The sequence below is a fragment of the Corythoichthys intestinalis genome, chromosome 5 (genome assembly GCF_030265065.1).
Source record: "Corythoichthys intestinalis isolate RoL2023-P3 chromosome 5, ASM3026506v1, whole genome shotgun sequence".
Lineage (NCBI taxonomy): Eukaryota > Metazoa > Chordata > Actinopteri > Syngnathiformes > Syngnathidae > Corythoichthys > Corythoichthys intestinalis.
The window spans coordinates 22,209,816-22,348,584 of NC_080399.1; the positions used below are offsets into that span (position 1 = coordinate 22,209,816).

General features: G+C 39.7%; 6 protein-coding genes across 10 annotated transcripts; 3 read left to right on the plus strand and 3 right to left on the minus strand.

The window, feature by feature from the left end:
• Positions 1 to 7,390: 7,390 nt before the first annotated feature.
• Positions 7,391 to 19,298, plus strand: dnaja (DnaJ heat shock protein family (Hsp40) member A). The gene is made up of 8 exons (XM_057837746.1): positions 7,391 to 7,549; positions 7,946 to 8,085; positions 11,063 to 11,237; positions 11,317 to 11,421; positions 11,506 to 11,733; positions 11,837 to 12,067; positions 12,157 to 12,257; positions 17,764 to 19,298. Exons 2-8 carry the CDS (start codon positions 7,954 to 7,956, stop codon positions 17,977 to 17,979), a joined length of 1,188 nt encoding a protein of 395 aa, XP_057693729.1. The 5' UTR covers positions 7,391 to 7,549; positions 7,946 to 7,953; the 3' UTR covers positions 17,980 to 19,298.
• An 18-nt stretch (positions 19,299 to 19,316) lies between these two features.
• rps27l (ribosomal protein S27 like) lies at positions 19,317 to 21,994 on the minus strand. 2 transcript variants are annotated; one of them, XM_057837748.1, is made up of 4 exons: positions 21,832 to 21,994; positions 19,729 to 19,837; positions 19,560 to 19,670; positions 19,317 to 19,479 (listed from the first exon to the last, which is right to left on the minus strand). In XM_057837748.1, exons 1-4 carry the CDS (start codon positions 21,835 to 21,837, stop codon positions 19,451 to 19,453), a joined length of 255 nt encoding a protein of 84 aa, XP_057693731.1. In that variant the 5' UTR covers positions 21,838 to 21,994; the 3' UTR covers positions 19,317 to 19,450. The 2 variants fall into 2 exon arrangements, with proteins under 2 accessions (XP_057693731.1, XP_057693732.1); XM_057837749.1 differs by lacking the exon at positions 21,832 to 21,994 and adding an exon at positions 21,479 to 21,602.
• Positions 21,995 to 22,314: 320 nt separating this feature from the next.
• Positions 22,315 to 30,511, plus strand: LOC130916782 (ras-related protein Rab-8B-like). The gene is made up of 8 exons (XM_057837750.1): positions 22,315 to 22,481; positions 24,077 to 24,137; positions 24,214 to 24,274; positions 24,352 to 24,429; positions 24,538 to 24,627; positions 24,708 to 24,773; positions 25,973 to 26,023; positions 29,290 to 30,511. The coding sequence occupies exons 1-8, from the start codon at positions 22,358 to 22,360 to the stop codon at positions 29,380 to 29,382; spliced, it is 624 nt and encodes a 207-aa protein (XP_057693733.1). The 5' UTR covers positions 22,315 to 22,357; the 3' UTR covers positions 29,383 to 30,511.
• A 343-nt stretch (positions 30,512 to 30,854) lies between these two features.
• Positions 30,855 to 118,113, minus strand: LOC130916776 (transient receptor potential cation channel subfamily M member 1). 3 transcript variants are annotated; one of them, XM_057837742.1, is made up of 29 exons: positions 98,905 to 98,958; positions 98,531 to 98,689; positions 87,543 to 87,673; positions 68,133 to 68,209; positions 66,845 to 67,040; positions 65,343 to 65,556; positions 63,739 to 63,863; positions 63,493 to 63,664; positions 63,048 to 63,222; positions 61,615 to 61,738; positions 57,629 to 57,701; positions 57,444 to 57,544; positions 57,189 to 57,365; positions 55,888 to 56,022; positions 55,749 to 55,799; positions 54,750 to 54,890; positions 54,625 to 54,654; positions 54,256 to 54,548; positions 50,933 to 51,161; positions 50,729 to 50,860; positions 50,437 to 50,565; positions 48,588 to 48,716; positions 46,561 to 46,812; positions 46,317 to 46,491; positions 42,543 to 42,563; positions 42,323 to 42,467; positions 37,792 to 37,997; positions 35,165 to 35,297; positions 30,855 to 35,033 (listed from the first exon to the last, which is right to left on the minus strand). In XM_057837742.1, the coding sequence occupies exons 3-29, from the start codon at positions 87,612 to 87,614 to the stop codon at positions 33,731 to 33,733; spliced, it is 5,010 nt and encodes a 1,669-aa protein (XP_057693725.1). In that variant the 5' UTR covers positions 87,615 to 87,673; positions 98,531 to 98,689; positions 98,905 to 98,958; the 3' UTR covers positions 30,855 to 33,730. The 3 variants fall into 3 exon arrangements, with proteins under 3 accessions (XP_057693725.1, XP_057693726.1, XP_057693727.1); XM_057837743.1 differs by lacking the exons at positions 98,531 to 98,689; positions 98,905 to 98,958 and adding an exon at positions 117,747 to 118,113; XM_057837744.1 differs by lacking the exons at positions 98,531 to 98,689; positions 98,905 to 98,958 and adding an exon at positions 102,492 to 102,510.
• Positions 77,543 to 82,245, plus strand: LOC130916777 (uncharacterized). Its single transcript, XM_057837745.1, has 9 exons — positions 77,543 to 78,200; positions 78,604 to 78,714; positions 78,937 to 79,024; positions 79,721 to 80,466; positions 80,559 to 80,742; positions 80,812 to 81,069; positions 81,166 to 81,337; positions 81,498 to 81,646; positions 81,870 to 82,245. The coding sequence occupies exons 1-9, from the start codon at positions 77,823 to 77,825 to the stop codon at positions 82,055 to 82,057; spliced, it is 2,274 nt and encodes a 757-aa protein (XP_057693728.1). The 5' UTR covers positions 77,543 to 77,822; the 3' UTR covers positions 82,058 to 82,245.
• On the minus strand, positions 79,208 to 86,369 carry LOC130916779 (uncharacterized). Of its 2 annotated transcripts, none has more exons than XR_009063339.1 (3): positions 83,355 to 86,369; positions 82,864 to 83,009; positions 79,208 to 82,684 (listed from the first exon to the last, which is right to left on the minus strand). XR_009063339.1 is itself a non-coding variant. In XM_057837747.1 (3 exons), the coding sequence occupies exons 1-3, from the start codon at positions 83,606 to 83,608 to the stop codon at positions 82,525 to 82,527; spliced, it is 624 nt and encodes a 207-aa protein (XP_057693730.1). In that variant the 5' UTR covers positions 83,609 to 86,368; the 3' UTR covers positions 79,208 to 82,524. The 2 variants fall into 2 exon arrangements, 1 of the variants encoding a protein (XP_057693730.1); XM_057837747.1 differs by having other exon boundaries at positions 82,864 to 83,073; positions 83,355 to 86,368.
• Positions 118,114 to 138,769: the final 20,656 nt, after the last annotated feature.

Below are 138,769 nucleotides of genomic sequence, written 5' to 3' on the forward strand. Positions count from 1 at the left end.
GTGGAGTATCTTTTCCTTGGAGAAATGAATACAGCGGAAAATAGTGAGTGGAATGAACTGTTGCAGCTGAATGGAGAAAAGACTGTGTTTAAACTGGACACGGGCGCAGCAGTGACAGCAATCCCAGGCAGCGTGTTTTCCCACAAAAGACATGGGGTTCTTCAGCCAGCAAGAAAAGTGCTGTATGGACCAGAAAATCACAAGCTGGAGGTGAGGGGCTTCTTTAAGGGGCAATTAAGCATTGAGAACAGAAAGGCTGAGCAGGACATTTATGTAATTGATAAACTGTCCAAGCCCCTGTTAGGCCTGCCTGCTATTGAAGCTCTTACCTTAATTCAGCGCCTCCACACTATTAAAGCAGAGCAGAATGATATCATGGCTCAGTACCCCAAAGTTTTCAGGGGATTGGGGAAATTAAAGGAGCCATACAAAATTGAGTTGGAGCCAGGGGCAGTTCCCTTTGCCCTGTCATCTCCACGCCGCGTGCCACTACCTATGCGTGAGAAGGTGCGGGCAGAACTCAAGCGCATGGAGAGCATGGGGGTCATTTCCAAAGTGACCCAGGCTACACCGTGGTGTGCAGGCATTGTCATAGTGCCCAAAGCTTCAGGAAAAATCAGGCTGTGTGTTGATTTGACACACCTGAACAAGTGGGTGCGGAGAGAAAGACACATACTGCCAGCAGTAGACCACACACTGGCTAGTTTGGCAGGGGCAAAAGTGTTTACAAAACTAGACGCAACAAGTGGATTTTGGCAAATCCCATTGTCAGAAGAGAGTGCACTTTTGACAACATTTATCACTCCGTTTGGCCGCTATGCATTCAACAGGCTGCCATTCGGTATCTCCTCAGCCCCCGAGCACTTTCAGCGCCGTATGTCACAGATGCTGGAGGACTGTGAGGGAGTAGTGTGTCATGCAGATGACATACTCGTTTACGGCAAAGACAACCAGGAGCATGACGCGCGGCTCCATCAGGTGCTAAAGAGACTGGAAGCCGAGGGCTTGACCCTAAACGAGAAATGTCAATTCTCCAGAGATAGCATCATGTTCGTCGGGCACCACGTCTCAGCAGATGGGGTGGCACCAGATCCTGGGAAAATAAAAGCAATAATGGACATGCCAGAGCCGACCGATGGGGGTGGAGTGAGGAGAGTAATGGGAATGGCAAATTACCTGGGGAAGTTTTTACCCCATTTAGCGTCATACACAAGACCATTGAAAGATCTTCTCAGCGAGAAAAATGAATGGTGCTGGGGCACAGCACAAAAACAGGCTTTCCAGAAACTTAAAAGTGAACTGAGTTCACCATGTGTATTGGCGCCATACTCACCAGCAGCGGAGACGTGCGTTTCAGCAGACGCTTCATCGTTCGGGCTGGGTGGCGTCCTCACACAGCGCCAGACAGATGGCAAGTGGAAACCAGTTGTGTTTATTTCCAGAGGGTTGTCCGATGCTGAGCGACATTATGCACAGATCGAGAAAGAGGCTTTGGCGGCAACATGGGCCTGCGAGCGGCTGTCATCGTACCTTCTGGGGCTGAAATTCAAACTCGAAACTGATCATAAGCCACTGGTACCACTTCTGAGCACCAAAGCTTTGGATGAGCTTCCACCAAGAGTCCTGAGATTTCGTCTGAGGCTACTCAAGTTCAACTTTGACATCATGCATGTGCCAGGTAAAGAGCTAATAACCGCAGACACGCTATCCAGGGCGCCTGTGAGACAGGTGTACACACAAGAAGACCTCGATAAAGAAAAAGAGGTTGCCGTGTTTGTGGATGCGGTCATAAACAGCCTGCCAGCTACAGAAACAAGACTGATAGAAATTGCGGAAAAACAAAAAGCGGACTCAGTATGCGCCAAGCTCATGGAGTATTGCTCCACAAAGTGGCCAGGGAAGAATTCTCTCCCTCCCGAGCTGGCACCGTACTGGCCAGAAAAGGACAATCTCACATTGGCTGGTGGACTGCTTCTTAGAGGTAACAGAATTGTGATTCCCTGCTGCATGAGAAAAGAAGTTCTCCGGAACATACACAGTGGCCACCAAGGCATTGTTAAGTGCAGAGCGAGGGCCCGCGAGTCCATCTGGTGGCCAGGTCTGTCGGTGCACATCAGTCAGGTGGTAGAAAATTGTGACATTTGCTCCAAACAGAGGACTGTACACAGGGAGCCCCTGATGACCACACCCGTGCAGGAACGTCCGTGGCAGCGAGTGGGAACAGACATATTCTTCTGGGAGAAGAAGTCATACTTGCTGATAGTTGACTACTTCTCAAGGTACATTGAGGTGGCCCACCTTAATGTCACGACAGCACAAACCGTCATAGCAGCCATGAAGGATGCATTCAGCAGACATGGAATTCCGCAAACAGTTGTGTCCGACAACGGCTCACAATACAGTTGTTCTCTCTTCAAAGACTTTGCCAGTGAATATGGATTCACCCATCTTACCAGCAGCCCGAGGTACCCCCAGGCAAATGGAGAGGCAGAGCGTGCGGTGGCGACCATAAAAGGACTGTGGAAAGGAGGAGGTGAGAAAACAAAAGCTTTGTTAACGTATCGTGCTACGCCACTGGAAAATGGCTACACCCCAGCTCAGCTCCTGATGGGGAGACAGCTACGCACTACTATTCCTCAGCTTCCGGTGCATCTTCAGCCACGTTGGCCAAACATCAAAGGCTTCAGAGCATCCGAGAAACGGGCAAAGGAGAAGCAGCAGCGCAACTACAATCAGCGTCATCAGACCCGTTCCTTACCAACATTTGGTCCTGGCCAAAATGTGTGGCTCCCGAGAGAAGAGGTGGAAGGTAGAGTTGTGCAACCAGCTTCAACTCCTCGTTCCTACATAGTAGAGACTGATGAGGGACTGATGAGGAGAAATCGCACACACTTGCGCGCACTTCAACAACCACATTCAGGAACACCAGAAATAGAGTCAGATAAAGCTAATACATCCACACTTACTAACATGTCTCAAGATCAAAACACATCTGATTCAGACAAGACACACTACATCACATCTTCAGGTCGAGTGTCTCGTCCTCCTGTTCGTTTGGACTTATGAAGAAGAAAAAAATAGAAGAAAAGTAAAAGTGAAAGAAATTGTGTTCAATGGGGAAAAAATGTGTAAAAGATTGTGTTGATGTTATATGAGAATGTTTTGGAAATAGAAAAAAATAACGTGTGTTTATTGAAAGTTTCATCTAAGAAGGGGAGGTGTTGTGTAAGTGGATGTTATATGTGTTGGGTTCGTGTTGTGACACGGACGTATTTGTATGTGACACAATAAGAGTTCAGTAAAGCTTGCGACACACGAAAGTGCCTCCTGAGTCCTGAATATATATATTGATATAACTAGACAGAGAGTCAGTTATATAACAATTTGAAGCACACCAAGTCTGCGTCGTCTTTGATCCGGTCACGAGCGTTTGCTTTTGTGGTTTGCTTTGAAGCTCTTGCTTGAGTCTTCATCACTCTGTCGCTTGATTCTGCTGCATTTAACTTTTCCGTTTCTTCAAAACTTTGGAGTTTGGTTTTGAATTCTGCAAATGTCATGTTCTCATCAGTATGCGCCACATGAATTGTAAATGGCTTGAAACTTTCTGGCAGCCCCTTCAAGACCATTGCGATAAGTAGACCATCTCCCAATGTTTCACCTGCATTTCGCAATGCTGTGATGGCGGTCTCAGCTCTTATTATGTAGTCCACTATGCTTTCTTCGGTTCCCTTTTGAAGAGATGTTAGCATGGTGTACAAGTTTATAATCCTGGGTTTTCCCTTCCCAGCATAATATTCTCTTAATATTTTCAGAGCTTTTCTTCCGTCATTTGGCGCATCTCTCATTATTAATGAAAGGATTTATCATCAAGAAGTTGTATCATTTCAGCATATGCGTCCGCATTTTTCATTTCATCATTTTCTCTCTCTGCTTCAGTGGTTGGTCCTACCAGCACTGTCTTCTTTAGCCCGATTAGATGAAAATGTCCCAACTTTTTACTTTCCCAGAGTTCGTATTTAGCTTCATCTCCGTCAAATGCCAGTCGAGGTAACCTACTTGTTTCTCGTGGATCCATGTTGCCTGTTAGCTTTTTCCGCTAAGCAGCAGTCCGTGAGCACGCTGTCCTTCGCGACCTTCTACACGGTGGAAACTGACTTTACCTTCGAATTACTCCTGGGCCCATAACCTGTTGAGGTGGTTGCAGCTCAACGTTGCATTCGTAGGAAGAATTGACTGAGAATAAGTTGTCTTTTAGCCAAAGCTTGGCGTATTTAATTTCCATTGACATGCGGATACATCCTCTCTCATTGCTGTCTTCACAGGCAATCCCACAAATCAAAGTCATCAAAGTCAAACACAAAGAAGTAATAAATGTAGCACTTTAGACAATTAAGTCCCATCCTGCCGTCTTGTGGCGGAAAGATAATATGTCAATAATAACAAGCAATAGGAACATTATTTCAACCTCAACTGAGGACACATTTATGAATACAAAACATTTCCTCCACCATTTCTCTCAACAATATGAAAAAGAAAATCTCGACCACTTCTTGATGTCTGAGATTTCTGCATCGCGACCCTTGTTATATTACCATGTTTCACCCATAAAATCCCCCAAAAGTCCGGCTGTGGCCATTCACAGTTGTATCTTGATACTCGGTGATACCTGCTACACTAGGTTTTGGATCAAAACATGGTAAGTATGCAATAATATCTTGTTAAAATCATGGTGTCTTTAATTATGCCCCATCATGCTCTCACCTCACCTCCAGTTAGGGTTAGGGGTTAATTTAATTTTTTGAAAAAATTTTTAAAAATTAAATACTCTCCTGTTCAAAAATTTTCTTCTCCCGGAAAATTGAAATTTTAAGCTTTCCAATGATGTATCACATATGCATATAGGACACTTTTCAAATTTGGGGGTCTCAGAGCGGAACTTCAGGTCACCTGAGTTTTTTAAATTGTACTTTGGGAAAAAAGTGAAAAAACATGTCTTATGTGTATGATGTATAATTATATGTACATAATAAATACACTGAACACACAAAACCAAAAAAATTGAGGGGGGGGGGGGGTGCTACTTTGCTGTTTTTCACTTATCACTCCGGCTTCTGGTCAACATTAACCGTGAAAACGAGAGATCACTGTACATGGTTATTTACTTTGTGGATATGAGGACTAGTTAAATAGACTGATATAATTGATGAATAGAAAAGATATAATTGATGAATAGAAAAGGGGGTAGGTTTCAATCAGTCAGAACGAACCAAATTCACGTGTGGAGTCCCTCAAGGGTCAGTTCTTGGACCACTCTTATTTAACATCCATATGCTTCCCCGAGCTCAGATTATTGAACAGTATGAAATCTCCTATCACACTTATGCAGATGACGCACAACTCTGCATTTCTGTGTCCCCAAATGAATTTAGTCCCTTAGTCTGAGTAAATGCATTCATCAAATCAATGAATGGATGTGCCAGAATTTTCTCCAGCTAAATGTGGAGAAGACAGAAGTGATCATTTTTGGCCAAAAAAGGAAAGGTCAAAGATAAGCAGGCACCTTGGCACAATGTAACTTACAGCTACAAATAAAGTCAGAAATCTTGGCGTAATTATTGACTCAGACCTAAAATTTGATAGCCATCTAAAGTCTGTCTGCTTATTACCACCTAAAAAATACAGCCAGAATGAAGGGGCTTCTGACTCAACAAGACATGGAAAAACTTATGCAGGCATTCATTTTCAGTAGATTGGACTATTGCAACGGTATATTTACAGGTCTTGATAAAAAAAAAAAAAAAAAATCAGTCAGGAAGCTGCAGCTAGAACAGAATGCTGCAGCCAGAGTCCTTACAAATACAAGGAAACTGGACCACATTAGACCGGTTTTGAAATCGTTACACTGGCTTCGAGTGAGTTAAAGGATAGACAATAAAATACTACTGCTCGTCTACAAAACACTTAATGGCCTTGGACCAAAATACATGGTTGATTTGTTAGATTCTTATGAAACATCTAGACCCCTAAGGTCGCCTGGAACCAGTCTCCTGCATGTTTCAAGAACAAGAACCAAGCACGGTGAGGCAGCATTTAATTAGTATGCTCCTCACCTCTGGAACAAGTTACCTGAAGGTCTGAAGTATGCTCAAACTGTTAGCTCCTTTAAATAGGGCTAAAAACGCTTTTATTTAGCAAAGCATATGCATAATTGTCTATATATTTCAAGCTATTTGCTTTCTATTCCGCTTGTGCTCTATCTCCATTGCTGATTTCATTAAAAAAAAAATTTTTTTTTTTTTAAACCTGTTCTGTTCAGCTGATTGACATGGAGAATGGAAGTCTAAGTGTCCGGTTGGTCTGAACAGTTTTAATGTTTCACATTGAGAGTATGACATACTCCCATTATGATCATACAACATACCTCGTTTATTATGACAAAGCAGTGAACAGGAAGGGGTTATGGGGGAACAGAAGAAAAGAAACACAAGAGAAGAAAGAAAAGCAACACAAACAACAAGAAATACTGTATATTGAACGCCTACACTAACTATTAATATGTTGGTGCTATCGTCAGCTAGATGTATTTCTGGTTGGCACCATGTGGGGGGCCTGTTGACCAGGGAAAGAAGGGCACGGGGGTGGGGGAGTCCATAAGCTAAGTGATTGAAAGGGGTAGAGTGTACACAAATCAGCTCTGTGATATAGAACCCAGTAATCATGTGAATCCCTTTTGAGTGTAAGCCCGTTGTTGACCGACCCTACGCTGCCCCATCGCCACTCCCGGCACCGGGTCCCATTGCTGATTTCAATTAATTATTATTATTATTAGTGGTAGGTTTTTTTTTTTTTTTTTTTCTATTCGTGATTAAATGTGATTTTTATGTATAATTTTATTCCCTGTTTCCATTGTCTTTACGTTCTATTGACTTAATGTGATCTTTATGATCTTTGTGTGATGTAAAGCACTTTGAATTGCCTTGTGTTGAATTGTGCTATATCATTAAATTTGCCTTGCCTTGTCTTATTAAGCAAATACTTCATCCTTCTCCTTTTTTGGACAGAATGAATACATTTTGATATTTATTATTATCATTGCCTTAAATAGTGTTGCTGTTATCTCAAGTATATCATTGGTTTTGTCAGATTTTTGTTTTTTTAGATTATACTTATTATCTCATGGCCAAAATAATACACTCATGCATAACACACTTGAAGATTCTACTCGACTCAAACAGTAACAATTTTAATTTCGTTAGTGAAATACCCATCTATCATACAAGAAATGTGAGCCTTATTTTAAGCGAGTACTAGTCTGAATTGTACTTTTGTGTCCACAGTGTCTTAGTACTGTATCATAATTGTCTTCTCCCGTTTAGACACTTCCGGGCTTCCGTATTTGACAAAGTCCTGCCCATCCTGCTAGATCTCTCTAGAAACTTCCACGCTGAAAAGCAGCTATAAGGACCAGACCAGGCGGTGGCTTTTCTAGAAACCGGCTTCAGTTGTCACTGACACGACACCAATCTTGGAGAGGACTTTAAGACCAAGAGTGAGTGGACCGAGCCCTACACAACGCTTTCCGTTAATTACCTTGAGTAATAAGTCACATTTGTTTGAGATAGCGCAGTGTAACTACACGAGTAGAGCTAACGCACGTGATAACCGATAACGACCAAATTTTTGTCACATGTAAATGTGACTCACGCTGCTTTTTATTTTAATTTAGTTTTTGTGTTATTACCAGTGCGCCATTCTTGTATTAATGAGACATAAGGATTCTTCTGTCTAAACTAGCTTGTCTTCCCGAACCGCTTGGTTACCAGTGTGAATGGTGTTAACGCGTTAGCATGGCGACCACTCATACAGCCTCTCCTCTTCTCAAAACAGCTAATTGTTACAGAACCCCTACTCTGTTCAATATTTCATTTCCTCCCCTTGTTTTAAGCTGGCAACATGGTTCGCGAAACTGGCTACTACGACCTTCTTGGTGTCGACCCCAAAGCTTCTTCCGACGAAATAAAGAAAGCCTACAGAAAATTAGCGTTGAAATATCACCCGGACAAGAACCCCAATGAAGGAGAGAAGGTGAGCAGGGCTAATATTAGACCTTTTTTCCCCCCTCCCCTTGTTGCCGTCTACGGGGTGTTTGGAATGTTGTCCTCTAATTTTGCATGCTATGGAATGATCTAGTAGCTCCTCTTTCTAGGTTTGGACTGACTAGTTAGCTCTATGATATAGTTTGAAATACATTACTGAATGATGTCATGACATGGGGTTATGCATTTCAAATAGGTTCTTTTGGGCTGTATGGTGAAACCCATTTTGGCATGCATTTTAAAGGGTTTTGGCAGATGTTTGTTTGTGGGTGTGTGTGTGTGGGTGTGTTTTTGTTTTAATTCATTGAGGTTTTACAGAATGAGCATCTGCTGCCGTCAATGGCACTGAAATTTGATCATTCGCGGCCATCCCTCCAAGTTAAAATTAATTGGACATCCATTGCTATCAACATTAGCCAGTGACATAAACAAAGAACATTGTCCTTTAGTTATTCAATTGTGAGAATTTAATAACCGGGAGTATATTTTTTCTACAGTTAAAATAAAAAACACTTGATTATTTAAGTAAATTTTGCAAAATGCAGCTGTTCCCCCGAGAGTAAAATTTGCTTTTTGTGTAAAGAAACATCAAGCGAAACACTGACTTTCAGATGTGACCCCTCTCACGTCTGAACATTGTTTTTTATAAATGAGTAATAATATGATATATTGTTATGTAATAGTATAGCAATAATGTCCTTACTGACACATTATCAATTAAAAAATGATTTATTCGTTTTTTTTTTTTTTTCTTTTTCTTTTTCAGCAAAAAGGAATCAAGCAAATGGGTCATTTGATGAGAGTTAATTTCTTTGAGTAGCTATTACTTTGTATTTGTGGTTGACAGAACAAATTGGGGAGGGGGGGGGTTATAATGAGACATAATTTGAGACAAAAAATGCAGGTGCGACCTATACACCCGATGTGCTGTCCTTGCTCTGACCATTGCCTAATTTAGACCGTAGTTAAATGGAAAAAGCATACAACTTAGCATTTGGCATGTACACCAACAATACAGACATGTTACGCTAAAAATAATCTACATACACAGTATCTAGTATAAAAAATACAGCAGCTTAACAGAAATATACACTGTACTTTAGACAAACCGTACTTAAAAACAAAACTTGCCCAATGAATATATAAAGACCAACATCTTGGCCGAAGCTGCAACTGTGTCTTGCAGCCATGTTGGCTTTCATAACGAACAATGTCGCCAAGTGACCTGAAGAGAGTGATCTAGGGTAATGCAAAAAGTAGATGAGAAAAATGTTTAAAAGTCATCGTAATGATGAAGTTTGAGGACTTCCATCCATGATGATGAGGAAGAGTTACCATAAGACTGTTAAGAAACAAAAACTAGAAACCTGATATTTTTCCACCATGGCATTGTTTGTGTTGTGTACTTAGTTGTTACTATATAAGTAAGTTTTTACTAAATAAAAAGTCAATAAATAATAAAATTTAGCATTTGTTTAAGTCCTATTGGTATCGAATATTGGTCCAAAAATTTGAAGCACAAATTAGGTGTGTAACCTATCTGTCAGAGCAAAATATACACAAGTATATACGTTACTTTTGTTCAACATTTGAAAGTTTTTTTTTTAAAACATATCTTGAATTTTGTCTCTTTAACACATTTGCTGCCAATTGCTGTTGACAGACGTCCAATTCATTTGACTAGTACCCCTTTCCCACTGAAACTAGTGGGTCAACACGCGTTTTTCCAAGCTGATGCATCCCACTAGCAATTGGCATTTGGCACCTTTCCCATTGACGAAAAAAGCCGTGTCTTTTTTTGTTTTTTTTCCCCCCGTCTAACCCCCACCCCTCCTCAGCCGTGCGTAAGGTGCGTGACGTCACCACGCTAAGATGCGCTTCGACAACTGCGACCGAATTCATTCAGTTCAAGGAAGTTAACAATGCAAAGCAACATGGAAGCCTCCTTTCCGTTTGTTTTCTCTGTTTTCATGCTTTTTACTGCCCGCAAAATGGTCGAAATGCAGCAAAGGATCAACACTGTGCTTGTGCTGAGGCGACGTAGGCGACGTAAATTTTGGTTTGAAATTGAAAGGAGTCGTGTACGTCACAGAAGGAGGAGAAGAGCCTTTGTTTCATCTGTTATGGCTATTGCTAACGCTGCTACACCGACTGTTCGCCGTATGTGGATCCGGGCTAGAGCACATGGATTTTGTTTTTTTGTTATGACGCATCACGCACTAGCCTACGTCACCACGTAGATTAGGGTGTTGACTGTTGACCCGGGGTTTTGCTTTCACACTGCATGGCGATCAGAGCCGAGGTGATTTTAACGCGGGTCGCTTGGCGGGTTGATTGACACGGGTCGAGGCGGGTCGCTGCACCTTTCCCACTGTCACCAAAAGCCGATTGTTAGCGGGTTGACACGGGTTTTTTGGCCAGTGGGAAAGGGGTATAGGAGTCAAAACTCTCAATTCAAAAGATAATTTAAATTCACATCAGTAGAATGAAAAGAGCCAAATGATTGGACATTTGAAATAGTCAGTAACACTGAAAGATTTAAAATAAGGGTGGGGTGGGGTCGGAAAAAATTGTACATCAAATTTTTGGTGGGAAAAAAATCCTATTTTTAGGCCATATTGCTGTACCTTTTTCTGTTAGCCACTGTAGCAATAAGCACAGTGTACATGTTGTAATTTGTGACAGGAACTAAAAACCAAAATCCTTGTGAAGAAGTATAGTGTTTTCTTTCAAATGCGTTGTTGCCAAGGCTTCTGAACAAATTTGCCTGTTTGGCTCGAAAAACCTGTCTTACTCCCATAGTGGCTATAAAAGCACAAATATGATAAAATACACAAAGTCCAGGCGTCCTCCAGATAATATCAATATTAGAGACTACTAACTGCATGTTTTGCAAAAGTATGTGATCACATAGCACAAGTAAGCATGCTGACTTAATTTTTATGCTTTTTCTTTACCGCCTGCAGTTCAAACTCATATCCCAAGCATACGATGTTCTTTCGGATAGCAAAAAGCGAGATCTGTATGACCAAGGCGGAGAGCAAGCCATTAAAGAAGGCGGCATGGGCGGAGGCTCGTCCCCCATGGACATTTTCAACATGTTCTTTGGAGGTGGAGGAAGGATGCAGAGAGAGAGGCGAGGTCAGTGCTTATCCAAGTCCAAATAGAGCTGAAAAAGAAACGGACCTCCAAGAGTAAACTCAAACTGATTCTTTTCTAGGAAAGAACATTGTCCACCAGCTGAGTGTTGCGCTGGAGGACATGTACAATGGCACTACAAGGAAGCTGGCACTTCAGAAGAATGTTATATGTGAAAAGTGTGAAGGTATGCTTTTTTTTTTTTTTTTTTTGGCATCGCATTCTGAATTTTTGTTCATCAATAATTAAGTGTATTTTCTCTGCGTTTCAGGTTACGGTGGTAAGAAAGGCTCCTTGGAAAAATGCTCCAGCTGTAAAGGAAGAGGAGTGCAGATCAAAGTACAGCAGATTGGACCAGGCATGATTCAGCAGATACAAAGCATGTGTGGAGATTGCCAAGGCCAGGGGGAGTCGTTCAGCGCAAAAGACCGTTGCAAAAACTGCAATGGACACAAAGTGGAACGCAAGAAGAAAATTCTTGAAGTCCATATTGACAAAGGTAGTATGATTAATAGTAGTTGCCCATCTTGTCCTGCTATGATGTGATTGAACTTGTGGTTTTATGTATGTTTGTAAATTACGTGATTGATTTTTGACTCCAGGTATGAGAGACGGTCAGAAAATTACATTTCACGGAGAAGGCGACCAAGAACCTGACCTAGAGCCTGGTGATGTCATCATTGTGCTGGACCAGAAGGAGCACAGCGTTTTCAAACGAATTGATGACAACCTCACTATGACCATGAACATCAAACTAGTAGAAGCCCTGTGCGGTTTCAAAAAGACCATCAATACCCTGGATGACAGAACACTCCTTATCAGCTCCCAACCAGGTAAGAGCTAGACGTTAGACAGCAAGAATGATGGTTGCCTTTTTTTCCCTCCATTGTCATTAAGGTCTTTTTTTTTTGCCTTTTTGAAGGTGAAGTTATAAAGAACAATGACATGAAGGTGATACAGAGTGAAGGCATGCCGGTTTACCGTAGCCCTTATGAAAAGGGGCAACTATTCATCCAATTCCAGGTAAGACTGTACTCATTAATTTGGGCACTTATTAATCAAATTACAACTAGACTGTTTAACAAAAAATACCTTGGAAAAAACTTAATTTCATGTAGCCAGAAATTTTACTTGAATTTTCAAGTTTTGATGGAGGACAAAAAAACAAGCCAATATTTGAAAGGGATCCACGGATAGAAAGGCTTGTAGTTCTTAAAAGATAAATATTATTATGAGTTAAAATAATTTGATGTTGAAACCCCTCGTGATGTTTTTGTTTTTATACAATTTGTAAAATTAGTTCATGACAGCACTGTCAATATTTCACAAAACTAGCAGCAAAAGCAAAATGAACAGGAAAGACGGGATGAGACGAGCAGAGAGTGGGGGGGGGGGTGTTTGCCAATGTGTTGTGCTTTGCCAAAATATGCTACACCGGCGAAATGTGCTACAAGAGAAGAAAATGACACCCAAAGTACTACGGTGCGCTTTCAGCTTGTTTTGTTTAGATGCACACATACAGAACATACTAAAGATGCCTTAAGACAATACTTAAACGTAGTAATATCAAATAAGGGTGGTTTAAATATGCTACGTGACTAATGTGGTCAACAGATCCACAATCTGCTTCAAAGCTACCACAAAACACAATGCTTAAAACTATGAGAGGGAAACGCATGCAAAAAGTATTTTGAGGCAATGAAAAGGTAATAAGACTGACTAAAAACACAAATAGATTTAAAAAAAATTTTTTTTAGATGTCTGCCCATGTAGAAGGAATTGGAGTTACCCGGTAGTATTCGTCGAGTGACAGTGACAATCTACGTCATCACCCCGAGCGTCCATTGCGCGTAAAACATGGCGCCCTCCGTAGGTCAAAACCTGTACTAAAGATTATAGAATTTTATATCAATGGCAATATTTTATGCATTTCCAATAACATATTTTAATAAAAGATAACAATAGTGGCGTATTAGAGCCTACAAGTCTTTAAGCCCGAGGTTCCCTTCAAGTAAACTGGACTTCAGATCAAGTAGATGCATTTTACTCCAACTGGGGTTGCTACAGTGGCATTGGAGCGTGCATACAACTAAGCTAAACACTGTCTGACTGCCCTGTTTCCAGCGCGCTCACTTGAAAGCATCTGTAGTGAGTCTGCGACTGTTTCAGGCACTTTTCATTTCATTTTCAAGACCTCGCGTCTGCCTAAAATACGTGAATGTCATATAGGCCAATGATCCCGAACCTTTTTTGCACCACGTAGCTGTGTGATTTGGGCTTTGTTTTTCACGGACTGGCAATGTATTGCAGAAAAATACAGTAAATATAAAACAACAAGACAGGACTGAATAAAGAACGTTAAAATGTAACTCACTATACGCTGAATCAACCTTTTTTAACAGCAGCCGCTCCTAAAACTCGAGAGCAAATATCCTTAGTCGCAGGCATAATGAGTTCTCCTCCAGTCGTGGAATGTTTCTTTGCTTTAACAATACTGTTTGCCACGAGGTATGATTCTCTCAGTGCATATGCTTTTTGTTGCCTCGTTCGCTAGGTTTTAGCCACACAAAATGCAGAATGGACTTGGTTGTAGCCTCTTCTTCTAGCTCAACAGGTGGTCTGTTTTATTTGAACTGTGTGTCATAATAAGAATGTCAAGAATATGAAAACAGATGTCATTGAGTGTCATTTAGTCAATTGTCACTTTTGATACAATATAATAATAGTATAATATATAAATTATATATTTTTTTCAAACATCTTCGGGTTGGAATTACAGTGTAGGAACTATGTTTGAGTTAGGACACTTAAATACTGGTCCTTCTAAAAAAAAATTGCATATTGTGATAAAGTTCATTATTTTCTGTAATGTACTGATAAGCATTAGACTTTCATATATTTTAGATTCATTACACACAACTGAAGTAGTTCAAGCCTTATATTGTTTCAATATTGATGATTTTGGCAAAAAAAGTAAAGGACAAAACAAAAATACCCATCTAAAAAAAATTGCGTATCATGAAAAGGTACTCTCAAGAAGCTACTAACCTAATCATCTGAATCAACAAATTAACTCAAAACCCCTGCGAAGGATTCCTGAGGCTTTTAAAAACTCCCAGCCTAGTTCATTACTCAAAACCGCAATCATGGGCAAGACTGCCGACCTGACTGCTGTCCAGAAGGCCATCATTGCCATTCTCAAGCAAGAGGCTCAGACGCAGAAAGAAATTTCTGAGCAAATAGCCTGTTCCCAGAGTGCGGAATCAAGGCATCTCAGTGGGAAGTCTGTGGGAAGGAAAATGTGTGGCAGGAAGCACTGCACAACCAGAAAAGGTGACCGCACCCTGAGAAAGATTGTGGAGAACGGCCGATTCCAGACCTTGGGGGACCTGCAGAAACAGTGGACTGAGTCTGGAGTAGAAACATCCAGAGTCACCGGCTAGGCTAGGCTACAGGTGCCGCACTCCCCAGGTCAAGCCACTTTTGAACCTGAAACAGTGGCAGAAGCGCCTGACCTGGGATACAGAGAAGTAAGCCTGTCGCAATATGCAATAATTCCATTTATCGCGCGATATATAAAAATGGAGGCGATAACTTTTCCGCTGCGATTTATCGCCTCGTGTGCACGTGTGTGTGCGCGTGCGGCAGACGTGCTGTTAAAAGTTCGTTACCAACTGCGCAAAATGCATCTTCGTTCCAGGTCCGCCAAAAACTAGCGCCAGAGCCAATTGTTCCCATTATATCCTATTGTTCAACGTATACCGGCCGCGTCAGTGCTCCGGAGTGACTGTGGACCATCTATGGCGCGCCGGTGTTCGGCCATTCCTTACTACGCGGCGAAACGTCCTACACAATGCTCAGGGCGCTTGCGCATGCATTCACACGCATGCGCACATCTGTTAGAGGTGGCGATTACTCACTATTTTTGTTTTTATTTAGTTATTTAGAACCTTTTCACAGCCTCAAAGATACTTTTTGCATGTATTACCCTCTCATACTTTTAACCATTGTGTTTTTTTGTGTTAGCTTTGAAGCAGTTGACCACATTAGTCACGTAGCGTGTTTAAACCGTCCTTATTTGATATAACTACATTTAAGTATTTTCTGCAGGCATTTTTTCAGTACCTTATTCCTGTATGCATCTAAACAAAACAAGTTTAGAGCGCACGGTAGTACTTTAGGTCTCAAATTCGACTAATGTAGGACGTTTCGCCGATGTAAGATATTTTGGCAGAACACCGGTGTTGTTGACGTGCGGGCGCTCCCGTCAGGAGTGACATTTCACGCGGGGCGGCTATTTTTCGGCACAACGCTGGATATTTACAATTAAGTCCGCCAAAACATTGTTACCGACTTGGCTGCTTCGAATAACCTCACTTTGACAAAGAACAGCTGAATGAAATTACCGGTAAGAGCGCTGTGCTTCAAACTCGTCCTGTATATGAAAGCCCTCATATGCTGGTGTTGTGTAGTAATGAGCAGACGTGACTTCAGCGGCGCTTGCTAACTTTTTTAATGCGCGCACACACTAGATATCATGAAATGGCAAACTAGATGTGCTACTTCCCATGCCATTGGCTACGTGAGCCCAGAGTGATTATGGGACATGTAGTCCATATACTACATCGATGAATTCTAAACTGTCATTTGTCACATAAGATTAAGAAGGCCAAATCAATCCATACCAGTGCCTATAGATAATGTTGCAAGTATTGTTAATTCAGTACGTGACACAAATGGATTCGGACCATAAATAGGATGTCTTGCTCATGTAGTAAACCTAGCTACTAAGAGAGCTGTAGCAATCAACGGTGTGCCCTGCCTCACTTTACAAACAGTAAAGATTGTTCTCAGCACTTTTATGCAATTTTTTTTCATATCAGTAAGAAGTAAGCACATAAATATTATGCACTAAAATGCATGTTTATATGATGGCAATTTAATTTTTGCTCGTTAGCAAAAAAAAAAAAAAAAAAATACAATTGTTTTTTGTTTTTTTACAGAGCATTAAATGTATTGAATCGGATCGAAAATCATGTCCCTCGTATCAAAATTCGTACCGAACCATGACTTAACTGTATCATTGCATCCCTATGGAACACCATTGCAGAAGCTATGACGGGAAAATTTTTTCTAAATGCTGAAGTTGTTAAGTGCATTTTTTTTTTTTAAACACATTTTATTTATTCTGTGTTTCTGTGCGGTATAAATATTGTTGTTTTTTACTTAAGAGGTATGGTCTATTGTTTTTAGTTGTGATTTCTTAAAAAGTAGATTTGAATTTAAGAGTAAATATCGCGTTTAAATGGGTGTACTTCATCTATTAATATATACTGTATTCGCACTGTGTTATTGTAAATTGGTTTAAAAAATTGTGGGGGGGGGGGGGCGCAATAATATCGCATATCGCAATAATTTATGAGAATAATTATCGCACACTAAAATTTGTTATCGCGACAGGCCTACAGAGAAGCAGCACTGGACTGTTGCTCAGTGGTCCAAAGTACTTTTTCAGATGAAAGCAAATTTTGCATGTCATTCGGAAATCAAGGTGCCAGAGTTTGGAGGAAGACTTGGAAGGAAATGCCAAAATGCCTGAAGTGTCAGTGCCAGTGTCAATTACCCCCAGTCAGTGATGGTCTGGGGTGCCATGTCAGCTGCTGGTGTTGGTCTACTGACTGTTTTATCAAGGGCAGGGTCAATGCAGCCAGCTATCAGGAGATTTTGGAGCACTTCATGCTTCCATCTGCTGAAAAGCTTTATGGAGATGAAGATTTCATTTTACAGCACGACCTGGCACCTGCTCACAGTGCCAAAACCATAGGTAAATGGTTTACTGACCATGGCATTACCGTGCTCAATTAGCCTGCCAACTCTCCTGACCTGAACCCCATACACAATCTGTTGGATATTGTGAAGAGGAAGTTGAGAGACACTAGACCCAACACTGTGGATGAGCTAAAGGCCGTTATCGAAGCATCCTGGGCCTCCATAACACCTCAGCAGTGCCACAGGCTGATTGCATCCATGCCATTGCATGGAGGCATTGAAGCAGTCATTTCTGCAAAAGGATTCCCGACCAAGTATTGAGTGCATAGCTGATATAATTAATTGAAGGTTGATATATATATATATTTTTTAATTAAAAAACACTTTTTTTGTATTGGTCGGATGAAATATGCATTTTTGTTAGATAAGGATTTTTGTTTTTTCTTTCTTTTTTGCCAAAACCATCAATATTAAAACTATAAAAAGTCTTGAACTACTTCAGTTGTGTGCAATAAATCTAAAATATATGGAAGTCTAATGTTTATCAGTACATTACAGAAAATAATGAACTATCACAATATGCTAGTTTTTTTAGAAGGACTAGTACAGTGTCATATTATATAATGATCTTGTCTTATGACACAGTTCAAATAAAGAGTTCACCTTAAATTATTAGATTAATGACAAATAGGAACTTTTTTAACAGCATAACCATTAGTTTTAAACTTTGTGTATAAATAATAAATATTGAACTTTTCAGGTGGAGTTCCCGGAGAAGCACTGGCTTCCAGAGCATCTTATGTTCCAGCTTGAAAGGTTGCTTCCCCCCAGGGAGGACGTGTTAATCATTGACGACATGGAGGAAGTAGAGCTCTGTGAGGTAGATGAGCGGGCAAAGCAGCAAAACTACGGTGGGGAAGCTTACGATGAAGATATGGAAGGTCCTAGAGGTGGTGTGCAGTGTCAGACGCAGTAATGGTGGACTGCCAAACACCGGACATGCTGAGGCTTTTTTTTCACCGTGTTTCAACTGGTGGTGATCGAGTACCCAGCCCTTGTTTTTGTTTGTTCCAAGAACCACTGAGATGGACACATAACTTGATAGCCAAGTGGTGCAGTTCAGTAAAAAAATGAAAAGATTGGGCTTTATGTTTCAAACAGTTCATTCCACGGGAGATAATGTCATACTAGTTAGCATTTTATGGCCTACTGCCGCTGACCTGCGATTTGTCGTTTGAACCATTACGAGGAGAAATACAATGTTTTATGCTTTTCAATGAGTCTGTACAGTGTATACAGACTGTAATACTGCAAATTTGTGAAGCTCTTTGGAATTTTGTGTATTTTTTGTAGTTGGTGCAATTTGAATAAGATGTCCTACATTGATTACAACCCAACGGTCACAATAATAACCAAAAAAGCAAAGAATATTGATTACTTAAAGGGGCTATTAATGACACTTAGTATGGATGTTTAAATTGGGAAAAAACTTGAATAAAATTGGTTTATATATAATTTTATAAATATCCTGTGGTTTTTAAAGGGAAAATACTCTGTCGCCAATTCACGCAAACATGGCAAACAGGCTTTCTCATGAACACACTTGCCATTATTTTAGTTCCAGTTTTAGAACATAGCTAAAGTGTACTGTATATTGGATCGATCAGGCCGGTGATTGTGTTATGTTCCATCACACAGCTTTGTGTGGAGCTGGCAAAAAAAAAATCTTCATCTTATTTGTCACCCAATTAACACCTTCCTTACTTCAGAACCACATGCCCTATCAGGCTACCACAGCAGTTTGGATTATTTGATTACCGATGAGAATCCTTCCTTCTACAGGCAACATGATTCATAAATGAAAATTCAAATTGCACATCTTTAGTGCAAGTTTTTACTGTAGAATTTTAAATGAACATCTAATGCCGTACATTAAACCAGAATCCCCAAATTCTGTTAAAACGTGACTTAGTGCATACTAAGGGGTAGCTTGAGATTATAAAAATGTTTGCATTTCATGCCATATTTTGATATTAAGAAACTGCCAACAGGTGAGTTTCCCACCTTTAACATACTGAACTGTACCGCTTGGCAAAAACAGTGCTTTTATTTAACATTATTCAAATATGGTTATGCAAGGTTTTGTGTTTCTATTATAAAAACAATATGTACCTGTTGCCGGTGCTTTCTGTGTCACAATTTCACGGACTATTGTTCAGAAGTTAATAGGACTACTTGTATGCTTTCTGTGAAGGTCATTTCAACGATGGCAAAATAAAGGATTTATCAATAAAAGTCCTCAATGTGCTTCAATTGTTCCCACCTTTTTAATTGACTTGCAAATTCATTGTATTAAAAGGCATATTTGATAGCAGGCTTATAAAATCACAAAAATGATTTTCTTTTGAACCAGGGATTTCACAACACATATTGAGCGACATTCCTTTTCAGTGCTGCTTCCTCCTGAAAGAACAACCTGGAAAGAAAGCAGGAAATAAAACAAGGTCATGTCATACTGATGTTATCTTAACTGCGTGGCATTGTATTAAGTTCAACCTTCTGTGAGTCTGGCCTTTCCTCCTTTAGGCTGGCACAACACGGTGGAGCATCCAACACAGAGAACCACAGTCTGTGCGTGACTGAACACGGTAGTGATCTTGTAGCAGCCTGCAAAATAACTCAAATGAATAGATTTCCTTATTAGCACTAAGAGTTCTATGCTTACCTGGACATTTTACATCCATAAAATAGGAGTTTGGGCTCTGAACAAGTCTTTTCTTCTTGTGTTGTCGTCGTTCATGTTCAATAGTTGGATGAAGGAGGTCTTTAGCCAACTAAAACACATGGAACAGGAAGTTAGAACATATCTGACATTGTGGAAGACTAGAAATAACATGTTAATAGGTGTAGAAATAAGATGTTAAAAAGTTGTACATGGAGTATGGTAGACTGAAGGAGTTGAGCTACTTCGGTTAAAAACGGCATTTGTGATGGAGAACCGCAATGTCTTACTTTCGGTTGTGAGATTAGCCAGGGGAAGGGAGAAAATGGAAAGCACTAAGTGACACTTAAGACTGCATTGTTCAAATAATACAGGAATAGTCACATAATATTTGATTAATAAATAGCAAAAATTCAGTTTGGGAGTAATACTGTACTGATTATTGAAGAGCTAATATGTTGGCAAAACGGCATGGATTTTTTTTCTTCTTTTCCTAATCATGTCTCCTGAGGAGTTTATTTTAAATTGATTAGGGTTGTCAAAAGTATCGAAAAGTAAATATATCGATAATCAAATGTATTTGGATGTGATCTTTGTAAAAGTATCGATACTCAGTTTTATTTATTTGTTTTGCACTACCAGAGATCACCAGAATATTTTTTGTCATGGGGGAAATTTGATTTTGCACTACTTTTGATGGTAATGGTTAGGGCTGCATCAATCGATTATTTTAGTAGTTGATTAATATATCAACTAGTTACTTCGAATAATCTAGTATTCGGATTAGGAACATTTAATGCGTTGCTTAAATGCTATAAGATGTATTCCCCCCCAATATTATTAACAAATTGTTCAAAGACATTCCTACAAAAAACTGCTAAATGTACATATAAACTAAATTACAAAAGCATAAAATAAACATGAGCTCAAACAAAAACTTAATGTTGGTCGTAACAGGGAGCAGCTGGATTTAACCGTTTTAAATGAGTAATGTCATATTCACTGTTGCCACTAGAGGGCAGTGCACCCACACAAAACTAAATACGAACACTTTAAAAACAAACCATGACAACGCCACTTAAACAAATACTCGAATCAGCAAAATTTGATTAGAAGCTTTTTCCTCATCAAATTACTTCAGTTAATCGATTAATTGTTGCAGCACTACTAACGGTACTAGGAGACATTTTCCATGTTAATAAGTTTTTTTTTTTAATGTCATATCAAGAATACTATCAAGTATTTTTCCGAGTAAGTATATTGTGTAGAAACTGACTTATTACCTAATAATAGCTACTAAATATATAAAACTAGGCAACCAGGAATAATGAACTAGTGAAAAATGTTAAAATATATTTATTCAATCTACTTAGTTTTCATTGACATGCATACAGCATTTTGAATTGTAGATATTTAAAAGTAAAAAAAAAAATACTCATGTTTTATTTACGAAACTACATGAAACATGTTTAGACAGTGGAAATATGACTTGATGACTCAAAAGAAAAATTGATGGTATCAACCCTATGTACAGATTTCTGCAGCCTTCGATCAAACTAAATACAATTAACTAATCCAAACTAAAAGTAACTGGGCCCTTAACGTGTTAGTTCCTTTGTGTAATGGAATGGTTGTGTAACCAGCAATGTAACAGAATTCAGACAAGTCCTCATGTGAACGGAGTTACATAAAAAACAAAAAAACATGGGAACAACAGTTGCATCTCTAATAAATACAAATTGTTGCATTTTACCTGATGTCAAAGCGTTCTTTATCCTATTTTTGACTCTGAAGTTAAACGTTGTTGTAAGGGAGAAAATATTGGCGACGACTAACTCCTGGACATAACGACCGCTCCATCACGCGGAGCGGGCTTTCCAGTAATTAGACGACCCCCGCACAAAGCTAAACCAGGGCTAGCGAATAAGGACTCGTACACAGCACACCATGTGCTTGCACGAACTACGCACACCTCGATGTTATTCAAGACGACACACACGATTAACACGCCACTTTTCAGTTGCTTTAATTAAGTCACGTACGTAAAATGTTGTATTTAAAAATAAAAATAAAAAATCTTAGGCACGTTTCAAGTGGTTTACTTACAGGCATCTCGCCGTGCTGGCGTTGTCTACGTGGGGCTTCTTCTTTAGTGGAGGTGGTGGAAGACACCAACTGGGAGGAACTGTTATCACAATATAAAAAGTGCTTGCACTCGTAACAGGACTGAGGGATTCAAAGTAAATAAGTATTAAAAATAGGTTAATAATTAATTCATAACACACGTGATGGAATGATTAAGTTTATTTTAAATCTAAAAAAATGACTTCCCATGGTGTTAAAGCTTAATATGAATTTTTTAGATAGGTTTCATGTGTAAATATATATTTCTATTAATAAAAACGTTACGATAAAACCTAAACTAAGCTCGTGCTATCAGAAAAATCGAAACACTCGCGGTTTGGGAGACAAAACTACATGGACCACAATGCAACGCGCAGGATTACGTCACTTCTGTCCGCACTGGCCTACTGCCAGGCCGCCTGAAATACACCAGAGGACCCAAAAGACGGGGAGTCCGTCCTAACACGCCCATTTATTGACCCGAATCTTGTCCTTCTTGCTCGGCACTATGGCGAAGACGTACGATTACCTGTTTAAACTGTTGCTTATTGGCGACAGCGGGGTGGGGAAGACGTGTCTTCTGTTTCGATTCAGCGAAGACTCTTTCAATACCACCTTCATATCCACCATCGGTGAGTAAACCGCAGTAGCTTGTTGACAATAGTAATGCATGGGCATATGTCTAATAACGCGAAATGGGCCATTGTGTATCTGCATTAGCGTGCAGGCGGTTATTTGTATTGATGAAGGCAGAGACTGAATGAGATGACAATATCTGTTTGACTATTGCTTGTGCGTATTACATTAAGTCATTGACTGTCATTGACGGTGACCGATGTCCAAACCATTTTGCATGGCGATCACGGTTGGGCAATGTTCCCTCTAATTTTTCATGTGTCTGAGCAGACACACAAGCTCCCTGAGCACAATGCAGACCACGGTGAGCAACATCACATGTGTACCCTTAGGTACACACGCCTGTTCAAAACCCTGGATCATAGCAAGTTAAATAGCTAATTAAAAGAATGAAACTACAGCAGCAATTTTCATTAGTTTACTTTTAATATAATCGATTTGGTCCACCTAAAGAGAAAAAGACAAAAATCTCGCTGTTCATGAGATGTGTACTGTGTTATATGTGAGAGTCCTGCTTTAACCATAGGAAGAATCCTGCTTTGACCTGGGTAAGGTCCAGTTGTGGCATTGATGACTTAATAAATAAAACATGATGGATACTACAATGGGAGTGCAGTATAACAAACTCACACATTAAAACAATAAGAACAATCAGGATTCATATTGCAGCTACACTGCAAAAACACACCTCCTTAAAAAACTAGTTAAATTCCCTTGTTTTCAGTGTAAATCTACTAGAAATACATTAAATTATCAGCCAAATTTTACTCACTTAGATATCCTGAAATAAGCTAATTTTCAGCTAACTGAAACAGACTTATAAACCGCGAAGTAGCACAAAAAATAATTTAAAAAAATTGTGTGTCCAATGTATTTATTCAGATTTAGCATTGGAAAGATATACACATAAGATTTTTTTTTTTTCACCAAAGTATAATTATAAGTTTCAAACATGTTACTCTCCCACCCAATTATTTTTAAACAAGAATAAATTAGTAGAAAAATGCTTGGCTTTATTAAATGCTTCATTGACTGAGTCTACTCAAATCCGCTCAAGCTGCTCACTTACACACAATGAGTTGCCACAGCAACTGTTTAACAAGTTCAACGATGATTGACACATGCAGCGCTTTTGAAGTTTGTGACTCTGGCAAGATCGAACACAAACATTTGTCAATCATCATTAACTTTCATAAGCAACTCCAGTGCACATGCCCTGCCTGATCAACAAAGAGCAGGGAGGGAGGGAGAGTGAGACTACGCAATCGGCTCGGGACAGCTCATCTGTAATTTTTTTTTTCTTAATTGAAAAAAAAAATCCGCGATGGACTGAGGGCGCGAAGTTTGAAGGGCGAAGTAGCGAGGGATCACTGTACTGTAACATGTTTGGAACTTTGTTCAAATAAATAAATAAATAAATTTCGACAGATTCTTAAAATCAGGTGACTCGGACTCGGGTGCAAAAATATGCGATCGGGACATCCTCAGTTTAGACATCTATCACCGTCAATGGCGGTCAGTAGAGTAGAACACCTGTCATCCACAATGGTAGGTCATCTTCTAAGGAGGTCTCCCGTTTGTTTGAATGCAGGCATCGACTTCAAAATCAGAACAATAGAGTTGGACGGAAAGAGAGTCAAACTTCAAATTTGGTGAGCTTTACTAGAGTTGACAATGAAAAAAATGGAAGCAAATCTTTGACAATTTGTATTCATGTGATGCCCTCAGGGACACTGCAGGCCAGGAGCGCTTTCGCACCATCACGACAGCTTACTACAGAGGAGCCATGGTAAGCACTCGCTGTCTGTGTTGGAATGTTGAGGAGCCGGGTGAAGAAACAACGTGTCTTCTTTGTCCTCTTCTCAGGGAATCATGCTGGTCTACGACATCTCCAATGAGAAGTCATTTGAAAACATTAAAAACTGGATCAGGAATATTGAAGAGGTGTGTTTATTCAAGGTTTTTTTGGTCATAACAGGGAAAAAAAACATTCGACCTGTTGGTGATTTCTAAAATGTACATTAATGTGTCAGTTGACTTTTTAATTCTCAGCACGCTTCATCGGACGTTGAGAAGATGGTCCTGGGTAACAAATGTGACATGACGGACAGGCGGCAAGTGTCCAAAGATCGAGGTGAAAAAGTAAGTCATGATGAAGTGTTATTATAATGTACTAAATTTGCATGGTGATAAATTGTCATAATGTTTTGCTCTGCTTTTAGCTGGCTATCGATTATGGTGTCAAGTTCATGGAAACCAGTGCAAAGACGAGTCTTAATGTAGAAGAGGTAGGTCAACAATTTTTTAAATATCTGTTTTGATGGGTTGTGTTTGGCATGGAATAAAACTAAATTTAGACTTGCTGGAATGTGCCATGAAAGTGTTCAATAGGCATGTGCTGGTATGAGATTCTGACGATTTGTATGATAACCTTAAGACAAAATTTCACAGTTTCACGGTATTGCAATTACAGCTCTAAAATGTGTTAATTTAAGATATCTGGGTTAAAAAAGTTTTTTCTATTGAACAGGATTTTTAGTTTTCAAAACATATTACCAAATTGGAAAAGACACTACCGTTCAAACGTTTGGGGTCTAAGTGACCCCCAACTTTTGAACCGTAGTGTACATAATGAAAAATCCCATATGATACACTACGGTCGCTTAGACCCCAAACCGTAGTGTATCATATGGGATTTGAACGGTAGTGTATGAGTAATGTCAAGTTAAAATAAAAAAAAAAAAAAAACTGAAATATTTTAAATAAAATTAAAGTAAATGCAGCCTAAACACACAGCCGCAGCTCTACATTATTACCATCAGGAAAAAAAAAATTGAATTATTTTCCATTTTAAAAAAGTGTGTATGACTCGTATCATATTTACATTATACACACACTCTTTCTCAACACAGACAGTTGCCAGAGGAAAAAAAACACATTTTACCACCGCGAGACACACGAAACACGCTGGACTTAATATTAGTAGCTAGTGGGAAACGTTCATGACAGTGTTTACTAACCTTTAATTTTGTATAAATGCTAAATCAAATTGGAGGTATTGCCTTCTTGGCAGCCACCCTCCGATCATGTTTTACATGTCGGTTGGCACCTCCTGTTATAAGCCACGGCTGTCTGTAACTTTTCTGTAGCCGAAGTATTCCCATACCAGCGATTTCGTTTTCTTCAATGGAGGAAAAAGGTCAGGAGTTTCACCTCCTCCAGCCATCATGTAGCACAGCTGACTCACTGACACTGAGCAACAACCGGTGGGGGAGGGTTGAGCCTTACAGCTGCAAGCGAGGGATTTCTCCATGCATTTTTGGGACATAAAAAATTTCTAATACCGTAGGGACTGTATGACGGAAAATTTTTGCAGTTTTGAAACCCTGACGTTTTCATACCACGGTATACCTTGAAAACAGTAATCGGCACATGTCTAATTCAAACAATGCTGTAATATAATTTGTGTGGTTTTGTGTTGATTCAGGCATTCTATACCATGGGAAGAGACATCCTGCACAATCTAAGTTCAAAAACGGTAAGTGTTTTCAGATTGTACTAGGGATGTGTCCGATCCGATTAGCAGCGGATCGGAATCTGGTGAAAAATATCAGTTTTTTAAAAGGTTATTATTTTTAAGGCTAAAAATAGGGGTGGGAAACCTCTCTCTGTACGAAATGCGATACAAGGCTCACGATAACGATTATGTAAGGCAATGAGGATACAACAATTATCAATTTTGTTTTTTAAAGTATTAACTCATTGACATAGGCGGAGTTTGATTTTTGGGGCAGGGGGGGGCACAACATGTTGATGACCCCGAAATGCCAGCAATAAAATTACAAGAATATTTATAATAATAAGTTGACACTGAGCGTTTTTTGTTTGCCATCATTCTTGAGGGGAATTCTAAATCAGGCTGCTTAGGCAATACTTTTCGCCAAGATCGTCATCCATTGAATATGGTACGCCCGCCGGTGTCGTGCCAATGTAGTTACCCCAGTCAAAAATTGTATCCCCTGGGTGGAGCCATATGGAGGTAGATTTGTGTCTTTATTATTCAATCAAAAAAAAGTTGCTTCAATCAAAATATATATTTTCAACACAAAAAAGGTCGCTTCAATAAAAATAAATAAATTTGAAGTTAAAAAAATGCATGTGAAAGCTATTTTTCTTTTTTTGATGTCAAGTTTTTTTTTTGATTGAGGCAACTTTTTTGATTGAAGTAATGTTGATATGTGTTCGGGCCACATTTTGGCTAGGCCATTTTTGTCTTTATTATTCAAATCTAAAAATAAGTTGCTTAAAAAAATATATATATTAAAAAAAAAAAAATCACTTCAATCAAAAAAAGAAAAATTTCAATCGTGGAAAAAGTTTTTGAATGCGAAAAAATATTTGAGATTTCAAAATTTGCATTTGAACACTTAAATTTTCATTGAAAACGTTTTCTTTGATTGAAGCAATCCTTTTTGTGTTTGGGCCATATTATGAGTAGGAAATGTGTGTCTAAATCATTTAATCCCCCAAAAAGTTGCTTCAATCAATCAAAAAAAAAAAAAACAATCAAAGAAAAAAATAATTTGAAAAATAAAATTCCCCTTCCCTAATATTTTTTGGGTTGAAAATTATATGCAAAGCAAATGACCGTCTAAGTTGGTAGTCACATGATCTGTTCGAAAAATAATTTTGACCCATTATAAAAACATTTTATTTTGTTCATTTCATTTATTTTTGTTGCAGTTTTATTGCTTAACTTTATATATATATATATATATATTAGGGCTGTCAAACGATTAAAAAATTTTAATCGAGTTAATTACAGCTTAAAAATTTATTAATCGTAATTAATCGCAATTGATCGCAATTCAAACCATCTATAAAATATGCCATATTTTCTGTAAATTATATACATATTCTGTAAAATAAATTATTGGAATGGAAAGACAAGACACAAGATGGATATATACATTCAACATACGGTACATAAGGACTGTAGTGGGCGTTTCACTTTACTGTCATTTAAATCTGTCTATGCTGTCCTCAGTCCGAAGCGTCTACTTTTTCCAAAGCTAGACAGCTAGTGAACGACGCCTTACTAATCAGACTTCTTCCTTTTTCATCTGATTTATTAATAAAATGGCCTCAAACCATTGTCCTCTTTAGACCGTCGTAAAACAAAAAAAAAGTACACAAGCATTGCATTAGCAACAACGTTAGCTTAGCACGCTATACAGGTTCACTAAACATAAACAAAAAGCGTCTCATACAAAAAATATAACATTTCGCTTACTAACATAATATGTGCATTCTTTAAAACAACCATACTTAAGGACAAATCTTGTCCAAGGATCATATTAGCACAACATTACAACGTAGGCGTCAGCCCGAGACGTCGTGCAGCCATATTGAACTGGCAAGAAAACAATAAACCATGTCGCAAAGCGACCACAAGAGTTCACTGTTAGACAGCACAAAAAGCCTTGCTGTAAAACTTACCAAAAGGCAGAATACTGTCTGAGCGGGACATGTGCGTTAATTGCGTCAAATATTTTAACGTGATTAATTTAAAAAATTAATTACCGCCCGTTAACGCGATAATTTTGACAGCCCTAATATATATATATATATATATATATATATATATATATATATATATATATATATATGAAAGTCAATTACATGCAATGACACTTTTCGGCCACGAAGGGGGGCCTGGCCCCCCCCCTTAAAATCCGCATATGCTCATCGACTGTTATTGAAGGCTATTGACTTCCAATCCATTTTGACTGGGAGGGCTAAAAAAAACTATCGTTTGCGCCCGGTTTGACCTCAGTCAAATTAGACTGGACGTCTACTGACGTCGATGACAGTGAACCATGATCGCTTAATTTCAGACTTCCCAGTTGAAAGTGATTTAATGTTTATAACCGTCAATAGCAGTGAATGAGCTAAAGGTTTATAAACAACCAAATAATCCAAAGGTATAAGGATATTGAGAAAAAAAAATTTAATAGTATAGAGTTGCCCGATAATAACTTATGAACTGATATCCTGATATTGTCCAACTCCAAAAATCCAATACCAATATTTTATGGCTAATTGTACTGTGATGGCCTATTGCAGGGATGGGATCCTTTTTGGGTGAGAGATTCATGAACACCTCATATTTTTAAATGCAATTTCTTGAGAGCCATACAATATGTTTAAAACTAAAAATACAATGGATTTTATGTAATTTCAACACTTTTAAAGTACAATACGTTTCTGAATTCTTTTTAATAACATTGCTATGCTGTTACTAATCAATGATTAGTATTTTTTACCAATAATGCTACATCTGTTGGTACATGGCTTTGCTGATGGTTTTGTAGTCTGGCTGATATTTGGATACTTAAGCACGGAGCACCATCAGTGCACACAGAAACAAGTTTATCCATCGTTAGATTTTTTTCTTTAGCAAACTCAGTGAAAGACGAATAAATCCTCCCCTCTTATTGTCCCTTTCATCTTCAAAACCTTGCAATCACGCTGAACTGGGGTAAATTGCTTACCTCTGTTGACTCATCCAAAGCGAGAGAAAAGAAACGGTGCCGCATTTGTTTTTATGTCCTGCTGAAAAGTACGATACTCCTCGTCTTTTTTTTTCTCCTTAATACATTTCCGAGGTATCTTACAATGTCTGGCAGATCCTCAAAATCAGGTGACTAGGTACTGTTATACAAAAATAATTGATCGGGACATCCCTAGATTGTACTCCACATTTGCATTTTCAATATGAATAATTTATCGTTTACTTAATAGACTGACAACAGCACTGTCGCCTCTGGGAAAGCAGTCAAGATCACAGAGAAGAAGTCCAAGCGGATCAAATTCCTCAAGTGTTCTCTCATCTAGACCGTCCTGTGCATATTGCTGCATGACTGCTCTTTCCGAGGGGCTCCTTCCTTTTGCGGAGAGGGGACTTTTGACCCCAGCTCGAGTTTGGGTTACTGCAGGAAGGCTCGTCCGACTTGACACTGGACGCGAAGGGATGCCTCCTAACTGTGGTCAGCCACGGCTCGTTTGTAGCCGAGCCTGCCGAGGAGTCCGTTTCTGTTTGGCAGTTATTCAACTTAGCAAACTGTGTTCTTATACATATTCAATGACAAATGCCTCACTTTGTAGCACTGCTTTTATACTCTGTGCCATATTGACCACGAGGATACCGTGACATGCATATCAAGTCCCGGCAATGATTGTATTTGTGCGTAAATTTATGACTCGAAGGCATTAGACTAGACAATGTATAAATTCAGTGCGTTGTAGTTTTTCCAGTAATGACAAAAATAAGTGTTCCTTCCATAAGAAGCAGTGAATCCATGTTGTCATGCCATTGTCAGTATTTGCATGAACGCTGTTGAACATTAAGCACATTGTATACTACCTAAAAAGTCAGTTCGCTGTTGCAGAAGAAAGTGATTGTTAAGTTCATGTCATAGTGCAATATAAGTGTTGACATTCAGCAGTATTTTTTCTCATTAAAAGACAAAAGACTGAAGAAAGGTGTTTAAATCAATGAGGATGGCAACATTCTGTCCTGTGACCTGTAGCATTCTAAAGAAAATTTTTGAATTTCATTTTTAGCAATTTTTTTGTAACTCGTACTGTTATACGGTAACATGACTATTTCCTCTGAAAATTAGACTTGTCGCATTGTTTCTAATATTGTCATCATGTAACATTTTCAACATTTCTTAACTTATTGACTGAAGTGGATGCTAAATTTTCCCCTTTTGCTCTTCCTAAAAATGTACTTCACCTTTTTGATATTTCAATGTGTCATTAAATTCTTACTTGTGCGCTGTTTACAGCCAGAAGACAAAAAAGCCACTTTTAGTCACCAAATTGTCATTCCAAAACAAAAGAAAAATCCAGATGTCATCTTTTGTCTTTCAAAATGTATCTATTACATAGGCGGAGTTTTACTTTTGGGGCAGAGGGGGCACAACGTGTTGATGACCCTGAAACACAGTGTCAGCAATAAAATTAACTTTCAAGAATATTTATAATAATAAGTTGACAATTATGGAGGTAGATTTGTGTCTTCAATCAAGAAAAAAGTTTCAATTAAAAAAAAAAGTTGCTTCAATCAAAATATATTTTCAACCCAAAAAATGTCGCTTTAATAAGAAAAATGTGTTTTAATTCAAAAACAAATTTGAAATTTAAAAAACTTTAAAAATGCATGTGAAAGGTATTTTGATTTTTTTTTTTTTTTTTACTTGTTTTTTATTGAATTTTCCAAAACCAAACACACTTGAAATGACATACACCAAACCAAAACAAAGCACACCAACCCAAAAGAAAAAAAAAAAAAAAAAAAACATAAATAATTGTTTTTTGTTTTTTTTGATGGAAGTCGTTTTTTTTTTTTTATTATTATTTTTTTTTATTGACGCAACGTTTTTGATTGAAGTAATGTCGATTTGTGTTTGGGCCACATTTTGGCTAGGACATTTTTGTCTTTATTATTCAATCTAAAAATAAGTTGCTTAAAAATAGATTTTCAAAAAGAAAACCACTTCCATCAAAAAAAAAAAAAATTAAAATTCAATCACAGAAAAAGTTTTTGAATGCAAAAAAATATTTGAGATTGAAAATTTTGCATTTGATCAATTTTTCATTGAAAAAGTTCTTTGAAGCAATCTTTTTTGTGTTTGAGCCATATCATGATTAGGACACTTGTGTCTAAATCATTCAATCCCACAAAAGGTTGCTTCAATCAAAAAAAAAAAAAAATTTTTCAATCAAAGAAAAAAAAACATTTTATTAATTTTTTTCCCTACTTTTTGTTGTTGAAAATTATATGCAAAGCAAATGACCGGCTAAGGTGCTCGAAAAATAATTTTGACCCATTACAAAAATATATATTTTTGTTCATTTCATTCATTTTTGTTGCAGTTTTATTGCTTTACAACTTTTATATATAGGAAAGTCAATTACATGCAATGACACTTTTTGGCCACCAGGGGGGCCTGGCCCCCCTAAAATCCGCATATGATTACCTCTATAAATTAAAACACTATTCAACAAACTGCTTTTTTCCCCTTTACATTTCTGTACATATTGTATCTTTACCTTAGTAGCAATTTCGAAACATTTTAATCTCTGTCAAAACATCACATTTTCATCTCATATTTTCGAGTTATTTTCATTTTGACTTTTTATCTTAAGATTTTTTTTTCTGTGAACTTTTTTTTTTTTTAAGAAATTCAGTTATAAAATAAGGTTGAAAAAAGTATTAATAACTATAAAGCTTTCCCATAAACGGTTAATCTTCAAAATTGGGACTATGTCCTCATATTTCTGCTTGGTACTGCTTAGAACTAGGTACTGTATACGCAACAACAAAAACATGGCGGACCATACTCAGGCGTCGTAAAGTCTAAATCGTGTAAGTCGGGTATGTCGTACCCAGGGAACTACCCGTAATGTGTTAATAATTTCACACATAAGTTTCTCCAGAGTATTAAGTTGCATCCCCGGTCAAACTATGAAAAATACTGCGACTTACAGTGGGGCAAATAAGTATTTAGTCAACCACCAATTGTGCAAGTTCTCCTACTTGAAAAGATTAGAGAGGCCTGTAATTGTCAACATGGTTCAACCTCAACCATGAGAGACAGAATGTGGAAAAAACCCAGAAAATCACATTGTTTGATTTTTAAAGAATTTATTTCCAAATTAATGGTTTGATTTTTAAAGAATTTATTTCCAAATTAGAGTGGAAAATAAGTATTTGGTCACCTACAAACAAGCAAGATTTCTGGCTGTCAAAGAGGTCTGACTTGTTCTAACGAGGTCTAACGAGGCTCCACTCGTTACCTGTATTAATGGCACCTGTTTTATCTCATTATCGATATAAAAGACACCTGCCCACAACCTCAGTCAGTCACACTCCAAACTCCACTATGGCCAAGACCAAAGAGCTGTCGAAGGACAATAGAGACAAAATTGTAGACTCGCACCAGGCTGGGAAGACTGAATCTGAAATAGGTAAAACGTTTGGTGTAAACAAATCAACTGTGGGAGCAATTATTGGGAGCAATTATTACAAAATGGAAGACATACAAGACCACTGATAATCTCCCTCAATCTGGGGCTCCATGCAAGATCTCACCCCGCTGCGTCAAAATGATAACAAGAACAGTGAGCAAAAATCCCAGAACCACACGGGGGGACCTAGTGAATGACCTACAGAGAGCTGGGACCACAGTAACAAAGGCTACTATCAGTAACACAATGCGCCGCCAGGGACTCAAATCCTGCACTGCCAGACGTGTCCCCCTGCTGAAGAAAGTACACGTCCAGGCCCGTCTGCGGTTCGCTAGAGAGCATTTGGATGATCCAGAAGAGGACTGGGAGAATGTGTTACGGTCAGATGAAACCAAAATAGAACTTTTTGGTAGAAATACAGGTTCTCGTGTTGGGATGATAAAGAATACTGAATTGCATCCGAAGAACACCATACCCTCTGTGAAGCATGGGGGTGGAAACATCATGCTTTGGGGCAGTTTTTCTGTACAGGGACCAGGACGACCGATCTGTGTAAAGGAAAGAATGAATGGTGCCATGTATCGAGAGATTTTGAGTGAAAATCTCCTTCCATCAGCAAGGGCATTGAAGATGAGACGTGGCTGGGTCTTTCAGCATGGCTATGATCCCAAACACACAGCCAGGGCAACAAAGGAGAGGCTTCGTAAGAAGCATTTCAAGGTCCTGGAGTGGCCTAGCCAGTCTCCTGATCTCAACCCCATGGAAAATCTGTGGAGGGAGTTGAAAGTCCATGTTGTCCAATGACAGCCCCAAAACATCTCTGCTCTAGAGGAGATCTGCATGGAGGAATGGGCCAAAATACCAGCAACAGTGTGTAAAAAGCATGTGAAGAGTTACAGAAAACGTTTGGCCTCCGTTATTGCCAACAAAGGGTACATAAGAAAGTATTGAGATTAACTTTTGGTATTGACTAAATACATATTTTCCACCAGGATTTGCAAATAAAATTCTTAAAAAATCAAACAATGTGATTTTCTTTTTTTTTTTTTTTTCCACATTCTGTCTCTCATGGTTGAGGTTTACCCATGTTGACAATTACAGGACTCTCTAATATTTTCAAGTGGGAGAACTTGCACAATTAGTGGTTGACTAAATACTTATTTGCCTCACTGTATAGTCCGAAAAATACAGTAATTCTGCTCCTCTTTCATGATGGCGTGTCCTGATCCGTCTTTGCTTCCCTGCCCACGTCCACGAGGTCTCGCTCACTGCTGCACGCTCTCCTGCTAACAAGCGCGCCTCTTGCTTTGCGATCTTTTGCGTTCCAACTCAGGGACCTATGCGAGGGCAGGTACATATCTTCCGCTACGGTCAGGTACTGCGCACCATCCGACATGTTTCGTTTCACCCTAGTCTTTATTTGTTCTCCTGGGAGCGCTTCTTGTCTTTCCGCGGGAACCGGATCCATACCGTCAGTTGCTTGGAGCTCTGCTCCTGCGGTGGTTTGAAACTGCTGAATGGTCCTTCTGACTGTTGACACTTTAGGCATGTAACCGACAGAGCTTGGGTGTAACGTGTACTCCAGATCGGCAGGCCATTGTTTGGGCGTTTTGGCCGCCTGTTCCACAAACGACGTGTAGTCTTGCGCGTGGAGCTCATCGTCGAGTGCTTCCGCCGGCCTGTAAATAATGCTGCTCATGGCCCTCCTCTTTGTGACGGGGGAAGTTTGGTCCGGATTCTCGGTAGGGACATTACGTAATGATTTGGTCCGTTTTGGGGAAGAGGATGTCACCGGAGGAAGTTGGACTTCATTAGCAACGTCAGCCGGTTCTTCTGGTTCATCGGGAGGGCTGATGACAATGGTGCTCATACTCCTCCTCTTGGTCAACGGAGAGGGCCCCGTTTCTTCGGCCGGGTAGTGTCTCAGCGATTTAGTCCGTTTAGGCGGCGAGGACGGTTTGAGTCTGTTCTTGTCTGCGATTCGATCTAGAAGCTGCGAACTTCCGAGCAGCAGCTTGTCACTTAAGCTGTCGTGACTCGATCCTGCAGATGCCTGCTTGGGTTCACATGGAGATATGAGGATGTCCACGCAAGAACCGGGCCTTGTTCTACTCAGGCTGCCCACTTCTAAGTTGTGAACACTCTCCTTAGCAATGCTGGACGTTGTACTCTTCTCTCTCTCCAGACCACTTTTCAGCGGTTCTTCCACATCCTTCTGCTTGCTCGCAAACTCCTCCATGTCCATGTGGAAGCGGTACAAGCTGTACCCGTCGGCACTGTTGATGCTCCCTTGACGAACTAAAGATGAGGGGTCACACACTGACGAATTGCGGGAATGAGTCCTGGTCAGCTCCAGCCGGTCCACCCCCGCCAGCTTCTCCAAGGCCAGCGCCATGCGTCCGTGGATCTCCTCCAGTTGGGCCAAGCGCAGATCCACCGTTTGCAGGGAGGCCTTCATGGTGTTCTCCCTTTCGTTAACCTCCTCCAGACGCATGGACATGTTCTCAACTCTTTAAAAAGCACCAGTGAAATTAGGAGCGATGTGTACACATAAACGAATTCATAGTTTGTAGGGTTAAGTCCTTTAAATGAATTATAACCAAAAAGTTGGAAGATTTATAACAGTGAAAGAAGAGCTCACCTTTCAGAGGTAACCTTGATGCGTTCATCGCTCGAGGACTGCTGCTCGTCTTCCTTTTCCCGAAAATATTCCTCCACACATTGTTCTTCAAACTCGTACAGATTCTTCAGCTCCTCCGGATTCAGTCTTAGCTCTATGAGAAGAAGAAGAAAAAAAAAAATGGCGGAAAACACTCAAGTGACTTGAAGTTCCGCTCTGAGACCCCCAATTTGGCTAACTTTCAAAATTGTCCGATATGCATGTGTGATACACCATTGGAAAGCTTAAAATCTCAAATTTCTTGGGGAAGAAAAATTTTGAACAGGAGGGCATTTTAAAAAAAATGTTTTTTAAACGGCAAAACCCTATCTGGAGGTGAGAGCACGCAAGAGCAGAATTACAGACGCCATGACTTTAACGAGATATTACCGCCTACTTACCTTATTACGATCAAAAATCTCCATGTAGCACATATCACTGAGTGTCAAGACACAGCTGTGAATGGCCACAGCTGGATTTTGGGGGGATTTTATGGGTGAAACATGGTAATTTAACAAGTGTCGCGATGCAGAAATCACAGACATCAAGGAGTGGTCAAGATGTTGTTTTTCATATATTTACCCTTTTAAACGTTTTTTTCTTCTTCAATTTTTCTTTGTTTGGATTGATTATTTACCATCTCAAATAACGGGGAAAATGCGCCAGTAAAAAAAAAAAAGCAACTAAGGGATAGTTATGAGGTAGATATCCGTGACTTTTTTACAGACGCCATTGTTTTTCATTGTGACGTCATTTGTTTAAAAGTTTAAAATATGTGAGTGAATAATTTCAAAGTCGTTTTTTTTTTCTTAATGAAATATTAGACATCAATTAATGATTTTAAGCTAAAAATGACAGATATTTTGAATAATAAATGTAATTAATTACCTTTGTTTTATGGCTGGGTTGAAACAAAAGCGGTTGCGCGACGTCTGTAAACGGGGCTTTTCAGGGTAAAACGGACAAATTAAAAATAGTTTGGGGGCTTCATGCGCCATGAATCTGCTATGGCAGCATATAGACATATTGTTCTATCAAACAGAACAGTTGTTTTGGCTTAAAATACAGCAATTTCTTTTAAAGAGGAGTGCAAGAGCAGAAACTGCTTTTTCAGTCTTGTCTGTGTTTTCCGCCATATATATACTTTTTCCTCCCACAAAATTGTAAGTAATCTGTGACAACACTGGCTATAACACACATATGTACACTAATGTTCAAAATGACACATATTTTAACAATAAAACACTTGATACAAAGCAATTAGTATTCAAACGTCTAACTAGTCTGATCGATATGTAAATTTAGTAGGGCTGTTCAAAATTATTGCGTTAACGGGCGGTAATTAATTTTTTAAATTAATCACGTTAAAATATTTGACGCAATTAACGCACATGTCCCGCTCAAACAGATCAAAATGACAGCAGTGTAATGTCCGCATGTTACATGTTTTTTGGTGTTTGGCACCCTCTGCTGGCGTTTGGGTCCAAATGATTTTATGGGTTGGAGAACAATGAGTGAGCATGGTGTAATTATTGACATCAACAATGGCGAGCTACGAGTTTATTTTTCGATTGAAAATGTTACAAATTTTAATAAAACGAAAACATTAAGAGGGGTTTTAATATAACATTTCTATAACTTGTACTAACATTTATCTTTTAAGAACTACAAATCTTCTTATCCATGGACCGCTTTAAGAGAATGTTAAAAATGTTAATGCCATCTTGATGATTTGTTATAATAAACAAATACAGTACTTATGTACCGTATGTTGAATGTATATGCCCGTCTTGTGTCTTATCTTTCCATTCCAACAATAATTTACAGAAAAATATGGCATATTTTATAGATGGTTTTAATTGCGATTAATTACGATTAATTTTCAAGCTGTAATTAACTCGATTAAAAATTGTAATCGTTTGACAGCCCTAAAATTTAGTAAATTAAATTTGCCTAACAGAGGTCCGCTAGCTTAAATGCTATGAATGCTAATGTATTTACAATTCTCATAGCAAATCGTTTACACACAATTCAACAGTAGCTGTAAACTTAATTACAAATGCATACACAAACATACGTATATAAGCTGAAACAACCTTATGTGGCCAAACCAGAGCGCAGCTGTCCTTTATTCATGTCAGACAAGAGTCTGCTCCTTAGTCATAAGGCGACAGTCCAGCCAGACCCAATGCTGCCACCAGAGGGCAGTGTATCCTCCAGCAGTAAACAACATTTTTTGGGACTTTTTGGATAGTTGTTTTGTAGCGGTACTTTAAGGGTTAATTCCGATTTACGTGGAAATTCGGGTTATGTCGCCAGTGCAGGAACGGAACTTGTTCGTAACCTGGGGACTACCTGTAATCACTACTCAAAGGAACAAAGGCAAACTCATTCTCATGGAATGAGCTACTGAATAACTCATTGTAGTGCTGTGATATGGGAAAACAAAATCTTAACATCACAATATTAATATGCCACAATATAATAAATTTTCCAAAAATATAATAATACTATGACACAAGAGGGGGAGCAAAATTGAATTAATTAACTTGATCTCAAACTATAAATATTTTCCTTATATCCACTTTCCAATAGCGAGTGAAACTCACTAAGACCGCGATCCTTCTCGTCAAGTTCGCCATCTTGCTTCTTCCTGGCGCAGCGTCGAAAGAGCCTGCTGAAGAGGATGTAGAGGTGGCTGAAGATGATGAGCGGCGGTGGCAGGATGGGCCGGTCGTGAAACGTCATTATCAGCTGATAGCGCTGAAACTTCCACACCTGGTTGGAGATTGACTTAACCTCGAAGAAGGTGTTGCTGTGGAAAGTATGATAACAGATTGTTGGATGATAAGATAATGTAGCCTTGCCATGTCGTGTATTTCTATCTTCAAGGCACTCCTTGCAAAAGTGCAAAATACCAGTAATGTCCCGATCCGATCACGTGATCGGAAATCGGGCAATTTCTCAGAGGATTGTAGTCCGGTGAAAAGGATCGGGTTTTTAATTGAAAAAATATATTTGTTTTTCTGCTTCATGCTCATACAGCCTCTCACTCTCTTTCCTGCTGCTTTTCTTGGTCAGCAGGCAGCTGAAGTTTTTTTGTTCGGGTTAACAATGATTGACAGGCGTTGAAGCTTTGATTTTGCCAGAGAAGCTTGGGAGCGCTACCTTCAAGGTGCCGCATGTGTCAATCATCGTTCAACATAGGCACTAGCGGTAGTGTGCGGCACGGTGGGACAGTTATCATCATCATGGTTCTTGCGTTGGGGCTGGTTTCCCGTCCCATTGCATTGAGCTGACCAAGTGTGCAAGGCCACTCCAGTATTGGCGGTCTTGTGCCAGCAGATTTGCATCTTTCAAGGTCCACATTTCCGTGTTGTTGGAGGTTGTCCGCGATGGTGTCAAGCCATCGAGTGCGGGGCTTTCCTCGTGGTCGTCTCTAGCCTGCAGCCTTTGGAAATTAGAGTGGTCAGGAGGAAGACAGAGAACATGGCCAAGCCAGCGGATGCGGCGCTGCGCAGCCAGGCAGGAGGCTCTGGGCTGATTTGTCCGGGCTCGCAGGGTTTCGTTGGAGATTTTCTGGAGCCATCTGATGTTCTCGATGGTTCTGAGAGCACTGCTGTCAAAGCCATCTATTCTTGTGGCCAGTGTCTTGTTTAAGGGCCATGTTTCGGAGCAATAGAGGAGAATAGACAGTACGCCGTTGTTGTAAATTCGGAGCATCGTCTTCTGTGAGGGTGGTTACGGTGGGACAGTAACATGTTTAAAACGTGTTCTTTTTTTTCTTTCTTTTTTTTCCTTTTCCAAACAACACTTGTTTTTCGGTATCAGATCAGGATTCGGCAGATTCTCAAAATCAGGTGACTCGGACTCGGTGCAAAAATATGTGATCGGGACATCCCTACAAAATACATGGTTTATATAATCCTCCCCACAATCTTTGCAGCTCTTTTACAATAGTGATACCTCACAGCAGTGGTTCTCAAACATGTCACACCATATCACACCTCCCATTAAATGCTTAGCTTTCAAAGTACTGTAACAATTCATTAAAAAAAAAAAAAAATAATAATAATATTACTATAATACTACAATGTAACGTTTTTCACAGTTTGAACATTAATCATGCATCTATGTATGTATGAATGAAAGAATGAATGAATTTATTGTCATTGTTATCATCATCAGAATCATTGACAGTTACAGAGTGTGGGATAGTTTGGCCAGAAAGGAGAAACATTGACACAGACTACGGAATAATTTGCCCGAAAAAGACGATGACAGACAAAGGAAGACGGGAAAAAAGCAAATGCTTATCGATAGCCGTCCCCCAACAGCCCGGGACGCACAGTCTACTCTAGTATGTTTGTGTTAAATAGTCCTTTTTTTTTTTTTTAATCATATATCTTTCAAAAAGTCATTGATTGCCATGGCATTTCGCAATATTGTCAATTTGAGTAGGTTCATTGGATAGGTTGATTTCCAAGTTGGTGTAGGGAGGGAGGGATGTATGTGCAGTATGTATATAAAATTATGGCCAAATGAAAGTTTTGCCAACACATTATACTGTATATAAATATATGAGGAGGATGTTAAAATAATTTTTATTTATTATTATTTTTTTTTATACTTAAAATATTTTAATTAATTTTCCATGTTTAACTTTATTTCATATAACAAAAAATGACATTTTTATTCATACATTCATTTGCAAGGCACAATAACACAAACAACCATTCACGGACACAATCGTACCTACGGACAATTTGGAGTGTTCAATCAGCCTACCACGCATGTTTTTGGGATGTGGGAGGAAACTGGAGGCCCCGGAGAAAACCCACGCAGGCACGAAAGAACATGCAGTCTCCACACGAGGGCCGGAGGGATTGAACCTTTGACCTCAGAACTGTGAGGCGGACGTGCTAACCACTCATCCATCGTGCTGCTGGTTTCGCATTTTGAGCTACAGCTAAATTTAGAATTTTTTGTATTAATACTATTTTTGTGTACTTAAAGGGGTTAAAGCAAAAAGCATTGTGGGCTTACAGAAATACTTGAAAACAGTAATAATAGAATAGAATAGAATAGAATAGAATAGCCCTTTATTATCATTATACAGTTGAAAAATGTAATTCAAAAATACCATTAAAAGTAAGAATTTCTTAAATTAAAAAATATCAGAAAAATAAAAAGAAATGGAAGTAGGAAGAATTAATTAAAAATAAAAAATGAGAAGATCATATATGAAATATATGAGGAGGAATTTATAATACTTTTTTTAAAATTTAATTTTATGTCGTACTAAAAAAAATTTTACGATATTTTTATTTGAGGATTTCCCATTTTTAGCACAGCTAAATTTTGTATTTTATTATTAATACTATTAATAAATGCACTGCATTACTACTTAAAAAGAAAAAATGCAGTGTACGAGATGTAAAAATCATACTGTGTTGGATTAAAAAAGAAAACTAACATTACGCAGTCAGAAACATTTAACACTGAACAGAAATCCTGGAAGAAAAATGTGAACAGGATGACTGTGCATAAATGATTAATTAAAAACGTGTTACACACAGTAAATTGAATACTACTTAATTTAATTCAAATTGAATACTTAGTTAAATAAATCTTGATAAACAATCCATTGTTAAACACTAAATTCAAACACACTAATAGGTAAATGATCCGAAAGTAACCCTAAATCAACCAATATGGGGTTAATGATGAGATAATTTCATGCCTTCATCGCTCCTCACTTCGCCACTGCATTAAGTACCACTAGAGGGAGCCCACGTACTACTTGTTGAACTACAATATTTTTCTAAGACTCACTGAACTGACTGAAGTGGGTAAAAAACACTAACTTTCAATTCGATTAAAATGTCAACATCTACATAAATCAATTAGTATTGCGGGGTTTTCATTTTCCTCAGATCTGGTCTACGCACCCTTTTTTATGCTCAAATACTTTTCCAACAAGGACGTAGGTTTGCATAGGGACGGTAGAGAGATAACACTACCAACTTTTCAGGATGCTCAAATTGCCCCCACCAACTTTTAAGAAACCTTATTTGCATTTAATAATGAGTTCAGTTAAATAGGTATTTAAATTGCCTTCCCATATGTTGTAAGGGTACAATTGACCTTACCATTATTAAGTGTTAATATTATTATTATTTTCATTATGTTCAGACTTATATTTACCCCTTATTCACTTGCTGAATGTGCTAGACCATTTTAATCAACCAAACTCACGTTTGATTGGCTGATGACTTGTCCCCCCCCCCACACACACACACACTGACCTGACGAAAATACAACATGTCGCCAACATGCCGCCTCATTCGCCCCCTTCAAAGAGGAGGGATATTAGAAGGTTTTTTTCAGCCAGCAGCAGCCACTTTAAGTAATGTAAAAAGATGTCAATGTTATGGAGGTGAGGAACACACCACTAATTTTGCTACTGAAATTTTTCTACAATCTGCATCAGAGTTTGCATAACATTAAACTGTGTGAATTTGCTAACCTGCAAAACTTGAGTAGGAAGCTGCTTAGAGAGAAGTGTCCTACACTTTTGTATGTATTTTCTGCTGTTAACGTAAATTAAACTGTGAGAAATGTACTGAACCGAGGTTTACCCCCTTATACCCAATTTTCATTTTTGATTTGTTTTTGTGGCCTTAAAGCAACACTTGGTAGCTTTTCAGTTTTGGTCGATTTTAGCGACGCTGGTGGCCAAAAGCAGTAGTTTTTGGAAGACTGTGTTTCCCAAGAGGATGAGCATGAGCGCATTGTGTCTTCCTATGAGGGGCGTAACAGAAAATAATTGAGAAGCACTGGTATAAGTCAATACGGATTTATTTTACAATGATCAGTGAGCCTATCAATTAATTAGGTTCATATTCGTGAGAAATGTAGCCCTGACCCCCGTTTACCCAATCTGTTTGGACTTATTAATGTCCTGTCCCCAGCAAAAAGTGTACATGCATGTTATGCTGTTATATCGTCCCTACCAATGTTGAACCCAAACCTACACCTTTGCAGTTTCCAATATGTTTAAATATGTAAAAATAAGAAAAAAATGTCAAAGCAGTTCCCTGTCCTCCTAATAAAGGCTTATAATAAGGCAGTACTTACTTGAAGACAGCAATGAGTAGGTTGACAAGGAGAATATTGGCCACGAGAAGGTAACAGGCCATAATTGCAGGTGTGAGCCAGGCGCCAGGAATACACGGCGGCAACTTCTTTCCATCTTCATCATACAAATGCTCACCACATGGAGCTATCAAGACAAGCAGCGGAATACTTATTACTAGCACTCTCATTAAAATTGAACTGAGTCTGAAGAGCTACTCACGGTTGATTTCCATTGCATAGACTGGAAAGGAAAGTTCACAGGGACACAGTGAAGGCATTAAAATCAATCAATTGGATTTGCACATCATCCTTCTGTCATAATGAAGCCAGTGTCCAAGTAAGAGTGGACTTGTCTCAAGTTTGCCAGTTAGCAAAACAAACAAAAAAAATAATTTGGCAAAGATAATGTCCTCACTATGACAGGAGAGCTATGATCCAAATAACTTGAGGCAGATGATCATGTCTTTGAGAGTACTATGCAATTTCTGTTTACGAAAAAACAATCACAAATGAGTGAATATTAAAATATGTCCTTGTAATAAGATACACTTAGTCATAAAAAGGTCCCAATTAGGTCTCATAGGTGCACCTGATGTTGTGGCCAGGGTGCACAATGTAGGATTTGCACTTCAATTATTCATGAAATGGCCAGAGGTGGGTAGTAACGTGTTACATGTACTTCGTTACTTGAGAAACTTTTTGAGAAAAATGTACTTCTACGTATAGCTTTACTGAGCTATACTTTTTACTTTTACTTGAGTAGATTTGTGAAGAAAAAACGCTACTCTTACTCTGCTACTTTGGGCTACACAAGAGTCGTTATATTTTTCCTCTGTATTCTACATATTTAGTCAGTAATTGAAATTAAAATGGATGGATTTTTTTTTTTTTTTGCCAAGTAGCTGTAGCAGCTGTAGTAGTAGCATGTAGCTCTAACGATTTCACCAATGAGACGTTGCAACAATAATCACGTGACTCCATTATACCAATGAGACGCAAGCTTGCCGTTCTATCTTCACGTCAGCCTGTTCAATTATGTGGTGTCTTTAAAGCACAGTAAAAAAGGAAGTATTTGATATAGAACGCTGCTCTCGACGTGTCTCGAAAGCACAGATTTTAACCTCTATCGCAGTATTTATTTGGCACCAATTGACCACAGAAAACCGGAGACATAATCCTTTGAATTTCAAAATAGTAATTATGAAGTAACTCTTCACTATTTAAACTAGGAACTATTTTCTCCACCAGAGGGCACTCATGCTCTTTGGACAAATAATGCTTCATTTATATAATTTTTTTCCTCCTGTCTGAATTCAATGATTTTTTTTGTATTACTTTGGCTTAATGTGGTTATTGTACTGTATCATTATAACAACAATTCATATAGATAACTTTGCGCTCAGAAAAAAAATACCATTGTTTAAAAAAAAAAACAATCCAACAATAATGTAAGCAGTTGCTCACAATGTTACTCATCACTTGAGTATACTGCATTTTTGGATGACTACTTTTACTTGAGTAATATTATTTTAAAGTAACGCTACTCTTGAGTAAATTTTTGGCTACTCTACCCACCTCTGGAAATGGCCATTAAATAAGCACGTTTTTTTTTTTTTTTTAAGAAATACTGGAAGTACTTCTAAAATGTTTCTCAATATTTTCCCATTCTAAAAGACGATTTGCGACCCGCAAATTTGTTTTTGCTTTGATCCTGTGTTCATCATCAGCCAATCACATGACCAGCTTCCAGTCTTCGTAAAGGTTGCTACAACTCTGTAAGCCCAGTAAACTAAGGACGCGCCAACTTTGACAAACAGTCTGAATTATGTCTACATGTCTACTGGAGCAAAAAAAAAAAAAAAGTTGTTACGAATCTCAGAGGAAGAAAATATAGACAAATATATAGATACGCTGAAGTTGCATGGCTTCTCCTCTACAGGTGATGTACATTTGAGTTTTACTACATTAATGTATGTAAAATGTGATTTGGACTATGAACAAATTTGGCGTGGTGGTACTACGTTTTAGCATGTGGATCCATGGACCGGGGCAAGGATTATGTCTTTACGCGTGTACATATTTGGTCAGTAATTGAAATTAAAATGGATGGAGAAATTAAATCACCTTTGTTGATGCTCTCAGTTGCCACGTTTACATGGAGCCAAATATTCCAATTACAATCGGAATATTTGTTCAAACCGAATAAATGTGTTCCATATAAACACCTCATTCGGAATGAACAGGCCCAAACCGAATGGAATTTCATTCCGATTCACAGGGGTGGAATATTCCTTTTCCCAAACCGATTAGAAGTAAAATTATATCATGTAAACAGGGAAGCGGAATGGTGTCTGGTTGCGTCCTTTCTGCACATGCTCAGTACTGACGTGGTGACGTCACTTGGTGACGTAAGTAACGTCACTTGCAACATGGCTTCCAAGCACACGCACAGCGCACCCACACAACTTTTTAAATGAACGGCGTATCATTCTGAAGTTTTGTTTCCACTCGAAAAGTTACAACAGCAGCTGATCTGACGATCGATCTCCATGTTTTGCAACGTGACGCTTTGTTTTGATTAATCTGCGCACGTCAGACGGCAGTTGTCAAACGTCCTTTTGGAATAAAGGCAGACACATGTAAACGCTGGATCGGAATAGATGAAGTGACATGTAAACAGCTGATCTGAAATTTCCATTCGGAATGATTTGAATCGGTATGAATAAAAGTCAGCATGTAAACGTGGCTAATGCGTTACCAAATTATATATTTCTTTGCAAGTGTGCTTATACACTGAGAAAAGTATCCCTTCCTTACTTCGGTCATGGTGACATAAACTAACTTGGACCTCATATCACAGCTCTTTTAAACCTTGTGTACCAACTTAGCTCAGCTGGAGCATGCGCATACTGATATATATATTTTTTAAGTTACATATGCTGTATGTTCACATGAAAATTGCTTACGTCTGTATTTAGTTTTTTGTTAACCATTCTGGCACTCCGAAGGGGGAGGGCATTTTATACTAGTCAACACATGTAGTCCCCGGTTTACGAACGAGTTCCGTTTCTGTGCTGGCAATGTAACCCGGATTTCCGCGTAAGTCGGAATCAAGCCTTTAAATATCTCAAAACACCCCCTAAATTAAAAAATAACTATCCAAAAATATGTATTATACGTCATTTTACTGTCCTTGCCAAGACGTTGGAGCTCCAGTCCTAGCTAAAAAGTAAGCTAAACTCTAAAATGTCAGACGTCCGTGTGGTTTGCTTACTTTATTTAGCTGCTCATGACATCAATACTTGCAGAATTAAACTAAAATAAAATGAAATTCAATCAGACTGATCTTTAATAACAGCAATTCAAATTTGCGCTGACAAGTAGCTGTTGATACAGCAATAACAAACGATTAGCATGTATCAGTTAGCGTCCGCACATCATCAAAAACAAGCACATAAGCTAACCCTAAGTATTCGATCACAATTGAAAACGCACAATAAACAGTACAAAAGGGGTTATATACAAACGTCGCCTCTGCTTCATAAGCAACAAATGTGCGCACATGCTGTCATCTATCACTCAGCTGACAGCTACTCTGTGTTAGTGGGGGTGTGTGTGTGCTTGTGTGTAAGGTGGGCAGTGCACGTCTGTACATGCGATCGCTTCCTGTTCTACGCTTCCTCCGCCAAAATAATAGCATGCATCACAGAACAAAAGTCAACATTTAAAAAAATAACAAACAACGAGACTCAGGTGTTGTAAAGTCAAAATCATGTAAGTCGGGTCCGTCGTAACCCGGGGGCTACCTGTATTTTTAACTAGTTACAGTACCATTTTAAAGAGGTCCCCATTAGGTCACATAGGTGCACCTGATGTTGTGGCCAGTAAGTGTACATTTTCAAACAAGCGTAATCAAAACATCACAGAATAAACAAACATGTGATCATCTGCCCAGAATCAGGAAACAGAATCTTACTATGAATTCTAGTCTTACGGTCTATCGAGTCGGCAAAAACCTCTCCATAGATCATCCAGTAGGGCATATAGAAAATGTTCCGAGCCAGACGCCACGTGGGCTCCTCATCAGGGTGAAGGATGGCTTGGCGGGCCACCCCGAAGCTCATGAGCACCACCAACATGATGACCACAAAGTACATCATATCGATCATCTGAGAGACACAGGAATCAACGTCATGAGCGGGAAGCGCTATGCAGTTGATCGTCTTGTCCGCACGTACCATCTTTCCAATCATCATCACGTAGGGTCCCAAGTATTTGTTGACTCCAAAGATGTCCAGGACTCGGATGTACCAGAAGATGATGTCTATGCAGTAAATGACTCTCCCGTAGCCCATGTAAGGCTCTCTCTGCAGCCTCAGCATTAGACCGAGGAGGAAGGTGGAGATGGCCACCAAGTCGGTGATATTCCAGTACTCCTCCAGCCACACGCTGATCTTCTGTTTTAGCTTGCCAGGCTCGGACATCAATATCTGAAAATCAGAGAGCGCTCACTCAATTCTTGTTATTTTTAAGCGAAGTACAGAAATCATTTTCTAATAAATTATGACGAATTTATCACCATAATCATGAAGTCATGGGGGAAACAATACAGTATTGGATCACCCTTGTTTCTTATTCATTTTACAGTAAATGACTGGTACATTGTTCGGACAAATATGTACAATGATGACAAGAACAGATAATCATCATAGTTTAATGATGTCTGTATGGCTTTATTCGGAGACTATAAACCGCAGGATTGTCAAACTTGGTGAGAGAGTGTATCATGGCCAGAGGAAGAACAAGTTTATATTTTTTAAACAATTGGTCAACAAATAATATATAATAAAAATCAGACACAAATAATTGCTTCTATCCCGACCACCAAGCATTGGAATTGTCATGGGAACCAACTGGCCCCCATTAATTGAAAGATGCAGTACCAGTCCACATTGATTAATAGTACTTTATATTTGCGATAAGTGATTGGTACGGAAAAAAATGGCCTCAAATTAACCGATATCGGTCAAAAAACACATTGGCTGCCAATGATGGCAATAAACGCATAGGTGGAGTTTGACTTTTGGGGCAGGGGGAGCACAACATGTTGAAAACCCCGAAACGCAGTGTCAGCAATAAAATTAACTTAAAAGAGTATTTATAATAATAAGTTGACAGTGAGTTTGTTTCCCATCATTCTTGAGGGGAATTCTAAATCAGGCTGCTTAGGCAATACTTTTCACCAAAATCGTCAACCATTGAATATGGTACGCCCCCCGGTGTCGTGCCAATGTAGATACCCCAGTCAAAAATTGTATCCCCTGAGCGGAGCCATATGGAGGTAGATTTATGTCTTTATTATTCAAACAAAAAGAAAAAGTTTCTTCAATAAAAAAAAAAGTTGCTTCAATCAAAATAAATATTTTCAATAAAAAGAAAATGTGTTTGAATGCAAAAATAAATTTGAAACTAAAAAAAAAATGCATGTGTAAGCTATTCTTTGATTTTTATTTATTTATTTATTTTTATTGAAGCAACTTTTTTGATTGAAGTAATGTTGATTTGTGTTTGGGCCACATTTTGGCGAGGACGTTTTTGTCTTTATTATTCAATCAAAAAATAAGTTGCTTCAAAAAGCATATATTTTCCAAAAGAAAAATCACTTCAATCAAAAAAAGAAAACAATTTCAATCATAGGAAACACACTTAATTGAACACTTAATTTTTCGTTGAAAAGGTTTTATTTGAGTGAAGCAATCCTTTTTGTGTTTGGGCCATATTATGGCTAGGACATTTGTGTCTAAATCATTCAATCCCCCCAAAAGTTGCTTCAATCAAAAAAAAATAAAAAATATTTTTTTCAATCAAAGAAAAAAATCATTTGAAAAATAAAATTGCCCTCCCCTATTTTTTTTTTTTGTGTGAAAATTATATGCATAGCAAATGACCGTCTAAGGTGCTAGTCACATGATCTGTTCGAAAAATAATTTTGACCCATTATAATAATAGATTTTTTTTCTCATTTCATTCATTTGTGTTGCAGTTTTATTGCTTTACAACTTTTATATATATAGGAAAGTCAATTTCATGCAATGATACTTTTCGGCCACCAGGGGGGCCCTGGCCCTTCCTTAAAATCTGCTTATGAATAAATGTCCATTCCATTATAACTGGGACTGTAACTTTCCCAGTTGAAATAATTTGGATGTCTAGTGCTGTCAATGGCACTGAAGCATGAACATTAAATCGACTCGATGATCTTTACCTGTCTGACTTTCTCACTACCGAGGGTAAGAATGTAAGCAATGACGGTCCACTCTTGTAAGGATGGCCATCGCTCCATCTTTACCAAGATGATGTAATTATACAACATCAGGTAACCTAGGTAGCATATCTATAAGAGAAATAACACAAAGTTTGTCTCTAAAGATATAATTGCTTGATTAGTTAAAGTGAGGAAGGTAAGTATTTAAACACCCTGCGATTTTGCAAGTTTTCACTCAGAAATGATGGGCGGGTTTGAAATTTTCATGGTAGGTGCTTGTCCACTGTGAGAGACAATCTAAAGAAAAAAATCCAAAAATCACATTGCGTGTTTTTTTTAACAATTTATTTGTATTATACTGCTGCAAATAAGTATTTGAACATCTGTCTATCAGCTGGAATTGTGAGCCTCAAAGACCTGTTTGTCATCTTTAAAAAGTCCCAACGAATAAGTGGAGTGGATTTGGACTTTTTGAGTCTGACTTTTTGACCTGTTTAAGGCAGTTAGCTGCATATAAGCACCTGTCCACCCCATACAATCAGGAAGACTCCAATTCTTAACATTGTCAAGACCAAAGAGATGTCAAAAGACACTAGAGACAGAATTGTAGACTTCTACAAGGCTGGACAGGGTTACGGGGCAATTGCCAAGCAGCTTTGTGATATAAGATCTGCCATTGGAGCAATTATTAGAAAATTGAAGAAGCTAAACATGACTGTGAATCTCCCTCGGATTGGGACTCCATGCAATATCTACCTCGTAGGGTTTCAATGATCCTAAGAATGGTGAGGAATCAGCCAAGACCTACACAGGAGGAGCTGGTCACTGACCTGAAAGGAGCTGGGACCACCATTTCCAAGATTATTGTTAAGAAACTAAGACGTCATGGTTTAAAATCATGCATGGCACGCAAGGTTCCCTGCCTAAACCAGCACGTGTCCAGGCCCGTTTTAAGTTTGCCAATGACCATTTGGATGATGCAGAAGAGTCATGGGAGAAAGTCATGGGTTCATATGAGATCAAAATGGAACTTTTTGGTCTTAATTGCACTCATAGTGTTTGGAGGAAGAAGAATGATGAGTACAATCCCAAGAACACCATCCCTACTGTGAAGCATAGGGGTGGTAGCATCATACTTTTGGGGTATTTTTCTGCACATGGGACTGGATGACTGCAATGTATTAAGGAGAGGATGACCAGGTCTATGTATTGTGAGATTTAGGGGAATAACCTTCTTCCCTGAGTTAGAGCATTGAAAATGGGTCGTGACTGGGTCTTCCAACATGACAATGGCCCGAAGCAGACAGCCAGAGTAACCAAGGAGTGGCTACGTAAAAAGCATATCAAGGTTCTGGAGGGGTCTCCAGACCTAAACCCAAAGCAAAATCTTTGAACGAAGCTCAAACTCTGTGTTTCTCAGTGACAGCCCAGAAACCTGATTGATCTAGAGAAGATCTGTATGGAGCAATGGTGCAAAATCCCAGCTGGAGTCTGCTCAAACCTGGTGAAAAGTTACAGGAAACGTTTGACCTCTGCAATTGTAATCAAATGCTACTGTACCCAATATTAACAATGATTTTCTCAGGTTTGAAATACTTATTTGCAGCAGTATAATACAAATAAATTTATTAAATCAATCATACACTGTGATTTTGGGATTTTTTTTGTTTAGATTGTCTCACACAGTGGACAAGCACCTACCATGAAAATTTCGAACCCGCCCATCATAAGAGGGAGAACTTGCAAAATCGCAGGGTGCTCAAATACTTATTTTCCTCACCGTAATTAACAAGTGCAAACACTTCATCCAAAAACAGTGCACTTACAAATGTTTCCGGCGAGAACTTACTGTGTTGAACCAAAATTTGGTGAAGGGTGCATCATAAAATTCAAATAATCTTTTGCCAATTGGGATTTTGCGGACATTGGCATTGCCTTCCTCTTCATCCCCCTTCCGGGAAGTGGCGTCATTGGGGTCCTTGAACACACAATACCAGGGCATTTTCATGTAACGGGACCATGTGCGGGGCATTACGTTAAACTTATTCAATGCCATTGAAGGATTTCTGGATCTATACTCAGTAAATATGATGTAACACATAGCAGAAAGCATTTGAACAAATAATTGTCTTGAGCAAGACCTTGCTGGACTTTGTGTCCTCATCTTTGTCTTTCCCCTCTTCTTTGCCTGCAGGTGCAATGTAGGCCACGTCATCTCCGAGACGGAAATCCAGCAGAAGAATTAGTGGTGGAAAGATGATTCCCAAAATGACCTAATGATTAAAAATACAATTCAGATTAGAAAGATTCATATTTTATTTACTGCAAGTATCTCACAGGAGCACCTTCAGGCCAGGGTTCTTTCCGATCCTCAAGCATCCCATCCACATGTCTGTGAGCAACATCTGGCTGCAGGTATGGGCAATGAAGTCTCGTTGCTTGGCGGCTACGGCCAGCTTCAGACAGGTGGAGTTGCTCCAATTCACCAGCTCGTAGGTCAAAAGTTTCATGGCGACTTGCTCGTCGTGCTTGTAAGACTGGTCGAGAAGTTCGTATGCCAGCTGACCAAACTCTCTATGAGCAATAAGCACAGAAATATTTAACAAATTCTATTGATCCATTAGAACAGTGGTGTCCAAACTATGGTCCGTGGGCTGACGTTTTTATTGGCCCACAGAAAATTATAAAAATATACTTGACTACACAACACGCTTAAATTCGGCTTACATTCTGTTGCACTTCTTGTTTTAATACTAGATTGAGCTACTCACTTAAAAAGTGCCTCTCCTTTGGCTCAAAGGTAAAAAACTGACAAAATATTAAAATAATGTTAACTTTGTAAAATTTCAGTATTTTGTTTTATATAAATGAACTTATATAGAAAAAATAATTGACATTTACTCCGTTACATTTACTTGGGTGACTTTTTGTGGAAAATGTACTTTTTAGAGTACCACGCAATACTTTTTACTTTTACTTGAAAAGATTTGTGATGAAGAAACAGTACTCTTACTCTACTATTTTGGGCTACACTAGAGTCGTTACATTTTTCCTCTTTGTACATAGTGACTTTATTTTTGCCAGAGATGCCGACAGTCTCATGCTGCATTGGAGGAAGGTGGGAAGTCAGACTTATCCCACTCGGATGGTACCAGTTGCGACCTCAAAGCGTTCCAAATGAATATAATTTTTTATTTTATTTTTTTTTGCCATAGAGAGCAGCATATCCTCACGCAAAGTCAGTAAAAATAATAGTGTTACATGGTAGTTGATTGACTAAATGAATTTAATAATAAATACATACAGATACATTTTTATAATCATGTAATTTATGTTTTACCATTAAAGGTCTGCTTTCGACGGGCCGCACCATTTTGTTGACGTCAGATTGAAGCAACTCGTGAAGTCAGGGTACTTTTTTTCCCCCTAATTTTGCGACTAGGATCTCCCAGTTCGAGTGGCGTTCCAAGTTTTCTTGGTTGGAGGTTGGAAAACTCTTGACTTCCTACCTTCCTCGAATGCAGCATCAGTTTCACCGATGAGACGTCACAACAATAACCTCATGAGTCCATTATAACAATGAGAGGTAACAATGTTTTGTCTCCATTAGAGGGCACTCATGCTCTTTCAGCGGGTGATTTTTCATAGTGTAGTTCTGGTCTGAATTTGATCAATTTTGTGTCATCTTTTTGGCCTAATATGGTCATGTAATAGGTCATAGTACAGTGTGATTATACATTTCATATAGATGAAACTGTGCTGAGAAAAGAATATACCATTATTTAAAAAAAATCTGACATTGTAAGCAGTCACAATGTTACTCATTACTTGAGTATTTTTTTCAACGAATACTTTTTTCCTTGTACTTGAGTACATTTTTGGATGACGACTTAATTTTACTTGAGCAATATTCTTTAGAAGTAAGTAAGTAAGAAGTTACTCTTACTTGAGTGAAATGTTTGGCTACTCTACCCACCTCTGAATGTGATACTCACCCAGCTCTGAATGTGATAAATTCAGATGTTTTGGTTGAGATGAGATTTTATCTTTTGTTGTTTCTGAGCATTTTCTCTTTGTTCTGCAACGTTTCAGTTGTATGCGTGTATTAGGGGTTTAACGGTACACATTTTGTGGTCATGGTTCGGTTCATTTTCGGTACAGTAAGAAAACAAAATGCAAAATATAAATGTGCTAGTTGTATGTTACACACTTTTGTGCTTTCAACAATAAGAACAGTAGCCTATACAAAGCTAGAATTCTGCTCAAAAAGTAGCGGGTATTTAAAGATAATAATCCAACAACAATTTGCCTTTCAGACCCCGCGTATTGGTCAGCTTTCTTTCTGAAAGAAAGAAGAAAGAAGTTCTGTGCTAAAGAGAAAAGCAGTCCCAATGACAAAGATTTTTTTAACATGTATTTTACAAATGAAATGCATCAATGATTTTTGTTTTTCTTATGAACGGTTTTCAAAAGCTTCATTGGTGGATTTTCTCAAGTTAAAGCGCCACACAGAAATTAATAAATTTAATTGTGTAAGCAGGATCTGTGTATTATTCTTATTATTTGATAACAGGTGTTTTGGCTCATTTCAATTTATTTTATTAAAATGGGCTATTATTTATTTTATTATGTGTTTGTATTTTACAAATGTGATGTAGTATTCATTTATATTGTATATTTTATGTTGTATAACTTTAGTTCCTATGTTAATATTAGTTCCTACTTGTTTTATTGTGATAGGAGGGTTTTGTATTGAACACGGGGCCATATTGGTTATTATTATAGCAGAGAAGACAACTGTAAATCAACAAAGACAAGTCAACTGCGCCCCGATCTACCACTCAAGAGATCTGATGGACTCAAAAAGTGGGTTACGATTGCATATTAGTTTGAAAATCGACCGGATCCACCGTATTTTTACACGAGTGACTTCCGGTCTGCCCGATCTGCTAGCTAGTAGTATTGATGCAGGAGGGCCGCGTCTCGCGTCAAATAATAAACGCTGCCATTCTTTTCGCGTCCATCGCGTTGAGCCGCTTCTGGGACGTGTCTAACACGCGGCTGCACTGCGACTGGTGCGCATTGGCTGATTGACTTTAACGGCCGCGTTTCACTGTGTTCTCGCGGCAGCCACGTTGTCGCACCGTTGACGTTTCTTACTGTCCTACCACATTGGTCCTCATTATAGTAGAGAAGACGGAGTAAATATAATCTACACAAAGAAACTTTAACCCGATCGACTCACAGCCTCGAAAAGTAAGGGTTACAATACGTCAGAAACTCATTCGGTACGCCTCCGTTCCGAACCGAGCACCAAGTACCGAAACGGTTCAGTACGAATACATGTACCATTACATATATAATCCTTATAGGTCTGGAATATTTTGTTGCATGTATCCCTTAATTTATTCACTGCCATTGACAGTTATAGACATCAAGTCGATTTGAAGTGGGAAAGCTGGTACTCATGTTTCACTGCCATTGAAGGCGATAAACGTCCAGTCCAATTTGAATGGGGGTCTGGCGGTATTTTGACGTCTATCACTGTCATTGGCAGCCAAAGAGTTAATATTTAAAAATAAAAATGAATATTTGATTTTTCTGGGAAAAAAAATGCAGACAAAAAAGTTTAGACACCCCTGCATTACAGTTTTATGAGAGCACTAACTTGGAATTGTTCTCCAAGTCTTGGGAGATGTCGTCCACTAGCTCGCTCTCTGAGCACTCGTGGGCCATGGCCTTGAAGAGTTTGCATGCCACCAGTGCCTTGGCCATCGCCTCTTCTCCCCGCTGCCACAGAAAGAGCGACATCTTTTGCCGCTTCATCAGCACCGCCCACAGCATCAGCTCGTGGAAAGGATACTTGAAGCGACACACCTCTGGATCATCCACGTCAATCTCCACCTCTTCCTCCTTTTTCTTTTTCGCCTTTTTCTTGCCTTTAGGTCGAGGTTCGTCATCCTACCAAAATGAAAAATACAGATATCCTTTCATAATATTTGCATTTGGTTAAATCACTGGCCGCAAGATGGCTCACCTCCATCCCGAGAAGCTTGAGCGCTTTGGGCTGAGAGCACAGCATAAAACAGTCATTACAATCAGACAGACAAATTATTCCAAATAACCGGCGAGACATTTTTAATTCATTAAGCCCACGCGCACCCTTTTAAGTCCGTACAGAGTATTGTAGAGGTTGCGAAAAGCCTTTCTGGTATAATTACTCCTGTAAGCGCCACCCATGAGGTACTCCAGCACCAGGCCGATGTCAATCAAGGTGATCTGGTAATCAGGGGGAAGGTTTCCCTGCAAGGAAAGCAAAGTTTAGACCAAAAGATTATTCAAAAGAACATTAGACAGAAGCATTTATTACAGTGGCGGTTCTTGATTTTTCCTAAAACAGGGACCAAGAAGGGGCCCATGTAACCCTCAGGGGCCAGGTGTCGCTGCCATCTTAGCTTGTTTTGGTCAACAAGACAATATGCAGATTGTACTTTATGTGGTGGTAAAAACATCTTTTCATCATCAAAAACATCATTTCATTCATGCTTTGACGCTCACACTGCCGAGAACAGCCTCTCACTTAAACAATGAATGAGTTGCCACAGCACACTTAAGCCTGGGCTATGGCTAGTCTGTAACAAGCTTAACAATGATTAACACATTTGTGCCTTTGATTGTAGAGCTACCGAGTCCTCTCTGGCCAGATCAAAGCTACAAACCTGTCAATCATCGTTAGCCATAAGTACCAAACACCACTGCACTGGTGACCAAGAAAAACAGTTTGGTCGCACTGCTTAGCAGGGGGAGGGTGAGAGGCTGTGGCGCTGTACGAGCATGAAGCAGAAAAACAAGTTTGCGTATACAAAAATTAGGACTGTCAAACGATTAAAATTTTTAGTCAAGTTAATCACAACTTAAAAAATTGATCGTAATTAATCGCAATTCAAACCATCTCTAAAATATGCCATATTTTCCTGTAAATTATTGTTGGAATGGAAAGATAAGACACAAGGCGGATATATATATTCAACATACTGTACATAAGTATTGTATTTGTTTATTATAACAATAAATCAACAAGAACGCATTAACATTAACAATCTGTTAAATCTTCAGGGGCCATTCAAATTAGAGGTGGGTCCAGTACCACTGATTTATTACCTTTTTGACATCTCGTACTACGGCGTGCAGAGTATTCGCTGGGCCGAGTTTCTTGAATGAGAAAGTAGAGTGGTACACTGAGATGACTTGACCATGCTGCATGTTTTAAACAGCTACTTCAAGAAGAGTGTAAAATTACCGTATTGTACAGCTCCTCCAGTCTTGGAATAGTGAGGAAATGGTGAATATTTACACCATTCTCCAAAAGCAGCTTGACAAAGTCCACTCTGTCTAGTACCAGAGCATCCATCATGGCCTGTTCCAGAGAATTTACCTGACAAGTACAAAAAATAATATAAATTTGTTCATATTTACAAATGAATCAATCTTACGCAGGGGTGAAAGTGGCTAGAATTTCTTGCCGGAACTCCCCGACTTGAAGGTCGCCACGGAGCCAGAAATGTTATTTATTTATTTATTTTCTTTCATTTTTTTGGGGGGGGGTCAAACATCTTAAACCACTGAAATGCAAAGAAAACTGTTTTAGCAGTTATTTCTATAACACAAAAACTGATTTTCATTCAAAATTGTATTTTTTCAATGATTTGCAAAATAAGTTAACAAAAACAGCAATAACCCCAACCTTCATCTCCTAATTTTTATTTGCCCTCACATACTAAATGCCAAATCTCAATTTTAACTACTTAAGAACATAGGATATATATTAAAATTGAAGTTCATGTAAACATTTACATTTTTTTTAGGTAATAAAGCTATAAGTAACATACTTTCAGAAAAATAAGTACAAATGACTTATATTATGCAGAGTGAAATGGAATATATTTTGAAGATTGCGCAAACATAGACTTTTTTAAATCATAAGGAAATGAATAAGTAGCCTCACGTAAATGAACAAAAATAAGTCCAAAGTGCACATTGACATTAACAGCTAAGATGTTCTGAACCTCCGCATCAGAGCAAATAAAACTAAATATGATAAATAAGCCTCCTCAACTCTTTTGTTGCTCTTAAAGATTTGATCCATTTTAAGTTGCATTGCCCTTTTTTGTCGCATCAATTCAACAAGCTTTTTTTTTTTTTTTGCTGTTCCAAAAAACATCTGCATTTGAACCAATCAGAGCTAACCATCTCTGCTGATCACATTTCAGTATGTCAGTCAATTGAACGGATAAATGAGTCCCGGCGTTTTGCTTTACTGCGTGCATTCGCATTACGCTACACAAGCACTTTATTATGCTTGTTGTTAACATTTGTGTATGTAAATCTGATGTTGGTAGATTGTTTTCTTCTTGGAGCTGAAATGCATGTGAGGCAGCTTAGCATTTTTTTTTTTACGTAGCATTTTGACAGTTGCTGTCATATTTTCGGAATCAAAGCACCGTGTACCGGAAAAGCATTCCGGCCCTTAATCTTATACTGGAACTGCGTTCCTGACCGTTCTGGCCCACTTTCACCCCTGATCTTACGTGTATGTTTTACCCAACGAATGAGCTCCAACTTGCGTGGATCTGTTTCTTCTGGAGGTTCCGGTTTAGCCTTTCCTTTGCCCTTCCCCTTCTTTCCCCGGTTTTTGTTGCGAGGGGCGCTGGCAGGACTCTTCTGCTTTTCCTGGGCCGGGACAAGCGTGGTCGTCGTGCTAGCGATGGCACCGGCAGGCTAATTGGGCAAGAAAGACAAAACGAAATTCCATCATACTCGTACAGAATACACTGCATTACTTGAGGCACGACTCACAGGTAAATTATGTCCATAGACAAAGATGTGATTGCGAGCAATGTCCACTCGGTTCCAAGCCAGCGCCAAACTGAGCTGGTCGGCCGCGGAAGCGTTCGTGCCTGATGAGATACAAAAAAAGGGGGTACTGATGATCAAAGCAATGTGTGGTGTGCTGTTGCTTGTTATTTTGGTTGTGATAGTACCTTTTAACAAGGCCGTAAGAATGGCCATTTCTATATCTTGCTGACCCTCAGAACCCATTCGAAAAACGGTGATCTATTTGTAAGGAGGAAGCAAAGGCAGTTTGAAAAAAAAAAAAACGATGGATGCTGTGAGGAATATGGGAAGCAAATGACTTGATAGTGTGAATGGAATTGGGAGTTGCGGAGGAGTGGACCATTTTCAGGCAAGTTTGGCTTGTTTATTTAGATCTTTCTTTTGTTTGTACGTATTTAAGATTGTTCGTTGCTGTGTTTTGTAAACTTATCTTATTGAGTAGCTTTTAATTTCCACATGTTCTCAACTGCCCTTCCCTCGTCTTAACCAATCAGCTTTCAGCTATACTTCACATCTTGTTCAGGTGTTTCTCATTGTTTTATCATTTTATTTATAATTATTTTTTTTTCAATCATTTCAGTGTTGCTGTTATGTTGATGTCTTTGTGATTAATTTATCATCATACTTTTTTTTTTGTTACTTGATTACTATTAGTATTTTTTACCTCACGTCATGTTTTCAATTTTTTGTGAATGAACATTTTTTGACTACCTGCAACTCCACCATGCCTCCTCACTCCACTATGCTAACCCATCCATTTCTGGTACCGACTCGGTTCAGCATCCTTCACTAAAGAGAAAGTTATGAAAATCTACATTTTGGGACAAATAAACTCAAATGAGATATTGCACAAATGATTACTGTTACAAAGTATTAAACATAGTTATGGTAAACAAGAGTGCATATATTTTGCAACTGAAAATGGAATATTGCACACATAAACGTGTGATGCGACCATTGTTGATCACTATTAACGGTCCTATGCCTCACTGCCAATTTACATCGTCGCTTAAAATTAAAGAGATGCTGTCGGTCACATGAATGCACATCTACTCATTCATTTCCCGAGCCGCTTATCCTCACTAGGGTCATCACAGGGGATGAATGTACATTTTGAATTAAAAGAATTAAAGCAACACTTGGTAGGTTTCAGTTTTGGTTGGTTTTTACCGACGTTGGTGGACAAAAGCGGAAGTGTTTTTAAAGTACCCGTGACACAAAAAAAGCATGTTTATTTCATATAACACGTTGTATTTTATGCTCCTGCATGTAATGGACCACTTGGATGTGCGTGGAAGTGATCGATATATTTATTCAATTTTTGGAATCACGCGCCATGAAAATGAGTGACTTCCGGGTAGAATCTGGATTGAGGACGAAGGCGAATGTGATGTCAGCGGACTAATCATCTTCACATTACAGCCATTACTATGCAGGACTGTGGATTCAGCTGATTTTGCGGGTTAATTTGTTTATTTTTTGGGGTCTGGCCAGCCCAATGTGCTGCAGGCTTTTGTTGCTACAGCAGATTGGATTTCCAAAAGATCCTGTTCACCGCGAAGAATGGGCAAAAGAAGTCCGACAATCAAGAGACCATTGGACGGATGACGAAGTGAGTAAGCTACGTGTTTTATGTTATGTCAAATACTGGGATCATCGCAAAAGTTTTAATACGGAGGTGGCTTGCATTTTCTGGGTGACAATGTTCCCTGTTCACTGAGAAGGCCACTCAGCCGACGACTGACGGCTTGTCGCACACCATGGTTGCCAGCTGATAAAGGCATGCCCGCCCATAGAGCGCTATCCTCGGTTTGGGCCCGGAGAACCCCCCGCTCTTGTCTCCAGTTCTCGATTGGGTCGAGACTTAAGACCCCCCTCGGCCATCTTCACCTGCCCGCCTAGAAAGCGCTATACTCGGCTTGGGCAGCTACGCGCTCCAACGTCGGCCGGTTTGTCCACCAAGAATGTGTTTTCGGCGTTCATTCCCCTCTGCACCCACGGCGACGAGGACTGCCTGCCTGATGGGGCCGCAGCAGAATGACCAGCCAAAACTTTCTCGCTCCCAGGGACTGGCCAATCGGTGAAGACAATCAACCCCGCCGCCGTGTGCGCCGTGTGTGTCATGAGTCAGGGTAGTTTTTTTGGTGATTTTTCGTTTTCAAGGCGAGGAAAATACTTGGACGACCCGCTCGGTTCGGGTTAGCATGTCGCCTAGCCCGTTTTGTTTAAGCTCTTTCTTCCGTCTCTGAAGCCGGGGCAGGGAAATGACAAAAGCCGGACTAACAGGTGGCATAAAATACTATTCGGGAGGTTTAAGAAGTCCGCAGTTTTGACCATTATGCAGTAATTTAGCCCTGTCGCACCTCCAATATTTCATATTCTATTTAGCACAAGACTGTTATTTGTCATGACCATACAATATATTTAGTAAGTGGAGAAAATACTTAGATATAAAGAATATTCTGTAAAAATTTTGCTCTCTGTAGCATTTTCCTCGTTCTGAATCTTCCCCAATGGGCTGAATTCTAATTGAGCGGAAATCGTTACTCTGCCGATGTCATCACCCAGATGTAGGCGCTAAATTCACATTATTATGCTATTTAAGATTTGTCGTAAAATCATCGATCAAAAATAGATCTCCCGGTCGCCTGCAGATGGATTAAACAACATTTTTGTTTCCAGCGGCTTTGTGAAGGATGAGAAGTAATAATGTAAAGAATCCAGTTGTGGCTAAATAATAGCATATGACGGTTAGCAATGGTGTGGCTTAGTGTGTGTGTGTGGGGGGGGGGGGGGGGGCACAGCAGCTAATGTTTGATCTGTATATCCTGGTAGCCTTCATTTTTTTTCATTCTCAGACAAAACTTTTTGTTGCTCTGCCATCTTTACAGACTTCACGCTAAAGTGTTCGCATCAACTTTTGTTATTATAATGAATGTGGAAAGGGGCGTATGACGTAGAGCACTTAGGACATTTGTAGTTTTTTATGTTACTGCCACCCTCTTCAAAGTTAGTGTCGGTGAAAGTGATACAGACCCCCTCGAAATATAAAAGAGGTGTCATCCAACTAGTAATCAGTTGACATATTATGACAAATATTATGAAAATATTCTATAAAGGTTGAAAAACTGACCTATTGTTGCTTTAAAGTGAGATGAAAATTTGAAATTGGTAAGGAAGTAAAAAAAAAAGTTTATTAGTATGTCCCAAATTTTGAAAATTTTCTGTAACTTTGGTGAATATTGCAAAGTGTAACATCACTTAACATTCTATTTTTTTAGCCAGCTGCTCACTGGGGATCCATTTAGGATAAAGAGATTATGTTACAGCAGACAGTGATTCACCTTTCGTTCGCTTTTGAACTAAGAGCATAAAAAGCTCAAATTCTGGTGTCACATTGTCTGGGTCAAAATTAATAGTCATTAAAAAACAAGTGCTTATTGTGGTGGTGATCTATTGGTTAAAAAACAAAAAAGTATGTTTAAGTTGCTTATCTGGGTGTGTGAGGGCATTAGGCGGTCTAATACATGAGTGTTAGAGGATGCATGCGCTCTGTTGATACAGTATGATAGCACTCTGGGCTGAGAGGAACTCGAATGAGGATTACGAAGATGGATCTTCCATCTGTGAAGTGTAGTGCATGCTTACTGCAACTGAATGAGGCAAGAGCCAGCCCTAAGTGGTGTGCTTGTATCTTTCCCATCCAAATGTATGGAGTGTGCAGATTAAACTAATCACATGACTTTATTCCAAATGATGGCGTTTCAATGAATCAACAAGCAGACACTTTGGAAAAACACTTTTGGGATTAAAAGACTTTTTTACTCTTAGCACTTATGCATGTCTTCACAGTGTAGTGTCACTGATGGTCGCCACTTTGCAACCTTTGGCTTGATGGATGAGGATGATGATAAAGCGGCGGATTATTCCACGTTCCACACATGAGCATGGCGAGGAGGAAAAATGACAAGCAGGTGGTGGGGATTATGTTGATTCAATATGTTAATTGAAAAAATACACATGAGCGGATGAATGAGCATGGAGTCCAAATGCTTGAAATATATGTTTATTGAGGCACACATCAGTTTCACAAAACATATTTAACACATTTTGAACTGTTGACCTTACTCACCAGTTCCCGCTTCTTCATACACTCCATCACCATGAGTAGGATTTGCTGCGACTGGCTTTTGCTGTAGTTGAACGTTTTCTGAATGGTCACCAAAAGTTGATCTCGCACATCGTCGCTAACCAACCTGGAAGAAAATGTAACCTGTTAAAGTAGATTTTTTATTATCATCATTATAGCTTCTGACACTGTTAACACTAAAGTATTGTTGGGCATTTTGTTCCCTTGCGTTACTAGAGTGGTATCCAAACTGCGGCACAGGGGCCATTTGTGGCCAGGCGTCTATGTTCTCGCACTCATGACAAATACAAAACGTTCTGGCAAATACTAGCACTAGTTTTTATTATGAATACATTGATTTATTGTATAAAACTTTTATAGATGTTCAAAAACAAGGCAACTATTATCTTACTCTTGCCTCACTGTGCTGCACTGGTGTCCAAATCGAGGTCCAGGAGCCATTTGTGGCCCGGCGTCTATGTTATTGCAGCTTGTGAAAAATATTAACACTACGGCTTGTGCTACCACTAGTTACTAATGGTTATAATATTACATAGATTTTAGATAAAAAAATTTACAGATTTGCAAACACATAAGGTTACTACATTGATCCCTTGTTTTTCGCAATTAATTGGGACCAGAACCCGCCGTGATAACTAAAAAAACGTGAAGTGACGACCCCCCCCCCCGCCAAAAAAAGAATTGTTTTAGCTTTAGATTAGCATTGGAAAGACATACATATACGACAAGTTTTTTCACTTTTTTCCTAGAGTACAATTTAAAAAAACAACTTTTAAATACTGTAAATATGTATTTTAGTAAATCTTTGTTAAGCACTTGAAATGTAATAAGTATGATCAGTTTTAAACATATTACTGTCCTGCTGAATTATTTTTGAACAAAAATAAAGCAGAAAAATGCAAGGCTTTATTAAAGGCGTCATTGAGTGAGTCCACTCAAATCCGCTCAAGCTGCTCACTTACACATAGTGAGTTACCACAATAAATGTTTAAGAGTTAAACCATGATTCACACGCCTTGAAAGTTTCGGCTTCCAAACTTCTCTGGCAAGATCAAACCCAAACGTCTATCAGTCATCGTTGACTTTAATAAGCAACTCCAGTGCACTGCCCGACCAACAAAGAGCAGGGAGAGTGAGACTGCACGATTGCCTCGGGACAGCTCATCTGTATTTCTTTATTTGTTGATTGAAAAAAAAATCTGCAATGGACTGAGGACGTGAAGTTTGAAGCACAAAGTAGCGAGGGATCACTGTAGTAACTCTTTCGCTGCTATTAATAGCAGTTAGACATCCAATCCATTTTAACTGGGTTAGGCTGGCATCACTAGATTGGATGTGGCAGCCAATGAGTTAGTCAATTCATTAAATCAAACTATCTATGAAGCACTAGCAATGGAGCGCAAAAACACGCTCACCCTCCATCTTCTGAGAATTTATGTGCGAAAGAAATAATGTCAGAAGCACGGCCGCTCCCATCGCACACCACCACCGGAATGGGAGGCTCGTCTCGCAGACTCTCCAGTGCGATGGAAATAACATTCGGACCTCCTTCCACTATTAGACACACCAGTGGAACTCCCTGGCCCAGACCTGTGAACAACACAAAATGCATTTTTATTCTTGAATTTTCCAAAGCTCAGACCAGGATGTTAATGTGAGGACACAGATAATGCCAGAAGGTGAGCTCAAGCGAAGTCTGTGGTGACAGCTGAGCATCCCTTTGCTGTCCCTGCCTTATCCAAGCACCAGGCATAGGATGACAAAGGGAAGCCCATGGGTCACATGGGAAGCTCTCCGTCCATGAGTCATGAAAGACGACGTGCCCATTAGATTCCCTCCGACGTGTCTGCTGTCACTTACGGGTGTTGATCTTCTGCAGCGAGATGTGCTTCTCCAGCAGGCGCCGCAGTTTGACCTCAGAGCCGTACTTGCCGCAAGTGCCATTGTCGGTCAGGATAAAGTGCGAGTGGCTGTTGTTGAGTACCGCTAATTTGCTCAGTGGGTTGGCCATGGTCTGGTATGGTCTGGTCACCTGAATGGAGAAGCTCTCATCAACTTTCATTGAAGCCTTTCTTTGTTTCAAACATTTGGACATTGGATGCTCACATCTTTCCCGATGAGGTCCTCTTTGTTCTCCAGGATGCCCCAAGGGGCGATTCCTATTGCGCACACTTTCCCTCGTGATTTGGAGGAATGATCCTTCAAGGCATCTCCCACATGACGGATCACGCCTAAGAAAACAAAATCATGAAAAAATAAAAATATGGACTGAGAACTAAATTTGGCTGACAGTGTGACACTAGTGTCAACGGTGTTGTGTCTCTTCTCTTCAGGTCAAATATCATGACACGAATGTAAACAAAAATATCACAAAAAGTATGTACCGTAATTTTTGCACGCCTGACTATAAGCCGCCAACCACAAAATTTGACACGAAAACGGCATTTGTTCATAGATAAACCGCATTGGACTATAAGCCGTAGCTATCCTCACTGTATTATGGGATATTTACACCAAAAGATATTAATCGGTAACACGTTATTTAACAGCGGCATCATACGACTGTCATAAGACCAAATGAACCACCATGAAGCTTTATTCCAGTTGGCTGCAAAGCTTCATTTGGCCATCACTGCTCCCTTGGGAGAGACAGTCAACCTCTGCTGCCACCTGTTGTCAACACTGTTGTTGTCTAACATGCCTCCTAGCATGCATCGCAGCACTACAGATGTACTGTAAATAACAATCAAAACTAATGTTCTGTGCCAATTATTTCTTCAGTTACTGTTCCAGTTGTTTCATTAATTGCTAGTTATGGTATTTGGTAACACTTTATTTGACAGTGGCGCTACAAGACTGTCATTAGACAATCATAATTATGACATGACTCTGTCATGAGCGTTAATGACTGCTTATAACAGATTTCATTTAGTGTTATCCTGCAAATTATCTCACTTTTGAATGGATACAAGAGATCCGAGCTCGACATAAATGGAGTTAGTGACTCTTAATGACATCTGTCGTAAGCATTCAGTAATGCCCATGATAGTGTCATGTCATAATTACGATTGTCTTTGACAGTCTTATGACGCTGCTGTAAAACAAAGTGTTACCTATTAACCCAAATAAATTAAGAAATAAGCCACACTTGACTATAAGCCACAGGATTCAAAATTAGGGGAAAAAGTTGTGGCTTATAGTCCGAAAATTACGGTACAAACTGTATATAAAATAAAAATCTTGTCACATTTAGTCGAACCAATTAAGCTATCAATTCTGTTATACAACAACAGGTTGCAACACAAATTAACTGTCACTGTCTAATAAAGGAGCATATACTAGCATCAATAGCTCAACAAAGATCCATTTTTGATCCATTTTTTTGTCTCTAACAAATTAAAATTCTGGACCAATTAAATAACTAATGCATTTCCAGGGAGCTCCTCAGTAAAGGTGGTCTCGAAATGGATTGATGGGATATGGAGTGATAAGTGCATCACACAGCTCGTCATTCATAATGAATTATGCCCTCCAAATAGCTCTTAATTATATTGTTTAAACCTGTCACAAAGGGTCAGTCACCTCCCCTCCCAGCCAGAAAATTGCAGAAGCAGCATTATGTAATAACAGTTGAGTGCAGGGCTAATCTTCTAATTTCACTAATAGTTATTTAAGTGAATAGTAAAGGAATTATTCTGGGTCGTACTCACCTGTGTTGACGCCACCCGTGAAGATCCATGCACCAGTGGTGACGGCGGCTTTAATCAGGCCTTTGCCAAAAACTTGCTTGAGTTTGGGCTGAAGGTCAAAGTTCTGGAGGCCTCCGTGCACAGAGATGAGTAAAGTGGGCAGCTCCAGCTGCCAGTCCTTCACCATCAGATGCAGCAGGTTGTCCGGTTTGGTGTCGTAGGAGACTCGGATGTACTAGCGTGGAGAAGAAGGGAACCGGTATTTGTGAATTCGTGGCGTTGGTTCATTTGACTCTACAGACTATTACCAGAGGTGGCTAGTAACGTGTTACATGTACTCCGTTACATTTACTTGAGGCAATTTTTGAGAAAAATATACTTCTAATAGTACTTTTACTAAGCCATACCAGTAGATTTGTGAAAAAAAAAAAAACGATACTCTTACTCTGCTACCTTGGGCTACACAAGAGTCTTTAGATTTTTCCTCTGTATTGTACATATTAGATATATATATATCTTTGACACCAATTGACACCAATCAGATCCAAGTTTGCCATTCTATGATCACGCAAACCTGTTCAATCATGCATGTTTAACCCCTTCAGGCACGTAAAATTGATTTTTACTGTACTCAAATACCAGAACAAAGTGCAATTTTTGGTCGGGGATATTTCAAGCTTTTATTGGTTATTTTTAATGTTGAAGTTACATTGTTTTTAACGAGAAATGAGCACTTACATTTGCTTTTTTGAAGTTGCGTTTTGTCCCAGTCATTTTTAAAGAGCCAAAAATAGCAAAGAGGGCGTGCTAAACATCATGATTTGATTTCGATAAGTAAAGTTCCGTCCAATAATCTCCCAGAAGTGGCAATAGCAACTAAATTCAGTGTATTTATTGACTTAGCGACACGAACGCGTCATGTACTTCAGCAGCATGCTCAGGTCTGAAGGGGTTAAAGCACCGTAACAAATGAAATATATGACATAGAATGCTGCCCTCAACATGAATCGAAAGTGCAGATTTAAAACTCTCTCCCAGTTTTTATTTGGCTCCAATTGACCACAGAAAACCGGAGATATGATCCTTTTAATTTCATAAGAAACTACACTATTCACGATTCAAATTGGGAACTATTTTCTCCACTAGAGGGCAGGGCACTCATGCTCTTTGGATGACTAATGCTTCATTACTGTTTTTTTCCCCGTCTCATTAATGATTTTTTATTTTTTTATTTGGCTTATGTGGTTATGTAATGGGGTTATTCTACAGTATCATTATAACAACAGCTCATATAGATAAGTTTGTGCTGAGAGAAAAAAATGCCATTGTTAAAAAAAAAAAAAAATGAAACAGTTACTCATTACTTGAGTATTCTTTTCACTGGATACTTTTTTACTTGTACTTGAGTACATTTTTTGGATGACTGCTTTTACTCTTACTTGAGTAATATTATTTTGAAGTAAAGGTACTCTTACTTGAGTAAAATTTTTGGCTACTTTACCCATCTCGACTATTACTCTCACCATGGCCTTGTTGATGAACCCGCCACCCTGGAACTCGATCACGCCGAAAGAGTCCGTCGGGTAGGTCCTGGTGTGCTTGATCACGCTCCATTTGTCCTTGAGGGTGTCGATCTGCACAAGCTGGTGGGCCTCTTCTAGAGAGTTGGCGCCGGGTGGGATGGCCACATGTTGCGTTGTCAGCTGACCACATGAACACCTAAACAGATGCATGCGCCGTAAACATTGCAATTTATTCCAAATAGGCCCCATCATTCTAAGTTAAAATGGTGGAGATCGATTTGGTAATTCTAATCTGAACAAAGAATTCTATAACTGAAAATTGTCTTGTTTGTGTGCGTTCTCAGTTCCTTATTTTCATTCAGCACCTGATTGAGCCGGATGGGCGGAGCCATGCGACACACCTGTGACATATTAGGAATGCTCAATATTTAAGGACTGTGCGTCATCTTGAGATCTCTTGCTTGGTTACGGTTGTATTATTTGTTATCACATTGTTGCTGTGCTGGTATTTTTGTTGGACTTTGCTATTATTTGTTTTGGCCTTTTCTGGCCATTGTTGCCATCCCCATGGTTCTCTCGCCGACTCGGTTTGTGCCATTTTTGTTTGTATTTTTCTCGCGTGTTCTGACATGCTCCCTTAGTTCTCGTTTTGTAATAATAAATACTACAAACTTCTGCGACTGTGTTTTGATCCATATCTAATGGCTTACCGTGTCATAATTTTTTTTTTTTAACTCACACTGTCCTGTCAAACCCCAGTCTTACCTGTCCTATTAGTTAGCTTGTATATTCCTTACATGATGTCCCCTCAGTAATTTAAGATATGACTACTTTGTCATTCTACTGTAGTCTTTTAGCATAATTTTTTTTCTGTATATGTGTTTATTTCAGTCTGTCCCCTTGAACAGTAAAACTGAGCATTAGAAGGCATTCAGACCTACAATTCTTCATGTCCAAGCACCTGAACAGGACAGGTTAAAAATAAAATAACTATAGAATTTACAGCCTAATTTAATTTACTAAATATTGTGATAACATTTTTTAAAAATGTTTTTATAGTTGTTAACTCATTGGCTGACATTCAAATGGATTTGACGTCTATTGCTGTCAATATCAATGATTTAAAATTAAATAGTATACAAGACAGTGTTTTAAAACAGCAGTCTATTCATTCATTTATCTCATGAACCTCTTTTCCTAACAAGGGCCATGTGGAATAGTATATTTACAACTGTGTTTCATATTACACATAAACATTGCCCATACATATTCAGGAGATTTCTATTACCTGGTTGTGTCCTTAGTGGGAAAGATGTGTATACATTCTCTTTTCAGAAACGTCCTTTCAATCCAGACTCGCTGTGCCTGAGAAGATAAAAGAAAGACAAAGCTTCCGCGTCACTCTTTGTCACAGTCGAAGCAGCCACCGAGATGCATCGCACAAAAAGCAGTCGGCCACACACTGCTTCCCGTCTTATGCGTTTCCAACTCGGAGAAGAAAATAACTTGAGCTGAGCGCAAAATTTCGGCGCTATTGTCAAGCGTGAATGACTAATTAAAAGTAGAACGATGGCAGGCAGCTCGGCTTTCCAGGAAAGCCTTGGCACTGGAAGTGAAAACAGTGGAAAAACAGGAACATTCATTAATGTCTTCATTAGCTTTAACACATTTCCTACAATGAATTGTATCCCCCTCCTCTTTTCCACTTGAAAATCATTTGAGTGTGACTAGACGACAAAACTAATGGATTTGTAATGATGCCTTGTGATTTGGAATCACGATTGCTGTTGTGTTTTGATTCCAGAAAAAGGCCGTAGGCAAAGAATGTAGACTGTTAAATTGATCGTTTCATAGCTACTAGGATTTTTCCATCATTTATTGACAAAAAGTTTTTTGTTTTTTTTTTAAAAGAGACCAGTATTTTAAAAAGCAATGATAATAAATTAAATGTGATTACAATTGCTATGTATATTTAGTAAGAAAAATACAATTGCTCTCTATGTAAACGTTGTTTTATTTTTATTTATTTTTAAATTCCAAATAATAATTTTAAGTAGATGGGGAAAATACTTAAAATTAAACAAAGCAATAATTTGGAACATTATAGTTTTGTTTTGTTTTTCATCTCTAAGTTAGAATGACTCAATAAACCTGTGTGACCAATTAATTTACTGTAAAAAAACAAAAAAAAAAAAAACTTTTTTTTTTTTTTTAAATTCCAATAATTTGGAGCAGAATATTATTTTTTTCTCTAAGTGAGCATTCACTAAAAAAAAACCTGTTGCTCAGCAGTCAGCCACAAATAAACTCACTTTCTACTTTTGCCAAGAGGTCACATCCACTTAATAAAAACATTGACATCAAATCAAAGTTTCAAAGATTTATAGTAATTCCACTTACATAAAAACTTTGGTTCCGAGCATTTGGTCGCCTCTCTGAGAAGCTGAGGTGAAAAGTGAGCTGGAGCTGGAGAGTTGTTGCTGCTGCTACTGCTGCTGCAGTCCTACTGAATCCCACAGGACATGACACTTGTTCACTTTATGAGGGCCAGCTAATATGATGAGCATGTGAGCGGGCTCTTTGTTCGGCCCAGTCTCATGACTCCAGTTCAAGGTAATCCTTTTGGGAGTCCCATGACCCCCTTCCCCATGCCCACGGGGTATTTTCACTGGCCGCTTGAACAAGGCACAATAAATCTACTTTGATAAGGGGCCCCTAATCTCCCAATTTGTTCAAACTCCTTTTCTTGGTGTTGCCCTCGCAGCAGTGTGGAAGAAGTTACTTGTTTGTGCGCCACGGCGAGTTGATGCACCCACACTTTTCATTTTGAAAACAAGCACCTTCCCCCTGCCCCCATTTCCAAATACTTTTGATTTCAACCCAAATTTGCATAATTGGGAGAATTGGATGCTGGCATTCTTTCGGAGGGCGCCTTGTTAAGACATGACTGCTCTCCAGCTGGGGGTAAGGTCAGTCAATACTAATTGCAGTTAATCTCTATTTCCACAGTTTTCTGTTAGAGAAAAAGATAACATAAAACAGACGCCACGATATCCTAAAAATGTCAGTCATATTTTGCACTATATGAGCTTGTTTGTACAAGGGCAGCGTGTTGTTGTTATTAGAGGATAACAAAAGTTTGTCAATATGATTTACTTGTCACCTATGGACTGAAAATTAATACTTTTAAGTTATTAAAGGCTTTGTGTTTTCTTAAATAAGCAAATGAAGCCATTAGCTGAGTTGGAAGTTAACAAGCTTCCTTATGTGAAATGCTTGTACCAACGCTCCTTTTATGGCCGACCACTTTGAGTCAGTGAGGGGAAAAAAAGAAGTCGCGGGGTCTCGAAAAGCCAAGTGAAATGTCCCTAATGAGACACTTTTTGGTGAAGCACTGGGGGACGTTGTTAATTATAGAAGAGGAAAACAAAACCCATTTTCAGAAGGTTTTGGCTGACATGAGGCAGTTGTTTCAGCGTACCTAAACATATTAAGCACAGCGATGAAAAACCAAAGCAGCTGCCTTGCTAGAGCTGCCTGCGAGCGCTTAACGAAAACCCTTGAAGATTTGGATATAGTGGCGGATCACACTGTGTCACACGGGGCAAATTAACAAGAATTAAGACAAGCCTCGGCACAATAAACAACATTCATTCCAAACATGCGGCCGTTAGGAAACAGCCGACACAACAAGATAATGGACCATTGTGAGTGGATTGAAAATCGACTAGTTTTTGGAGTCTTTAATTCATTCCCTCCCGTTGACAGCGAAAAACATCAAATCCATTTTAACTAGAGATGTCCCGATCGATCGGGTCCGGTCACGTCATTTTCAAAGTATCGGAATCGGCAAAAAAATATCGGACATGCCTTTCTTTTAGTATATATATATTTTTTAATTAAATCGTTTTCTAATTGTATTTAACGTTACAGACATAATATGTTACACTCATCCAGAGTCTTTAGATTAGGCTTAAGGTAGGGTTATCAAATTTATCCCGTTAACGGCGGTAATGAATTTTTCAAAAAATTTATCACATTAAAATATTTAACACAATTAACGCATGCACTGCACGACCCACTCACGCATTGTCGCATTCAATCTGTAATGGCGCAGTTTTACCTGTATATAGAGCTAAAAGGCAGCATTAAATGAGTAGAGTGAATTTTGGCAGCCTTTGGAGCCTTTTTTTAATTGGCTAATGCCTTACAATCCCTCTCCCTACGATTAGAAATGTCGTGGGAAGCAATGTGGGGAAGAAAGGTAGTAATTCATCTTTTTCTTAACACCCTATATTAGTTCCCAACGCAGAGAAGATATATCAATTGGTACCACTACGCACAGTCATGGTTGCACTTCCCATCATGCATTTGGGCAGTTAAATGGCTACAGTATCATTTACTGAAAGCTCAACAAATACACTAGATGGCAATATTTAGTCACAATATACAAAGTCACATTTATCCTTTAAGAATTACAAGTCTTTCTATCCGTGGATCCCTCTCACAGAAAGAATGTTAATAATGTAAATGCCATCTTGAGGATTTATTGTCATAATAAACAAATACAGTACTCATGTACTGTATGTTGAATGTATATATTCGTCCGAGTTTTATTCATTTTTTTCTTAATGCACTGCCAAAATGTATATGATTGGGAAAAATTATCGGGAATGATTGGAATTGAATCGGGAGCAAAAAAAAAGCAATCGGATCGGGAAATATCGGGATCGGCAGATACTCAAACTAAAACGATCGAGATCGGATCGGGAGCAAAAAAACATGATCGGAACAACCCTAATTTTAACATTGAAGCGCTACTAGCCCCTCACAGTTCTAAAGGATTAGACGTCTATCTCCGTCAATGGCAGCCAAAGTTAATTCATGAAAAACATTAAAGCTGTTAGAACAGTAGGAAGGTTGTTGACCTGTTTCCTTAGTTTAAACATTCTAAGTGGTAATGTGCCAAAGTTAATGTGTGATCAATGTACAAGTAAAAACAGTGGCTGCCATTAAGCTAACAGGCTAGGTATTTGTGCTTCTTTATTACAGTAAATGGCAATGCCAATTTAAGGTAAACTTTAAAACTGCAAACACAGAGAAAATGACAAATAGTGCCTTAAAATACAAAACAAACAGCATCCCTTGGTTTTAAAAAATCTGTTAGCTTAACGTTAAGATGCCATTGTCGCGCTAGCAAACAAAAAATAATATTGAGTCGCGTTTTAAAACTCTCAGAGCAATGAATATTGACGCATATAAACCTTTCAGGACCAGTCATAAAACAAAAATATAACACTCACAGACTGTATATGCTCTTATTTAGGGCTGCAGCTATCGATTATTTTAGTAGTCGATTAATCGTTTAACTAGGGTTGTCACCTTTCAGAAATAAGAAATACGGGACGCCCCCCTCGCGCCCAAAGCTGTACAGGCGGAGAAAAAAAAAGGGACATCCCCAAAACTCCTAAAATGCATAGAAATATCTCTCTTCGTTTATATTCCTAATTAGTACAATATGGAACGCAAAATTTAATTCCCAATTTCGGATCGTTCCTTATTTTAAGGGACAGGTGGCAACCCTACGATTAACTAGTTAGTACGAATAATCGAGTAATCGGATAAGGAACATAAAAGATGAAAATATCTGAGCTGAGCCTTAAACGATTCAACAAAAATAAATAAGTGAGGATCTATGTACAACAAAAGAACAATTGCCTAACTTACATAGCAAAAGTCCGCTAGCTTAAATGCTATAAAATTCTAACGTTTTTTTTTTTATTTTAAACAATGCTCTTTACAAATGGTTCAAACACATATTCCCGCCCCCCCCAAAAAAAAAAAAAACGGCTAAATATAGCCTACCTATAAACTAAATTACGAATGCATTAAAAAACATTAGCTCAAACAAAAACAAATGTTGGTCATAACAGGGAGCAGCTGGATTCAGCCATGCCAAATGAGTTATGTCATATTCACTGCCACCACTAGAGGGAAGTTTTAACCAAATTAATACAATTAATGCAAACACTTTCAAAACAAATCATTACAACGCCACTTTACGCAAATACTCAAAGCAGCAAAATTAATTTCGAAACATTCTTCTAATCGAATTATTTGATTTAATCGATTAATCGTTGCAGCACTACTCTTATTACACTGCAAAATGACCCCAAAACACTAGTATCATTTTCACTAATTGGCTGAGTTAAAAAAAAGATTGATGAAAGGAATTCATACAATATTTGACAATGACAGATATCTAATTAATCCACAGTCAAATGGGATTAGACATTTTATGACCTGTTAATGGTGGTCAATGAGTTATGACTTTTTTTTCATGGAAAAAAAAAAAAAAAAAGATTCATACATTGAGAAATACATTTTGCGACGTACTAAATTGCAATAACTTTGAAATGGCACTGTCCTCATGCAATATTCTATGATGACCTCCTTTGTGTGCTACGGTCACATGGGCCAGGTCTCCTGACCCGCAGATTAGCGAGAAAGGAGATCACAGCCAATTTTTTCCACTGCAGTAACAATTCCGGGTAACAAATTATAGAAAAACTTTAAAAACTACACTTTTGTGAAAGTGAAATTTTCTGCTCAGTTCAAGCTATTGCAAGAGAAACGCCACAAGTTAAAATTGACCATAGACGGTTTGGGGGTCCAGTGTGGAATGTGTTGTCACCCCGGTTGAAGATAAAAGCCACTAATTGATTGGCATGAATTGAGTTTGACGCAGCGTGAAAGGAAGGAAGCCCACGTGGAATTCTTTACTGTTTAAGGAATATTTCAGAGCCACGGTGAATCCCATGAGGGCCGAATAGAAAGCAGCCTTTCACCGGCTTGCGCTTGACTTAAGGGGGGAGGAGACATTTGCAACATGAGCATCACATCACACCCACGAGATAGGAGTTGAATCTCGTGGTAGAAAGATTTAAATTAACTGTGAAACTGGCTGTTTTCACTCAGTGTAAATGCACTCGATTGTCATCCTGGGTTTGAAAATCCAGTTAGCCATCACATGAGAGCAACATGTCACTGATTAGCCTCGCTAGAGGACGCAGTCATAAGACATGTTTTAAAGTGGCGACTCCCCGTTCGCCCCCGAGGAATGTCGCACCCAGGACAGGCCGCGGGAAAATACACATCAGCAAAAATTTAAGTCTTGTTTCGTACCACGTTACAAGATGGAGATCTATTGTAAATGATATAACGCTTGAAGTAATTTGTTACAAGATTAAGAGTGAGCTCCAGCTTTAATAGTTTTATTACTTATTTGTTACATATAAATAGCATAGGTAATGAATTCAATTTGTTTATGTCTTGTTGTGACAGCTAGGTCAGCGCTTTAATAGGGCAAGGGACTATATTTGGTAATATAGAAGAAAGTACCATTTTAATATTATTAATCATTATTATACAATGCTGGCCAAGAGTATTGGCACCCCTGCAAGTCTGTTAGACAATACTCAATTTCTCCCAGAAAATGATTGCAATTACAAATGCTTTGGTAGTAATATCTTCATTTATTTTGCTTGCAATGAAAAAACACAAAACAGAATGAAAAAATAAAAAATAAATCATGATAATTTTACACAAAACTCCAAAAATGGGCCGGACAAAAGTATTGGCACCCTCAGCCTAATACTTGGTAGCACAACCTTAAGACGAAATAACTGCGAACAACCGCTTCCGGTATCCATCAATGAGTTTCTTACAATGCTCTGCTGGAATTCTTCTTCTTAGGTCAACTGCTCCATGGGTCTCTGAGATTTGAAGGGTGCCTTCTCCAAACTGCCATTTTTAGATCTCTCCACAGGTGTTCTATGGGATTCAGGTCTGGAGTCATTGCTGGCCACTTTAGAAGTCTCCAGTGCTTTCTCTCAGATCATTTTCTAGTGCTTTTTGAAGTGTGTTTTGGGCCATTGTCCAGTTGGAAGACTCATGACCTCTGAGGGAGACCCAGCTTTTTCACACTGGGCCCTACATTATGCTGCAAAATTTGTTGGTAGTCTTCAGAATTCATAATGTCATGCACACGGTCAAGCAGTCCATTGCCAGAGGCAGCAAAACAACCCCAAAACATCAGGGAGCCTCCGCCATGTTTGACTGTGAGGACTGTGTTATTTTCTTTGAAGGCCTCGTTTTTTTGTTTTTTTTTCCTTTAATCTCTATGTTGATGCCTTTTCCCCAAAAGCTCTACTTTTGTCTCATCTGAACAGAGAACAGTCTTCCAAAATGTTTTTGGCTTTCTAAGGTAAGTTTTGGCAAACTCCAGCCTGGCTTTTTTAAGTCTCTGGGTCAGAAGTGGGGTCTTCCTAGGTGTCCTACCATAGAGTCCCTTTTCATTCAAACGCCGACGGATAGTACGGATTGACACTGTTGTACCCTTGGACTGCAGGCAGCTTGAACTTGTTTGGATGTTAGTCGAGGTTCTTTATCCACCATCCGCACAATCTTTCATTCAAATCTCTTGCTAATTTTTCTTTTCCGTCCACATCTAGGGAGGTTAGCCACAGTGCCATGGGCTTTATACTTATTGATGACACTGCACACGGTAGACACAGGAACATTCAGGTCTTTGGAGATGGACTTGTAGCCTTGAGATTGCCCATGCTTCCAAACAATTTTGCTTCTCAAGTCCTCAGACAGTTCTTTGGTCTTCTTTCTTTTCTCCATGCTCAATATGGTACACACAAGGACACAGGACAGAGGTTGAGTGAAATTTAATCCATTTTAACTGGCTGTAAGTGTGATTTAGTTATTGCCACCACATGTTATGTACCACAGGTAAGTAACAGGTGCTGTTAATTACACAAATTCGTGAAGCATCACATGATTTTTCAAAGGGTCAATACTTTTGTCGCGCCCATTTTTGGAGTTTTGTGTAAAACGATAATGATTTTTTCCCCCCATTCTCTTTTGTGTTTTTTCTTTTCAAGCAAAATAAATGAAGATATTACTACCAAATCATTTGTAATTGCAATCATTTTCTGTGAGAAAATGAGCATTGTATGACAGAATTGCAGGGCTGCCAATACTTTTGGCAAGCAGTGTATGTACATTTAAAACATTTTAACCATCAATTATTATTGCACATTTAATTTTTTTTTCATATTATTTTTTTCATAAATGGATATATTTATAAATGAATAAAATGCTAATACAAACAATATAAAAACATCAAAATGGATTAAAAACAGAAATAAAATCAGGTAATGTAAAGTTTCTTTTTTTAAATTAATAATATTCAAATGAGCACCCTGTAAAGGGTTAAAATGGTGCATAGTTTGACCTTGTAAAATGGTGCCTTGTTCAAAATTTTTTTTTTTTTTTTTAAGATAACAATTTAGGTAAACTGGATACACAAAATCACAGGTTTTAAATTTGAGGCCCATAAACAAGAATACGAGTTCCATGTAATTTAACTAAATAGCTGCCATGATAGACGTCCAATCCATTTTGACTGGGAGGGTGGCAATGATCATTCGCCACCATACCTCCCAGTCAAAATAGATTGGACATCTATTTTCATCAGTAGGAGTTAGTGGGTTAATGCAAAATATGAAACTGAGCTGGTAATGTACATCATGTTACATATATATATATATATATATATATATATATATATATATATATATATATATATATATATATATATATATATATATATATATATTTTTTTTTTACTTTATTCAAGTACAAAGAAGAAAATGTTCCTCTATTTGAAACCTGTATTCACAGCTAACACGGTTTGAACTCTGGCCTAAAGCACCAGCGCTCTGCTGACTTGAGCCTGACGCATTCATGTGATATCATCAATACAATGGGCAAATTGAGAAACCTTTAATCAGTGGATTGTTACAGTAAAATATGGAATGGGAACTGAACTCATTTCCAAGAGCTTATAGCCTATTGGTGCTCCAACTTGGGGCTATGGATGATATTAGTCAATTTGTTTTGCAACAGTTGAGCCTTAAAGCTCAAAAAGATCAGCGGGGCCAGCTTATGCTCTGACTAACGTGGTTTTATGAAAAAAAATCATGTTTGCTTGGATACGATCACGTCGTTCTGAACGTGTTTGAGAGTGAAATACAATCTAATGTTTAGTTTTGAGTATTAATTCAATAACTACAGTCTAATCATTACTGACGCTGGATTTGGGTTACAGCAAATTGATCATATTTTCGTACATAAGGGAACTTTATGTCCCTGTGGAACAATGAAAAAAATGGTGCGACGCATGGGTCAGTTGATTTTATATTTAGCTACATATCCGATTTCAATTTAAAATGATGTACTAATTAGATAGAGCTACAACATTGCTGATTACTTTATAGGACAAAAGCATACTGGTTATAAAATCACTTGTACATTTTCAATATGTCTTTAAAATTCATATATGGACAAAAAAACACATGCCGTCATCGCATCGTCAACAAATGAAAAATTATATTTTTTGCCTTTGGTGGATGTGGGATGTTACATACCCAAATATCCATCCAATATCGAAAACATGAAACTTCATGACATAGGCTGGCAATACAAATGATGAAATGCAATGACTCAAATGATATTTATAGTGGGGAGAACAAGTATTTGATACACTCACAATGGGAAAACCCATTGCCAGTGTATCAAATACTTGTTCTCCCCACTGTATCTTAATTAATGAGTTAAAGTGCCCATGACACCAAAAAGCATGTTTATTTCATACTTTCCGCGGTATTTTATGCTCCTGAATGAAACAGACCGCTTGGATGTGTGTGGAAGCGATCGTTATATTTATTCAGTTTTTTGAATCCCGCGCTACGAAAATGACAGACTTCCGGCTGTGATCTCGGATTTAGGAAGAAGGCGGATGTGACGTGTACGGTAGAAGACCTCTTCGCTAGCTACCCGTGCTGTTGTGTGAGAAGGACTGCGGATTCGTCTAATTTAGCAGAGTATTTCCTTTATTTTTCGCACCATGCCGAAACGATGCGTTGCAGGCTTTTGTTCCAACGTCACGGGGAGTGATGTGAGCCTTTTTCGGTTCCCAAGAGATCCCGTTCGCCGGGAAGCATGGGTAAAGCAAGTACAACGAACGAGGGACAATTGGTCACCATCCAAATCCTCAGCGTTGTGTTCGGATCATTTTACTGAAGACTGTTTCGACCCTGTTCCTCTGCGGAAAGTTGAGATGGGACTTTCAGTGCAACATGCCAGAACCCTACTTGACACAGCTGTGCCAACAATTTTCCCCCGTCCTCAACATGGAGCTAGCGGCAGTGGGCAAAGCGCTCACAAATCTCTGAAGAGGAAGTCCGCTGCCATTGATAAGCGGACGAAAAAGGCTGCAGTTGAAGTAAGTAAGCGTTGTGTTTTATATAATGTAAAATACTGTAAACCCATTTCAGTGTGCTGCCAATAAATTAGCTTTAATTAAAAACCATCAAACAAAAAAATCACATTTGTTGCTGCTGTAATTATTTGCTGAATTATTCGCGCTTTACTATCAAACAATTCGTCTTGTTGACCTCAGAGGCTAGTGGTTATGGTACCTCATTTCATGCTTTAAATGATTTCTCTCATCACGTTTTGTGAATTTTGCGGGCTGCTAGCGCTAGCTAGCGCTAGCTGCGGGCTACTAGCGCTAGCTGCGGGCTACTAGCGCTAGCTAGCGCTAGCTAGCGCTAGCAGCCCGTCTCCTACAATTGTAATCGCGCGGCGTTTATTCGAGTGATTGAATTGTGTCCTTTTCTTTTCAGTCGATGATACAAGAATACCAGGCCCATTCAAAGACACAGTGCGAAAGTGTTAATCCAGACGCGGATAATCCTGAGTTGGAAGAATTTGCCGCTGGGCCAGCTCCTAAATCGGTACGTGTAATGTGTTTTACAAAATGTTATAAAACATTTCCACTCAAAATATGACTTTTGACACCTGGTGTATGTGTCATAATAACATTCCCTAAACCTTTCTGTCTTTGGTTTTGGGGAAAATTCTTATTTTGCCATCTAGTTATCAAAATATGATTACATAGTCAATACATTTGAGGCTAATGAATAACTATAAACTTGATGTTGTCTGTGTACCCATAGGTCGACGAGTCCTGTCAGGTTTGTCTTTTGCCACCAAGTCAGACTGTTGCTGTTAGTGCTGCTTTGCAACCTCAAAGACGACATAAAGGTAATTCGAAGTACATTTTCAGTTGCTTCTAATTTAAGGAATTACCTATCGTTGCTATTAACAAACTTTCAAAACATCCATTTGACTTGTGTTTATTGAATTAATATAATACAGATTAAAGATACATTTAAAAAAAAAAATATATATATATATATATATATATATATATATATAAAATACCGAGTAAGGGCAAAGTGTTTACTATCATTATAATGTTTAAATGATTAACCTATAATAGGTTGGAACTTATCCAGTGTAAGTTTTTCATTGTCATAGCTGCCTTCCAAAATACATCACAGGCCAAATGTTTGGACACACCGTCTCTCATTAGTGCGTTTTCTTTATTTTTGTCACTATTTACATTGTAAATTCTCACTAAAGGTAATAAAACTATGTGCAATTATGTACTCAGCCAAAAAATGTGAAATATAACTAAAACATATAATATTCTAGTATCTTCAAAGTAGCCACCCTTTTCTCTGATTATTTTATTTTATTTTTTGTAATATAAAATAAAAAATAATAATATAATTTTCAAGTCTGATTGTTTTCTAATTCATTTGTTTGACAGGCTTACATAAAATCTAAACTCTACTGCGGTTAAAATGAAAATTTTTATTGGGTTTCTCACACAATCATCAACATGTTATAGCAATAGGGGGAAGAAGATTGTGATCTATTGTGTGTATCTTTCAGGTGTCCAGACAACATCCGGGCCCCTCATGATGACTGTGGGTACCCAAACCTGCGTTGTTCACTCAGAGCTGAATGTTACCATCGACAGCTGGGACTCGGATGAAGAAATGTTGGTGTGCGAGGCTGATTCTGAGTATGACCTACCCACCGCACCTTCTGACTGCGAGTCCAGCGAGTCCGATTGTCCTGATATGGCTGCGGCCGACCCTGCGCCAGTTCCCAGCCGGGTATATCTAATCTACTGGGTCGCCCTCATTCAGCTCATTAGCCAGTGGGTCAGTTGTCCTGCGTGTGCCTGCAAGAAGGTCAACTGGGTCCCTTCTGAGGTCGGTACCATGTTGGTGCTGGCCTTGAAGTGTGCTGAGCCTGGATGTGGTCACACCGGAACATGGAACTCCCAACCATATGTCGGCAGAATTGCTGCTGGAAACATATTTCTTTCTGCAGCCATTTTATTTGCTGGTGCAACTGTGGGCAAAGTTCTGCGTGTGTTATCTCACATGGGTGTAGCTGTTTACTCCACTCGGTCGTACTTTCGCCATCAAGAACGCTACCTTCACCAAGCCATCAAAAGCGTGTGGCGAGAGCGGCAAATCTGGCTGTTGAGCCATCTACAAGCTGAGGGAGAGGAAATTGTTTGTGGTGGCGACGGACGAGCTGACTCACCCGGTCACAGTGCAAAATACGGGACTTACACGATGATGGAACTGCGGAAGCTAACCATCTTGGATGTGCAGATTGTGCAGGTAAATTAAACTTGTGAACAAAAGATGTTCGATATAAGCCTAATTCTTTATATATCATACTGTATGTTGCTTTGTTTTTTCCCAAATCTCAGAGTAACGAGGTAGGAGGTAGCTACCACATGGAGCCCGAAGGACTGGTTCGGTCACTGCGTGTGCTCGAGGAGTTTGTGCGTGTGGGAACTCTGGTGACAGATCGACATGTGACTGTCAACAAGCTCGTCCGAGAACAGTTCCCACACATTGAGCATCTTTTTGACATCTGGCATATTGGCAAAGGTAATAAGATTCATTATCACAGCTTTATTTATAGCATATTTTACACACCTACATAATTGTCTTTCCAAGGTTTGAAGAAAAAGTTGCAGAACCTCTCTAAGCTGCGTGGATGTGAAGCCCTAAAACCCTGGATTGGCAGTATCATCAACCATTTATATTGGTCCGTGGCGTCAACGCGACCTGGGGACCCCAGACTCATCCTCGACAAGTGGGAGTCAGTACTGAGCCATGTTCAGAATGATCACTCGGGCTTCAAAGGCAGTTTCCCCAGGTGCAGCCATGGTCCTTTGGAAGGTCGGGAACGGAAAAAGCCTTGGCTCACGCCTCGTAAGTTTGCATTCCATTACAATAAGCACACTTATACTATTTCGCAAAATGCTTCTCTGTTCAAGTACAAATTTGATTCTGTCTGGTATTTTGCAGACACCAAGTTGACCAATGAGCTGGAGAAGCTGATCTGTGGCTCCAAACTGTTGGCTGACATTCGCCGGCTGTCTCCAGTCTACCAGACTTCCCACCTGGAAGCCTTCCACAGTCTGGTGAACCATTTTACACCCAAAATGTTCGCCTTTTCTTACGAGGGGATGCTCAGCAGGTATTATTGTAACAATTTTCTGCTGATTTATCCAGTATATTATCTCATGTCTTTGTTTTTTGTTGTCCCAATCACAATCTGATCGATTAAGACATTTTCAATATGAATATTAATATGGAAATACTATTCCATCCATGTTTTTTTTTTTTTTTTTTTTAAGGACGATTGTGGCTGCTCTTCACTTCAATGAAAACGCCCATCGAGCCCACAGCTTAACCCGAGACGGAGTGGGGATTTATAGCATCCACTTTCCAAAATCAAAACAAGGCGGCCATGTTGTGCGCAAAGTTTTGGAGAACCCTACATTTGGTAAGTACGCATTACTAATCCTGTCAATTGAACTCATTGTTGTAAATTATTGGGTGTCATCGTAATGTACAAACCTTTGGACACTTTATTACTGGATACAGTGTCAAGTGTGTTTTTAGAATCTGTCCCATTTTTGCTTGATATTTGCAAGATAAATGGAATGGATTTCATGTGGAATTATCTCTGTGCATTTGTCAGTACCATTTGCTTCCCTTGTTATCAGAGTATGTTAGCGAGCTGATGTCGGCGGTGGAGAGGCTTGTGCAGGACGCGAGTGATGTAGAGCCGGATGAATTGGAGGCGATACCGGCTGTGCCCGAGGCCGGGAGGTTATCCCTCAGCAGCAGCTTTCAGCGACCTGACAAAGAACAGGCGGTCCGGGATCATGTCACACGTTTTAATGTGCCATGATTGAACCTTTAATTTTGTATAATTGTGTTCCCCAGTTCTTTCGTTGTCATCTTTTGAAAATGTGAGCTAGTTTTTTGAATTTATAAGGTATTATTGGTTCGAGCCCTGTGTAAATATGTTGGTATATATAAAATATAATGGCACACTTAAATTCCGGTGAATAAAACCATTTTGTGTATTTTTCCAAATCATTGTCTTGAGCTTGATACAGTAGCAATTGTTTTTTACTTGTATCAGCATGTCAGAAATAAGTATCTTATAACGTCCTTGCATTTGTCATATTTCCATATTCCATTCAGTACAATACTTTGTCATGGAAATATAATTTTTGTATTGCACTTAGCAAATATGTAATAAGACTAACCACTGAGGCTTGCAAAAATATTGAAGTAGAGATATTCTTTTAAAAATCACATCAGGATGACTGTATAATGAAACGATTACAATATTTTATTCAACTTGGAGTTTTAGGGAGGATTACAAGGTTGGTATCCAACAAACTCCGGTGATGGGAAGCTTGTCCTGATCTGCGCGACCACACAGGCTGGTAGAGGAACCCTGATCCTCCGCCCCAGGAACTCGTACACCCAGCGCACAAACTGGCGATACGCCGTGTAACGTTTCCAGCTGAAAGCACAATAGGATGGGGTCATTCATTTCCTTTTCCATTTGAAAACCAACACAGTAATGCAAACCGTTATTTTACATTGTAATTTGTGAGACAATGCTAACTAGCCTAAGTCACTGCCGATCACAAAAAAGGTTGGTTTATGAAATTCTGATCAGTGCATATATATGACACATACTTGTTTCCTGACTGGTCCTCATAATTTTGCCTGTAGGCATAATAGGCTGTCTGAAGGACGTCTACGTTCAGGCACACGGGCTGAAATCCAGGGTGCTGGGTAATACATTGGACCCCAGCCCCCTCCATCTTCTCCCTGACTCGCTCCTGTTCACCACAGCAAACACACTCATCTACTGTGGGCATCACTGCACAGCATTCACATGAACACCTTCAGAAAAATAAATGAAATTTTAAATCTAAATGCAGAACATGGATTGTAGTGAAAGACTCCTTGCAAGAAAAATGTATTTTCTCAGGTCTCCACAAATTAAAACTAATAACAATGAAAATGTCACTATAAAAAAATGAAGAGATACAGTAGGGAGAACAAGTATTTGAGACACTGCCAATGGGTTTTCCTATTAGCAGTGTCTCAAATACTTGTTCTCCCCACTGTGTATGTGAATAAAACAGAATATACCAAAACCGATTTAATTTTCAGCCACTCACCATGCAGTGTTGCCCAGTCTGCTGTGGTCATCCTGGGAGTTTGGCTCAGTCTCGTCTGTGTCGCTGCTTTCTGATTCCATATCTTTTTCCTCCAAATATGGCTCAAACCTATATGGCTGTATGGCACATACTTCCTCTGGATCGCCAATTATGTTTGAAAATTCCAAACTTGAACCAGAATCGCTGGAAAATGTTTCCTCCTCCATTGGGCTCAATGCTAAAGCTGCCTGAAATCGTTCTACCGCTGACGTCATCAGCAAGATGGCGGCGCCAGCGGGCTTTAACAGGAGGAGGGGCCTAACAGCACATTAAAAGTCTAATTTCTCGTTATCTGTGCTTTGCAAATTTGCTGTATATAGTCGAATCGTCTCAAAATATGATTCTAATTCACACAATAATGCTATTTAAGACTTTTTTTCTCGTGTCATATGCTCTTTAATGTTTAAATGACTATCTCTTAGCAGGAAAGAAAGTGGCAAAACATAAGAAATTGCATTATGTGATGTCAGAAATTGCAGAAAAATGGCATTTCCATTTTTATTTTACATATAAAAAAATTCTCATACTATTTGTCAAGACACGTTTATAAATGTATAGATAAATTATAATTCTATTCATATTTTGATAGAAGTCTCGAAAATGGCGCACAGTGTTGCATTAACACCCAGGTGATTTAATAAAATCAAAATAATCAAAACCAAATCTGATTGCTCGCATTTTCATTAGTCAATTCTATGTCAATTGTAGAGCACACACAAAAAACAGAAACAAAAAAATCAGTGGGAAGTACTAAGTGCTGTATTACACACGAAACAACAAATGCCATCATAAAATTGCAATGTTAATGGTGAAATAAAAAATAAAAAGAATTACTTTTTATCAATTCATTCATTTTCCGAGCCGCTTACCCTCACAAAGGTCACAGGGGTGCTGGAGCCAATCCCAGCTAACTATGAGCAGGAGGCGGGGTACACCCTGAATCAGTTTATTATTTTTTTAGTTCTTTTAAAATATACCATCATTTTCTGACTAGAAGGCGCACCTGACTATAAGCCTCACCCACCAAATTTGTCATGAAAATGGCATTAGTTCATAGAGAAACCGCAGTGGACTATAAACCGCAGCTGTCCTTACTGTATTATGGGATATTAACACCAAAAGATATTAACTAGCAATACTTTATTTGACAGCGGCATCATACGACTGTCATGAGACCTAATGAACCACCATGAGACTTTGTACCAATTGGCTACAAAGCTTCATTGCTTGAAGAAGCTTCATTTGGCCATTATTGCTCCTTTGGGAAAGAGGCCAACCTCTGCTGCCACCTGCTGTCAACACTGTTGTTGTCTAACATGCCTCCGAGTATGCATTGCAGCACTCCAGATGTTAATAACAATCAAAATTCATGTTCTATGCTAATTATTTTTTCTGCTATTGTTCCAGTTATTTCATTAATTGGTAGTTATGGTATTTAATAACACTTTATTTGACAATTGCACCACAAGACTGTCATTAGACAATCATAATTATGACATGGCACTGTCATGAGCATTAATAAATGCCGATTACAGATGTCATTTAGTGTTAGCCGGAAAATTTTTTAACTTTTGAATGGATGAAAAGATCTGCGTTGGACATAAATGGAGTTAGTGACAAAGTTTGCTGGAGAACACCTAATGACATCAGTCAGAAGCATTCAGTAATGCCAATGACAGTGTCATGTCATAATTATGATGTTCTTATAACAGTCTTACGACGCCACTGTCAAATAAGGTGTTACCTATTAACCCAAATAAATCAACAAATAAGCCGCATTGGACTACACTCACTGGCCACTTTATTAGGTACACCTGTCCAACTGCTCGTTAACACTTAATTCCTAATCAGCCAATCACATGGCGGCAACTCAGTGCATTTAGGCATGAAGACATGGTTTAAGACAATCTCCTGCAGTTCAAACCGAGCATCAGTATGGGGACTTTGAATGTGCCCTGGTTGTTGGTGCCAGAAGGGCTGGTCTGAGTATTTCAGAAACTGCTGATCTATTGGGACTTTCACGCACAACCATCTCTTTAGGGTTTACAGAGAATGGTCCGAAAAAGAAAAAATATCCATTGAGCGGCAGTTCTGTGGGCGGAAATGCCTTGTTGATGCCAGAGGTCAGAGGAGAATGGCCAGACTGGTTCGAGCTGATAGAAAGGCAACAGTGACTCAAATAACCACCCGTTACAACCAAGGTAGGCAGAGGAGCATCTCTGAACGCACAGTACGTCGAACTTTGAGGCAGATGGGCAACAGCAGCAGAAGACCACGCCGGGTGCCACTCCTTTCAGCTAAGAACAGGAAACTGAGGCTACAATTTGCACAAGCTCATCGAAATTGGACAATAGAAGATTGGAAAAACGTTGCCTGGTCTGATGAATCTTGATTTCTGCTGCGACATTCGGATGGTAGGGTCAGAATTTGGCATCAACAACATGAAAGCATGGATCCATCCTGCCATGCATCAACGGTTCAGGCTGGTGGTGGTGGTGTAATGGTGTGGGGAATATTTTCTTGGCACTCTTTGGGCCCCTTGGTACCAATTGAGCATCGTTGGAACGCCACAGCCTACCTGAGTATTGTTGCTGACCATGTCCATCCCTTTATGACCACAATGTACCCAACTTCTGATGGCTACTTTCAGCAGGATAATGCACCATGTATGTCATAAAGCTGGAATCATCTCAGACTGGTTTCTTGAACATGACAATGAGTTCACTGTACTCAAATGGCCTCAACCGTCACCAGATCTCAATCCAATAGAGCATCTTTGGGATGTGGTGGAACAGGAGATTCGCATCATGGATGTGCAGCCGACAAATATGCACCAACTGTGTGATGCCATCATGTCAATATGGACCAAACTCTCTGGGGAATGTTTCCAGCACCTTGTTGAATCTATGCCATGAAGAATTGAGGTAGTTCTGAAGGCAAAAGGGGGTCCGACCCGTTACTAGCATGATGTACCTAATAAAGTGGCCGGTGAGTGTATATCTATATACTGGACTGTCTCAGGAAATTAGAATACACAATATTCTAATTTTTTGAGACAGTCCTGTGTATATATACAGGACTGTCTCAGGAAATTAGAATACACAATATTCTAATTTCCTGAGACAGTCAGGAAATTAGAATATTGTGTATTCTAATTTCCTGAGACAGTCCTGTATATATACACAGGACTGTCTCAAAAGATTAGAATATTGTGTATTCTAATTTTCTGAGACAGCTTCCTGAGACAGTCAGGAAATTAGAATATTGTGTATTCTAATTTCCTGAGACAGTCCTGTATATATACACAGGACTGTCTCAAAAGATTAGAATATTGTGTATTCTAATTTTCTGAGACAGTCCAGTATATATATTAAAAAAAAAAAATTTAAAAAAAAAAAAAAAAAAAACCTTCGTAACCCCCATGTTTTCTTCAACAATGATTTACATCACTGCCTCGAGGGTTGTGCTATAATCCCAGTACACATCCCAGTCTGAACTGGTAGCCGACTCGATCGCATATGAAAAATTTCAAACCACGTTGGCTGCTTTCAAGGATGTATTAATAGAAGTGTTAATCACATGAAAGCAGACTTTATGGAAACATATCACAGGACTTTAATCTTTCGTGGTCGCCATACTGGGCCATTATGAAGGATTAAATCAGTGAGCAGCTCTTACTTGGGAGTTTGCGTGGCTTCACTTAGTATGCTTGCAGGGGTTGCAACACACAAGTTATGTATTCAAATAAATTCAATAGTGTGAAACTTGTCCATATTTGGACAATTACATATATCTAAAGTGCCCATGTGAGTGTTCATTCCCCAAATTATTGACCAGTCTTAGTGTTGAAAATGGTTTGCTGTCTTGAACCAAGCAGTGTTAATAGCTCAATAGACATGCCGTTATTTTTGTTTACTCAGAAGTTATGATTTTAGTGATTCAAAGAGTTCACATAAATGATCAGAGATCCTGAAATGTGATTGGTTGAAATGGAGAGTGGACTTTGGCTACACTCCATGTGGTGTGGTATGCAAGAAGAGGATTTCTTACATGTCAAACAACACGTGTCACCATAGTGAACAACGTCATTGACTTTATTTATTCACATTAAATATCAACATCAAACCAAAAGGCAGTTACATTTCCTACCTTCTGTGAGCCGGACGTGCTACGTTTGAGAGAGGACCTCTTGAAGGTGCCGCTGGCGCCCTTGGGGTCCATGCTGAAGAAGCTCTAAGCGGCCGAGAGGGGTCAAGGCCAACATCAGCACCGGAGAGCCACTGGGGAAAGCAAAACGGCAAAAAGTGTATTCACACTAGCCGAAAGGTGAGCATCATCGAGCGCTTCTTCTCCCTTCACTCTGCCTCGTGCCAAATGACAAGTCACACATCCCAACCGGGGATATAAAATCACTCGACGGCACACTTGACACATAGACCCTTTTCCTCTGCCGCGCATCCCGTAATCAGGATTAATGCAGCCGGCTCTTATGAAGCCTCGAGTCTAATGGATAGAGCTTTATTAAATGGTTATTGAAGGTGAATCTACTTTGGCACACCACAAGCCCCCAAAAAGGCTTAGTTCGGCCATGCAAGCTGTGAAGCTAAAGTTAGCAGGCTGAGAGGTTGTCCCGGAAGATAAAGCACAAGACACTCACAAGAATACCAGTCTGAACATATTGGAAATAATAACACTCATTTAACAATGTTTATAAAAAGCAGCACATTTACTTAAGCGTGAGCTATGATCTTTAAATGGTGCAGTAAACTCTGCAAGTAGTAATTTGGAAAAGAGTAAACAATTCTTTGGGAAAAGGCTTCAAACTGCCAAATGCCACTCACAGTTCAAGGTAATTGTCAAACTAAACATGCAGTAATACAAAGGTAATTTTACGTTGCTTATTTAATGAAATAACATAACTTCTGCTTTCAGTAATACAAAGGTAATTTTACGTTGCTTATTTAATGAAATAACATAACTTCTGCTTTGAATGGTTTGCTAGCCTAATGCTCACACACAATGCAAACACCACAGCATCAGTACAATAGCTTCATAACCCATAAGCACAACACAAATATGCATCTTATGCAGCGGTGAAAGTAGCCAGAACGGTCAGGAACGCTGTTCCGGTAAAGGATTCAGGGCCAGAACGCAGTTCCGAGATAAGATTCAGGGCCGGAATGCTGTTTCGGTATACGGTGCTTTGATTCCGAAAATATGACGGCAACTGCCAAAACGCTATGTTAAAATAAATAAATAAATAAATGCTAAGCTGCCACACATGCATTTCATCTCCAAGAAGAAAATCTACCAACATCAGATTTACATACACAAGTGTTAACAACCAGCATACTAAAGTGCTTGTGTAGCGTAATCCGTTTCCACCTATATTTATTATTTATTTTATTCCACAGACGGTATGGAGGTTTCCCCAGCTGCTGCAGTTATCAGAGTCTGACGATGATGAATCACGTCAAAACACCTGGACTCATTTATCCCTTCAATTGGCTGACATACTGACTGTGAGGAAATGAGGGAAAAATAAAAATAGGAGATGGCGTTTGGAGTTATTGCTGTTTTTGTTAACTTTTATTTTGGAAATCATTGAAAAAAAATACAATTTTGAATGAAAATCAGTTTTTGTATGTGTTATACAAATAACTGTGCTAAAACAATTTTCTTTACATTTCAGTAGTTTAAGAGGTTTGAAGCCCCCCCCCCCCCCCAAAATAAAATAAATAAATAAATAAATAAATAACATTTCTGGCTCCGTTCCATGGCAACCCTCACGTAGGGGAGTTCTGGCAAGAAATTCTAGCCACTTTCACCCCTGATCTTATGTAAGATGGCAATTAACCATTACAAATTCTGATAGTATATAAAACCTAGAAGCACAACTTTTATCCTCTGAGAAAATCAACTGATTACAGCCATTTTTGAAATCAAATGTGCAGCTCTTAAGGCTAAATTTTACCGGACGCGTTTGCTGTCCGGGTTCGGCAAGATATCACGCCGGAGCCAATCCTTTTCCTCCTATCCTATCTTCCAATCCTATCTTATTGTTGAAATTATACCCTGCATCAGCGCTACAGATTGATTGCGGACCATCTCCGGCATGCCAGACCCTGCCGGATGGTTTGGGCTATTTTCTATTTTTGCCGGACACGCATCTGTCAAAATGGGCGGAGCCAGGCCTGGAGTCAACAGGCCAGTTGCATATTCACGGTGTTCTGCAATTATTTCCTACGCATGCGCACAGCCGTTAAAAGCTGCGAGTACTAACTATTTTTGTTTTAATTGAGTTTTTTATTACGTTTTCATTGCCTCAAAAATACTTTTTGCATGTATTTCCCTCTCATACTTTTAACCATTCTGTTTTCTTGTGGTAGCTTTATAGCAGAATGTTGATCTGTTGACCGCATTAGTCACGTAGTGTATTTAAACCGTCCTTATTTGATGTAACTTTAAGTATTTTCTTAGGGCATTTTTAGTACGTTCTGCCTGTATGCATCTACACAAAACAAGCTGACAGCGTACGTTACTATTTTGGTATCAAATTCGCGTCTTGTGGGACGTATCGCTGATGTAGGACATTTTAGCAGAACAACAGTTTAAACACCAGTGAACAAACCCTTTCTTTTATCCCAGGCTATAGTAGGTGGTTTTATTTACCTGACATGTTTCGCCGGGCACTTCCGCCTTCGTCAGAGGGTTTGACGAATATATAAGTGTAGGCAAAATGAACTCTATACAACTACCAGTGAACATGGACGAAGAACGCTTTATCATGGAGGTGCAAAGTGAAGTGATTTATGATGCAGAAGATTGTCTTTATAAGGACATTAAAACGGAATCTGCATGGATCTTCATAGACGTAGCTACAGTTGTGGTCAAAAGTTTACATACACTTGTGAAGAACATAATGTCATGGCTCTCTTGAGTTTGCAGTTATTTCTACAACTCTGATTTTTCTCCGATAGAGTGATTGGAACAGATACTTCTTTGTCACAAAAAAAACATTCATGAAGTTTGGTTCTTTTATGACTTTATTATGGGCTAACAGAAAAAGTGATCAAATCTGCTGGGTCAAAAATATACATACATGGATCTGAAAAAGCGAATCATTGACTTGAACAAGTCAGGAAAGTCACTTGGAGCCATTTCAAAGCAGCTGCAGGTCCCAAGAGCAACAGTGCAAACAATTATTTGTAAGTATAAAGTGCATGGCACTGTTTTGTCACTGCCACGATAAGGAAGAAAACGCAAGATATCACCTGCTGCTGAGAGAAAATTGGTCAGGAGGGTGAAGATTCAACCGAGAATCACCAAAAAGCAGATCTGCCAAGAATTAGAAGCTGCTGGAACACAGGTGTCAGTGTCCACAGTCAAGCGTGTTTTGCATCTCCATGGACTGAGAGGCTGCCGTGCAAGCAGGAAACCCTTGCTCCAAAAGCTGCACCTTAAGGCTCGACTGAAGTTTGCTGCTGATCACATGGACAAAGATAAGACCTTCTGGAGGAAAGTTCTGTGGTCAGACGAAACAAAAATCGAGCTGTTTGGCCACAATGCCCAGCAATATGTTTGGAGGAGAAAAGGTGAGGCCTTTAACCCCAAGTACACCATGCCTACCGTCAAGCACGGTGGTGGTAGTATTATGCTGTGGGGCTGTTGTGCTGCCAATGGAACTGGTGCTTTACAGAGAGTAAATGGGATAATGAAAAAGGAGGATTACCTTCAAATTCTTCAAGATAACCTAACGTCATCAGCCCGAAAATTGGGTCTTGGGCGCAGTTGGGTGTTCCAACAGGACAATGACCCCAAACACACATCAAAAGTGGTAATGGAATGGCTAAATCAGGCTAGAATTAAGGTTTTCGAATGGCCTTCCCAAAATCCTGACTTAAACCCCATTGAGAACGTGTGGACAATGCTGAAGAAACAAGTCCATGTCAGAAAGCCATCAAATTTAACTGAACTGCACCAATTCTGTCAAGAGGAGTGGTCAAAGATTCAACCAGAAGCTTGCCAGAAGCTTGTGGATGGCTACCAAAAGCGCCTAATTGGAGTGAAAATGGCCAAGGGACATGTTACCAAATATTAGCGCTGCTGTATGTATATTTTTGACCCAGCAGATTTGATCACTTTTTTCTGTTCACCCATAATAAAGTCATAAAAGAACCAAACTTCATGAATGTGTTTTGTGACAAAGAAGTATCTGTTCCAATCACTCTATCAGAGAAAAATCAGAGTTGTAGAAATAACTGGAAACTCAAGAGAGCCATGACATTATGTTCTTCACAAGTTACGGATGGGGGAGTAATTTTTCCTTTTGTTCAGGTATGTATGTTTTTCCTTTCACTTTGTGCTGGTTTATGTTGGTTTTCACCTGTATTTTTCATTTGCAGTAGTTTCCACCTGTGTGATCTCAGAAGGCCTCCACAGCTGGAACCACTTCCTCATTAGTCAATCATCCAATCATCTGTTCGTCCTGCCACTATATAAGTTGAATTGTTTGCTCTGTTCAAGAGAGGCGGTGGCAGCTCTCACTTTGGTTGTATTGGTTTGTTGAAGCCTGTTATGTTTTGACTTTGATTCCGTTTGTGAAGTTTGCTTTCTGCCACTTGTTTATTAATGATCTCTTTTGTCTTTTTCTTTAGGTTGGCGCAGAGCACAGAGGTAGGGACTTTAGTTAGACACCTGCAGGTCTACATCGTGTCTCCCACCTCACGTAGGTACCAACTCTCTGTATTAGTCCATTAGATAGAGCGGCAACACCACCCATGTATTTTGGGGCACAATAGGTGCCTGTCACTGTAGTGTTTTAGTTTGGGGGTTGTTTTGGGTTCTAGGTTTAGTTGGGGTTTTTGAACTGTTTATTTGGTGTTTGCTGCATAGTGCAGGGGGTTGGGTAAATGTTTGTGTGCTCTGTGTCCATTGTTTCTTTTCTGTTAAATAAACTTGTTATTTGCAATTTTGACTTGTCACTGCCTCCTCATTGCACACCTGCCGTCTTATGTTACGCCGCGGCCCCTGACCACCAGGGGTACTCGTAACACAAGTGTATGTAAACTTTTGACCACAACTGTATGACGATGAACAGTGAGTTTTTATTCAAGTTATGTAATTTAAAACAGTAATTACATAGTAGAGAACAGGGTTTGCGTGGCCGGGGGTGTCACAAACCCATGGTAGAAGCAAAAAAAAAAAAAAGTGGAAAGAAAACGCTCAGTCAAATCAAGTCCACCTCTCTCTCTGCTTCTCTGTTGCGTACAGACTCCATGTGTTTGTCATTGTTTTTAATGCCACATTATCCCGCGCGATCAGGCAAGCGCTCACGACCGGACGGAGCTGCAGGACCTCAGTTGTGCGCAGCCGGTAGTTATTGTCCAATTTTTGACGTACTGCGGAGCACGCAGTCAACACGGAGCTTAGCGGATCTCTACTGCAAACGCGTCCGGTATAATTTGGCCTTAATTCATCTAGGTCTTATCCGTATTATAAAACAGTGGAACTGTGTCAGCAGTGTGGAGCTGTACTTGGTACAGCTCCACAATGTTTTGATTTACACAAAATACATTCAAATAAAATCTTGGATCTGTACATGTACAGTGAATTGTGGTATCAAGTAAAAATGCATTTTCAGGGTATGTGCCATAAACATCAAAATTACTTGACTGGACACGTTTGGCATTCACTGTGCCCCGCCTGCCCGTAGAGGGCTGTGTGACTCAGCTTCATTTATTAGATATCGGTGGGAGTGAAACTCACACATGCTTTTGAGCACAATGCCGGACTTACATTCAAAAAGTACGAAATCTGGACCGCATACTAACAAGAAAGATTGTCTCAGGAGTGATTTGTTTGAGAATTCAAGGTAATTCTTATATTTTTTGTACCATGCATGCATTTTGAAACGTTGTGAAAAAAATCTATTAGAAAAATTAGCTGCTCCATACCTCGTAATATTTACTTAAAATAACTGCCAACTGCCCGGTTTTTGCTTTTAACCAAGTATCGAGACTATTCGAATCAAATCTATTAACAATTCAGTTATTTAAGCATTTATTCACAAGAATTTTCAACGGAAAAAGCCATTGTGGCAGCCCCCTTATTATAACAAAGAGCTAAGAGACTAGTATCATTCCTCAACATATTTACGTAAATTCAGACTGCCCGTTTTTTTTTTTTTTTTTTTGCTTTTAACCAGGAATTAATTTAAGCATTTATTCATAAGAATTTCAACGTAAAAAGCTCTTTGTTGTGGACTTGTTGTAAGGCGGCACCACAGTGAACTTAAAGACGAGCTGCACATTCGCAATATTTTTGTAAAATAAATACTACCTGCACGATTTTTTACTTTTAACGTAGGAATCCAGAATGTTTTACATCCACATCTATAAAGAATTCAAGGAGTTAAGCATTCATTCACAAGAATTTTCAACGGAAAAAGCTCATTGTTTTGCAACAGAGGCTATTTTGAATTTTGTAACTCTAGATTTTATTTTAGACTTTTCGGCATCGATGATAAAAAACAATCGATGATAAAAAACAATCAGCTTTTACGTGTTTTATTTTATGTAATATTTCATTCTAATAACTTTCAGTGAAACACCATGGTCCTACACCAACCCTTACGCCGACGGCAACAAGCAGATCTTCGTCTACTTTGACCCCGTGCACCTTTGGAAGAACATCTACAGCAGCTTCCACAACAACGGCTGTATAGTGCTGCCCAGGAGTCCTGGGCTGAAGTAAGTGGCCAGCATTATTCACTTTATAAAAAAAGATGAATCAAAACACCTATCTTTCTAAAACAAACATGTTTTTTAGCAGCCTGAGAGGATGAGGATGGCCCGATTCTCGAGCCGGTGCTGGCCAGTTGGGAGAACTACAAGTCCGTCAAGGCCAGCTACAAGTTGACCCAGAAGGTGCTCGTGCGCTTTTCGATCGAGAAGCAGAGCGTCGGGCTCATCATGGCGGTCGTCAACCCCAATGCGGTCGCACAGGCAAGGAGGAACACAGGGACACACAGGGCCGACATCCTGGAGATGTTCCAGAGGACAAGGGTGACCTGGAGACGGGCAGGGCGGTCTTTAAGGGGCCATCTCTCCCCATGGCCCACATGGCGTCCTTCAGAATACCGCTGTGGCACTCCCTGGTGTGCAGGAAGCCCAAGAGCACATGCTGGAGTTCCTGGCAGCCTCTCTTTGACTGTTTTGGTGTGAACTTCTCAAAGGATGTGACTTCAGAATTGAGGAAGAAAAATACCTTGGAGTGGCCGGTCGGCAGAAAAAGGAGCAGAGTCGAGAAGGGGAGAAAGGAGATGGCGAGGAACAGGGACTTGTACAAAAACGCAAGGCATAGAAAAAGGCTATGTGATCGTTGAAAGACGAGGCTCACATCCTGGTAACACCACATCGATTATTTGCACTGCCTGAATTATATGACTCTCATACGGATTTTATATTTGTATATTTAGATTTCATACTTACACGTCAATTTTGAGATTTTAACTTATCCTGCACTGTAAACGGATGCTCCACAATTTCATTGTATAACTGTATAATGATAATAAAGGGCTATTCTATAATAAATTGTGATTGTATATAGAATTTATTAATAATTTATTTACATATTATTTATAATTGATTCTGCATGTTATCCTCAAGTATTAAGTTTCTGATGTTAAATTGAGTGATTTATTAGCTGTTGAAAACTTGCAGTAAAAAAAAAAAAAAATTTAAGTTGCTATTTTGGTCAAAAACCTATATGATATGTTAAATATTGCTATTGATCTTGAAAATATAGGTGATTATCTCGGCATTTGGTGCATCTAGTGTTAATCTGAGAACTTTAGAGCCATTTTAAGTTTTGTTATACTTACATAAAAAATACACGGGATTTTATAAGGGAACGACTTTGAAGTTTTTGATGCCGCTGCTCATGGAGACTCATGTGGCTAAGGTAGGTACCTGTTTTGGTTTTAGGTCGGTAACAGCTTTGGTTTTGAAAGTATTTGAATTTGAAGTTTTTGGATATAGGCTCCCTCTGGATCGGCCCCATTTCCTGTGTTCTGTCAAGTATTATGAAGTCTATGTATGTGTAGTTAGCTAGCTAAAAGCCAAAATTGAAAATGAGGACGGGGGTAGTCATGCCAGTCTAACAATTCCATCCCTAGACAGCTCAAGTTCTTCCGTCAGGGGTGTCCAAGCTGTTTTGCCTGAGGCCCGCTTTCAGAAAAATTCAAGGATACAAGGGCCAACAAATAAATCCTTCCACTTTCATTTGTTAAACAGGGGATCGGATCGGAATCACCCACCACCCGTTTGAGCTCATAATTATCACCTGTGCACACCACAGTCAGTCATAATCCATCTGCTAACATGGGCAAGACCAGAGAGCAGCTTGGTGAGAATAATCAACAGTTGTAGCAATTGTTAGAAAATGGAAAAGTCTAAACATGACTAATAATCTACCTTGGACTGGGACTCCATGTAAAATCTCTTCTCGTGGGGCATCACTCATGATGAGAAAAGTGAGGGCTCAGCCTAGAACTACTTGGCAGGAGCTGGTCAATGACCTGAAAAGAGCTGGATGCACAGTTTCAAAGGCTACTGTCAGTAGAATACTACAGTGCAATGGTTTAAAATTATGTATTGCTCAGAAGGTTCTCCTGTTGAAGCCAGTACATGTGACGGCCTGTCTGAAGTTTGCCAGGGACCATCTGAATGATGCAGAGGGGTCATGGGAAAAAGTCATGTGGTCAGATCATGAGACCAAAGTAGAACCTTTTGGTACAAACTTCACTCGTTGTGTGTCGAGGAAAAAGAATAAATACAATCCCAAGAACATCATACCCAGTTGAAGTATGGGGGTGGAAACCTCATGCTTTCGGGCTGCTTTTCAGCAAAGGGGACAGGACGACTGTACTTTATAAACCACAGGATGAATGGTGAAATGTATCGTCAGATTTTGAGCCACAACATTCTTCTCTCAGTCAGAGACTTGAAGATGAGTTGTGGCTGGATCTTCCAACATGACAATGATCCGAAGCACATAGTCAAGCTGACCAAGAAGTGGCTGCGTAAAAAGCATATCAAGGTTCTGGAGTGGCATAGCCAGTCTCCAGACCTCAATCCAATAAAAAGAATATTTGGATGGAGCTGAAAGTTCTTGTTTCTCAATGACAGCCCCGAAACCTGACAGATCTAGAGAAGATTTGTGTGGAGGAATGAGCAGAAATCCCTGTTTCAGTATGTGAAAACCTGATGAAGAACTACAGAAAGCATCTGACCTCTGTAATTGCAAACAACGCCTTTTGCACTAAATATTAGCACTGATTTTCTTAGGGGTACAAATACTTATGAACCCCAGTAAATTAAAAAAAAATATATATATATTTTTTAAATCGTACAATCAATTTCTTTTCTTTTTTTTCAGATTATGTCTCTATGAGTGGAAATGCATCTATGATTGAAATTTCAGACCTCTACCTATTTTCTAAGTGGGTGAACCTGCAAAATCACAAGGAGTGCAAATACTTGTGATCCTCACCGTATTATCTTTAAAAATGTATAATGAATTGGGAAAAAATACTTCTGCATATACTCAACTGGTTGTTTTACGGCATTTATTTACATTTTTTGCAATCTGTATGGTAGAGGTATAACTTAATTTTGTGGAAGTGAAGGCACTTCTTAATTTTGTTCCTCTTACATAACTTGACTGCCACACCTATGAATATGATGATAGTTCAACATCAATACTGTACTTTCAAAAGAGGAAGAATGCAGAATTTTGACAATGATACGTATTTTCTATACATATTATCAGACCACGATACTGGATTGAAATATTTTGTCTTTCCGTGTTACTGAAAGTCAGACACGAATAAAAAAATTCGTTTTTTGCCGGGTAATGCAATAAAAAAAACAACGCAAACCCGTTTTTTTTTTTGTATCTGTCCAACAGCGCCCTCATTTGGAGGTTGGAAAGAAGTGTTGAATTGACAAAATTTCTGCTGACTCACCAAAACCATCTGTCCCTTCATGTTTTGAGTAGTGTGAGGCAGTTGTTTAGCCGTATTTAAACAGTATACTGATTCCATACGGGTTACTCAGAGGTGGGTAGAGTAGCCAAAAATTGTACTCAAGTAAGAGTGGCGTTACTTCAAAATAAAATTACTCAAGTAGTCATCCAAAAAATGCACTCAAGTACAAGTAAAAAAGTATTTGGTGAAAAGAATACTCAAATAATGAGTAACACTGTGAGTAACTGCTTACAAATTTGATTTTTTTTTTCTCAGCACAAAGTTATCTTTATAAACTGTTGTCACAATGTACTATGTACTATGGCCCATTACATAACCACATTAAGCCAAAGAAATACAAAAAATAATAATTGAATTTTGGCGAGGGGAAAAAATGACAGAAATGAAGCATTATTTGTCAAAAGAGGATGAGTGCCCTCTAGTGGAGAAAATACTTCTAAGTTTGAATAGTTCCTTCATAGTTACTATTATGAAATTAAAAGGATCATATCTCTGGTTTTCCGTGGTCAATCGGTGCCGAATAAAGACTGGGGGTTAAAATCCACGCTTTCGTGTCATGTTGAAGGTAGCGCTCTATGTCAAATACTTCATTTTTTACAATGCTTTAAAGACGCCACGTGATTGAACAGGCTGGCTTGATTGCGTCCGATTGGTATAATGGAGTCATGTGATTTTTGTTGCTACGTCTCATTGGTGAAATTGCTAGAGCTACTCTTGGCATCACTAGCAAAATAAATAAATAAATCTAATATGAAGAATAAAGACGAAAAATGTAACGACTTGTGTAGCCCAAAGTAGCGGAGTAAGAATAGCATTTTTTCTTCATATATCTACTACAGTAAAAGTAAAAAGTAGGGCTTAGTAAAACACCTCTTAGAAGTACATTTTTCTCATAAAGTTACTCTCTAAATGTAACGGAGTACATCTAATGTATTCCTACCCACCTCTGGGGTTATTGTTATAAATTTGAAAAACTTTTTGGGCGGTTCTCCTTCTGGGATTAAATATGAAACTCAGTTTGCTTTAATTATAAGACACTGTACTGATTTACAACATTAGTTTATCCCATCATGTATGCTAATTTTACCTGATTCGGAAAGAGAACAGCGTCACTCGTATTCCTCCAGTAGTTGAATCGCAATAGCGAAGAAAGAGTCTCATTTTCATTCAGAAAAAGGCCCACGTCAAGTACTTCAATAGTTCCATGTGCATGGACAGCCTCCCGTAATGGATAATACCTCCTTCCCTGCGTAAGCAATAAAGAGCTTTATCGTCAGTTAAGGGCTTGTGAATTTGTATGTGGAGATTATTTAACACTTCAAAGCTGATGATGAATGAAGGCAAATACTCAGGAACATCCCTTTTATAAGTTCTTAATTACTTAAGCAGTATTAAATCACATATTCCAACTAGAGTTTTTGAAATTCAGTTCTGGGTAAAGTAATGGAATGAAATGTTGACCTTTTGGTTGACCCATCTATGAGAATCCCAGCGCAGGACTTTCAGTGACAAATGAGACACTCTCTATTCAATGTGGAATAACATCACTTTTCCCCTTTAATGTCGTCTTGGTTCAATTAAGGTCGGAAAACACTTGTTTTAGCGAATAGACGCACCTTTTGACCACACGATGGCGCCCTCTGCACTCATAAAGCCTTTCTAACTTGTGACCATGAGGTCACAGGGGATGTCTGATCTTTTTTCCTTAGATGACTTGTATAATTTAGCCCATGTTGTGTTTTGTCCATCTGTACAGCCAAAACCACAAGAAGAAATCACATGCTGACAGAAAGGATAAAGGGGAAACCACTTTGGTATGAAGACGTTCAGAAAGAGAAGCAGTTTTGAGGAAACATGTTTCACCTGCTGCACTTCAGTTAATCTGGGACATAAAAACAACATAGAAACGGCAAACAAAGGCATGATGCTGCTTTGTTGGCGTATCTGCCTGCTCGTGGAGATCTGCACTGACCTGCATGGACAAAACAAAGCAATCTGCGTGTTTTTGAATCTGCTCATCCCAGTAACACTTTGCTTTGGTTGCTAGGGAAACAGACTACACACATACAAACACCTGAGACACGATTTAGGTGTGTCCAGTCCCTCAGTGGCACATGTGAATACAAACAGCAGGTAAACACATTGTCACGTTGAGTTAAATTTGCTTAAAACCACTAATAAGAGTATGAAAGGAGATAAAAGAAAAACCGTTAATGGCGTGAGGTTGCTGACGTCTCATTTTTCTTGACAGACTAAACACATGGCTGGACTTTGAGGCCAAGAAATGGTGGTTTGCTAAGAGTAGGTCATGTTAGGGCATGTTCCATATACTTTGTTTTCATAGGGCGCAGTGCACCTATAACCCTGCCTTAATTAAAAAGTTAACGGAAAATCAGCACTATATGTACAGTGGGGCAAATAAGTATTTGGTCAACCACTAATTGTGCAAGTTCTCCCACTTTAAAATATTAGCGAGGCCTGTAATTGTAAACATGGGTAAACCTCAACCATGAGAGACAGAATGTGAAAAAAAAAAACAGAAAATCACATTGTTTGATTTTTAAAGAATTTATTTGCAAATCATGGTGGAAAATAAGTATTTGGTCAATACCAAAAGTTCATCTTAATACTTTGTTATGTACCCCTTGTTGGCAATAACGGAGCCCAAACGTTTCCTGTAACTCTTCACAAGTTTTTCACAAACTGTTGCTGGTATTTTGGCCCATTCCTCCATGCAGATCTCCTCTAGAGCAGTGATGTTTTGGGGCTGTCGTTGGGCAACACGGACTTTCAACTCCCTCCACAGATTTTCTATGGGGCTGAGATCTGGAGACTGGCTAGGCCACTACAGGACCTTGAAATGCTTCTTACGAAGCCACTTTTTTATTGCTCTGGCTGTGTGTTTAGGATCATTGTCATGGTGTTATGGTGTTATACTTATATAGCGCTTTTCCACCTTGCTGAAAGACCCAACCACGTCTCATCTTCAATGCCCTTGCTGATGGAAGGAGATTTTCACTAAAAATCTCTCGATACATGGCCCCATTCATTCTTCCCTTTACACAGATCAGTTGTCCTGGTTCCTTTGCAGAAAAACAGCCACAAAGCATGATGTTTCCACCCCCATGCGTCACAGTGGGTATGGTGTTCTTGGGATGCAATTCAGCATGCTTTCTCCTCCAACCACGAGAACTTGTGTTTCTACCAAAAAGTTCTATTTTTGTTTCATTTGACCATAACACATTCTCCCAGTCCTCTTCTGAATCATCCAAATGCTCTCTTGCGAACCGCTGACGGGCCTGGACGTGTACTTTCTTCAGCAGGGGGACACGTCTGGCAGTGCACGATTTGAGTCCCTGGCGGCGCATTGTGTTACTGATAGTAGCCTTTATTACTGTGGTCTCAGCTCTCTGTGGGTCATCCACTAGTTTCCCCCGTGTTGTCCTGGGATTTTTGCTCACCGTTCTTGTTATCATTTTGACGCCACGGGGTGAGATCTTGCATGGAGCCCCAGATCGAGGGAGATTATCAGTGGTCTTGTATTTCTTCCATTTTCTAATAATGGCTCCCACAGTTGATTTCTTTACACCAAGCGTTATACCTACTGCAGATTCAGTCTTCCCAGCCTGGTGCAGGTCTACAATTTTGTCTGTGGTGTCCTTCGACAGCTCTTTGGTCTTGGCCATAGTGGAGTTTGGAGTGTGACTGTGGTCTTTTATACCGATAATGAGTTAAAACAGGTGCCATTAATACAGGTAACGAGTGGAGCCTCGTTAGACCTCGTTTGAAGTTAGACCTCTTTGACAGCTAGAAATCTTGCTTGTTTGTAGGTGACCAAATACTTATTTTCCACTCTAATTTGGAAATAAATTCTTTAAAAATCAAGCAATGTGATTTTCTGTTTTTTTTTTCCACATTCTGTCTTTCGTGGTTGAGGTTTACCTATGTTGACAATTACAGGCCTCTCTAATCATTTCAAGTAGAAGAACTTGCACAATTGGTGGTTGACTAAATACTTATTTGCCCCACTGTATGTGTTTGAAACGAGATCATTTGCCCGATGGGAAACAATTGAAATTTAAATGATCTGTTCCATTGGAAAATTAACACACTCTTATATCTGAATTTAACTGTACAGTTTTGGTTTATTATTTACATAACTAAAAATAAATTTTGTATGTCACCTTTTGCCATAGATGTTAAACTCGCGAGATGCCATTGAAGGCGATAGCTAATCAATTTTGACAGGGAGGGGTGGCAGCATACTAGTTTACGAAGAAGTTAACTAACGTGTTGTATCAATTCAAACAATAAATTGTGTACTTACCATCAACTCTGATGTTGTGGGCAGTGGCGGAACAAATGTGAATAGGGCCTGGGTGCGATGAGCATAAGTGGGATCCCCCCAAGTGGATCGGGTGTCTGTTTGTGTGCTAGTGGACTATTGTTCGTGGGCTTGGGCTAGCAGAGATATTTTAATACTTTAAACACTGTAGAAAAGTTTCCGAGGTACTTCCGCATTTCTGTTTGCCACCTATGTTTTACACTTTCTCTAACCAAAACAACAGTGGAGCTGGAGTGGCATCCATCTGCCATTATCACGACATGGGAGGACAACATGTTCATGAAGGCAGATGTGGAACCAAGCCCATGTCACCACAAACACAATGTGTTTATGTAGTTGTTGCCGCTGTGTTATGGAAGGTATTTTCTTCCTATCCATGCATTTTCATGTGTCCAGTGCTCCAAAAATACTAAAGCTTGAAAACATGAAACAACTTGTTGTCTTTGATATTGTTATTACGATTATGATTGTAATTATGGTGTTTAATATTATTTACTACAACTACTGTAATGCTGTGGCTGCAACACGCTATCTGCTGCTAGCCTGTTGCTAACCAGTATGTGCAGGATGGCACAATTTGACTACAATTCTGTGTTTTGCATCACAGCTGAGACATCATTAGCTTTGCTAAATCTAGTTATACAATGATAAAGAAATGGAAAGCAAACACTCATCTACTACAAGTCATACAAGGGCTTCTTACCATAAATGCAAGTGTTTGAAGTTTTTGTTCGTTGGTGTACAGGTAAAAAACGCTGTTAGGCAAGGGAAGACAACTTGATGTGCCTCACAACAACAACACTTCCTGTACATTGATGGACATATATCGAGACTGCGTGTATTCTACTTTGATGATGAAAGCCTCGACTTACGCCCCACCTTCGTTAACATTTTTCTAATGTTTTATTGTCATCAATATCTGCAATAAAAAAGAAATACATACTATTTGTGTTTATATGTACGCATGTGATGAGCCCATAATACTACAACTTTAATCTAACCAGATGAATAATACCTTGCAGTATTTCCTTGTAACAACAAAATCTGTGTCAGCCTTTTTGCATTCGCCAACTGCAATATTATTTGTAATTTTGCTTCATTTTGGTCACTCAAGTGGCCGTTTTATCAATCTACATGTTAACACAGGCTGCACAGATTGTTAGAATTTTGTGATAAGAACGAACGCACAATACAGAAAGTCCCGGAGCTTCAACTACGTCGGGCAAAATAAATTTTTGGAGATTCTGTGGGTTCTTCTGGTTTGATTTTGCAGTTTTAACTTTGTCTACACAGTGCTTACTTCAACCACACTTCATGTTGTTCTGTCTGAACCGGAAGTCCGTATAGCAGAAAATGTCAAAGATGGCGCTGCCCATGTGTCAGGAAACTTGTGTATATTATAGGGTGACCATATTTGATTTCCAAAAAAGAGGACACTCAGCCCGGCCTCAAGATACTTGAATTTTACTTGAAGTTCACTCAAAGATGCCTATATCACTTTAATATATTTAAAGTGTGCCCCTCACTCTGGATTGAAAAATGCAGTTTGAAAAAACTAATGACTTGCAGACCCATAGAAATATAGTCCAGTCAATACACAGACACACAGTAGGCTATGTGCCAACTAAACATTTTTATAAATTACTATCACGACAATTGTCCTTGACAAATTGTTATTCCCATTCAATTGATATTCTCATTCAATGTTCTAGATTGCACACAAACAAAAACCAAAATAACTGACAAACTATTCAACCAGCATATTTCCAAACGTAGCAGTTCAAACTACGTTTCCCATAATGCCTAGCGCGGTTTAGCTTACTGATAGCTAGCTGAGGCAAAAAACAAACTTTGCTATAAAAGTTTACAATCATCGACAGCGCAACGATGCAATACCAAACGGAATTTTACAGTCAAAGCTCCGACAGAAGTCAACAGTTGCAGGCGCTGCCACCCAGCGGCCGGAGGAATTCTCTTCAAATTGGTCCCGTGAAAAATCATAAAAAACTGACATTTTTATGAATTTATAAAACCCGCCCGGACGACGAGGATACTACGTGAAAGTAGGACTTGTCCGGGCAAAAGAGGACGTTTGGTCACCCTACTATATTACAGCTCCGTGCATCATCTTACCTTTTTGTTTGATCCTCCCCTCGCTAAACCACGCCCACTATACCCCCGCAAACAGGGCCTCTTAGAGTTCCGCCCCTGGTTGTGGGGATAAGAGGGAGATGCTGCTTGTCTTTGGTAGGAGAGCCTCTTCACATTAAATATGGGTGAATTGGTGTTTTGTTCTGTTGCTTGATGTCAACTCCCAGTCACTGTAACTATGGATGTGTGACTCTGTCAATATGTGCTCCTAATGCTGGGTCATCATTAAGTTAATAAGGAGAAGTGCTTTCACCTCAAAGGTAGTGAAGTGTGACACAGGCGAAAACCCATTTACCATTTTTGCACTCTAAAGAAAAAGCAAACATGCACGTGTAGAATTAATGTTCAAAGGTCACTGAGGAGAAAGCCGACAATGGGCATTCACTGTCAACCCTTCCAGTTCAACTGGATGGGCCGTCTATCACTGTTAATGGCAGTCAATTAATTCAAATTAAAGCTGCAACATTTAAGATAGATAGCATAGATAGTATCCGGTAAATAGTGGTAAAGAGTCCAAGATCATTTTCTATTGCTGCCCTTTTCTTGATAAAGTGAAGCTTAAAAAGTAAACTAGGTCAAGACTAAAAGCTGCTTCCATGCATCTCCAAAGTTTGATGTCTGGGGCTCAGTGACGGCCAGAACAGGGTCAGGGCAAAGGGGGGAAAAAGTGAAGTGCTGTCGAAAGAGAGGTCTGCGTGCTTATAGGAGTGGTCCCTTGCTGCGCTGCTGTCAGCACAATTGCATTTTAGGGAAGTAGACAGAAACGAGGCGTGGCTGAGTAGAACTCAACTTATGGCTAACGACTTCCTCAGTGAAGATCTGAACAGGCTGGTGCACAGCGCACACCCCAAGGATGGGTTTACTCATTGGGCATCCCGGGTTAAAATTGTTTATGAAACACAAATCCCACATGAAAAAGGCATTCCTTGATTTTTCTTTTCACTTCACATTTTTATTCTGCTCTTCTAAAAGCACATGCTGACACAGGGCCCTTGTAATGTTGACCTTGGGCCAACACATAGGTTAACAGGGAAACCATATGCTTTACTGATAGGGCAGTAAAATAGCAGCTCTCTTGACCCGGAGGAAGCTGTTGGCACCATTAGCTCAACTGCACATACGTCCCACTCAGTGGCTTCTAGTTTTGTAAAACTCTTGTTTGTGATCACAGTGTTTTGTTCTGTTAGAACGGAAAGCACATAAGTCGTTCCCAGGGAGCAATGAGGCAGATCTCATGGGGAAAAGGGAGCCTGGTGGAGCCTTGCACTCAGCTGCACAAACTTCCACGTTCAGCTCATCATCCAACATCGCCAAACACCAGATGTGGGACTCTCACACCAGAGACGGACATTTATAGGGATGGGAATTTGATCAAAGAAGGACTTGAACTCCACTCCAAGTAAAGCACTGCTGCAGTAAATTGCCCACGATTAGAGCCATAACTTGACTGCTCAAATTTTACATTCGGGTGTGTGCTGTTTCCCTCGATCCTGGCAGCAATGGACACATTACGTTTGCTACATGCCATGATTAGCGCAGACTTTATCCTCTTTCATAGTTTTAGTGAGGGCATAATCCTTGAGGTTTTTGAAAGCGCAGAGGTAACGCTTTTTAGATATTATCTAACATGACTGCTCATGTACAAAATGACTTGATAGACAAATCTTTGCAAAACTATGCATGATTTGCACAGGGTAAGTCCGTTTATCTTTAAGGATGAAACTATAAGCCCACACCACAGTTAATTGACGTAAATGAAAGGGACAGGCAGAGTCAATAGTCAAACGCTTTGCTCATTTGATTACCTCTTCAGGCTAAGAGCTGCTGTGCGCCAGATTATTGTTCCTGAGCCCAAAACACTTCAATATTTTTCAGTCTTCAGAGGCTACGAACAGCTGCCATGGTGGCTCAAAATAATCCAAAGTGATGTTTTTGAGACTGGCATCAGTATTATCTGACATGCAAAGGCCACAAACTAATGCTACTTCTCATTGACAACATCCAAAATAGGGCTGGAGCTATAGATTATTTTGGTATTCGATGAATCTATCCGCTAGTTAGTTCCAATAATCAAGTAATCGGATTACGGAACACTTAATGTGTTGTAGAATAAATTTTAGGAAATGTAAAACAAAGCCTTGCTAAGATTGCATTTTCAAAAGAGATTTCAATACCAATACAAAGTATAATTCCCATGTCCAAACTATGCAGGATTGCACTTTTTCTTAAAAATAAAATACCTGAGCTTTGCCTCAAGAAATATTTTTAAGAAAAACTAAATAAATAAGCATCTAAGTACAACAAAAGAACAACTGGCTAACTTGCATAGCAAAAGTCCACTAGCTCAAATGCTATAAAAAGCTAACTTTATTTTTTTTTACAATGCTCTAAACAAATCATTCAAACACATTCCGACAAAAAAATATGCTAAATATGCCTCTAAGCAAAATTAAGAATGAATTAAAAAAACATATTAGCGCAAACAAAAAATTACCCTATGTTGGTCTTAACAGGTAGCAGCTGGACTCAGCCATGTTAAACGAATTGTGTCATCTTCTCTGTTGTCACTAGAGGGCAGTGTATCCATCCAAATCAATAAAACTAAATGCAAACACTTTCAAAACAAACCATTACAACGCCACTCTACTTAAACGAAACCTCGAAGCAGCAAAATTACATTTGAAGCTTTATCGAATTACTCGAGTTAATCGATTAATCGTTGCAGCACTAATCCGAAATATACATTTTTAAGATGTACACTAAATTAATTTGTAAAAAATGTACTTATTCATTCATGACACTGTCCTATAAAGCTCATACCTGTCAAGTTGTACGGTTTCGGCGTAATTTGTACATGTGAGCACTGATTTTTAAATGTGTACGCCGTACGTTCAAAATCTGTTTTTGTGCATTACCTTTTTTTTCTCATTTCGGACTTTGTCAACGCTTCGGCAACGAGAAAGTGTGCGTTACAATGCGTTACTACGTTGGTTGAATGACCCGAGAAAAGTCAGAGACATGGAGAGAGATGAACAGGATTGGGAAGGAGGGAAGCGCTGTTGCAAACGAATACATGTGATGCAGCGCTTACGAATATAAATTCATTGAGTTACTTCAAAAAAATGTACAAAGAAAACATTATAAAACATTACATTGACCGAAATGAGTCATAACTGCACAGCACACACACATCACAGATGTGTTGTTCTCACAGCAAAGGATGATTTAATGTCAGGGTCAGAGAATAAGACATAACAATGCTCTAAAGATATGCCATCCAGCAAAATCACGTTACTGATCTGCCATTGCAACGAGAGTGCCATGTCTGACCTGCTGTAAGATGGAGCTTATGGACTGGACACTCAGCTCCCTGGACAAAATATTTTCTACAATGAGACCTACACCAAGCCAACGGCCATGTCCAGCCAACACCTTCACGTCTGGTTATGTGGAGGATGCCTGGGGAAAATGGAGGCCAATATGCTTAACGTCTCTCCAGATTGAGGACATCGAGGACCTCTTTATCTTCGGCTCTCTGATGGTGCTCGCCTTCCTGTTGCTTCTTGGTGCCCTCTGGGTTCACCGATTCTCGATGAGAATGAAGAGTCAACTCAACGAGGCAATGGAGACAAATTGTCACAGGTGACGAAAGAACAAGCAGCGTTAAGTGATGCCACCGCTCAAATGGTCACAAAAATCATCACGGAGCTCCGGGATCACGAAAGGCTCGTTCGAGGAAACCGGGCAAGGGAGGATGATGACTAATCTTCTGAAGCGGATACAGCAGACGTGAGCCTCCATGACACCCCCGGCCTTCCCTCCCTACACCTACTTGGACATCAACTGATACAATGAACCCACTCAAATTGACAATATGGGAAATTCCATGGCAATCAATGACTTTTGAACGATATGTGAAAAACAAAAAACAAACAAACAAAAAAAGAAGATGATAACTGGACTGTAACACAAATATGCTGTCTGTGCGTCCCTGGCTGTTGGGGGATGGGTATCGATAAGTATTTGCTTTTCCCGTCTTTCCTTTGTCTGTCATCGTCTTTTCTTTCGGGCAAATTCCACACTCTGAAACTGTCAATGATTTTGATGATGATGACAATGACAATAAATTCATTCATTCATTCATTCATAAATCGGAAAAATCTTGACTTGAATCTATCTTTAAATGACGAAACAGTTTTAAAACTTTCACGTTGAAAGTCGACGGAAGGGAACAAAAGCAAAAAGGGGAGAAATTTTAACAACTTTAACAGTTGATTCACATTAAATGACTTCCAAACATAACAAAAGTTACTATGTTTTTTGTTTTTGGTTTTTTTTTAAAGGAAAAAAAAACACATGAAAGGTAACACCAGTTACTTTGCCATTCAGGCTAACTCAATTACTTTTTGGGAGAAGTAATTTGTAACAGCAATTAATTACTTTTTTAAAGTAAGATTAACAACACTGGTCATAAATGTGAAATCTGCAGAATGAAAAGTGACGAAAGCGGAGATTTTGTTCTGCCAATTTGTTGCCGAACACAATTTGCCTGCAACTATTGCTGATCACTTCTCAGAATTAGCAAAAGAAATGTTCCCTGACTCAAAGATTGCGTCGGTAAGTTAATTTTATCAATTGACCTTTTTAATGTATAATTGGACACCTTAACAAACTACCTTCAAGTCAAACTGAATTGCGAAATGCAGTGCCATGAAGTGCAGCCATCAAAAGACATGATAAAAATTGCCAAAAGTGCAACATACAATTATAACAAAAGTCACTGTCAAATTTTAGTAATCATGATGTAGCTGAGGATATTGATTGTACCATGTGACAATATTACCAATAAATTCATATTATTTTAAAAATTGAGTTGTATTTTTGTTTCATACTGCACGCTATATAAAACGTTGTAAGATTAGTCACCATTTTGTAAGGGCATACATCACTATTTGTAAGCTTGCCAACGGCCTCGGGTTGACAGGTATGAAAGCTTGAAAACCAATGTCAATTGATTCTCCTGAATTATATATTAATTGTTGAATTTAGGTAGAATACCTTTACATTCAATGGAATTATTGGCATCACTTTTAACGACAATTCTTCCATGAGTCACTTCTAATCAACCTCAGGGAACACGAAACATATACCGCAAATTGAAGCTCTTTTTATCTCAAAATATCTTTCCAATCATCATCGACACACCCAAACTGCACACAGCGTTCTTGAATACAATGAATGACATGCTGCTGATAACTGCGATCAGACTTTTTGTTACGAAACCAGTTCTCTTGGTTTCAGTTTTGTTATCAATACACCTAAGTGACTTGGGTAAGTGACTTTTGGAGCCAGTAGAGTGACTGATTTGACTTGAAAATTTTACACACTGTGACCATAAATAAATCATCTAAATTTAGATAAGAGTTCGGTTTAAGCTAGGCCTGAACAATATACAGTGCCCTCCATAATTATTGGCACCCCTGAAAAAGATGTGGTTTTTAGCGTCTAATTTTTTTTTTAATTCAAATAATATGGGACCTTAATGGAAAAAAAGAGAACAATCCAACCTTCAATACAAGTGCATTCATTCAGTGGGGAAAAATCCCACATAAAGAAAAAAATATTTGACATCAAATAATGTGTGTCACAATTATTAGCACGCCTGGTGTTAATACTTTGTACAACCCTTTTGCCAACAAAACAAGGTCTGGGGACTGAGATGGCATCTTTCGTGGCACGCCAGACCCACTTAGAGTGTTTGTTGCCAAAAAGCTCAATCCTGGTCTCATCAGACCAAAGCACACGGTCCCAGTTGAAGCCCCGATACCGCTTGGCGAACTCCAGACGTTTGCGTTTATGATTGTGAGTGAGGAAAAGTTTTCTCCATGCATGCCTCTCAAACAGCTTGTTGGCGTGTAGACAGCACCTACCTCATACCCACTGTGAAGTATGGGGTGGGTCAGTGATGCTGTGGGGCTGTTTCGCTTCCAAAGGCCCTGGGAACCTTGTTAGGGTGCATGGCATCATGAATGCTTTGAAATGCCAGGACATTTTAAATCAAAATCTCTTGCCCTCTGTCCGAAAGCTGAAGATGGGTCGTCACTGGGTCTTTCAGCAAGACAATGACCCTAAACATATGGCCATACCTACACAGAAATGGTTCACCAGACACAAAATCAAGCTCCTCCCATGGCCATCTCAGTCCCCAGACCTTGTTTTGTTGGCAAAAGGGGGTTGTACAAAGTATTAACACCAGGGGTGCTAATAATCGTGACACACATTATTCATTCATTCACTCATTTTCGGGATTTTTTCCCCCACTGAATGAATGCACGTGTATTGAAGGTTGGATTTTTCTCTTTTTTTCCCATTAAGGTCCCATATTATTTGAATAAATAAATATATATATTAGAAGCTAAAAAACACATCTTTTTCAGGGGTGCAAATAATTATGGAGGGCACTGTATACTAGTAGTTTGATCTTCGCCTTCGCAATGTGCGCATGCGCAATAATCACATCGCAGAGCGTACAGTTGTTTTTTTATTTGCTTCATAAAAGCAGCAAGTGTGCAGACACATGACCTCCTGGATCCCTTTTATCAAAGGTGGGAAGAGTAGCCAAAAATTGTAATGAAGTAAGAGTAGTGTTACTTCAAAATAATATTACTCAAGTAAAAATAGTCAGCAAAAAATGTGCTCAAGTACAAGTAGAAAAGTATTTGGTGAAAGGAATACTCAGGTAATGAGTAACATTGTGAGTAACTGCTTACAATGTTTGATTTAAATAAAAAATATATAAATATTAGGGCTGTCAAACGATTAAAATTTTTAATCGAGTTAATTACAGCTTAAAAATTAATTAATCGTAATTAATCGCAATTCAAACCATCTATAAAATATGCCATATTTTTCTGTAAATTATTGTTGGAATCGAAAGATAAGACAAGATGGATATATACATTCAACATACGGTACATAAGGACTGTATTTGTTTATTATAACAATAAATCAACAAGATGGCATTAACATTATTAACATTCTGTTAAAGTGATCCATGGATAGAAAGACTTGTAGTTCTTAAAAGATGAATATTAGTACAAGTTATAGAAATGTTATATTAAAACGCCTCTTAATGTTTTCGTTTTAATAAAATTTGTAAAATTTTCAATCAAAAAATAAACTAGTAGCCCTATTCTGTCCTCAATGTGTGTGAGTACACAAATTGACAGATAGCGAACATAAGTTCCAAAAAGAAATCAGACGGTGTGGCAAAGTTGCATGGGCTTTACTGAAGTCATCTCTTTTTGACAGGAGCACGTTTCTTGTATTTTTGTAAAACTGAAAATAACAAGGCAATGTGTCAATTACTTGCATAAATCACAAAATAACATAAAATGTACACACACGTGTCCATTTGAGCAGTAGCACTAGCCAATTAGCTCACAAGCATCTAACAATGTAACTGCATTTCACCATATATGTGAACAAATTCAAATACACATCATCAATAACTATCTAATGCTCATGAATATAAACAAAGGAGGAATATAATATATGCATGTATTGGACACAAACAGTGTGATGGGGCTATGAGAACTGCCACTGAATACTGGATGCGGACGTTAGCTGGTCTGAATAGCACTGTCTATTAGTGTGAGTTCGCGTCGACATATAATCACGTCAGAAAAGCGCGCCGAAACCCAAATAATCAGCTGCACTGAATCGCCAGCAGAGGGCGACATTACACCACATGACATATGCAAGTCACACCCAAGCGCCAGCAGAGGGCGGAAAAACTCCATAAAACACAATTAACAAGTTGGCCTTTCACTGTACTGACATTTAAATCTGTGAGCGGGCCTAGTGCGTTAATTGCGTCAAATATTTTAACGTGATTAATTTAAAAAAATAATTAACGCCCGTTAACGCGATAATTTTGACAGCCCTAATAAATATGGTATTTTTTTTCAGCACATACAGCAAATTCATATTTTTTGTGAGTGAACAGGCTGGCGTGATAGACGAACTGCAAGCATGAGTCTGATTGGTATAATGGAGTCATGTGATTATTGTTGCCACGTCTCATTGGTGAAACTAGTGGGGCTGCTGTTGGCAAAAATAAAGTCAATATGTCAATAAAAAGGAAAAACGTAACGGCTCTAGTGTAGCCCAAAGTAGCCGAGTAAGAGTAGAGTTTTTTTCTTCACGAATCTACTCAAGTAAAAGAAAAACGTATAGCTTAGTAAAACTCTTACAAGTAGATTTTTCTCAAAAAGTTACACAAGTAAATGTAACAGAGTAAATGTAATGCGTTACTGCTAGGGTTGTTCCGATCATGTTTTTTTGCTCCCGATCGTTTTAGTTTGAGTATCTGCCGATCCCGATATTTCCCGATCCGATTGCTTTTTTTTGCTCCCGATTCAATTCCAATCATTCCCAATAATTTTTCCCGATCATATACATTTTGGCAATGCATTAAGAAAAAAATGAATAAAACTCGGACGAATATATACATTCAACATACAGTACATAAGTACTGTATTTGTTTATTATGACAATAAATCCTCAACATTGCATTTACATTAACATTCTTTCTGTGAGAGGGATCCACGGATAGAAAGACTTGTGACTTTGTGTATTGTGACTAAATATTGCCATCTAGTGTATTTGTTGAGCTTTCAGTAAATGATACTCCAGCCATGCCCCAATGCATGATGGGAAGTGGAACCATGATGGGAAGTAAAACCATGACTGTGCGTCGTGCTACCAATGGATATATCTTCTCTGCTTTGGGAAATAACTTAAGGTGTTAAGACAAAGATCTATTGCCACCTTGCTTCTCCACATTGCTTCCCATGATATTTCTAATCATAGGGAGAGGGATTGCAAGGTTTTAGTCAAATGGTAAAACGGCGTCGACAGAGAGTCATGCAGATATATGCAAATATTTTACCATGACACATTTTTTAAATAAATTAATTGCCGCCGTAAGCGGGATATTTTAGATAACCCTACATTAAGCCTAAACTTCAGACTCTGGGTGAATGTAACATATTATGTTTTTAATGTTAAATACAATCAGAAAACGATTCAATTAAAATATATATATATTAAAAAAAGGCATGGCCGATATTCTTTTGCCGATTCCGATACTTTGAAAGTGACGTGATCGGACCCCTCTAGTTACTGCCCACCTCTGCCTTTTATATACAGCAATCTTCATCATTCACAAATGAACCCCCTTAGCCTGGAATAGAATGTATACAATGTGGCCATGTTGAATCAACCACAGTCTTCCCAAACAGATCAGTCAAATTCTTCTGTTTTTAATACCGCAATACATATCGCAAACCCCCAAAAAGTCACAATGTCAGTTTTTTCCCCAATATCTTTCAGCCTTAGTTTAAGCACCATTATAAATTATCGCCAAGATCTCAAATTTAAGATGAGTTAGCACTAGCGAAATCTGAGTCGTAATAAAAATATTCATAGATCAAGCAAAAAGAGTGTAATCTTCACATTTTCACATAATCCAGTTGAGTATTATCAAGGTTTAACAAGGTCTTAAAAGAGCAGAGCCTGGTTCATCGTTTATACCGTACAGTCTGCAGGCTGTCATCTACGCAATGATTGTCCGCGCTGTTACAGACCATAAAGCCCAACTCAAAGCAAGTTGGCAAGCACCTGTCTAATCCTGCTGAGCATAGCAGCATTGTCATTATGTATGGCTGCTTGCTGGCAATGGTAATTACTACAGACCAGGATGATCCCAAACACAGATGGGGTTTGGAGACTGGGCAAATGGCAGAAAGTTAATCAGTCGGGGCTGTGGAAGGAGACAAATCTTTGAAGACTTATGCTGACTCAACTACAACATACAAACAAGCGACAATTTGACTAGCAAGACTGATACAAGTGGTTTGAGAGGGTTTTGGTAGTTTTGTTTTTTAATTGTCGGGGCTTGGATCAGAAAATAGATCCTATCAAATAAATAAGTAAAAAATAGCAAGTTTGCAACACTAATGTCTTTTTCGTTCTGGCAGCCCCATACAGTTTGTAATCTATGCTATTTTGTAAGTGTAAGGTTGTGGGCGGGTGAAATTCTTTTCTCACATTTTTTCTGCATTTAAAGTGGGACCAAAGTTAGAGTACCAGTTTTTAAATATATATGGCGGAAAAAACAAAGCTTAAAAAGTAGTTTCTGCTCTTGCACCCCTCTTTAAAACAAATTGCTGTATTTTATGCCAAAAGAACTGTTGTGTTTGATAGTACAATATGTCTATATGCTGCCATAGCAGTTTCATGGCGCATTAAGCCCCGGAACTATTTTTTATTTGTCCGTTTTACCCTGGAGATCCCCGTTTACAGACACTGCGCAACCGCTTTTGTTTCAACCTAGCCATAAAAAGAAGGTGAGTAATTATGTTCATTATTCGAAATGTCTATCATTTTTAGCTTGGAATCATTAATTGACATGTAATATTTAGTTTAAAAAAAAAAAAAAAAGTAAAAAAAATATTCAATCACGTATTTTAAACTTTTAAACATCAAGTCACAATGAAAAAATAGTGTCTGTCTATAGGTCACAGATATCTACCTTATAACTATCGCTAAATTGTATTTTTTTTTTTTTTGTTACTGTCGCATTTTCCCCATATTTTAGATGATAAATAATCCATCCAAACAAATAAAAATTGAAAAAAATACAAAAACAACATTTAAAAGGGTAAATATTTGAAAAAGAACATTTCGACCACTCCTTTATGTCTGCATTGCAACTCTTGTTATATTATCATGTTTCACCCATAGAATCCCCACAAAGTCCGGCTGTGGCTATTCACAGCTGTGTCTTGACACTCGGTGAGACATGCTACTCTGAGTTTTTGGATTGAAACAACGTAAGTACGCGAGAATATCTAATTAAAATCATAGTGTCTTTAATTGTGCTCTCTCATGCTCTCGCCTCGAGTTACGGTTTAGGGGTTTAAATTTTTATTTTATTTTTTAAATCTAAAAAAAATAAATAAATAAATTTTTTAAATGCCCTCCAGTTAAAAAAAATTCTTCCCCCAGAAAATTGAGATTTTAAGCTTTCCAATAATGTATCACACTAGGAGTGGGAACCTCTTGGTACCTCACGATACGATGCGATTTGCGATACAAAGCTCACGATAACGATGATCTGACGATATAGCGATACACCGATTTTCGATACATTGGTCAGGAAATCATTTTAGGATATTCTACAAAAAAAACAATAAACAGAAAAACAAGCTTCTGCTGTGAGTTGGAATGAGTTTATCACCAGTAGACGTCCAATCCATTTGAACTTCAAATGGATTAAACATCTATGGCCGTCAGTGGCAGCCAATGCCAGGCAATGAGGTAAATTTGGGCCATTTGAGGTAATTTACCTGTTGATTTTCAGTTACTTCCTGTTGATTTTTAGGTATTTTATGGGTCACTTGCTGTTTATTTTGCGTTACAGAACAGGAAATGACCTGTAAATGCCCTAAAATTAAATGCAAGTGACCTGTAAATGCCCCGAAAATCGGACCAAATGACTGTGAATGCTCTGGTTTTAAATGAATGAACGTTCCCAGTCTAAATGGATTGGGCGTCAAGCACCGTCAATGGCAGCCTTTTTTCTTTTTAAATTGAAACCTTTTTAAAATGATATCTCAATTCTTGACAGGATCATATCGATAACCTTTTGGGATACAAGGTATCACGATATATCACCATTTTGATATTTTGTCACACTCCTGTATCACACATCCATACAGGACCATTTTCAAATTTGGTCAAATTGGGGGTCTCAGAGTGGAACTTCAAGTCACTTGAGTTTTTTCCGCCATATACCATAATTTCCCGAATATAAGGCGCACCCGTGTATAATGCGCACCCCAAATTTACTTGTAAAATCTAGGGAAAATTATTGTACCCGTTTATAACGCGCACCCTAATTTTAGCACCAATAAATAGAAGAATACAAGAAAACAGAGCTCGTGTACAGATACAGAGATGTCATTTTACTGACTGGTGAAACACAGCACAAGCATAGCACATTGGTAGTTCAACACATTACCGTAAACTGACAATATTTACGGTAATAATATGATTTGACAACTTCTCCAACTTACCAGAATCTAGGAGAAAAGAAAACAGATGTGACTTTTCTTTTAAAGGCTGCTGTATAACTTGCTCGTTTCCTCATGATGAATAAATCTTTCTTCCATGGATTGATACGGTAAAATGAAAGTGAGAACGTAAGTCGGAAATCCGAGAGCGCTCATCGCTGTCAACACGACAGTAACAAAAAGCACTATTGTTATTTGGGTTTGAGTTTCCCGAGGGACCGATATAGTTGACGGACACAGGAAGTGTGTGTCCTTACATTTGTTATGGCCCAAATTGCGGAGCTGCAATAAACGTCGACTCAAATGAGTTCAAGAAACTAAATTCTGTGCTTTATGAAGAGTGAAAAAAGCAGAATTTAACACAGACGAAATCATTCGGCCGATTAGAGTGAAGTATTACCGAAACAAAATGGTGACGTCACGTACCGTAATGGTCGGCAACGGGTCGCCGCATACGTTTCTTTAACACAACGTGGCCGTGTCAATGAAAAAAAATCGGTTTATATATATATGTAATACATATATATTTCTGTCTCCATCCATGTACCCGTTTATAATGCGCACCATGAGTTTACAAGTTGATTTTGGGGGGGAAAAAGTGCGCGTTATATTCGGGAAATTACGGTATTTTTGAAAAATGAATCAAGTTAAAACTTTTTTAAAAATATCTTGTAGAACTCAATTTATGGCCAAAAGGTTTATCCTTACACTTTTCCAAAACACATATAAAAAATGTGTTATGGTCTGATAAAAAGGCCAAACGGTTTAAAGGCAAAGCAAAATATATATTTTTTTCTCTATGAGAAAAACACATCTCTTTCCAGTACATTTGAACCTACTGAAGTTTTAAGGACAGTATGCCCTTGTGTAACAGAAGATTTGACCTGATCCATCTGGTAGTGAGTGATCAACCTAAAAACTCTACTTTTGTCACTTCATGAAACTCTTTCCCGTTGAACCACTTCATATTTCAACTTGATGTGTCAACGATCCCACTGGAAATGTCCTTTTGGCTCACAATTCTCATGCGTCATCCAAGGTAGGTGGACTCTTGGCCTTTAGACTTGCAGCTGCAGGTGTGGTGTTGCTGCACAAGCAGTCACAGAATGGAATGGATTATTAAATCCGCAATGTAAGACAGGCACCACCCTTTTTCCTGTGCCTGGATGGCTGTGTTTGGGCAGCCCCAGCAGCAGCAAGTCAGTTAGTAAATATTTACACTGCATCCATTGCAGGGAAATGTTTTGTTTTTTTTCCTTTCAGATGACAGCAGCCCACCAACATACAACATTGTCGAGTCATAGCTCCGACTGAGCCTATCAGAGGATAGGCTCACTCCCCATCCTTTGAGAGTGCACGGTCCCAAATCCTTTGTGGCTTTTATGGGGGGAAGGGACTTGAGTTTGTAACATTTCAGTTCCCCTCCTGAGCATATATTCCAAAAGCAGTCGTGTTGTTGAAGGGTAATGCTCGACTCATATGTATTTTTTCCAGTAACATTAGCACTTAGCCCATTCACAGCCAATAGACGGCTTACAGTGAATGATTGTTTCAGTGCTACTGACGTTGAGAGACATCCAATGCATTTTTGGATTGAACGTCTTTCGACGTCAATGGCAGCCAATGATATAAGGACAACAGTGTGTATGTTTGCGTGGTACACTCACAGGTGGTTTCGTCACGTGAGCTGTGAGACACTGGCAGCCGTAGGACGTCTCCTCACTGTTTTATAAGCTTTTTTGTGAAGGAGGATGTGTGGCTGGCACAGTTCAGAGCTCCGTTGCGTGTCTAGCAGCGCGGCAGTTGGGTGACGCAAGGAGAGCTATTAATAACTTCCGAACGGGATGTTCTCGCCTCAGCACTGCGGGGTCATTCGAGGATAAAAACTGCCTTGCGTTACCACCACGGCCACCAGACTACGTCGCAACGTATGCCGACGCTTTTCCCCCCTTTCTTTCTTTTTTTTTTTTTTTAAAGGGAGACGCCACTATTTCCAACGTTCACTTTGTCCCACGACGACTTCCGCCTTCAGCGACCTGGCCTGCACGAGGGCTGTGGGAAGCCACGCCCACGCGTGAACCCGCTGACTTTGGGGAAGCACCCTGCGACCCGAGGCTGTGTAAACATACGTGAGACCATTTAGTGGACATGAACTCTGTCCGAAACGAATATGACTCAGTCTAGCTTCGTTGTTAGCTTTGCTATAATGTTATTTCTTAGTAAGAAGCAGACCTGTCAACCTGAGGCCTAATATGAATTTATTGGTAATATTGTAACATATGACCTGGTGCAATGAAAGAACAATATCTTCAGCTACATCATGATCAGTGTTGTTAATCTTACTTTAAAAAAGTAATTAATTACAGCTACAAATTATTTCTCCCAAAAAGTAATTGCGTTAGTAACTCAGTTACCTAAATGTAAGAGTAATTAGCAGGGGTGAAAGTGGTTAGAATTTCTTGCCGGAACAGTGGCGCCTCCAGAAAGTTTTCATAGGGGTGGCCAGGTGTGGGTGGGCATTAATGTCTTACCTAGAGGGGCAAAAAAAAAAAAAAAAAAACCTACAATGCTCAAGTAGGTTCGAAATCCAGCTACTGCACCTTAAAACATGTTAATAACTGTTGTTGTTATTTGGTCGAAACAAATAAAACTTGATTTGATTTGATTTGATTTAGAACACATCCATAACTGAACAGTATGGACATGCAGGTGACCATGTTTTGGTTTTATTATAATAATTATTATAGTTATTCTTTGTTCCGCAGCCCCTTTGAGCTCAATTTTTGACCCTCTTAGAATGCTTCAAAATGCACCAAAATCGGCAGGCATTGCACCATCTTTGATATCGTGTAAAGACAAATTCCAAATACACTATGTCGCGCCCCCTAGCAGTCATTCTTCGTCCCGCAAATGCTTTGAGCCCTACTTTGACCCCCTCAGAATGCGTCAAAACTCACCAAACTCAACAGCCAGGTGAACACTGGTGAAAACTTTGATAAAATGTGAAAAAAAAAATGTGTGTAGCGCCCCCTAGGAACAAAACCAACATTTAATTTTAATTTTAATTAATTAATTTTTTTTAAGGTGAAAGGGGAGCTAACAACGCAAAGGTTAAAACGTAGAACACATCAGTACTATATGAATGGAAGACCATACGCGGTGCCCAGACTGCCGTTAGTACAACATCCAGTTTTCTTTGGGTGGGCAGAGCATGTTCGTGGGTGGCCACTGCCCACCCCTGCCCCCCCGGTAAAGCCCCTGGTGGAAACACAGACAAAGAGCTTTTTACGTTGCAATTTCTTGTGAATAAATGCGTAAACCCGTCAATGGCGTACGGCAAGCAACACGTCACTTCCGTCACTTATTGTTGGCAATAGCCTTGAATGAGTAAAGGTTATTGGAACACAATACTGTCTATCTTCATCGATGGGTAATTCATTCCCAGTCCTCCCAATTGCGTACTGCACATAACACGCACCTTTGCTCATTAATATTCATGACATTAGCAACTGTTGCTAGGGGGGTCAAACTTGCGTTTGTCCCTCATGCTAGATGCATGTAAATAGTGTACGAACTAGATGTTTACTAAGCTAAACCTACCAATTCTATCCGAAGATTATGTCCCTGTTGCTAAATTCACTGCTCAAGATGTGCAAGAACATACAAATGTTCAGTTAAACAGATGGCTTGAGTGTGGAGGGCTGAAAGAGACAGGAAAAAGAGCCGACCTGATCCAGAGGTAGCTTTTTTATCGACAACTTTTTCTTGTGTTCATTGCCTTACACCACTGACAATTACATTCTCCTGTTTCAACAAGGTATCCTTTACCATCATATGCCCGGTCTTTCTTATATATTTTATCCTCTGGTTGTCTTACGTCTCTGACCGTTCTTGGGGTAATTTATATTGCTATTTTTGTGTTGCGATCGTAAATGCTACTCAGTGACAGCAAACGAACACTTTTAATTTTTTCATTAATAACAAATCTTAATTATATTAATTTATTTACACTTCCCCCTTACTAAAGTTGTTTCTTTACAACAGAAAAGGTAACAACAGTGGCAGTTAGATACAATTTTATTTTTTTTCAGGTCATTCATGGTCAGACAGAAGCAGCACGGAAAAACACCACGCTAAAAAATAAGTAAAAAATATCAAAATGGCTTACCTCTTCGGGCTGTCAGGCCATCTGCAGGACCATGGCCTCCAACAAAATGTTTACTGCATATGAAAGTGAATGGCTTCACATTGCTGGTTTTAAACTGGTCTTTTGGACGTCCGCTCAAGTTGATCCATTTTTCACATTTTTTCCTCTGAGTTTTTGGCTTTGGGAAACCTATGGAGAAAACATCCTTCATATGTCGTAATGCTTAGAGTCGTTTCTACAAATTCCATAGCAGCAGTGTTTACTCGGCATGTTCTTTATAAAAGATTACCAACAGAAAACAGGCAGCAGTACTAGCATGGGTCGTATGCGAGCACGCTTCTATGATGACCCCCTTCCGGTTTAAGATGGTGACGTCACGCAGCCTTGCGGTCTAAAAATAGCATTCGTGCGGTACGCTATTCAAATAGAATAGACCTCTATTGACATCATTTGCACTGAAAGATTGAATTGATTCCAGACAAAATATATTGATTTTTAACAGTGTAGATATATATATTTCCATTTATTCACTTAAACGTATACACTACCGTTCAAAAGTTTGGGGTCTAACCGTAGTGTACATAATGAAAAATCCCATGTGATACGCTACGGTTCAAAAGTTTGGGGTCGCTTTGACCCCATACTTTTTTATTTAAGGGGTTGGCGCTAGGCTACCGATTGAGGAATAGACTAATATAAACGGTATAATATACACAGAAGGGGAGGGGATCTTCTTGGGAGCCCCTCATGGGGCTCCCGGGGACATATGTCCCTGCCGGCCAGCTTTTCTTTTCTTTCCTCATTTAATGTAAACTTGGTACTTTCTTTTTTTCCTGAATTGTGTGTCATCATCTCCTGTTAAGAGAATTAAAGAACCTGGAAAAAGAAAAAAAAAAAAACTTTTTCTTCTTCAACATATATAATCCACATACAAATTCCCAATCAGCAAGCACTCACATTCGATACCGAAGTAGAATACTTGGAAAGAGTTTTACAAACTTGAAGTACCGTATTTTTCGGACTATAAATTGCACCTGAGTATAAGTCGCACCAGACCAAAAATGCGCAATGAAGAGGAAAAAAAAAAAACAGTCGCACCGGAGTATTCAATTCAATTCAATTTTATTTGTATAGCCCTAAATCATAACAAGGTTGTTTCAAAGAGCTTTGCAGAGGCAATATGATATACAATCAGAAACAGCAAATGAAGCAACAAAGATGAATAAATAAAGTTCAAGTCCTGGGCACCCCCCATCCTTAGACCCTCCATGTCAGCAAGGAAAAACTCCAAAAACTCCAGAGTCTTTGGGAGAAAATGAGAAACCTTGGGGAGTACAACAGTCAGGAGAGATCCACTCCCAGGACGGATAGACAGGAAGCACCAGGACTGCTAATGGGAATTAGCAGGCGAAGTTACAGTCCGTAAAGATGCAGTGGAGTAAAGGAACAAGAAGAGGTCCATCTAGCCAGATGAGACGGGGGTAGCAACGAGGACGTCCAGCCAGGGGTCCGGACAGTCAGGAGGCTGCAGCTGAAAAATAGCCCCTAGCAAAGACGTCTGTTTTTCAGTCATCTTCGCTCGCGTGGGGGCTAATTATTTCCGGGAACAAATGTGCTGCGCCCGCGGCTTAGCAATAGACCCTACTCACCTACGTCACAAAATGACGTGTCGCTGTATCCGGCCGCCATATTGTACCTATTTTTTAGACCTATTCTCATTGTTTTCAATTAGTCGTGCAAGTGATACAGCAATTCATGGAAGCCCCGGTGTTATCTGACGCCGTAAACTCATTGGATGCGTTGCATAAAAGGCGTTACGTGGAAAAGCTTCAGTTTATCCATTCGCCAGATCCGTATTTGATGGCTAAATCGATATTTTTCGACCCGCTGTCTTCGCCCTCTGCCTGACATCTGCTAGCCTGATATGTGTAACATAGTTTAAAAAAGAGTTTTATAAAATCCAGTTAAATTGAGAAATGCGTCATCTTGTGGTGCAACCGCGTAATTGCAGGTGCACTTGCTGCAAGTGGTTGTGGGAATGTATCCACTTCAGTCGTCGTGGATTCGTTCTCAAGGTAACATGTGCTGAAGTCTGTGGGCAAAGTTTTCATGATTTAATTGAGAAATAAGAAAATTCAAGTGGCTGGCTTCGTTTAGTTAGCGTATGTGAGTCTCTAGGTGGTATCAGTGTTCATTGTTTTTTTTGTGTATATTGCACCGTTTTATCCACTACATGAGCGAAGCCATTCACAAGTATTGACTTGCTAAATGCTAACGCAATGCTATTTTTCTAGATTCTGTTGCCCACGTGACGTTGCCTTTTTCTTTTTCCCCTTGCTGCAAATGCATAGGTAGGTTGCAGAAGTTTGTGAAAACATTATTTTGTATTCAATTTGCAATTGCTTAGTGTAATATGGAAAAAAAATGTTGCTCTATTTGTTGGAAACTACAGTGTATTTTTGTTTATTATAAAAGAAATGTACCACTATACGATCACAGTATTGGAAGTGAGTCGTCGTGGATTCGTTCTCAAGATTCTGTTGCCCACGTGACGTTGCCTTTTTCTTTTTCCCCTTGCTGCAAATGCATAGAAATTGTCAACAATAAAAAAGCTGTCAACACAAGCCACAAAGTCTCCTCGGTTCCTTCGTGAAGGCATCCCAGAAGACAGCGTTACATTGGTGCCGTGACCCGGATCGGCAGCGAAGGTTTCGGGGGGTGAGTGTAACGGGTGCACGCGAGTCCATGTGGAGCGTGGAAACCTCCCTGCCGATTCCTTCATGTAAGATCGCTAGCGGCTGTGCCGTTGGCTCGAGCTTATTGGTGCAGTGGTTACCGATCTTGCCTGCCGAGTGGAAGCGTCGTTGGCGCGCGGGTTCGTGTCCCGACCTAGTCAGAGGTGGGAGCGGAACGCGGGGCGGCGCTGACACAGGGGTTACATATGTACAACTATCTTTTCCACAGAAACTCGGCCTATTCTCACGAAACTTTGAAAAACATTAAGAGCAGCACTCTAAGCAACATTACCCTGTGTGATTTCTAAAATGGTGACAATCAAAAAAGGAAAAAAGTTGACTGCGATGGCCGACGCTTCAAGGATAGGTGGATATTGGACTATTTCTTCAATAAAACACGCAACAACGGTGTCTGCCTCATTTGCAAAGAGACAGTCGCTGTTTTCAAAGAGTTCGATGTGCGCGATAATAACGAGACACGCTGACATGTACGACAACATTACAGGAAAGATACGCAGCGAGAAATTATAGCAACTTGAAGCTAGCACAGCAGCAGTATTTCGCAAGAGCCCGAGTGTCGAAAGAGAACGCCAGAAAGACAAGACTGTTAAAATTATGTATTTAAAAAAATAATAATAAAGCAAATGTGACACACAGAAGGGCTTGCTAACAGTTCTTTAAATGTATTGTTCTACTTAAATCAGCCCAGGTAGCCCCCCACATTTTTACCACACCGAATCAGGCCCCCTTTGCAAAAAGTTTGGACACCCCTGTTTAACCGATGATCCGTAGACGAGGCAAGCTTCTTTCACTTGTTACCAACTAAATATTATTCAAAAAATAAAGATGGTGGAACAAATAAGCATCTTGAATTTGAAACTGTATGTTGTCGGCGATTAGCCCTAGCAATGATCTTAATTGTGGTTGTCAGCCCCAAACCCTCTAAATATAGATTAAATGCATCTTACCAGATATAAAATGACTACTACATAATCTGTGGTAGTCGTTTAGAGCCCAGTTTTCTCGTCGAATTGCAGCAGTCCATCTCGCTCTACTCTCCAGGTCTCTCGGAATACGGTAAAACTTCCAACTCTCTCCGTCTATCTTCTCTGTTTTTGCAACTGACCGCCACACACGCCTTCACCATTTTGATTATTAATGTTAACGAGCAGAAAAACACGCCATAATAGGAGGAATTTACGAAGCGGTAATGCATTAACATGACGAGTATACGGACAACATGGCGCGGGGGCGTGGCTGTGACGTCACGTGAGTAGGGTCTATACGTTGTTGTCGAGGAAAAGCGCACTTAGATATATTATATACACAAACAAGATGTACTGCTAGCGGTCCAATCAATGGATTTCTATGACATCATTTTAATCTATCCCGTAGCAATATATCTAGAGTAGACAGAGATATTGGTGTGTTAAGCAGGGGCACAGGGTTCATACAGCCAGAATGCGATCGTTATTAAATTATTATTTCTGTGCGGCCAGGTAGCAAATGCGCCACAGACCGGTACCGGTCCGCGGCCCGGCAGATGGGGACCCCTGCTCTAAGCAACATTACCCCGTGTGACCCTTTACTTCCAATTTTCTAAAATGGCGACAATCAATTTAAAAAAAAAAAAAAAAAGTTGACTGTGATGGCCGACGCTTCAAGGATAGGTGGATATTGGACTATTTCGTCAATAAAATACGCAACAACTGTGTCTGCCTCATTTGCAAAGAGACAGTCGCTGTTTTCAAAGACTTCGATGTGACGCGATATTACCAAACAAGACACGCTAACATGTACGACAACATTACAGGGAAGATACGCAGCAAGAAATTAAAGCAAATTGAAGCTAGTTTAATTTCACAGCAGCAGTATTTCGCAAGAGCCCGAGTGTCGAAAGAGAACGCCACAAAGGCAAGATTGATGAAATTATTAATTTAAAAAAATAAATAAATAAAGCAAACGTGACACACAGAAGGGCTTGCTAAAATTTGTTTAAATATATTGTTCTACGTAAATCAGCCAAAGTAGCCCCCCACATTTTTACCACACCAAATCTGTCCCCCTTTGCAAAAACTTTGGACACCCCTGTTTAACTGATGATCCGTAGACGAGGCCAGCTTCTTCCACTTGGTACCAGCTAAATATTATTCAAAAAATAATGATGGCGGAAGAAATAAACATCTTGAATTTGAAACTGTATGTTGTCGGCGATTAGCCTCGCAATGATCTTAATTGTGGTTGTCAGCCCAAAACCCTCTAAATATATATTAAATGCATCTTACCAGGTATAAAATGACTACTACATAGTCTGTGGTGATTGTTTGGTGCCCAGTTTTCTCGTCGAATTGCAGCAGTCCATCTCGCTCTCCTCTCCGGGTCTCTCGGAATACGGTAGAACTTAAAGTCTCTCCGTCTGTCTTCTCTGTTACCGCAACCAACCGTCACACACGCCTTCACCATTTTGATTATTCATGTTAACGAGCAGAAAAACACGCCACAACAGGAGGAATTTACGTAGTGGTAATGCGTAAACACGACGAGCTGACGGACAGTATGGTGCGGAGGCGTGGTTGTGACGTCATGTGAGTGGGGTCTATAGGAAAGTCACTTACATGCAATGACACTTTTCGCCCACCGGGGGGGCTAGCTGGCCCCCCCTGAAAATCCGCTTATGCTTGAGACCAACAAAGTTTGAACTATTGAGATGCAAGCAGATAGTTATCATCTACAGATTTTCCATTACAATATGTTGAATTGATTCATCTGCTTAGTTTCTCTACAAACTTGGTTTAATGGCAGTTGGGCTCTGAGTCGTAGAAGTACTCAAAAATGGAAGATACAGTAGCTAAGTGCCCCTGTTGAATGGTCTTAGAAAAGATGCCCCCACCGCCTGTGGCATCAGCACAACGAGTTAATGCAGTGCTTGCGGTCCCGGCAACCAGCTGAATAGCGGCCCCCTCACCAGTGCCTGCGAGGCGCATCCCTCCCCAGCGAGCGCACTGATCAATGCATCCTGAATAGGGTCACCACTGACCGGTAAATGGGTGCAAAAACAAAAATGTGTCCGCTTCACTTTGCGCTTTTGAGCTGTATTGTGCTGCGTGGATAAAGCCAACATGCTGCGATGAGGGGGAACAATGACGGCCGCACACAGTCGTGGCTCGGCGTCAGCCTCGGGTCATGGGAGTGACGTGGATTGCAGCTCGGGTTCACGAACAGAACTCCATGCGTACGAGAGAGAGAGCGATAGAGCGCTTATCTGGCCAGTTTGCCAAGCATTTATGCAACATTCTCTCAATGAGTGCGGGCCAGTACTTTGTTCTTTGTGGTGGCGTGCCGGGGAGGCGGCATCAAGGCGGGGGAGGCAGGCAGGATTAACATAGGGGCAAAAAAGGCTGCCTCTGTTGTATGGCTGAACACTGACAGCCTGGAGGCGCGGCAGAGGGAGGATGACGACCACAGTGAACTCCATCTTCGAACAACGCCTCCCACCATCGTGCCAACTGATGCGGTGACCTTCTTTTAGCCTACGCCCCATGCCTATGCCGCACATCACTGATGGCACTTTGTGCCCTAATGCCGCAGGTCTGCCAAATTGGCCTGTGCAGTTTGCAGTGCTAAACCCTCTGTTTTGCTGTGGGGTGTGGTAGGTATATCTATTTTAAGTGCTATCACACCATACCAGTACAGTATACTGTGTGGTGCTAAATTGCTTGGTCTCAGTAGAACAAATGGAAAATCCAAATTTAATAAATTGCCATTTGAATGCTGTTGTTGTCCAAATGGTACAAAGATGGGAATAGCATAACAGTACTGAACAGCTCAAAATAATGAGATTTTTAAACAAGCGAGTTTAAGTTTTCATCAACAACATTCATCAAAATGAATACACAAAACACTGTTGTTTCAACAAAGCATATAGGGATATGAGGCTGCTGTCAAAGCAAAATTTGTACCTTTGACATTGGAACCAAATTACCGAGACTGAGTAGAATGTGAAGATGTACAATGTTTGTAATTGACATATGCAGATAGTTAATCAGAGTAAAGATATACAGTGGGGCAAATAAGTATTTAGTCAATCACCAATTGTGCAAGTTTTCCTACTTGAAAAGATTAGAGAGGCCTGTAATTGTCAACATGGGTAAACCTCAACCATGAGAGACAGAATGTGGGAAAAAAAAAAAAAACAGAAAATCACATTGTTTGATTTTTAAAGATTTCCAAATTAGAGTGGAAAATAAGTATTTGGTCACCTACAAACAAACAAGATTTCTGGCTGGTCTAACGTCTTCTAACGAGGTCTAACGAGGCTCCACTCGTTACCTATATTAATGGCACCTGTTTTAACTCATTATCGGTATAAAAGACAACTGTCCACTAGCTCAGTCAGTCACACCCCAAACTCCATGGCCAAGACCAAAGCGCTGTCGAAGGACACCAGAGACAAAATTGTAGACCTGCACCAGGCTGGAAAGACTGAATCTGCAATAGGTAAAACGCTTGGTGTAAAGAAATCAACTGTGGGAACAATTATTAGGAAATGGATGACATACAGTGAGGAGAACAAGTATTTGATACACAGTCAATGGGAAAACCCATTGGCAGTGTATCAAATACTTGTTCTCCCCACTGTATAAGACCACTGATAATTTCCCTTGATCTGGGGTTCCATGCAAGATCTCACCACGTGGCGTCAAAATGATAACAAGAACGGTGAGCAAAAATCCCAGAACCACACAAGGGGACCAAGTGAATGACCTACAGAGAGCTGGGACCACAGTAAAAATGGCTACTATCAGTAACACAATACGCCGCCAGAGACTCAAATCCTGCACTGCCAGACGTGTCCCCCTGCTGAAGAAAGTACACGTCCAGGCCCGTCTGCGGTTCGCTAGAGAGCATTTGGATGATCCAGAAGAGGACTGGGAGAATGTGTTATGGTCAGATGAAACCAAAATAGAACTTTTTGGTAGAAACACAGGTTCTCGTGTTTGGAGGAGGAGCGAATACTGAATTGCATCCGAAGAAAACCATACCCACTGTGAAGAATGGGGGTGGAAACATCATGCTTTGGGGCTGTTTTTCTGCAAATGGACCAGGACGACTGATCTGTGTAAAGGAAAGAATGAATGGGGCCATGTATCGAGAGATTTTGAGTGAAAATCTCCTTCCATCAGCGAGGGCATTGAAGATGAGATGTGGCTGGGTCTTTCAGCATGACAGTGATCCCAAACACACAGCCAGGACAACAAAGGAGTGGCTTTGTAAGAAGCATTTCAAGGTCCTGGAGTGGCCTAGCCAGTCTCCAGATCTCAACCGCATAGAAAATCTGTGGAGGGAGTTGAAAGTCCGTGTTGCCGAACGACAGCCCCAAAACATCACTTCTCTAGACGAGATCTGCATGGCGGAATGGGCCAAAATACCAGCAACAGTGTGTGAAAAGCTTGTGAAGAGTTACAGAAAACGTTTGGCCTCCGTTATTGCCAACAAAGGGTACATAACAAAGTATTGAGATGAACTTTTGGTATTGACCAACTACTTATTTTCCACCATGATTTTCAAATACATTCTTTAAAAATCAAACAATGTGATTTTCTGTTTTTTTTCTTCCACATTCTGTCTCTCATGGTGGAGGTTTACCCATGTTGACAATTACAGGCCTCTTTAATATTTTTAAGAGGGAGAGTTGCACAATTAGTGGTTGACTAAATACTTATTTGCCCCACTGAAGATACTGAAGTGACAATTCTGTTGAACAGCAATCTTCAAATTCAACCTTTTAGAACAGCAAATCACAGTAAATATACCACATCGTACCAAACTGAAAGAGGCTTTTCTGTTTACTGATAATAAGGTTTAGGACTTGGAATGGTACTGATTGCCAGTCAATGCTAAGGAAAGTTGTCCTAAACTAAGTATTTTCTACCTGCAAGATTTTTAAACCGCCCGCAGTGCGGTCTCAAATATTTGCTTGCTTTGTTCTTGGGAAAAGACACTTAGGCCAAATTTACATGACAACCATCTTACGCAATAATGCAAAAGTGGCGTTCTTCCGTTATTTCAATTCGACGGAAGTGCAATAGTACATGAAACCTTCAATTTGCCGATGTAGTATGCATTCCGAATGAATAGGTAGCAGCACCACCAAAACTTGATTCCTCCTTGTAACCCTTCCCTTCTGCTGTTTCCTCCTTCGTCCTGCTGAAATGTTTCTCTCTGCTCCAAAAGAGTTTCTGTAATTAGAGTATTGAATAGTACCAGATTCTTGAATAATGTTGAATCCAGTTAGGCCGTGAACAAGGTTGCTACTTGAAGACATGTTTTCATACACTGTCGGAGTCACTTTTGCATTGTCAACTGTTTAGAAGGCGATGACAAGAATGAGTGTTTTCAAGATTTCCACTCTGGAAGACGTTTTCAATTTTTTGCATTTTCAGTCCCTCAACCAACCACCGAAAACGCCGTCGCCCCCCAAAATGCCATCATCGTGTAAACAATAGGGCTCTGTAGAACAGTTTTTGCAATGTGACCCCTGCTACCGTTGTTATGTAAAAGGCTCCTAACAATTGACTTCCGTACTCCGTAACAGTAGGTGGCGATAATGCTCCAGTATATTTGTCAGTGAAGATACTGATGACGTCAGTGCACGGGACGCTGACAGTCCGACAGTGTATGAAAACATGTCGTCAAGTAGCAACCTTGTACACGGCCTGACTGTGTTCAACATTATTCTAGAATGTAGTCAACTATTCACTACTCTATTACAGCAAGTCATGTATTTCTCTGCCCAGGGTCGCTGAAAGTCACTCACATCAGGGGGTGCTGAGGATCTTTTTAAGTTTTTCCCATCCAAAAACAGCCGTTTCGGTCCAAATTTGTCATGCTTGCACGTTTTTTCCATAAAAGGCGTGCACGAAGGCAGTACATTAGCATTCTGGATAGATTACGTACTACTACTAGGCTACTACAAAGACAGCATTCTATTTCAACTACAGTGTGTGTTGGAGTTTTTGTATTGGAAATAAAAGTGCCCGTGTATAATAATGCAATTCCCCACAGCTAGACGGCGCAATGACACACAAACACATTTGAAAGCTAAAGTCCAATAAGCCTCGGTTTTACGCCCCCTTATCACAAATAGCACCTTATTCAACGTGACCCAGTAGCAACCAAGGTGTCAGGTGGTGACCATTTAAAAAAACGTATTTTATATATTATATAGGGCTGTCAAACGATTAAAATTTTTAATCGAGCTAATTACAGCTTAAAAATGAATTTAATCGTAATTAATCGCAATTCAAACCATCTATAAAATATGCCATATTTTTCTGTAAATTATCGTTGGAATGGAAAGATAAGACACAAGACAGATATATATATACAACATACGCTACATAAGTACTGTATTTGTCTATTATAACAATAAATCAACAAGATGGCATTAACATTATTAACATTCTCTTAAAGTGATCCATGGATAGAAAGACTATAGTTCTTAAAAGATAAATGTTATTACAAGTTATAGAAATTTTATATTAAAACCCCTCTTAATGTTTTCGTTTTATTAAAATTTGTAAAATTTTCAATCGAAAAATAAACTAGTAGCTCGCCATTGTTGATGTCAATTATTACACCATGCTCACTCATGGTGTAACACATAAAATCAGTTGGACCCAAGCGCCAGCAGAGGGCACCAAACGCCAAAAAACAAGTAACAAGCGAACATTAAACTGTGCTGTCATTTTAATCTGTTTGAGCGGGGCATGTGCATTAATTGCGTCAAATATTTTAACGCGATTAATTAAAAAAATTAATTACCGCCCGTTAACGCGATAATTTTGACAGCCCTAATATTATACATATTAAACATATTATTATTATTTCTTAACATATGTATGTCATCCCCAAAGTTAAATATGCTATTGTTTCTATATGTACTATTTATTTATTTATTATGCAACCCCCCCCCACCCCAAAAAAAAAAAAATCCAACAAAACCCTTTTTCTCTCCCCTACATCAAGGGGTGCTGCAGCACCCTCAGCACCCCACTTCTCGCACCACTGACTTCGCCACGTTCTTATTTGACCGGGACGAAGGACGAGGAAACAGCAGAAGGGAATGGTTCAAGCAGGAATCAAGTTTTGGTGGTGCTGCCACGTACATATTGGAAATGCATCGGCAAATAGAGGTTTCATGCACTTTTGCGCTTCCGTGTGCATCCAGTTTCCCCCACACATAATGGTCATGTGTACATGGAATGAAAATTATGGGAAAATGCCACTTTGCGTTATTGCATAAGATCGTTGTCGTATAAACGTGGCCTAACTAAAATTGCTACTTCTTCGTTATACTTGGACGGATCGGAATTAAATTTGGTAGGTATATTCTAGGGATGCGTACGCATCGATCCTCTGAGCCTGATTTTTTAATATTATATCTAAGGCCTGATTAATTAGATTAAATAATAGCGGCATTAAAACTGCTACTCCTCCAGTAATCATTGACGGATAACAATGAAATATATACACTCACTGGCCACTTTATTAGGTACGCCTGTCCAACTGCTCGTTAACACTTAATTTCTAATCAGCCAATCACATGGCGGCAACTCAGTGCATTTAGGCATGCAGACATGGTTTAAGACAATCTCCAGCAGTTCAAACCGAGCATCAGTATGGGGAAGAAAGGTGATTTGAGTGACTTTGAACGTGGCATGGTTGTTGGTGCCAGAAGGGCTGGTCTGAGTATTTCAGAAACTGCTGATCTGCTGGGACTTTCACGCACAACCATCTCTAGGGTTTACAGAGAATGGTCCGAAAAAGAAAAAATATCCAGTGAGCGGCGGTTTTGTGGGCGGAAATGCCTTGTTGATGCCAGAGGTCAGAGGAGAATGGCCAGATTGGTTCGAGCTGATAGAAAGGCAACAGTGACTCAAATAACCACCCGTTACAACCAAGGTAGGCAGAAGAGCATCTCTGAACGCACAGTACGTCAAACTTTGAGGCAGATGGGCTACAGCAGCAGAAGACCACGCCAGGTGCCACTCCTTTCAGCTAAGAACAGGAAACTGAGGCTACAATTTGCACAAGCTCATCGAAATTGGACAACAGAAGATTGGAAAAACGTTGCCTGGTCTGATGAGTCTCAATTTCTGCTGCGATATTCGGAATTTGGCGTCAACAACATGAAAGCATGGATCCATCCTGCCTTGTATCAACGGTTCAGGCTGGTGGTGGTGGTGTAATGGTGTGGGGAATATTGTCTTGGCACTCTTTGGGCCCCTTGGTACCAATTGAGCATCGTAGGAACGCCACAGCCTACCTGAGTATTGTTGCTGACCATGTCCATCCCTTTATGACCACAATGTACCCAACTTCTGATGGCTACTTTCAGCAGGATAATGCACCATGTCATAAAGCTGTAATCATCTCAGACTGGTTTCTTGAACATGACAATAAGTTCACTGTACTCAAATGGCCTCCACAGTCACCAGATCTCAATCCAACAGAGCATCTTTGAGATGTTGTGGAATGGGAGATTCGCATCATGGATGTGCAGCCGACAAATCTGCACCAACTGTGTGATGCCATCATGTCAATATGGACCAAACTCTCTGAGGAATGCTTCCAGCACCTTGTTGAATCTATGCCACGAAGAATTAAGGCAGTTCTGAAGGCAAAAGTGGGTCCAACCCGTTACTAGCATGGTGTACCTGATAAAGTGGCCGGTGAGTGTATATTTATATGGCGGAAAACACTCAAGTGACTTGAAGTTCCGCTTTGAGACCCCCAATTTGGCCAAATTTAAAAATTGTCCGATATGCATGTGTGATACATCGTTGGAAAGCTTAAAATCTCCATTTTCTTGGGGAAGGAAAATTTTGAACAGGAGGGCATTTTGAAAAAAAAAAGTTTTTCAAACAGCAAAACCCTATCTGGAGGCGAGAGCACGCAAGAGCAGAATTACAGACGCCCCGACTTTAATGAGATATTATCAGGTACTTACCTTGTTTCGATCCAAAATCTCCATGTAGCATGTATCAAGACACAGTTGTGAATGCCCACAGTTGGATTTTGGGGGGATTTTATGGGTGAAACATGGCAATATAACAAGGATCGCGATGCAGAAATCGCAGACATCAAGGAGTGGTCGAGATTTTCTTTTTCATATATTTACCCCTTTAAACGTTTTTTTTTCAATTTTTTTTTGTTTGGATCGATTATTTATCATCTAACATATCGGAGAAAGTACGACAGTAACAAAAAAAAAAATACAATTAAGCGATAGTTAAGAGGTAGATAGCCGTGACTTTTTTAGATAGACGCCATTTTTTTCATTGTGACGTCATTTGTTTAAAAGTTTTAAATATGTGATTGAATAATTTTTTAAAGTCTTTTTTTCTGTTTAAACGAAATATTAGACATCAATTAATGATTCTAAGCTAAAAATGACAGACATTTTGAATGATAAATATCATTAATTACCTTAGATTCATGGCTGGGTTAGAAGAAAAGCGGTTGCGCAACGTATGTAAACGTCGCGCAATCAAGGTAAAACGGACAAATTAAAAATAGTTCGGGGGCTTCATGCGCCATGAATCTGCTATGGCAGCATATAGACATATTGTTCTATCAAACACAACAGTTGTTTTGGCTTAAAATACAGCAGTTTCTTTTCAAGAGGAGTGCAAGAGTAGAAACTGCTTTTTCAGTCTTGTCTGTGTTTTCTGCCATATACATAAATCCTCGAAGCCCCATTTTTAATTTCTTCTGTTAGGGCTGATTATTTACATTAATTAATGCTGGACTTATTGTTGCCTTTAGGTTCCGAGTTAGCAAACAGAGGGCATGTAAGCTTTTCTGTTGTGCTTAAAATGTCTCTGGAAGGATGAGACGTTTATGGGAGTGAGCTGGGCGGTCAGTTTTTTTTTTTTTTTTTTCCATCTAATATTGGAACAATAACTGTTGTCATGATACTGGAATATGTTCATATTCCAGCTGCTATTTTGTTGCTTTTATACTAAACCAGGTGACTTTTCCCCATTAGTCATGCTAAGGTCTGTTTTCAGTAACCCTGTTATCAAACATCCAAAGCTTTTTCTGTGAAAGAGGACACATTGTCCCTAAGTGTTGAAACAAAACTATTTACTAAGGATAACTAATGTTATTCTTGACTGATTAGCAAAATATGTTCTCGACAACATGCGCATTGTACCTTGTCTGTACTTGTAGCATGACTTTCAGTGTTTTCTCAGTCAATAATCTTTGTTTGTCAGTCACGTTATGTGAGCAGAGTTACACTGATAAGTGCTTAATAATTTCGGTGCTTTTGTAACCAGTAGATCTTGCTAGACGGCAGGCAGACCAGACTTTGCGGCAATAACATGTAGTTTCAACTTGTCTCAGCTCCGCATGACTGACTCATGGAACCTCACATGATCGCTGCCCTCCAAAACCACCCACCCCTCCATGCGGAGTTTGTTTCTCACAATCAATGTCACCTGTGGCCCAGTAAAACATAATGTGCCTCACTCCAACTTACATGTTTCCTGTTTAACCTTACCGTCTGACTAATTCTCTCTTCTTTTGGACACAGGTAAAAAAGCAGCCTGTTTTGTCATCATTAGTCATAGGGCCTGTTGTTAATGTGTCACTCAGGATGAGTAAGCTTTGCTGAACAACAACAAAAGAGAGACAATGGGACAAATAAGTACCAAGATTATAGTTTCATTCAGTCAGTAACGTCCTTAGCACTTGTTTCTTTTTGTTGTGTCGGGTTTCCTCTTGCATGCCAAATCAGTTTGAACGAAATCAACAGCAGAAGACCACATGGTGCTTCGACAAAGACCGGCTTGATAATGGCACAGCGAACAGAGGATAAGTAAATGATTTAGTGAGTGGATTTGTTTTTGTTTTTTTTTGTTTTTTAATTTCTCACTGTCTGCAGTGAATAGTTAGCTTGTTTTATTAGGAGTGTTTTAATGGGAGAGAAGGAAGCAAGGAAGAAAACAGCAGTTAGATGGCTAACATTTGCTACCTTGTATGTGCCATAAAAATGTAGGAAATTTAACTTATTCATTACCATTTGCAGTAATTAGGCCTGCACAATATATTGTTTGAACATCGCCATCGCAATGTGAACACGGTATATACAGTATAGTCCCAATGCAGGACGTGCGATTGTCTTTTTTTTTTTTTTTTTTTTTTAAAGTAAACTGGTTTTTCTTCATAAAAGCAGAAATTGTGCACAGATGTGGCTTCCTATCTTCCTTTTATATACACACCAATATTCATCATTCACAGATAAACCCCCTTAGCCTGGATTAAAACAGTATTATATGAATGCTAGGGATGTCCTGATCGCATATTTTTGTACCTGAGTCCGAGTCACTTGATTTTGATAATCTGCCGATACTGAGTCCCGATCCGATACAGAAAAAAAAGTTGTTTTTTTCTTTGCTTTGCTTCTCTAAAACCATTTTCTAGTAGGTTTTGAAGGTGTTTTGGGTTATGGTCCTGCTGGAAGACCCATGACGGCTGAGGGAGACCCAGCTTTCTCACACTGGGCCCTAGATTATGCTGCAAAATTTGTTGCTAGTCTTCAGACTTCATAATGCCATGCACACGGTCAAGCAGTCCAGTGCCAGTCGCAGCAAAGCAACCCCAAATATCAGGGAACCTCCGCTTTGTTTGACTGTGGGGACCGTGTTTTTTTCTTTTAAGGCCTCGGTTTTTTTCTTGTTGTACCCTCAGACTGCAGGACAGTTTGAACTTCTTTGGATGTTAGTCGAGGTTCTTTATCCACCATCCACTGTTAGGTGCGGGAGCAAGAGGGGATCCCAGAGTGGACACACAGTGATAAAATGAGTAATCTTTTATTGATGATCACAAGGCTGTCACGGGTGTGGCTCGCTGGGCACGGCGTCGGGGAGCTGGCGTAGGAAGCGGAGGCTCGGAAGGGAGGCAGGCGTGTAATCCGATGAGGGGCGCGCAAAAGGCAGAACCTGGGACGAAAGCAATGTAGTCGTAAGCCGGAGATCAAAAGATATCATATACAAGGCGAGATACAACTGACGTGTGAAGCAGACAAGTTGATCGGGCGACGAGGTGGAGCGTCTGCTGGGCTTTTAAAGCTGGCTGATGTTCATTGCTCTCAGCTGTGGCCGCTCCACTCGTCTGACCTGCAATCAGCTAAAAACATGCACCTGCCCAAGGAGTGACAGGCCTCAGGAGGAAGGGGCGGAGGCCCTAACAGGACCCCCCCGCCTACGGGCGCCACCAGGCGCACGACGAAGAACACCGGGATGGGCCAGGTGGAAATCCCGGATGAGAGCGCGGGACAACACCCACCGGGCCGGGATCCAGGACCGCTCTTCCGGGCCATAGCCCTCCCAGTCCACAAGGTACTGGAGCCCACGGCCACGGCGGCGGACATCCAAAAGCCGCTCCACCCGGTAGGCCGGATGCCCGTCGACCGACAGAGGCGGTGGAGGGGGCGGAACAGGGGGGGCCAAGGGACTAGTGGAAACCGGTTTCACGAGGGAGACATGGAATGTGGGGTGGACCCGGTAATGTGCAGGGAGCCGGAGACGCACCGCGTTGGGGTTTACCACTTTGGTGATCTCGAAGGGCCCAACGAACCGGGGTGAGAGCTTCACGGACTCCGTCTTCAAGGGCAAGGACTTGGACGAGAGCCATACCTTTTGGCCGACAGTGTAAACAGGTGCGGGCGAGCGGTGACGATCGGACTGGGTACGGGACCTCTCAGCAGCGCGGAGGAGTGCGGCGCGTGCCTGTTCCCAGACTCTGGCGCAACGGTCGATGTGGCCTTGAACAGATGGGACGGCGATCTCACTTTCCTGGGAGGGGAACAACGGGGGTTGATAACCCAAGGAACACAGGAAAGGGGACATACCTGACGAGGCATTTGGTAGGGTGTTGTGTGCATACTCAATCCAGGGCAGTTGATCGCTCCAGGTGTTGGGGTGAGCTTGGGTGGTGCAACGGAGGGCCGCTTCAAGCTGTTGGTTTGCACGCTCACACTGGCCATTTGTCTGTGGGTGGTAACCTGAGGAGAGGCTTACTCCAACGCCCAGGGCCTCACAGAAAGCCCTCCAGACCTGAGAAGTGAACTGGGGTCCCCTGTCGGAGACTATGTCTGACGGGATGCCATGCAAACGGAAAACATGGTTAGTGAGGAGGGTTGTAGTTTCGGTGGCTGACGGGAGTTTGCGAAGGGGGATGAAATGGGCGGCCTTGGAGAATCTGTCCACTATAGTGAGGATCACGGTGTTTCCTTTGGAAGGGGGCAGACCGGTGATGAAGTCCAGGGCTATGTGGGACCAGGGTCTGCTTGGGATGGGGAGCGGCCGAAGGAGTCCACAGCTGGGCTTGGTGGATGTTTTGCTGCGGGCACATACTGTACAAGCCTGGACGTAGGATCGTGTGTCATCTTGCATAGTGGGCCACCAGAATCGCTGGCGCAGGACAGCCAGCGTTCTCCGGATGCCGGGGTGACAAAAGAGTCGGGATGAGTGAGCCCACTCCAACACCTGTGAACGGAGCTCCTGGGGTACAAACAGGTTAGACTGGGGACCGTCTCGAGGGTCTGGGTTCTCACCCTGGGCGTCCTTTATTTTGCGCTCGATCTCCCACTCCACGGAGGCAAGGAAGCGGGTTTGTGGGAGAATCGGGGCGGGTTCCTCCTTAGGTTCGACAGTCTGAAATTGGCGCGACAAGGCATCCGGTTTGATGTTTTTGGAACCTGGAATGAAGGACAGGGTGAAGTTGAAGCGGCAGAAGAACATTGCCCACCTGGCTTGTCGAGGATTTAATGTTCAAGCAGACTTGAGGTACTCCAAATTCTTATGGTCGGTGAGCACGACAAAGGGCTGTGGGGTGCCTTCCAGATGGTGGCGCCATTCTTCCAGAGCTAGTTTGACCGCAAGGAGTTCTCTGTCCCCGATGCTGTAATTTCGTTCCGTTGGTGAGAGCCTGCGGGAGAAAAAGGCACACGGGTGGACCTTGCCGTCGGCGGGCTGGCGCTGGGAGAGCACGGCGCCCACTCCAGTTTCAGATGCGTCAACTTCCACGATGAACTGTAATGATGGGCTGGGGTGGACCAGCACCGGGGCGGATGTGAAACGGCTCTTAAGGTCGCTGAAGGCGGCGTCCGCGGCGTCGGACCAGAGAAATGGTTTGATAACGGAGGTGAGAGCCGTGAGGGGTGCTGCTATCCGGCTGTAATTGCGAATGAACCTGCGATAAAAATTGGCAAACCCGAGAAAGCGTTGTAGTTGCTTCCTGTTGGCGGGGCGAGGCCAGTCCAGAACCGCAGCTACTTTTGCTGGGTCCATACGTAGCTCCCCTTTTCCTACAATGTAGCCAAGAAAAGCTGTCTCTGGAACGTCGAACTCACATTTCTCAGCTTTTACGTACAGCCGATTCTCTAGAAGCCTCTGGAGTACTTGACGGACATGGCTCTTATGTTCTGATGGAGTGTCAGAGAACACCAGAATGTCGTCCAAATATACCACGACAAACCTGTTAATCATATCGCTTAGGACGTCGTTAACCAAGTTTTGAAAGACCGCAGGGGCATTAGTGAGCCCGAAGGGCATAACTAGATACTCATAATGGCCCATGGGTGTGTTAAAGGCAGTCTTCCACTCGTCACCTTCCTTAATACGGACGAGGTGGTAGGCGTTACGTAGGTCAAGCTTTGTAAAGATGGTAGCCCCGTGGAGGGGAGTGAAAGTGGAATCAATAAGAGGAAGAGGGTATTTGTTTTTAATTGTGATAT

Bases quoted from the DNA above. Each gene is read 5' to 3' on its own strand.
- LOC130916776 (XM_057837743.1), bottom strand. From the start codon at position 87,614: ATGGACCCCAAGGGCGCCAGCGGCACCTTCAAGAGGTCCTCTCTCAAA. The intron at 68,210-87,542 runs GTAGGAAATGTA...TTATCTTCTCAG, and splicing joins GCACGTCCGGCTCACAGAAG to GCACAGCGAGTCTGGATTGA. The intron at 63,665-63,738 runs GTGAGCATCCAA...TTCTCCATTCAG, and splicing joins AGGACCTCATCGGGAAAGAT to GTGACCAGACCATACCAGAC.
- LOC130916779 (XM_057837747.1), bottom strand. From the start codon at position 83,608: ATGACGTCAGCGGTAGAACGATTTCAGGCAGCTTTAGCATTGAGCCCA. The intron at 83,074-83,354 runs GTGAGTGGCTGA...ATTTTTCTGAAG, and splicing joins AGACTGGGCAACACTGCATG to GTGTTCATGTGAATGCTGTG. The intron at 82,685-82,863 runs GTATGTGTCATA...TTGTGCTTTCAG, and splicing joins GAGGACCAGTCAGGAAACAA to CTGGAAACGTTACACGGCGT.
- LOC130916782 (XM_057837750.1), top strand. From the start codon at position 22,358: ATGGCGAAGACGTACGATTACCTGTTTAAACTGTTGCTTATTGGCGAC. The intron at 24,275-24,351 runs GTAAGCACTCGC...TCCTCTTCTCAG, and splicing joins CTTACTACAGAGGAGCCATG to GGAATCATGCTGGTCTACGA. The intron at 24,628-24,707 runs GTAAGTCATGAT...CTCTGCTTTTAG, and splicing joins CCAAAGATCGAGGTGAAAAA to CTGGCTATCGATTATGGTGT.
- LOC130916777 (XM_057837745.1), top strand. From the start codon at position 77,823: ATGCCGAAACGATGCGTTGCAGGCTTTTGTTCCAACGTCACGGGGAGT. The intron at 78,201-78,603 runs GTAAGTAAGCGT...TTTTCTTTTCAG, and splicing joins CGAAAAAGGCTGCAGTTGAA to TCGATGATACAAGAATACCA. The intron at 81,338-81,497 runs GTATTATTGTAA...TTTTTTTTTAAG, and splicing joins TACGAGGGGATGCTCAGCAG to GACGATTGTGGCTGCTCTTC.
- dnaja (XM_057837746.1), top strand. From the start codon at position 7,954: ATGGTTCGCGAAACTGGCTACTACGACCTTCTTGGTGTCGACCCCAAA. The intron at 11,238-11,316 runs GTCAGTGCTTAT...ATTCTTTTCTAG, and splicing joins GATGCAGAGAGAGAGGCGAG to GAAAGAACATTGTCCACCAG. The intron at 11,734-11,836 runs GTAGTATGATTA...TTTTGACTCCAG, and splicing joins TGAAGTCCATATTGACAAAG to GTATGAGAGACGGTCAGAAA.
- rps27l (XM_057837748.1), bottom strand. The intron at 19,671-19,728 runs GTAAGCATAGAA...GTTATTTTGCAG, and splicing joins TATGGATGTAAAATGTCCAG to GCTGCTACAAGATCACTACC. The intron at 19,480-19,559 runs GTTGAACTTAAT...CTTTCTTTCCAG, and splicing joins AAAGGCCAGACTCACAGAAG to GTTGTTCTTTCAGGAGGAAG.